Source organism: Rana temporaria, chromosome 9 (assembly GCF_905171775.1).
Source record: "Rana temporaria chromosome 9, aRanTem1.1, whole genome shotgun sequence".
Taxonomy (NCBI): domain Eukaryota; kingdom Metazoa; phylum Chordata; class Amphibia; order Anura; family Ranidae; genus Rana; species Rana temporaria.
In genome coordinates, this window is record NC_053497.1 from 44560430 (window position 1) to 44668856 (window position 108427).

The 108427-nt window shown below is 44.6% G+C and overlaps 2 protein-coding genes across 2 annotated transcripts; one reads left to right on the top strand and one right to left on the bottom strand.

Moving 5' to 3' along the window:
- The first annotated feature begins 38246 nt into the window (after nucleotides 1–38246).
- On the top strand, nucleotides 38247–87362 carry LOC120913422 (inositol-tetrakisphosphate 1-kinase-like). The gene is made up of 10 exons (XM_040323339.1): nucleotides 38247–38676; nucleotides 46444–46468; nucleotides 50243–50365; nucleotides 56031–56148; nucleotides 61161–61256; nucleotides 67427–67467; nucleotides 74454–74619; nucleotides 80805–80872; nucleotides 83748–83907; nucleotides 86500–87362. The coding sequence occupies exons 1-10, from the start codon at nucleotides 38582–38584 to the stop codon at nucleotides 86721–86723; spliced, it is 1116 nt and encodes a 371-aa protein (XP_040179273.1). The 5' UTR covers nucleotides 38247–38581; the 3' UTR covers nucleotides 86724–87362.
- On the bottom strand, nucleotides 87173–106503 carry CCER2 (coiled-coil glutamate rich protein 2). The gene is made up of 6 exons (XM_040323340.1): nucleotides 106319–106503; nucleotides 103618–103664; nucleotides 102351–102444; nucleotides 96787–96855; nucleotides 94035–94792; nucleotides 87173–88306 (listed from the first exon to the last, which is right to left on the bottom strand). The coding sequence occupies exons 1-6, from the start codon at nucleotides 106362–106364 to the stop codon at nucleotides 88232–88234; spliced, it is 1089 nt and encodes a 362-aa protein (XP_040179274.1). The 5' UTR covers nucleotides 106365–106503; the 3' UTR covers nucleotides 87173–88231.
- Nucleotides 106504–108427: the final 1924 nt, after the last annotated feature.

Genomic DNA, 108427 nt, shown 5'->3' on the forward strand with positions numbered 1-108427 from the left:
TACATTTCATATATTTTCAAATTATAGACAGAAAAAGTTCAAAACTCTTGTGACAGGGACAATGAATAAACTAAATGCTGGTTGCCTGCCACTCATCCCGATTCACTGGCTGGCAATAATCACATGAAAAATCAGACGGGCTGGTTGTACCCAGCCCATAATCAGCTTACCCCTACATGGTTAGAATCTCAGCTGGTCTCTGCTGAACCTACCGAGATTCGAACTGTCTATCGCCGGCTTTAGGAGCACAGACATTTTTAACTACAGCAACTAGGTTAAAGGGATAGTGCATATTAAAATGCTCACGGATAAATAATTAGCGCTGTTTTATTTGTATTAATTTTGTCTGTCTATATGGCTGTGTTTACAAGGGTGATGAGACCCATATAGAATGAACGGGCCATTTTTGCAGCATCTGTAACTTCCAGGTACTGCATGCAGGCAGTCCATTGAAAAAGATTAGAATGCACAGCTGCACGGACGCAGCCACTCCTCCTAATATGACATGCACTGTCTGGATTCTGGGCCATTCACCCACACCCAGGAGCCACGGTTAGAAATCATGGGGCCCCGTAGAGCTTACATGACTGGGCCCCCTCCACCTAAAAGAGCCAGGGCCTGAGCCTTCCCCCCGATGGAGCCGATGCACGTGCCCGGCGACCGGGATGACTGCTGGGCACCCGCGATCGCTCCTGAGAGAGACAGAATGGAGATCTGTCAATGTAAACAGACAGATCTCCATTCTGTCAAGGGAGAGAAGGCAGATCTGTTGTTCATACTAAGTATGAACAGCGATCGGTCTCATCCTCTAGGCAGTCCCATCCACCCCCCAGTTAGAATCACTCCCTAGGACACACATTTAACCCCTTGATCGCCCCCCAGTGTTAACCCCTTTCCTGCCAGTGACAATCATACAGTAATCAGTGGCTATTTTTAGCTCTGATTGCTGTATAAATGTCAATGGTCTCGAAAAAGTGTCCAATCTGTCCGCCACAATGTCGCAGTCCCAATAAAAATTGCAGATCACTGGCATTACTAGTAAATAAAATAATAAAAATGCCGTAAATATATCCTCAATTTTGTAGACGCTATAACTTTTGCGCAAACCAATCAATATATGCTTATTGTTAACCAAAAATATGTAGAATAGTACATATTGGCCTAGTCAATGGAAGACATTTTTTTTTTGGGGGGGGGGGATAATTATCATAGCAAAAATGAAAAAAAAATAGCTTTTAAAAAAAAATTGTCGCTCTGTTTTTGTTTATAGCCCAAAAAATAAAACTGTAGGGGTGATCGAATACCACCAAAAGAAAGCTCTATTTGTGGGGAAAAGAGGACATCAATTTTGTTTGGGTACAACGTTGCATGACCGTGCAATTGTTAGTTAAAGCGACACAGTGCCGTATGGCAAAAAATGGTCTGATCATTAAGGGGGCAAATCCTTCCGGGGCTGAAGTGGTTAATGTACACAAGACGTTTTACAACCTCCCCTGAATGATTGAACTTGACAGATAGTAAATGATGTTTAAAAACATCCGTTTTGCGCTGCGTATACATGCCACGTTTATCCATGTGTGCGTCTTTTGGTCCGTTTCAGGTCCAAATTCTGACCAAAATTCGGGCTGAAATCGGACCTGAAACGGTAAACCAGGACACACCAGACCACTGATGTGAGCCAGATGCAGCGATAGTGTGAACCGAGCCTGAAGTATGATAGATCTAGGATCCCGGAAAACACTCATGTACCGATAGTTAGGACTCTCTTTCAGGCCCGTAAACTTATAGCCCAAAAATGGATGTCTCCATATCCTCCAACATTAGTCAAATGGAGAACGCAAACAAATGATACGGTACTTAAAAATATATATATCTACATAGGAATTGCCCAGAAAAATGTGGTAAGGTGTGGGGGATGTGGCTGACTACCATGGGTAGAGTGGCATAAGGGGTTTGAGGACAGATAAGTTGTGATAATGACCTTTTATTACTCCGGATATATATGAACCTCTACATTTAGCAGTATAAGAACTTGAATGATGGGGTTGGGAGATATTAGTAGGATACAATGTTATGAGGTCTGTTTTTGTTTTGTTTTTTTCTTAAATATTGCTTATAAATTTGTGTCTATTATGATACGATGTTATGAGGTCTGTTTTTGTTTTTTTCTTTTTCTTAAATATTGCTTATAAATTTGTGTCTATTATGATACAATGTTATGAGGTCTGTTTTTTGTTCTTTTTTAAGTGTTTTTTTTAAATAACAAACATTTATACTTACCTCCACTGTGCAGTTTGTTTTGCACAGAGTGGCCCCGATCCTCGTCTTCTGGGGTCCTTTGGCGGCTGTCTCGGCTCCTCCCCGCAAGAGCTAACCCCCTTCATGGGAAGGCACTCTGCCAAGGGGGATAGCTTGCAGGCACACTCCCGTGATACAGCCGGCAGCTACAGCCTCCGACTGTATCACTCGGCCCCGTCCCCCGACACGCTGCGTCATTGGACATTGAGCTGGTTCTCAAATTTTCGGACAACAAAATCCATTCTCGTAAATTCCGATCGTGTGTAGACTATTCCGACCCACAAAATTCCACGCATGCTCTGAATCAAGTACGACACAGAAGCGCTCGGTCTGGTAAAACTAGCAGTCGTAATGGAGATAGCACATTTGTCACGCTGTAACGGACTTAAAAGCACAAGGCTGAAAAGCGCCAATCATCTCTCACCAAACTTCTACTAATACGACTGGTATTGAACTTCCCTTTAATAGTGCCGTTGTATGTGTTGTACGTGATCGCGTTCTTGGCGATCAGATTTTCAGACAACATTTGTGTGACTGTGTGTATGCAAGATAAGTTTGAGCCAACATCCGTCGGAAAAAAATCTGCGGTTTTGTTGTCGCAATGTCCAAACGTATGTACGCGGCATTAGTCTGTCAAATTTTGTAAATAAAGTAATTTTTCTCCTTCACTGATGTGCGCTGATGAGGTGGCATTGGAAGATATCCCCTCTATTAATTTCAGATTTGCACTGCAGTCCATTTAACATGGTTTTCTATGGATATAAATAGAATTGTAGAGCAAAAGCACCAATTAAAGGTAAATAACCATCAGCGACCGAGTCCCTCTAGAAATATAGTTTAGAAAAGTTTCCTTGAAACAAGGAGGGGTTGTGGGACTTTAATTGAAGCTTGATGGATAGGGGTCAAATATATCAATAACTCTATGGGCTTGGTCAAACCTCAGTCATTCAAGTCATACCAACAATTGTTTTTCTATCATAAATTTATTTTTACAAAAAGTAGAAAAGATACAAAAAATATTAAATATTTAGTACATATTAAAAACAGTCAGACTATAGTTTGTATAATGTATTACACATGCAAGATGCTGCAGGTGATCTTCATCACAGCCCACGTTTATTGGGGGTTCAATAAACGTGGGCTGTGATGAAGATCACCTGCAGCATCTTGCATGTGTAATACATTATACAAACTATAGTCTGACTGTTTTTAATATGTACTAAACATTTAATATTTTTTGTATCTTTTCTACTTTTTGTAAAAATAAATTTATGATAGAAAAACAATTGTTGGTATGACTTGAATGACTGAGGTTTGACCAAGCCCATAGAGTTATTGATATATTTGACCCCTATCCACCAAGCTTCAATTAAAGTCCCACAACCCCTCCTTGTTTCAAGGAAACTTTTCTAAACATGGTTTTCTATGGAACATGTTCTGTAGTGCAAATCTGCAAAATGCAAAAAGCACTAAAAATGCATAGGTGTGAATCCAGCCTTAAAGAGGAGATCCGCCGGCAAAAAAAAAATAAAAAATTAAAGTCAGCAGCTACAAATTATGCAGCTGCTGACTTTAAACATAAGGACACTTACCTGTCCAGGGCACCCGTGATGTCGGCACCCCAAGCTGATCCGTCCCTCAGCTCCGGGTGGAGGCGACACCATCTTAAGTAAGGGAATCAAGAAGTGAAGCCTTGCGGCTTTACAGCCTAGTTTCCTACTGCGCATGCGCGAGTTGCGATGTGCTTTCTGATTGGTCCCTGCTGTCTTCACCTGTGTGTCTCCCACAAGACAGTTTACCCTTAGGTAAAATCAATATCTCCTAAACCTGCAGGAGATATTCTAGCCAGCATTAGCTGGTGACGTCACCGGCGCATGCACTCTGAAGGAACGGCATACTTACCGGCTCTGCCGGTCAGACAGCCAAAGTTTGCGAGCCCGAAAAAAAGAAGACCGGGTGAAGATGGAAGCCTCTGCAGAGGTGACAGCGTGCCGCTGGAGGGCTTTGTTTTAAGGTAAGTCTTTCATAATGCGCTAGTATGCGATGCATACTAGCACATTATGATATTGCCTTTCAGGGGAATTCTTTTTTTTTAATTTCTAGAGTTTACCACTGCTTTAAAAGATTCCGTTCAATTCTCCAGCCTTACATTGTAGATCCTTCTGTGGTGTTCATAGATAAAGGCGACTAACAATCCAGGAAGAAGTCACCTCCTGAAAATGATGGGTACCTAGCCGTTATGTGTATCCCATGGTTCCAACACTTTCTAAGTCCATGAGCTGGGACAAGTATGTAGCAGGTCAAGTCAAAATGCCAACAGACACTTATCGGCTCGGTAACTTGAAAATTTTTAAAGCCAGAGGATCAGCATGGCAGCAAGGCAATTTGCATTATTAGAAGGTGGTCAGCGATGGCAGTTCTCCCAGTACAGGTTTCCTAGATGCTGCTGCAGCATTTTGGCAATGTACCTTAATGCAACTGCCTACAGAGGGCGCTCTAAGACCAGATTGTGTTTGCAAGTCTTTCAAGTTCGTAGATTATTCTAATTACACCGGCATATACATACAGTATGCTCCCTAGCGATAGAATGTGTTTTACTCATTGCTTGCTTTACATGGAGGAGTTATTTTATATTCAGTGGTGGCCCGTCCATTAGGGGCACCGGGGCGCCAGCCCCTCTATCCACGGCCGCCACCCCCTATATGAATAGCCATTAGATTAATTCATATCCACGGCTGCCGCGGCCATGCCCTTTCAGGATGCCGGGCGCATGAATTACAGCAGTGGGGTGTTTTTTTGAAGCACCTGATTAGAGCCCAGAGGCTCTAATAGGCTTCAAAAATAGGGTGGGCTTGGGACGCAGAGCATTCGGCCAATCAGAAGCAGGTCTGAGCCCCATTTTCCGATTGGCTGAAAAGAGAAGATTCACAATTAGCCGCCACCCGCCAAGGAGGAAACAGAAGCCGCCGCGATGTCCGTGGAGAGCAGGAAAAGCCACCGCTGAAGCCCAAGAAAAGAAGAGAAACGCTGACCACCATAGTTGGGGTAAGTGCTCCAGACCCGAGCGACCAAATGAACTATTTGCCGCCCCCCCAAAAGATTTACCACTGGCCGCCATTGCTTATATTATATATAACTTATAAACCAGCCCTTGCTAAATCATTTACAAGCTAACGGAATTTATAAGATCAGTTGTCAGCATCAGCAACATTAACTCGGTCACATATAACTTTGCTAAGTATCTGGCTATTATTCTATCACCCTTAGCTGGCAACACAGTAGACTATATTCAAAATTCTAAAGAATTTGTCAAGATACATGGATTGAAGTGTAGCATGTACTTCTCCAGACTGATCTAATCTATTAGGGGACAGCTGTCTGTTTCACCCCCCCATCCCCTTCTCTCTTCACACACAGACACTCAGAACTGCTTGTTTGGAAACTCCCTATTGGAAGTTGTCTGTAAACTCCCTATTGGAAGATCCTGAGCCAATCATCAGGCAGCAGCAAAGGACTGTGCAGGAGGAGATAAAAGGACAGAGAAATTAGACCGGAGCCTCTTTGTGCCTGCACCCCATCAGGAGAGCATCTCCTGCACTCTTTGTGTGTGTGGAATCGCGGCCTACCAAGGGGCACAGAGCCTGCAACTCCAGCCCAGAGGAACAGATTGTTCATGCAACTCCAGCCCAGAGGAACAGATTGTTCATGCAGCTCCAGCCCAGAGGAACAGACTGTCCCTGCTAAAGGACACCCTGCAACAGCTCAAGGACTGAATGCCACCTCGACACACCTGCATCTAAGATTATTCGATCACTCAGGGGAAGACCGCTGACTGTGTACAGGATTTAGTGAGGGGGCTTTTCCCAGGAACCTTTAATGCTTTTCATAGAATACCACATCCAAATATTGTCCATAGAGCTCCTATATTGCCGGTGAAGATAATAAAACGCAAAGCTTTGCCTCCAGGACATTACCGCGGTTGCTCTTAAAGGGGACACACCTCGGGTATTGAGATAATTTCACTAGGTGTGTACTAGAGGCATCGTAGGCCGACCTGGGGTTCCCCTTTAGCCACAGCATCCCACACACACCAAAAGTTATTGGGGAATCTATTTAATCTGTACACATTGTTACCTATTGCTTTCGTTGTTTGCATAGTGTTCCTGACTGTTTTCTTTAAACTGTTTCAACCAAGTCCTGGGTACTTACACAGGTCCTGGCTGACTAATGTCCACCTGAATTTTACTTTTCTTCAAGTAAACTACAAGAAGAACTGTGTTGTGTATTCCTGCTGAGTTATTCCATTAATCACATTGCTAGGTGTGCCAGAGGGGCTGGGACAGTTCATTGGGGTTGAAAGGCAGAGTAATGGACCGCTGGATTTTTTCATCAGATATCCGATGAAGCTGTCAGAACGCGGTGACGTAAAACACTACGACGTGCTGAGAAATATGAAGTTTAATGCTTCCGAGCATGCGTCGACTTGATTCTGAGCATGCATGAATTTTTAACCGATGGACTTGCCCTTAGACGATCGTTTTTTTCTATCGTTTTTTTAAACATCAGATAATTTTAACCGATGGGGAAAAAAAACGATGGGGCCCACACGCGATCGGTCCGTCCAATGAAAACGGTCCTTCGGACCGTTTTGATCAGACGAACCGATCATGTGTACGCGGCATTACGGACTGAACTAACAAAAGCAGCTCCCTCGGGGGGTTTGCTACAGAAGTTAGATCTAGAAGAGGCAATGGTGTCCTATGATGTCACATTTGTTTTCACCTGTATACCAACTGCAAAGACTGTTGAGAATGTAAGGCATGGGTGCTCAACCTTTTGAAGAGCAAGTGATGTGGTAACCGCTCGCGGGCCACAATGAACTTTGCTTTTTTTTATTTATTTTTTAAATCAGATAGTTTTTATTGAAAAATAAGAAAACATTTTTTACTACAAACATAACACAATGTTGAGAATACACAAGGTTATGCATTTGAATAGCCACCCAGCTTCATAGTAGTTACATGCTCAGTGTGGTCCCTTTCTCCAGCCACTCCCCCTCCCCTATATAAATAATGGATAGATTCTATCCATGGCCCCTGCCGCCACCCCCTATTCAGGCATCCAGGCCCTTTTCGGACTCCAGGCGCTTGAATTACAGCGGCGGGGGTGTATTTTTGAAGCACCTAATTAGAGCCATAGGGTCTAATAGGCTTCAAAAAAGTGAACTGCGCATGCAGAGAATTGCGCTCGCAGTTCACCCAGGTGTGTTAGAACAGCAAATGAATATTCGTTGTTCTAACAATGAACCACCTCTCAGCCAATCAGGAAACATGGGTGTGTTACCCGTCGCCTGATTGGCTGAAACGACAGGCGCTGTGATTGGACGCCTATCAGGAGGATGGGAAGAAAAGTATGGAGGACACAGCTGGCTGCTGTCACCCGCTGCCCCATAAGATAGGGTAAGTGCCGGGCAGACAGTAAGCGGATGGGGAGGGGACACAGTGTTAACTTTTGATGGGCACAGTGGCGGTATTTGATGGCACAATGGCTGCATTTGATGGCACAATGACTGCATTTGATGGCACAATGACTGCATTTGATGGCACAATGACTGCATTTGATGGGCACAGTGGCAGCATTTGATGGGCACTGTGGCAGCATTTGATGGGCACAGTGGCTGCATTTGATGGGCACAGTGGCTGCATTTGATGGGACAGTGAGGCTGTTGATGTTTTTATTTCTGAATTTTTCAGCACCAGCCGACAACTGCAGCACTGTAGGGGCAGCACTTTCCTGTGGGTTAGCTGCACTTTGCGATAGACTTCAATTACATCTTGCATTCATTTTTGCTGCGTTTTCAGAAAGCAGGCTATAACAAAGGGCCTGATATAGATTGGGGGGACCCTACGCAATATATTTTCTTAATTTTTAATTGCCGGCAATTCTTTTCTTTACATTCAGCTGTCAGTGGGGAATCCTGCTGACAGCTGATGACTCATTAGTTGCTAAGGATGTGGCGGCCGTCCACTCCTTAATAACCATGTTGTTAAGGATGACGGCGTTCACCTACTCCTTAACAACCAGTACGGTGCTAAGTGGTTAAATTTTGGAGTCTCCCATCTGACCCATATCTTAGAGAGGCCTTTCGACTCGTTTACTACATGCAGCTTCAGCATGCGGTCAGGACTCAGGGGAGTGGGGACCAATGGTCCCTGGATTCCACCTCCATCTAATTTAATTATTAATTTCCTTCTGTGAATTGAGTTTAGCACCTGTTCATGTGGTATTTGCGGTAAATACCAGAGAACGTTATAGTGAATTAACAGTTTCAGGATTGCATGCAGTATTTAGGGAAACTGTGTCTGGCCACCTACATACCACATGTGAATTGGTTCTGTCAATGGAGCCCATTGTCTCTAAAACATTTTTTTCTAAATGTGTGCCCAACCTTTTATTTACTTCTTTATTTTTTCCTTCTAAATGCATGGTGGATTCTGCCATTTCCCTGGCGTTCCTCATCAGAGTGGCAACACTGTTGCAGCTGATCCTCCAACTTTTGTGTTGCCACTCTCACTGCATATGTTCTGTTTATCCCTAAAGAATTATTGGGCCGGATTCAGATACTTTGGAGTATCTTTAGGTGGGGCGTATTACGCCGCCGTAAATTAGGACGCAAGTTCCGTATTCAGGAAGAACTTGCGCCCTTAGTTACGGCGGCATAACGTATGTTGTCCGGCGTAAGCCCGCCTAATTCAAATAGGGATGATGTGGGCGTGTTTTATTTAAATGAATGGTGACCCCGCGTATTTGACGTATTTTACGAACGGCGCATGCGCCGTTTGTGAAAAAATCCCAGTGCGCATGCTCGAAATTACTCCACAAATCGTCATTGCGTTAGACGTGAACGTAACTTACGTTTCAAAACCCGACGCGGGAACGACGTCCATACTTAACATTGGCTACGCCTCATATATCAGGGGTAACTTTACGCCGGAAAAAGCCTTACGGAAACGACGTAAAAAAATGCGCTGGACGGACGTACGTTTCTGAATCGGCGTATCTACCTAATTAGCATATTCATCGCGTAACTATACGGAAGCGCCACCTAGCAGCCAGCGTAAATATGCAGCCTAAGATACGACGGTGTAAGACACTTACGCCGGTCGGATCTTAGGAAAATCTATGCGTAACTGATTCTATGAATCAGTCGCATAGATACGACGCCGCACACTCAGAGATAAGCCGTCATATCTCCTTTCTGAATCTGGCCCATTATATTTAATGCTAGCTGGCATTTCATTTAACAAAACATTTGCATCCATTTGCTGTATTGTTGATTTTTCTTTAGTAATTAAATGTACACGTGTATTGTGCCTTTTTACAATAATGCCATGTGGCTGCAACAGCACCAAGCAGTTCTGTGTGCCCATGGGCAAAGCAAAGGATTGTCCTGCAGAGATGCCTGGTGATCATGTAACTTACTGCCTCTTAGCTCCAGCTAGTGGTTGCACAGTGCAGTGCGGAGTAAGCTCTGGAAATCATGTGACCACGGTGTACAGTAGCTCAAAAAAGGTATTTCACATTATTTTTAAAATAAGATCTACAGATTGTTCTTTAAATTAATCCATTTGCTTCCTATATAACTTCTTTTATGGCTAATCTGGTAAGTAAAAACATTTAGTACAGGATGGGAGCCTGTGCAACTGTGCAAGAAAGGTGTTTAGCTTTAAAAACAAAACAAAAAAACACTCCATATATTTTTCTAAATATACCTAAATTTGACTTGGTATCACCCTCTTTCAATCCCTGTACATGAATGTTCTGACTAGTAAAGGCAATACGAAGAGCCAATTAGGTGTGTTTCATGCCAATTGTTCATAAGGAATATGTTCAGAGTAGGAGACGGCATAGTGAGCAGCGGAATGACCTCATCAGTTTTCTGCTTCCCCTTCACTGTTCAGTTAGAAAGTGTGGAGAGAGGACACCACACTTTTCGTTAAATGAAAGTGATGTCATACACCTGGCAGTATCTGTGTTTCAGAGCTGTATAAATCTTAAGACAGGTTGGACAAAAATACAAATCATTTGGCAGGTAAAACAGCAACTTTATATGTATTTCATGCAACAGCTCTGGTTCCTCCACAGCTCTCTCTGGTTCCTCCGCAGCTCTCTCTGGTTCCTCCGCAGCTCTCTCTGGTTCCTCTGCAGCTCTCACTGGTTCCTCCACCGCTCTCTCTGGTTCCTCCACAGCTCTCTCTGGTTCCTCCACAGCTCTCTCTGGTTCCTCCACAGCTCTCACTGGTTCCTCCACAGCTCTCACTGGTTCCTCCACAGCTCTCACTGGTTCCTCTGTGGCTTTTATTGGTTCCTCTGTAGCTATTATTGGTTCCTGGTTCCTCTACAGTCCTCACTGGTTCCTCCATAGCTCTCACTGGTTCCTCTGTAGCTATTATTGGTTCCTGGTTCCTCTACAGTTCTCACTGGTTCCTGAACCTGTAACCTACTTGCCACAATTCTGTTTTGCCAAAGTGTGTAGGTCAGCAGGAGGAACCAGTGAAAGCTGCAGGGGCCCATGGAAACTCACCCCCCTGGAAGTGTAAGTTTTCCAGCTGAAGGAGCAACAGTGGCGGCTGGTGCTCAAATTTATTTGGGGGGAGCAAACAAACTGAAAAATTCTGAAAAAAAAAAAAAAATCAAATGCAGCCACTGTGCCCATCAAATGCATCCAATGTGCCCATCAATTGCAGCCACTGTGGCCCCCCAGCTGCATTTAACCAGCGTCCCCCCACCCGCCCGCTTGTTGTCTGACCTGCACTTACCCCATCTTGATGGCGGGTCAGGCAGCGGGTGATGCCAGTGAGCTATGGGATGGGCAGCGGCTCCTGTGTCCTCCATGCTTCCACTGTGCATCTCTTCTTTCCTCCTGCTAGGCGTCCAATAGGATCGCCTGTCCTTTCCACCAATCAGATGACGGGTAACAGACCCACGCTTCCCGATTGGTGGAGAGGCAGTTCAGTGTTGGAAAAGCGAATATTCGTTTGCTTTTCTAACACACCTGGGTGGGCTCCGTGCGCAGTGCTCTGCATTCCGAGTCCACCCTATTTTGAAACCTATTAGAGCTTATAGTTCTAATCAGGCGCTTCGGAAAAAAAAACACCCCTGCCGCTGTAATTCACGCACCCGGAGTCCAAAAAGGGGTCGGACGCATGAATAAGGGGTGGCCATGCAGCCATGGATAGATTTATGCTAAGCATGAATCTATCCATTACTCATATAGGGGGGTGACGTGATAGAGGGGGTGTCGCCCGTGCGCCCTTAATGGATAGGCCGCCACTGAGGAGCAATAGAGCCATCCACGGACAGCAGCATTGTGTTAGAGGGTAGTGTTAGGCAGGCCATACATGGTGCAATTCTCTTTCCCCGATCCTCGATTCCCTGATCATATTCTCCCAGCGAGGGGGGGGGGGTGGGCGGTGAGTGTTCTGACTCCGATTGTTGTGATAGCGATATATCCCTTGCTGAGACCTCTATGCCTGGCCTGTATAAGCAGATATACTCACTGCGGACAATCCTTGTCAGACAGCTGAACTCGTCAATACCGATTCATTAAAAAAAGGTGTTTATTCTTTAAACTTCAGGGGTTACAGCAGATAACAGGAACAGCAGATGAATGGTGATGGTATTGTGCGGTCAAAAGATGATGCCTTTCCTACGTACTGAGCAGAGTACATGAGTGTCCCTCTACATGTGGCTTGCTGGCTGAAGAGATGACACAGGAAGTACTCCACACAGGAAGCCGGGAGGGGCATACATACAGTGAAAATATGTGGTAACTCAAAGAATCACATAAAAACATGTGCATTGCAACAAAGGCCACTAGATGGCAGCATAGGATAACACATAGATTTAGCTATGAGAAAATAGTAGGCAAACCACGCTATATAAACTCTAATCTATATAACAATGCTAATATTAACTGAGGCTATGCATCTCATATTCTATGCCCCTATTGGGGCAGCACACTCCCCGTCTGGCATGATAATGCCACTATTTACATAATACAACGGTAGTTATGCAAATAAACAACATCGCAATTTGCTTGATGTCTTGAAAACCTGAAAGACATAATGGAGAACATGCATATAATGCAACAACATCTATAATATAAGGCTTCAAGTTGTGACAACTAAAGTTCCAGATACTTCCTTCTTGAAGTTGCAGGTAGGATCCAACAGCATACCCAAGTAAGTTCAGCCTCCAAACGGCAAGAGCAAAATTAGTTCCGTGATAGGTCTGATGAAAGTCTTTACAGTCCCTTGTCTTGAAACTTTCACCTCCACCTTACGTACCTTACCGTCATCACTAGGAACGCTCTTTACAATAAGACCCATAGGCCACTCGACTCTTTCAGCTTGCTGATCCTTAAGCAGAACGAGATCTCCAACTTGGATGTTAAGGTTCTGGCGCTGCCATTTCCTGCGTCCTTGCAGAGTAGAAAGATACTCCATCTTCCAACGATTCCAGAAGCAGTTGGCAAGGTGTTGTACTCGCTTCCACTGATCGTAGCACAGATTTCCTGATTTAAAGTCTCCAGATGGCACGGGAACAGTCCCAAGCTTCTGGGTAAGAAGAGTGGCTGGAGTAAGGATAGTTGGGGTCTCTGGATCTGTAGACACTGGAACAAGTGGTCTTGAATTGATTATGGCAGATGCTTCCGCCAGGAAGGTGGTTAGAATCTCGTGGGTAAGTCTTGTGGAATTCAAGTCCATGAGCATTGAGTCCAGTATTTTTCGCGTGATTCCTATCATTCTCTCCCATGAACCACCCATGTGAGACGAATGAGGAGGATTGAAAATCCATATGCAGCCTCTTTCAGCTAAAAGGTCTTGTATTGCCCTAGAGTTGAGCTGTAACTCTCGACAAGCTCCAACTAAATTAGTTCCACAGTCGGATCTTAGTGTCTTGACTGGTCCTCTGATGGCAAGGAACCGTCTTAGAGCATTGATGAAACTTGAGGCATCCATAGATTCTATTACTTCAATGTGTACTGCACGTACACTCATGCAGGTGAACAGCACTGCCCATCGCTTACTATTGGCTTGGCCACCTCGTGTTCTGCTGGCTGTTACCATCCATGGTCCGAAGACATCCAGACCAACGTGAGTAAAGGGTGGGTCAGTACTTAACCTGTCAGCTGGCAAATCTGACATTTGCTGTTGCTGATGTTTCCCTCTTAGTTTGCGGCACTGAACACAGCTGTGCAGTGTAGCTGTAATCTGTCTTTTTGCTCCTATAATCCAAAGGCCTGCAACTCTTATGGCTCCCTCTGTGAAGTGTCTACCTTGGTGTTTCACCCTTTCATGGTAGTGCCATATGAGCAAAGTGGTGATGTGATGGCGAGCAGGTATAATGAGAGGATTCTGTTCTTGCTCACTGAACTTAGCCTTGTTTAGGCGTCCACCAACCCTTAACGTGCCATCATTGTCAATGAATGGGTTCAGGTTAGCAATTGGACTGTTTTTTGGAATGTCCCCCTTGTCACGGATACGTCTGATTTCTGAGCCAAAGACATCCTGTTGTACACTGCGTATTACGATCAGTTCAGCTTCAGCAATGTCTTTTGCAGAAAGAAGCTTTTGGCACATGTGCCAACCTTGACAGTGAGCATCTGTGAGCTTCGTGTGAAAGCAGTGTGCAATATGAACTAACCTTGCGGTGGTGCGTACCAGCCTTGTCCACTTGGAGAAACGTTCAAAGCGTTGACAGCCCAAGGCACGTCTTTGTTCAGTTCTGGTGACAAGGGTTTTAACTTCAGGACGAACCTCTGGATCTTTGTCAGGTTCTAGAAGACTGAAGACGTGAGACGTGGTTTCTTCTGGATCAGTCAACAAGAATTCAGGACCTGTTAACCAAGAAGAATTTACGAAGGCACTCACAGACACTGGCCTGGTGCCATGATCTGCAGGATTAATTTCAGATGGAACATAATGCCATTGTTCAGGTTTAGATGATTTTCTTATTCTTTCTACACGGTTGCTGACATAGACATAGAAACGTTTAGTCTGGTTGTATATGTAGCCCAGAACAACCTTGCTGTCTGTGTAGAATTTGATGTCATCTATCTGAATGTCTAGCTCACGCAGTATGAAATCTGCAATCTCTACAGCTAGCACAGTCCCACAAAGTTCAAGCCTAGGAATTGTGTGTTCAGGCTTGGGCGCTAACTTAGCTTTCCCAAACAGAAACCCTACATGGGTCAGATTAGCTGAATCCCTTACCTTGAGGTAGGCAACAGCTGCTATGGCCTCAGTAGATGCATCTGAGAAGATGTGCAGCTCTTTCCTCCGACTGGTAGCAAGGGAAGTCGGAGTGTAGCAGCGTGGTATATGGATTCCATCTAAGGCATGTAACGACTGTTTCCAGGACTCCCACCTTGAAAGTTTGTCTATTGGTAGTGGGGCATCCCAATCTTTGATAGTCTCTGAGAGCTGTCTAAGTATGGATTTACCTTGTATGGTGATGGGAGCCACAAATCCCACTGGATCGTATAGGCTGTTCACCACTGACAGAACTCCACGCCTGGTAAATGGTTTGTCTGCAGAGCTGACTTGAAAGCCGAAGCTGTCTTTTAATAAGTCCCACCGTAGGCCCAGACTTCTCTGCACAGGTGGCATGTCCATCCCCAGATTTAAGTCTTTAAACCCTGTGGCATGATCGCCAGGTTGAAAGGCTTTCATAACAGCAACACTGTTTGAGGCAATCTTGTGTAGTCTGAGGTTAGCCTCAGAAAGCATAACTTGTGTCCTTTGGAGCAGGTCTATGGCTTCTTCCGCTGTAGGTAAAGATTTAAGTCCATCGTCCACATAGAAATCTCTCTCGACGAAATGTCGAGCATCTGCACCATACTCCTGTTCTCCGTCAAGAGCAGTCCTTCGTAAACCGTATGTTGCGACGGCAGGTGAGGGGCTATTTCCGAAAACATGAACCTTCATGCGGTATTCAATCATCTCATTGTTCATGTTGTTGTCACGGTGCCACAGAAACCTTAGGAAGTTCCTATGGTCTTCTCGTACAATAAAGCAATGAAACATTTGTTCAATGTCCGCAGTTATGGCAACTGGCTCTCTTCTGAACCTCATGAGTACACCTACAAGGTTGTTGGTAAGGTTAGGACCAGTGAGAAGAATATCGTTCAGGGATACGCCCTGATGCTTGGCACTGGAGTCGAACACTACCCTAATTTGTTTTGGCTTACGTGGATGGTACACTCCGAAGAAGGGTAGGTACCAGCACTCATCGTGTATTTGAAGAGGTGGAGCTGGCTCAGCATGCTCATTGTCAAAGATCCTCTTCATAAAGGTAATGAAATGGTCCTTCATTTCAGGCCTGTTCTTTAATGTTCGTTGAAGTGAGTTGAATCTGGATAAAGTCTGTTCCCGATTGTTTGGCAGTTTGACCTTTGCAGCACGAAGAGGCAATGGTGCAACCCAGCTGTTAGACTCATCCTTGAAGAATTCTTTGTCCATTATTTTGATGAACTCTGTCTTCAACTGACAAGGCTATTTTGTTGTCGTCACTTGTGGTACAAAACACTGTGGTACCTAGGTTGTCATCACAAAGGATAGGAGTGACATCAGGTACTTGGATGATGTCAAGAGGCTTCTCCTTTATTTCATAATGGTGAGGGCACTCTTTGAAGTGGGATGCACGTCCATTTCCTAACATGTAAGTTTTGAAGGAGTGGATCTCAGATGACGTACACATTCTATCCAAGCATACATCGCCCACTATTACCCAGCCTAGATCAAGTCTTTGTGCATAAGGGGCGTCCTCAGGTCCATCACACTGCTCACGTACCTTATGTACTCTAAGAATGTCTCTTCCTAGCAAGACTAAGATTTCAGCATTCATGTCCATTGCGGGAATCTCATCAGCAAGGTGCCTTAAGTGAGGATGGTGATATGCAACCTCTGGAGTAGGAATCTCTTTCGTCTGGTATCTGGTCACACTCGACTAATGTTGGTAGGAGTATTCCCTCTTTCCCTTCGATATGAGACACCATGAACCCATCGACCCTTCTGCCGAAAGTCTCTACGCGACCAGAACAGGTTCTGAGAGTATACGGTGTGGCATGACCCTCAATGCCAAAGATCTCAAAGAATTTAGGCTTGACCAGGGATCTGTTGCTCTGTTCATCTATTATGGCATACATCCTGGCAGCTTTTTCAGGTTGACCCTCTGGGTATACCTTAACAAGGCATATCTTGGCACAGCACTTGTGATCTAAACCTTCTCCACAGACTTCTGTGCATGAAGAAGAAACATTCTCCTGGGCTAGAGCGTGGCTTCGTTGCTCCCCGCCATGATTTGAGAGAGGGTTGGAGGTAGGTAGCTGCTGTGGGCTGTCTGTAAGTGGAGTAGGATGCATAGCTGTCACATGTCTTTCGCTGCTGCATTCTGTGCACTTGATGACAACTTTACAGTACTTGGCAAAATGACTATAAGAAGCACAGCACCTGTAGCATACTCCAAGTTTCTGGAGAATCTCCCTGCGCTCTTGTAAAGTCTTTGCTCTCAGCTCTCGGCATTTCTTAAGAGGGTGAGGCTTCTTGTGAATAGGGCACTGACGATTAGGATCTTTATCTTTATCACCCGAATCACTCTGGTATGCATGAGAGGATACGGGTGGTGAGATGTCTGTCCTTTTAACAGATATTGCTCTATGAAAGTCTCTGTGTTTAGCTGCTGTGTTGTCATACCTTGGAGATGGTGATGAAGCAGGCAAGTTGGGTTCACTGAAGCTGAAGCTGGGATCATTTCTCATCAAGGCTTGTTCACTGATGAACCTGCAAAAATATGAGAATGGAGGAAAGGATACGTTATAGTCTCTTTTGTACCTTGAGCCCTGCTGCGCCCATCTCTCCTGCAGGCCGTATGGCAGTTTAGACACCACTGGATTGACACCATGAGCAGTGTCCAGGAAGCTTAGACCAGGTAGACGTGGGTCTGTCTTTGCCAACTCTAACTCCATGAGGAGGTCACTTAGATCTTGGAGCTTGCGATAATCTTTGTTCCCTATTTTTGGGAAGTTTTGCAGTCTCTTGAATAGAGCGCTTTCTATGGCTTCTGAGCTACCATAGGCTTGCTCAAGTCTTGCCCATGTGGCAACAAGACCTGCATCTGGGTGGTCAACATGTACTGTCCTCAGTCTTTTAACACGATTTGCAGATTCTGGCCCCAGCCACCTTATGAGCAAATCAAGTTCGTCCTTGCTAGTAAGGTTGAAATTAGCAATAGCAGCCTTGAAGGTTGATCTCCAGGCCCTGTAGCTCTCTGGACAGTCATCAAACTTTGAGAGGCTGGTGATAATGAGCTCACGGCGCACCATATAGCTGGCTAAGTCATTCAAGTCTGATCTCTCACTCTTTGGTGCCAAAGTAATCTGTGGAACCCCTTGGGTGTGAAAGTTCTCTGGTGAAGAAGGGTGAGGTTTACCAGGATGAAATGATGTTGCATGAGCGCTTAACTTTGGGGTAGTCTTTAAGGCTTTTGCTGGCTGTGGCTGGAGCTGCGGCTTGTCGCTGGAAGTCACCTTGTTGATGGCAGGAGTTGATGTGGTTTGCTGCGTAGATGCTCTTGCGTTGTGGATTGAGGAGACTCAGGCATTTGGAGCTGGGAGGTCCCTGAGTTGAGAGTCAGAACAATGTTAGTAGGAGGTACAGGAGATGACTCTGTATCTTTGTAAACATTATGCTTTAGCACATAATCACTGGTGCGATCAATTGGATCTTCCAGTTCTGCTGGGATAAGACAGTCTGAATTAGTACTTTGACCCATTGCTTGTTCAAGGACTTTCAGCCTTGCTAGCGCACCTGCTTCCTCTTTCTCTATTTGCAGAATCTTTATTTGGGCTTCCATCTCTGCTTGGCGAGTTTTGCTCTGGGCTTCAAGAGCTTTGCTTTGGGCCTTCATCTCTGCTTCTTTCTTGGCAAGGGAGCTTTGCGCTTTTTTGGATTCAGCATCAGCGCGGGCCTCTATTAGCTTGTCGCTTAATGTTGAACTTCTGGAGCGAGAGGATCTAGAAGAACGTGCAGTGTGCTTTGTTGATGTTGATCTGTGAGATCTGGTCTCTTGCAGTTGAGCAATGCGGAGTTCTGCCTTACACTGAGCATTTTGCACTAAGAGATCCCTTTGTTGGTTCAATGCATCAGTCTTGGTAAGTTCTGCTGAAGAGTCCTCTATATTACAGTCTTGCAAGAAAGCAGTGTATTTTGCAGACAGCCGTTGGTAATGTTCATACGCAGCAGATAGGCGAACTATAGAATCTCCTAGTTCAGCCGGTTGATCATTAAAGTGTGGCAAAACTGACATGCAGTGTGAAGTTCTGTCCCAGAAGTCTGATAGCTTGCTGGAGAACTTATCTCTAGTGTATTCATAGTTTTCTCTGAGTTTCTGTATTGGTTTTATTGTACGCTTGGGTCTTACACTCTGTTCAGCAATATCTGCAGAGTCTGCTCCCTGTACGTCTGCGGGTTCAGAGGCATGATGAATCTGCGTTGGTTCAGCCGTAAAAGAGTGTTCAGAGCCTTGTCTAGACATTTCTCACGGTTTTGTAAAAAATGGTACTGTCTCTTTAAGAAGACGAACAGCAGCTTAAACAGGTGGGGTAACACAGTTCAATTAGAAAAACAGCTTTCAACATTCACATGAAGCGCAGTAAGCTTGTGCGACCATGTGCTTACACAAGATGGCGGCTGGCACTGAGCTTGATTGCAGATTAGGCACACAAATATACCCAGCATGCTGTAAGAATTCTATGCATCTTTTGACTGTTCTGACTCCGATTGTTGTGATAGCGATATATCCCTTGCTGAGACCTCTATGCCTGGCCTGTATAAGCAGATATACTCACTGCGGACAATCCTTGTCAGACAGCTGAACTCGTCAATACCGATTCATTAAAAAAAGGTGTTTATTCTTTAAACTTCAGGGGTTACAGCAGATAACAGGAACAGCAGATGAATGGTGATAGTATTGTGCGGTCAAAAGATGATGCCTTTCCTACGTACTGAGCAGAGTACATGAGTGTCCCTCTACATGTGGCTTGCTGGCTGAAGAGATGACACAGGAAGTACTCCACACAGGAAGCAGGGAGGGGCATACATACAGTGAAAATATGTGGTAACTCAAAGAATCACATAAAAACATGTGCATTGCAACAAAGGCCACTAGATGGCAGCATAGGATAACACATAGATTTAGCTATGAGAAAATAGTAGGCAAACCACGCTATATAAACTCTAATCTATATAACAATGCTAATATTAACTGAGGCTATGCCTCTCATATTCTATGCCCCTATTGGGGCAGCACAGTGAGCCTTCCCTGCCTGGAGAACACAGTGATTAGTGCTAGCGGCTGTAGCCGCTGCCAATAATCGCATGCCAAAAATCCAACATGCTGGTTGTACCCAAGCCGATCGATGGATTAACTCGGGTACATTCAACCTGCCCATAAGTGGTTCGAATCTCGGCTTGTCCCTGCTCAACCAGCCAAGATTCAATTTCGATAGACTAGTACATTTAAATGTACTTTACATAAGTGACTAGAAATGAAAGCTTTACTTACTCCAGCTAACACTTTTTAAACAGTTATATCAAAAAAAATATCTTAATGGGATAAAGGTTTTACATACAGTAATTATACATCATTGTAAGCACCCCTGTCAGTGTTCAATGGTTTGTTTCCACTTTCTAACTGCCACTTTTCCTGGACAGCTTGGTCTGTTACAGGAAGTTTAGGATCAACGGGTAAAAAAATAGGTTGCAGGGGGGATTCAGAAAAAGAAATACTGCTTTGATAATGCTAGTGAAAGACTGCACCATATGTCATTTTTTATTTTTCCTTTTTAGTACCACTTTAAAGAGCGACATTATGACCAGGTGACCCAGGCCGTCGGGCTGCACTTTGCTCCTGCCAATACTCTTGTAACAGTCGGTTCCCTCTTCGCCCAGGAACCTCATGCAGACCTGGGAGTGACAGCAAATATTACTTTACAGCACAATAATCATCATGGGGGAAAAACACGATGATGAGCCACTAGCAGGTGGGGCTCAGATTTACTAATGACAGATGCACTCTACTTTAGTGCCTGGTTTATTGTCATTACATGACACTCTGCCTTAATGGTAATGGCAGTACCCACTGCTCCACATTTACTGACAGACGCTTTTCTTTTCCCTAGCGCTTATCTATGACAAGTTAATTATACCCTGCCGCCCCTGAGCGATTTGGTATTCCAATCTAAAACCTCCAATTCATTGTAAAATAAAAAACACAAAAAACAAACAAAAACAAAAGGCATTTAGGGGACGCCAATATCTCCTCCTAAATGCCTGTCCGCCACTCCTGTACCATTTGTGGATTGCTATTCAGAGACCAATGCAGGTATAAATGAGCCCTAAGGCCCCGTACACACGGACGGATAATCCGCCGGACCGTTTTCAGCGGACATGTCCGCCCGGAGATTTCTGTCTGATGGTTGTACGCACCATCAGACAGAAATCCGTGCGTAAACAATACGCGGGCCGTGGCCGCGCCGTCGCCGCGAGGATGACGCGGCGACGTGGGCGGCCTTGAAGTTCAAAGCTTCCACGCATTCGTCGAATCAGTACGACGCATGCGAGGGATGGCGGTCGGTCGGACGTGTGCGGTGAGTCTGTACAGACGACCGAACATGTCCGACGGACAGGTTTCCAGCGGATAGATTTCTTAGCATGCTAAGAAATTTTGATCTGCTGGAAACTGGCCGATCTGCCGGACAATTGTCCGTTTGGGCCTACACACGACCGGATCTATCCGCTGAAACTGGTCCGTCGTGTGTACGGGGCCTTACTGTGTAGGCTCAAGTTTGAAGCTAGTTCCACTGTTAGCACAGTTTTTGGTGCCCACGTTTTGAACCCTCCCCCCAGGAAGAAAAAACTATCTTTAATTTAATAATACTAAAATGACCACATGGCTCACTGTACCCTTTTACATTTGGTGATTGAAGGGCACTTCACAAGCATTAAAAAAGTGTGCCAAGCTCCTTCTTTCACGCAAGCCTATATAGATTACTGACATGGAATTTTATAGATAGGCAACTCCTATCCTCATATTCATTAGTGGTTCCAAATTAATAACTACTGCAGTAGGGAATAGACACAAAATACACACTCAGCATTATTTCAAATAACTGTTCAGCTTTATTATTATGCAATTGAGAGTTTTTTATACACATGATTACATAGGTATTACATTAACCACTTAAAGCGGGATTCCACCCACACATTTTTTTTTTTTAAAAGTCAGCAGCTACTAACAGTGTACCCACTTAAAGGAGAATTGTACTAAAAAAAATATTGGTTAAATATACAAGTGCTTTTTTTTACCACTACTATTCCTTTATATTGGCTTTTGCAACATACAAATGCAGCAAATTAGAAATTGGATGAAAGGTTCAACCTGGGAAACACTTTCTGATAGATAAAGTAGTGCATTTTATATACACAACTATATAGATCAGACCAAAATGGGGGACAAATGAGAAGGAAAGAGGGACTTTGTTCTGAATGAGGGATAGTGCCTCGATATCAGGGACAGTTGGGAGCTATGAGATTACTGCAGTGTACTGTCGTATAGTAACCTGCAGATAAGCACTGTTCCCTGCAGTTAACAGTTCACTAATGAACAAGCAAAGCCAGACACAACTAATCAACTGGATTGACATACCATAAAGTATATATCACCTCAATATTATGTCTGTAAATCGAAAATTACTTCCCTAAACAAAATCTCTCTAAAACTGAGCTGATAATATCACCCCCCCCCCCCCCCCCCCCCCCGTCCTGGGCCCCCGTGTGACTTTTCCTTTAGCCCAGGTTCACACTGGGTGCGATTTCATTCGATTTGAGATGCGATTTCACATGTGAAATCGCATCTCAAATGCCTCCAATTGTCGGCAATGGCGCCGTCCTAATCGGTGTGACGCCGCATTTGCGGCGCTGCAACGATTTCAAAAAGTAGTTCTTGTACTACTTTTTGCGATTTCGGGCCGCGATTTACATAGACATCTGTGCAGAAACCTGCACAGATGTCTCTTAAATCGCGGCCGAAATCGGGACTGCCGGCGGGAGTGAAATCGTGCGAGTTCAGCTGAACTCGCACGGCTTCACTCCCGCAGCCCAGTGTGAACCAGGGCTGAAGGTCAATAATGCAACCATCAATCCCTCCCCCCAGGGTACTAGGTGTAATCCTAGACCAGTGATGGTGAACCTTGGCACCCCAGATGTTTTGGAACTACTTCCCATGATGCTCATCTGCAGAGTGCACGAGCATCATGGGAAATGTAGTTCCAAAACATCTGGGGTGCCAAGGCTCGCCATCACTGCCCTAGTGTCAGAGAAACACATTGTGAAGTGTCATGTTCTACTTGCATTTGAACGCTAGATGGCAGCAAAGTTGTCAGTGAAACACTCACGCACCACATGACTTCCTGGCTGTCTATAAAAGCTCAGGAAGTGCTCAGAGGGATTGCTGGTTTGTCTTCAGCTTCCTGTGACTTGTTTCTGTGTTTGATTACCCATACCTCCCAACTTTTTGAGATGGGAATGAGGGACATCTATCAGCAAAAGTATGCAGGCATAAGACACACCCCATTGCCACGCCACTTTAAAGGAGAATTGTACAAAAGAACAAGATTTGTTTTTTACCACTACTATTCCTTTATATTGGTTTTTGAAATTTACAAATGCAGCAATTTAGAAATTGGATGAAAGGTTTAGCACTGGGAAACACTTTTTGATTGATAAAAAGTGCATTTCATATACATCTATATGGATCAGACCAAAATGAGGGACAAATGAGGAGAATGAGGGACAGAGGGACATTGCTCCAAATCAGTGAAAGTCCCTCCAAAGCAGGGACAGTTGGGAGCTATGGATTACCTGCTGTGACCCGGATTGCCTCGGATTCTGCTGATCTTCTCCTGGACCTAACCTCGGCTTGTGTTACGGACTCCGCTTGTCTCCTGTGTTTGACCCTCGGCCTGTGACCTGGACTTTGCCTCTTATCTCCTTGCCTTGACCTTTTGCCTGTGACCTGAACTTGCCTTGTGTGTTCCCTACACAGTACCTCTGGCTGTGTTTGGACTATCTTACCAGCCCGTGCTTGACCCTCAGCCTGGTTTTGGACTCTCTGATTTAGTTCTTCCAGCAAGCCATGCCCCTGCCAGTTTGACACAGCTGCTCGACCACTTGAAAGACCCTGATACAAGTCTACTTTAACCTGCTGGGTAGCCTGTGCCTCTTTGTGCCTTTCCTCCCCTGTCTCACCTCCAGGGGTCGAAATGCGCTTAGTCGCAAGGGTGAACAGCTCTCGGAATCTCGGCCTTGGTAAGTACTAGTCTGCCCGTGAAAGTACAAACCAGCCATCCCTCTGAGCACTTCCTGAGCTTTTATAGACAGCCAGGAAGTCATGTGGTGCGTGAGTGTTTCACTGACAACTTTGCTGCCATCTAGCGTTCAAATGGAAGTAGAACATGACACTTCACAATGTGTTTCTCTGACACCTAGACCAGTGTTTCTAAACTTCAGTCCTCAAGGCGCCCCAACAGGTCATGTTTTCAGGATTTCCCTCAGATGAAACAGCTGTGGTAATTACAAGGCAGTGAAACTGATCAAATCACCTGTGCAAAATAATGGAAAGCCTGAAAACATTACCTGTTGGGGCGCCTTGAGGACTGGAGTTGAGAAACCCTGACCTAGACTGTCAAAAGCTTGTAGACATCACCATTGTAACATCTCTATCATTCGCCCCTTTGTGTCTAATGCCAAGCTACTCATTCACTCTGAACGCCTTTATCTCTCGCCTTGACTATTGCAACTTCCTTCTCATTGGCCTACCTTTCCATTGGGCTATCTCCTCTTCAGTCTATCATGAATGCTGCTGCCAGACTCCTCTACCTTACCGAGGGGTGGCAGAGAGGGGTCTGCCACCTCTCTCTGCCAATCCCTTCACTGGCTTCCAATCGCCAAGCAAATTAAATTCAAAATACTAACTACAACATATAAAGCCATCTCCAACTCTTCCCCAAGCTACATTACCAATCTAGTCTCCAAATATCTCCCAAACCATCTTCTCCACTTCTCTCAAGACCTCCCGCTCACTTGTCTCCACCTCACATGCTTATCTCCAGAACTTCTCCCGTCCTCTGAAACTCTCTACCTCAATCTGTCCGGCTATCTCCTACTCTGGCTGCATTCCTATGGGCCCAGGGCTGTCTTAATGAGAGGGCACACCTGGGCACTGCCCAGGGGCCCCAGCTGCACGGGGGGCCCCTGCCCTTTCCCCAAAGCAGCTGGTCCTTGAGCCCGGGCTACCCCTCTACACCCTAGATATGCCCCCAGCACTCTGATCCCTCTACACCCCAGATATCCCCCCAGCACTCTGACCCCTCTACACCCCAGATATCCCCCCAGCACTCTGACCCCTCTACACCCCAGATGTCCCCCCAGCACTCTGACCCCTCTACACCCTAGATATCCCCCCAGCACTCTGACCCCTCTACATCTCAGACATCCCTCCAGCACTCTGACCCCTCTACACCCCAGATATCCCCCCAGCACTCTGACCCCTCTACACCCCAGATATCCCCCCAGCACTCTGACCCCTCTACACCCCAGATGTCCCCCCAGCACTCTGACCCCTCTACACCCTAGATATCCCCCCCAGCACTCTGACCCCTCTACATCTCAGATATCCCCCCAGCACTCTGACCCCTCTACACCCCAGATATCCCCCCCAGCACTCTGACCCCTCTACATCCCAGACATCCCCCCCAGCACTCTGACCCCTCTACACCCCAGATATCCCCCCCAGCACTCTGACCCCTCTACATCCCAGACATCCCTCCAGCACTCTGACCCCTCTACATCTCAGATATCCCCCCAGCACTCTGACCCCTCTACACCCCAGATATCCCCCCCAGCACTCTGACCCCTCTACATCCCAGACATCCCTCCAGCACTCTGACCCCTCTACATCTCAGATATCCCCCCAGCACTCTGACCCCTCTACATCCCAGACATCCCTCCAGCACTCTGACCCCTCTACACCCCAAATATCCCCCCAGCACTCTGACCCCTCTACACCCCAGATATCCCCCCCAACACTCTGACCCCTCTACACCCCAGATATCTCCTGCCTTCTACCTACTCGATTTCTGTTTACCTGCACTGTCTCCATTGTAGGGGCCCCAGAGCATTACTTTGCCCAGGGGCCCATGATGCTATGAAGACGGCCCTGTATGGGCCCATCACTATAATGTTATGCCTCACTGGACAGCAGGAATGGGCAGGAGGTAAGAAGAAGGGGGCAAGAATAAAAATATTCACTAAGCCATCAAAGCTTTGCCTGTCAACACAGCCAGGGATCCACGTGAAGCAGGCGATCCCTGAAAACTCATCTCTTCAGTGAAGCCTCCAACTAATTGTTATTACTTCCATCAGCTCATCCCCCAAATTTATAACCTTTTGTACCACCCTATAAGATTGTAAGCTCTAATGAGCAGGGCCCTCATAATCCTCTTGTATTTTAACTGTACTGTCTCCCTTTTTATATTGTAAAGCCCTATGTAAACTGTTGGCACTATATACATTTTGTTTATTTCAGGTACTTATATAACACCATCAATTTAAACAGCACTTTGCATATACATTCATATCAGGCCATGTCCTCAAGGAGCTTACACTCTGAGGTCCCTAACTCACATTCATACATACTAGGGACAATTTAGACAGCATCCAATTAACCTACCAGCATGTCTTTGGAGTGTGGGAGGAAACCCACACAGGCACAGGGAGAACATGCAACTCCAGGCAGGTAGTGTCATGGTTGGGATTTGAACCAGCAAACCTTCTTGCTACTTGGCGAAAGTGCTATCCACTACACCACTGTGCCACCAACTATAAATCCTCTATAATAATAATGATGATAGTGGTTAGACAGATACATCCTATAATAAACCCAACAAACATTAATTCTTAACATGGCACCTTTTTTTGTCTGAACTGCAAAAATATACAGTATATAAGGGTTATCATATCCACCACCGGCTAAAAGGTAGTATATGCTTCTCAGAGGTCACTTTACACATGTACACAGGATGTTATAAGTCTGTTGAACGTTTTCTAGTTTCCGATGGAATATCGGTGCCGCTGGGAGTGATCCGCGGATCAGTTCCAGCAGATAGATCCGGTCGTGTGTACGGCCTAGCGGACATATTCAGGCGGATAAAAATCCAGCGGACAGATTTTCAGCGGATAAAAATTTCTTAGGCCTGGTACACACGATAGGATTGATCCGCGGATACAGTCCGCCGGACCGTATCCGCGGATAAATCCTCTGAGGATTTTTATCCGATGGAGCGTACACAACATAGGATCAAAATCCGCGCCGAATTCCCATCGCGGTGACGTGTCGCGCCGTCGCCGTGCGCGACGCTGTCATATAAGGATATCCACGCATGCGTCTAATCATTACGACGCATGCGAGGGATGGGTTCGGACGGATCGATCCGGTGAGTCTGTACAGACCACCGGATCGATCCGCTGGAGCCGATTCCAGCAGATAGATTTGTTAGTATGTCTACAAATTTTTATCTGCTGGAAATCGGAAATATCCGCGGATAAATATCCGCTGGAACGTACACACCAGGGGATATATCCGCTGAAACCGATCCGCTGAGATTTTTCAGCGGATGGATCCTCTCGTGTGTATGGGGCCTTAGCATGCTAAGAAATCTATCCGCTGGAATCCTGTCCGCCGGACTTATCCGGTCGTCTGTACAGACTCACCTTCCAGGGTCGCGCACGTCGCCGCGTCATCGTCACGGCGACGGCGCGACCACGTCACCCCGGATGTATTCCGCGGGGATTTTGATCTGATGGTGTGTACAGCCATCAGATCAAAATCCGCCAGAGGATTTATCCGCTGGAAACGGTCCGGCGGACCGTTTCCAGCGGAAATCCTCTCGTGTGTACAAGGCCTTACACAACCCATGTAAAGGGTGTACAGAATGGAAGGGCTAGACAAACTCTACATATTAGTGTGCCTAAGCCATTAGCAGCAACCTCTAAAACCTCCCTATCATGTAGATCCCTGGCTGTTTTGACAGGCAAAGCATTGACGGCTTACTGGAAGTTTTTAATCTTGCCCCCTCCTTCTTACCTCCTGCCCATTCCTGCTGTCCAGTGAGGCATGGCATTATAGTGATGGGCCCATAGGAATATACGGGAAACAGGCTTAACGGCAAATTCCTTCTGCTGCAGAGGTTTTGCCCTTTTTCAAGCCCCTGATAGTTTTTTTTTTTAAGAGCCCAGGTTTTTTTTTTACAAAAATTCTACTCCTTTCACATTGCAACAAAATGATACGTTTCTAATGCTTTCCTTTGTCAAGAGCACAAACACACATGCGATCGGAAATTAAGACAACAAATGTTCGATGTGAGCTTTTGGTCAGAAATTCCAACCATGTGTAGGCTCCATCGGACATTTGCTGTCGGAATTTCCATAGAAAAAAATTTGAGAGCTGGTTCTCAAATTTTCCGGCAACAAAAGTTCTTGTCGGAAATTCCGATCGTGTGTATGCAATTCCAGCGCACAAAAATACATGCATGCTCGGAATCAAGCAGAAGAGCCGCACTGCCTATTGAAGTTAATTTTTCTTGGCTCGTCGTATGTGTTCTTGATGTTCGGAATTTCAGACATTTGGGTGATCGTGTGTATGCAACACAGGTTTGAGCCAACATTCCGTCTGAAAAAAATCCACAATTTTGTTGTCGGAAATTTCGATCGTGCGTACGCGGCATTACAGGCTCAAAATGCCCAAAACATGGCTGCAAAAACACTTAATTTGCTAATTTATAATCATTCCTATTGGACTCTATGGAGCCAACTAGCCCAAATCGGTCTCAAAAGTAGCTTGAGTAGCATTTCGAACATCAGGCATCAAGCTACAAGCATATGAGAACTCATATGTGAACATTCACCATTGAAAATCATGGGATTTAGGATGTTGAGAGTTTTTAAGCTTAAAGTGTTACTAAACCCAGGAGCCTGTATTCACTACATCTGGTCTCCCACAGTACACAGAACATGGGAATGCAATTATTTTAGTAAATATAAACTGATAAATACCTTTCCTTATCAGCAGTATATACTGTAGCAGTCTTGTGACTTCTATAAAGCTTGTATGAGGAGTTTTCATTCTCCCCTGTTTGTTCTATGACGCTGCAGGACCCCTGACCCTCTGTCTGTACAGTAATGATTGGCCCTGTGCTGATCACATGCACCCCCCCCCCCCCAAAAAAAAAAAAAAAACACTCTAGCAATACACACAAAACTGAGCGTGTGCAGAGTGCCCTCAAGGCTCTGTTCTATCAGCAGATACTAGATTGGGGACTGTGGAAGAAGGGGATAAGAGAAGTCAGGATCAAACAGCCTTTTTTACACAATGCAGAGGATTAACCCCTTAGGTTCCACAGTGAGTATGACAAGCATGCTTTACTGCATATACAGACTGATTTTACTGTTGTGGGTTAGATAACAGTCTAACAGTTAACCACTTGCCGACTGCCTCATACACATTTACGTCATCAGAATGGCAGGGGCAGGCAATATATACGTTGCTTTAAATCTGCCCCCTAGTGCCCACTGTGGTCTTCGTGACCATGCACGTGGGACCCGGGGACTCGATGTCCACCGGTGTCCCGCGATCTGGTCACGAAACGGCAGAACGGGGGGATGCCTTTGTAAACAAGGCATCTCCCTGTTCTGCCTAGTAACACAACACTGATCGTCTGCTCCCTCTCATCAGGAGCAGCGATCTGTGCCGTGTCACAGTAAGCCACGCCCCCTAACAGTTAGAATCACTCCTTAGGACACACTTAACCCCTTCCCCGCCCCCTACTGGTTAACCCCTTCACTGTCAGTCACATTTATACAGTAATCAGTGCATTTTTATAGCACTGATCGCTGTATAAATGTGAATGGTCCCAAAACAGTGTCAAAAGTGTCCGCCATAATGTCAGTCACGATAAAAATTGCAGATCGCCGCCATAACAAGTAAAAAAAAAATAATAATAATAAAAATGCCATAAAACTACCCCTATTTTGTAGACGCTATAACTTTTACGCAAACCAATCAATATACGCTTATTAGCTTTTTCTTTTTTTTAATTGGGGATATTTATTATAGCAAAAAGTACAAAATATTACTTTTTTCAAAATTGCAGCTCTATTTTTGTTTAAACCACAAAATAAAAACCACAGAGGTGATCAAAAACCACCAAAAGAAAGCTCTATTTGTGAAAAAAAAAACGTAAATTTTGTTTGGGAGCCACATCGCACGACCGCGCAATTGTCAGTTAAAGTGACGCAGTGCAGAATCGCAAAAAGTGGCTCGGGCCATTGGGCAGCCAAATGTTCCCTGGCTGAAGTGGTTAGGATGTGAATAGGGCCTCCATAAGTAAAATTTCTCTTGTATCTCTAGTTTTCTATAAAAAGCCTTGGTCTCACGGTGAGATTTTCCTGATGCAATGAAGGTCACATTCTCATGATATCTCCCTGTACATCAGATACAAGCTGGTTTTGTACAGTACAGTGTGTGAATAGAATCACTTGTATGTCACCATCCCGATCATAAGCACTGAGATAACCTTTTACTACATTTTTCTGACAGCATGAAACCACCAAGATCAGTTCTGAGCTGTAACCTTCAGCCCATCAATATCTATCTCTTTTCTCCTGGGAGAACACAATTCCAATAGATAATGACTGTTCGTTGAACTACTCAGGACTGGTGTTCCATTAGTTCCCTCCAGCACTGCGTTCATTTATTTGTGATGATCTTAGGTGGAAACTATTACAATGTTTGCAAAACCTAAACGGAATACCTGATCAAACATACCACAGTAATGACTTAATAGTGTAAATGGCAAACCAAAGCTAACACCATTTACACCCACTGTATAGACATATTGAACAAGGCCCTGCGAAACGCAGTACACAGAATTCTTTTTTTAATGATGTAATTATAGTAAACCGCCGTGCTGACCTTTGTATTGCCTTATAAAGTAAGTAAGAGAGAGTAAGCTTTTAGGACTGTGATACTGGTGGTTCAAAGTAAGAGTAAATAAGCTGACTTTTTAACCTCTTGTCAACTCGACTATATACCGTGTTTCCCGGAAAATAAGACCTACCCCGAAAATAAGACCTAGCGCTATTTTCCAGGGGGGCTGCAATATAAGCCCTACCCCGAAAATAAGCCCTAGTTTGAGGTGATTGTGTGATTTTTGAGGAAACGCGGTATAATCCTGTTACGGCGTTGTGCAGTGTGCTGTGTGTCTCTAGCGGTGTCAGGTGCCTTTGATACAGAGCGGTGCTCAGCTGATCTCCCCGCTGGTCTCCTCTTCTCCTGCCTGTCTGCGTGGGATCTTGGGCCCCCTCTCCCTTCACAGAGCTTTGACGGGTCACTGAAAGTACCGTACGGTGCAGAGCCTCTGCAATCAACGTGTGCAGTATGCAGCATGGATATGCCGGTCTCTTCTACTGCCTGTCTGCAGGGAGCTTGGTCCCCCTCCCTTCACAGAGCTTTGGCGGGTCACTGAATCTACGGTGCAGAGCCTCTGCAATCAACATGAGCATGGATACTCCAGTCTCCACAAGGTATTTACAGGTTTACAGGTTTTTTTTCCCTCACATGCTGGTGTCACCTCTTCCCTGCTTCGAGCATTGCAGAGGGAGGGGGGCTGGGGTCCCTCGCTGGTGGCTGGGAGAGGTGGAGGAAGGCTGAGGTGTTTAGCACTGTTGCATTGTAAGGGCACACACATTCTGTATTGTGTGCTATTGTAAAAGAGAGAATTTGGGCATTTTTAAGTTTGTTCAAACTGGGGATTCCTGACAGGCATTGAGAGAGCGAATATATTAAGACCTACCCCGAAAATAAGCCCTACTGGGTCTTTTGTTGCCAAAATTAATATAAGACCCGGGCTTATTTTTGGGGAAACACGGTACGTCGACAGAATGGCACGGGCAGGCAAGCAACGTACCTGTACGTTGCTTTGAATCTGCTGTCTAGCGGACCCACCGCAATCTCTGTGACTGTGCCCGCGGGACCCGCGTACTCGATGTTCACCGTGTCCCACGATCGTGTCACGGAGCTGCAGAACGGGGTGATGCCAATGTAAACAAGGCATTTCCCTATGGCAGGACTGCTCCCTGTCATCGTGGAGCAGTGATCACTGCCCTGTCACTTGTAGCCCAGCCCCCTCACAGTTCGAATCCCTCCCTAGGACACACTTAAGCCCTTCCTCGCCCCCTAGTGGTGAACCCCTTCCCTGCCAGTGTCATTTACACAGTAATCAGTGCATTTTTATAGGACTGATCGCTGTATAAATGACAATGGTCCCAAAATAGTGTCAAAAGTGTCCGCCGCAATAACGCAGTCACAATAAAAATCGCAAATCGCCACCATTACTAGTAAAAAAAAAAATTATTATAATAAAAATGGGATACAACTATCCCCTATTTTGTAGACACTATGGGCCAGATTCTCAAAAGAGATACGACGGCGTATCTCCTGATACGGCGCTGTATCTCTGTGTTACGGCCGTCTTAACTATGCGACTGATTCATAGAATCAGTTACGCATAGATAGCCCTAAGATCCAACAGGTGTAATTGAATTACACTGTCGGATCTTAAGGATGCAATTCTAGGCCGGCCGCTAGGTGGCGAGGCCATTGCGGTCGGCGTAGAATATGCAAATGAATACTTACGGCGATCCCCGAACGTCCGAGCTGCCCGTCGATCTAACTTTATGTTGTTTCCGTCGAGTTACGTCGTGTAAAATTAGGGCTACCTCCTAGGTGTCCTAAGCCATGTTAAGTATGGCCGTCGTTCCCGCGTCGAAATTTAAAAAACAACGTCGTTTGCGGAAGTCGTCCGTGAATGGCGCTGGACGCCATTTACGTTAACGTCTAAGCAAATGACGTCGGTGCGACGTCATTTAGCGCAATGCACGTCGGGTAATTTACCCGACGGAGCATGCGCAGTACGTTCGGCGCGGGAACGCGCCTAATTTAAATGGTGCCCGCCCCATTTGAATAGGGCGGGCTTGCGCCGAGCGTGTTTACGATACACTGCCACAAGTTTACAGGTAAGAGTTCTGAGAATCAGGCACTTACGCTGTAAACCTGCGGCGGTGTAACGTAAATCACATACGTTACGCTGCCCAGGAGCAACGTAATTCTATGAGAATCTGGCCCTATAACTTTTGAGCAAACCAATGAATATACGCTTATTGCTATTTTTTTTATTTTAGCAAAAATATGTAGAATATGTTGGCCTAAACCAAGGAAAAAAATTGTTTTTTTATATATTTTTTGAGGATATTTATTATAGTAAAAAGTAAAATATATAGCTTTTTCTTCAAAATTGCCCCTCATTTTTTGGTTTATAGCGCAAAAAATAAAAACCGCAGAGGTGATCAAATATCACCAAAAGAAAGCTCTGTTTGTGGGAAAAAAAGGATGAGAATTTTGTCTGGGTGCAACATTGCACGACTGTCAGTTAAAGCGACGCAGTGGCGAATCGCAAAAAATAGCCGGTCATTGGGGCAGCCAATTCTTCCGGGGCCGAAGTGGTTAAAGCACCGCTAGCTTTGTTTAAAAACTTCAGCCCCGAAAAGGATTTGCCCCCTTAATGACCGGGCCATTTTTTTGCAACGCGGCACTGCGTCGCTTTAAATGAAAATTGAACGGTTGTGCAACGCTGTACCCAATCAACATTTACAGAATTTTTTTCCCCCACAAATAGAGCCTTCTTTTGGTGGTATTTGATCACTTCGGCTTTTTTTTTTTTTTGCTCTTTAAACAAAAAAAAAAAAAAAGAGTCCCAATTTTGAAAAAAAACAATGGGCCAGATCCACAAAGAGCCGCCGTAACTTAAATATTCTGATTTAAGTTACACTGCCGCAAAATTTCTACCTAAGTGCCCGATCCACAAAGCACTTACCTAGAAATTTTCGGCTGTGTAACTTAAATCCGGCTGGCGCAAGGCATTCCCAATTCAAATGGGGCGAGTCCCATTTAAATTAGGCGCGCTCCCGCGCCGGACGTACTGCGCATGCTCGTGACGTAATTTTCCCGACGGGCATAGCGCGAAATTACGTCACGCCATGTTTTGTGAATCGCGCCGGGTAAAAAAAGTTGCGTCGGGAAAAAAAAAAAAGATACGGCAGGGAAAAAAAAAAAAAAAAAAAATCAGCGTCGCTGCAAAGAAGGGTCTACTTTTACAAGGTGTAAACAGTTTACACTTTGTAAAAGCAGCCCTAATTTTACGATTGCAACGTAAGTATTTACGGAGATTTCACGAAGCTAAACCGCTTCGTGGATCTCCGTAAGTGCTCATTTGCATACGCGAAGCGGCATTTCGACTCGAAATGCCCCCAGCGGCGGATGCGGTACTGCATCCTAAGATCCGGCAGTGTAAGTCCCTTACACATGCCGGATCTTCTGCCTATCTTTGGGAAACTGATTCTCTGGATCAGTTCCAAAGATAGAAACAGGGATACGACGGCATATCAGTAGATACGCCGGCGTATCCCTTTTGAGGATCTGGCCCAATATTTTTAACCTTTGCTATAATAAATATCCCCCAAATTCTTTTTAAAAAATAAATTTCTTCATCAGTTTCGGTCAATGTATTCTTCTACATATTTTTGGTAAAAAAAAAATATCACAATAAGCGTATATTGTTTGGTTTGTGCAAAAGGTATCGCATGTACAAAATAGAGGATACATTTATAGCATTTTTTTTTTTTTTTTACTAGTAATGTCGGAAGTCTGCGATTTTTAGTGGGACTACTACATTGCGGCAGACAGATCGGACACTTTTGACACATTTTTGGGACCATTGGCATTTATACAGCGATCAGTGCTATATAAATGCACTGATTACTGTGTACATGTCACTGGCAAGGAAGGGGTTAACACTAGGGGGTGATCAAGGGGTTAAATGTGTTCCCTCAGTGTGTTCTAACTGTAGGGGGATGGGACTGACTGGAGGAGGAGACATATCGCTGTTCGTAATTACTACGAACAGCAGATCTGTCTCTCTTCTCCTATCAGAACAGGGATTTGTGTGTTTACATACACGATCGCATGTGACCAGAGGTCATCGCAACCGCCAGCCCATGCGCATCGGTTCCCCGCCGCGCAGCGGGCATGCGCCTGCTACGGCTCTTAAAGGCGCCGATGTACTCATACGGGGTTTTGCCTGCCGCTGCCAACCTGCTGCAGCATATCTGTGTGAGCAGGTCGGCTAGGGGTTAACCACCAGCCCTCCTGAAGATTTATCCCCCTTCACGACTAGGCCATTTTTTGCGATAGTGCACTGCGTTACTTTAACTGTCAATTGTGTGGTCATGCGACACAGTACCCAAATAAAATTTACATACCTTTTTCCCGTAAATATAGCTTTCTTTTGGTGATATTTGATCACCTCTGCGGTTCTTATTTTTTGCGCTATAAACAACTTTACTTTCTGCTATAAAACATATCTAATAAAAATATTTAATAAATCAAATTACTTCATCAATTTAGGCCAGTGTTTCTCAACTCCAGTCCTCAAGGCTCCCCAACAGGTCATGTTTTCAGGCTTTCCATTATTTTTCACAGGTGATTTGATCAGTTTCACTGCCTTAGTAATTACCACGGCCATTTAATCTGAGGGAAATCCTGAAATCATGACCCGTTGGGGCGCCTTGAGGACTGGAGTTGAGAAACACTGATTTAGGCCAATATGTATTCTGCTACATATTTTTGGTAAAATAAATCCCAATAAGCGTATATTGATTGGTTTGTGCAAAAGGTATCGCGTCTACAAACTATGGAATATTTATATTTTTCTAGTAATGACGGGGATCAGCGCCTTATAGCGGGACAGCGATATTGCGGCGGACAGATCGGATGCTTATGCCTTGTACACACAATCGGAATTTTTTCATCTGACATTCCGACCGTGTGTGGGCCCCATCTGACTTTGAATTAATCTCATATAAATTGTACAGCAAATGATTTATCAAACCAATGCTATAACAATATGTAATGCAGGCAATGTGGTGCTTAACTATAAAAATTATAAATCCACAAACGTTGACTGTCAAAGACGGTAGCTGGCTATTCAATTAACATAGGTCGGGCAAATTAATAAATAAAGTATATAGCCCACCCTCATCGGTAGGACAAGTGCAAATAATACAGTACTTCCAACCAAGGGAATGACATCCAGTGCTTAACAAGGACTGTGTGTAATCAAATCACTGTCTGTACTGATGGAGGAGAGGGGTGGTTTGTCTTGAGGGGGGTCTGAACTGATGGAGGAGGGGGTGGTTTGTCCTGAGGGGGGTCTGTACTGATGGAGGAGGGGGGTCTGTACTTATGGAGGAGGGGGGTCTGTACTTATGGAGGAGGGGGGTCTGTACTTATGGAGGAGGGGGGTCTGTACTGATGGAGGAGGGCGGTCTGTACTGATGGAGGAGGGCGGTCTGTACTGATGGAGGAGGGCGGTCTGTACTTAGGGGGTCTGTACCAATAGAGGGGGGTGGTCTGTACTGAGGAGGGTCTGTACTGATGGAGATGGGTGGTCTGTACTGAGGGGGGGTCTGTACCGATTGAGGGGGAGCTATACTGAGGGAGGGGGGTCTATACTGATGAAAAGGGGGTCTGTATTGATGGAGGGGGGGGTTCTGTACTGATGGGGGGAGTCTATACTGATAAAGGTGGGGTCTGTACTGAGGGGGGGTCCCCACGACCCCACGCTGTTTTTTGACAAATACCGCATGTGATACCGCCAGCAAAACCCTGGTGATAAATATCGCATTGCTTTTTTGCTCTCTGATCTGTTTGAGAATTGGACTTTAGATTTTTTAAAGGAATATTTACCAGCACTTTTCTTTTTGCGGTAAATACAGCATAATCGTTGTTTTTTTAAATGGTCTAACTTTACCACATGCAATGATTTATGCAAATGAGTCACGTGACTGCATTATGGCATGCGGTTAAAGTTAGTGAATTGACCCCAAAGTCTTTCCTCCTCATTTGTCCCTCCATTTTGGGTCTGATCTATATAGTTTTATATAAAATGCACTTTTTATCTGTTAAAAAGTGTTTTCCAGTGCTATACATTTCATCCAATTTCTAAATGGCTGCATTGCAAATGTCAAATGTGTAAAGGAATACTAGTGGTTAACAAAAAAAGCACTTTTTGACTTAACCACTTCCCACCCGGTCAATAGGCAATTGTCGTCCGGGAAGTGGTTGTGAAATCCTGACTGGACGTCTATTGACGTCCTGCAGGATTTAATGCCGGCGCGCGCCTGTGGGAGCACGTAGCGCGGCGATCGGTGATGCGGGGTGTTAGCCTGACACCCTGCATCTCTGATCTCGGTAAAGAGCCTCCGGCGGAGGCTCTTTACCACGTGATCAGCCGTGTCCAACCACAGCTGATCACGATGTAAACAGGAAGAGCCGGTGATCGGCTCTTCCTCACTCGCGTCTGACAGACGCGATGGGAGGAGAGCCGATCGGCAGCTCTCCTGACAGGGGGTTCGCGCTGATTGTTTATCAGCGCAGCCCGCCCCCCCCTCGGATGCCAACACTGGACCACCAGGGAGTGCCCAATAGAGCAAAAAAATAAGAAAAAAAACAATAATAAAAAAAAGTAACACAATCAATGCCAATCAGTGCCCACAAATGGGCACTGACTGGCAACATGGGCACTGGCTAAAATGATGCCCAGCAATGCCATCAGTGCCACCCCTCAGTGTCCATCAGTGCCACCTCTTAGTGCCCATCTATGCCCAGTGCCCACCTATCAGTGCCCATTTGTGCCACCCATAAGTACCCATCAGTGCCACCCATAAGTGCCCAGTGCCGCCTATGAGTGCCCATCAGTGCCGCCTATGTGTGCCCATCAGTGCCGCCTATGAGTGCCCATCAGTGCAGCATACCAGCGCCGCCTATCGGTGCCCATCAGTGCCGCCTATGAATGCCCATCAGTGCCACCTAATTGGTGCCCATCAGTGCCGCCATATCAGTGCCCATAATTGAAGAAGAAAACTTACTTATTTACAAAAAAAAATTACAGAAAAAAATAAAAACTTAATTTTTTTTCAAAAATGTTGGTCTTTTTTAGTTGTTGCGCAAAAAATAAAAAATCGCAGAGGTGATCAAATATCACCAAAAGAAATCTCTATTTGTGGGAACAAAATGATAAAAATTTCATTTGGGTACAGTGTAGCATGACCGCGCAATTGTCATTCAAATTGCGACAGTGCTGAAAGCTGAAAATTGGCTTGGGCAGGAAGGTGCGTAAGTGCCTGGTATGGAAGTGGTAATTAAAGGGGTTGTAAAGGTTAGTTTTTTATTTTCTAAATAGGTTCCTTTAAGCTAGTGCACCAACAATGCACTAGCTTAAAGGAACCTATTTAGAAAATAAAAAACGAGCCTTTAATATTCTTTTTTTTTTGTATAATTTATAAAGGGGGCGTGGCATATGTCTACATATTTTTGCTAAAAGGTGTCCCTCGTTCCCATCACAAAAAGGTGGGACTATGCTGTCTTGCAGGGCTATGTAAATCTCAGGACTGATTGGACACAAATCTTTTGGCAGGTAGAACAGTGATTTATTTTAATGATCTACTATATTTATCAAAATTGAAAACATTAAGTTAATGATAGTTTTTCTTTTGAACGTGAACCTTCTACTTTCTAGGGTAAAAAAGGTGGAGTGTCAGGTTAATGATTCCTGCTGTTGAACAATGCTCAGACCCAGAGGCTGCATGGTACATACAGAGTCCTGTTTATGTTAGGAGGACATGCTGCCTGTCACACCTCTATCCCCTGCTCAGGTCTTCGGCGTAATTGTCACTTCAAGGTGTGGCGAACACACTGTCCCTTGGTTACTGTGATCTAATCAATATTTATGGCAATCAGCTGATTGTATTCCCGCCCCGAGCTGTGTGTACTCTAGGCAGATCAGGTCCTCGTCACCCAGTGCAGGCAACACATCATTCTGCACTGCACAGACAGAATGTGCTGGGGAGGTCATAGGTGACCACAGCAAACTGGTGCTGGGTGACTGGACTGGTTTCCATAGTCGGGTCTGCCAGCAGGTACATGCAACATGCCTTCCCTACAGACCAGGAAGAGGATCGGAGTCTGTCTGAACGAGACAAAGAGGAGGAAACTCAACTTTCACGTATTCGAAGAACTCTGCAGGTAAGTCTTTATCTCACGTTACCTGGGTGTGCGACACACTTGCTGTCTTATAATGGCGGTACAGGTGCACTGATATGCGTTGTCTATTATTTCTATTTCTGGCTGAGCCTGGGTATCTAAACTTACCACCCTCAGCGTGTTAAACATTAGGTGCTACAAAACTTTACGGGGTATTTTTATTACAGGGTTAAACCACACAAAACTGATATTTTTATTATTATTATATAGGATTTATATAGCACCAACAGTTTGTGCAGCTCTTTACAATGTTAGGGCAGACAGTACAATTTCATACAGAAGGAATCAGAGGGCCCTGCTCGTTAGAGCTTCCAATCTAGGATAGGGTGACCAGACATCCCCGGTTTCCAGGGACAGTCCCCGGATTAAGGACACTATCCCCGGAACAATTCTGTCCCCAATTTCGTCCCTGGATTGGATTTGAACAGGGGCTGGGGAAATTTTAAAGACAGTCAGTGCAGAATAAAAAATAAAATAAAAATTCTGAATTACAAACCCCTGCTCCTACTATCTTGGGGGGGGGGGTGTATTTTTTTCAATTATCTGAGCCCCTTTCTTGTCATCATTTGCTGGTCGGAGCAGAAGGGAATATTTCTTCAGTTTTGGGTGCATGCCCATTCAGCACTGCTCGCATGTTCTTCTGCCTTGGCTCAAGTCTCTGGCCGGCCGGCCGCCTGCCAGCCTATCTCCTTCCCTTCCCCGGCAGAGTGATCTTCCTCCGCTCTCCACCCAGTAATAGCCGGGGTCTGGAAAGTAAGACTTGACAGGCTGTGAGACGGGCAAAGAGTTGCTGATTGACGCCATTACTAGTCAAAAAAAAATGTCCCCTGATTTCCTTTTTTCAAAATCTGGTCAACTTAATCTAGGAGGAAGGGTCAAGTGATGCAAAAGGGTAAAAAACTGTGAGGGATGATCTACTGAAGAAAATTAAAGTACAGTTGTTAAGTGGAGGCAGAATTGGCTTCTTTGAAGAGAAACGTTTTCAGGGATCGCCTAAAAGTGGATAGATTTGGAGATAGTCTGAGGTAGGGAATTCCAGAGGATGGGAGAGGCTCGGGGGAAGTCCTGGAGGCAAATATGGAAGGAGGTGATGAGGGAGCTAGAGAGCAGGAGGTCTTGGGAGGAATGAAGCGAACGATTAGGTTGGTATTTTGAGACTAGGTTAGTGATGTAGCTGGGGGGCAGAATTGTGGATGGCTTTGTAAGTTATTGTTAGTATTTTGAATTTAATTTGTTGGGGTGAGTGGCAGCCAATGGAGGGATTGGCAGAGAGGGGTAGCAGACACTGAGCGATTTTCAGGGGTGGACTGACAACCCATGGGGCCCCGGGCAATAGAAGATTATGGGGCCCTGGGCATACAGATAGCCACCACGCCAGGAGGCAGTGCAGAGGCAGGGCAGCTAAAATCTCAGGATTTTCACATCAAAAGCATGTCGGTTTAAGACATAGTAGGGACAGGTGTAAAAAAAAAACAAAAAAACACAGATTTTTACATACTGTCCTTGGTTTTATTGAGCCTGGCAACCCTGATGGGGCCCCCTAGTGGCATGGGGCCCTCGGGCAGTGCCCGAAAGTCCCAATGGTCAGTCCGCCCCTGGCGATTTGTGAGGTGGAGGAGTCTGGCAGCAGCATTCATGATGGACTGAAGAGGGGATAGACTATTTAGAGCAGTGGGTTCTCAACCTTATAGTTGCCGTGACCCCTTGATAAAATGTCTCAAGTTGTGGGGACCCCCTAACAGTAAAATTATTTTCATAGCCATGGTTGTCAGCACCCAAGGCAAGACAAGGTATTTGCGCCCCTAACCCACGGACATTTAGCGCTCCCTGAGTCCCTTTCACTCGTACAGTAAAACCCCTTATGGTACATTTTAGGATGTGCCACTGTTTCTCTTTGTTCTCCTTTCTTTGCTTTTTAGCTCTCGCTATCCTAATTTCTTGTTTTGTTCCCCCCCCCCCCCTTCCCTCCCTCTCTAGCCGTCTTTTTTTTTCTTTCTCTTATTCTTTCTCTCCTTTTTCTTGTTCCACTCTCTCTTTTCCTCTCCCTTCCATGAATGCTCTATTTTTATTCTTTCTCTTACTCTTTGGTGGGGGGGGGGGGGGGCGAGTGGCAGTTCTGGTGGGGGGTGGGATCAGTGGCAGTGCTGGGCAGAGTTGGAATGAGTGGCAGTGCTGGGGGGGGGGGGGGGGGGGTGGTTATTTTCTGATCAGCCAACTTACGTGTTCTGATCAAGCCTTATCTGAGAATAGTAGTGGGGACTTATAATGGCAACTATAATCACAGGTAGTGTTAATCACTGTGTCTCCACTTTGTGGTGTCTCGTAGCAGTGACACCTATGCCGAAATCAGGAGATAGGGTCTCCTACAGCTTTTCCCACTTCACATTCTTCACCAGTCAGCTGACCCCCAGCCATGCCGTGAACTGAATGGGTGGCTGCGGGCTTTAGGGACAGCCCTGCTGGGAGAGCAGCGGCGGCATCAGGAACAGCCCAGGATTTGGTGACCCAGGAAAATCGTCATTTGAACCCCAGGTTGAGAACCACTGATGTAGAGGTAAGCCAATGAGGAGGGAGGAGGAGAGAGATTACTAGGGAGTGAATCCGAAGCTTTGTGGTATCATTGGTTAGAAAGGGACATAGTTTGGAGATGTTGCGGAGGTTGAGGCGGAAAGCTTTGGAAAGGTGTTGGATGTGGGGCCAAAAGGAGAGTTCAGAATCCAGGATAACACCTAGCACCCTGACGTGGGGATGGGTGGATGGTTGTGCCTTTGCTCTTGACAGAGAAGTCAGAGGAAGAGGCACATGGGGGAGGAAATATTATGAGCTCAGTTTTGTCATTTTGATGGGTTCCTCGGTCTACACATTTGCTGTGGCCATAGTTACATAGGGCCAGATCCACGAAGCCCGGGCGCAACTTAATTTTTCGGATTTAAAGCGGGGGTTCACCCTATTAAAAAAAATAGAGAGCCCTCAGCGGACGTGTGAACATATACCTGTGGGCGGATGCCCTCCAATCCCTGACCGGCTCTGTGCTGGCGCGGAGCGCTACATGCGAGACTCCCCCCCCCCTCCCTACGGAGGGGCGTGCGACTAGAAGAATTAATCCCTACTCCCTTCTCTCCTCCTCTCTTTCCCTATCTCTGACCGCCCTCTTCTTCTCCCTCTCCTTCTTCCGAGCTACACCTCTACTCTGTTCCTCTAACCTTGACCTTTTTACACGACCCCCACCTGGGGGCCCTTCTGTATAAAAAGAAAAAGTTGGGGCCGGTTGCGCGGTCCGAGCATGTTGCTATGATGTTTTACCACAGGCTGGGGAGCTCCTCCTCCCCTTCCCTGGAGGCCGCCGCGGGCTGTTGGCGCGGGGCGGCCTTCGGGCCTTCCCCCGGGGACGCGGGCCCTTATCGGCGCTGGCGGCCCGCGGGGGGGCTTCCGAGGGGGAAGGTAGCAATGTTTCTAATGCAATGTGTTCTGTTGAGGTGTGATTCTATGCACTGCGTGCACTGTGTGTACTACTGTATGTTTTGCTTGTCGGCCCGCGCGGCCTTATCCCTGTTTTACAAATAAAAAAAAAAAAAAAAAAAAAAAAATTTATTCTAGCATAAAATTCGGCATCGTAGCGTGAGCTACAGTATGCCGGTCTTACATTTTTTATCCCCGTACTCACTGTTTAATCCTACCTAGACGATTCCGACTGCCCACGGGGAATGGGCGTCCATCCAGACGAAAGTGATTGACGGCCGGCTCTGGCGCGTCACGCTTCTCCGAAATAGCCGAAATAGGCTTGGCTCTTCACGGTGCCTGCGCATAGCCTGTGCGCAGGCGCCGTGAAGAGCCGAGACCTTACTCCGCTGTCTTCGGGAGCGTGACGTGCCAGAGTCGGCCGTCAATCAACCTCCCTCTTGCTAGGAACGCCCATTCCCCGCGGCACACGTAATCGTCTAGGTACGATTAAACAGTGAGTACGGGGATAAAAAATGTAAGACCGGCATACTGTAGCTCGCGCTACGATGCCGAATTGTATGCTGAAATGTTGTTCAGCAGGGTGAACCACCGCTTTAAGTTACACCGCCGCAATTTTTCCAAGTTAGTGCCCGATCCACAAAGCACTTACCTGGAAATTTGCGGCGGTGTATCCTAAATCCGGCCGGGGCAGGGCGGGCCAATTCAAATGGGGCGAGTCCCATTTAAATTAGGCACGCTCCCACGCCGGACGTACTGCGCATGCTCCATTTCCGAACTCCCGCCGTGCTTTGCGCGCCGTGACGTCATTTTTATATCGAAAGGCGACGCGCATAGCGTAATTCCTTATTCCCGGACAGCTTAGGCAAACGACGTTGATTTTTAAATTTCGACGCGGGAACGACGGCCATACTTTAGACAGCAATACACTTGCTGACTAAAGTTAGGGCAGCAAAAAAAAAGTGTAAATTTGCGACGGGAAACTATACTAGCGGCGACGTAGCGAACGCGAAAAACCGTCGTGGATCGCCGTAACTCCTAATTTGCATACCCGACGCTGGTTTACGATGCAAACTCCCCCCAGCGGCGGCCGCGGTACTGCATCCAAAGATCCGACAGTGTAAAACAATTACACATGTCGGATCTTAGGGATATCTATGCGTAACTGATTCTATGAATTAGCCGCATTGATAGAAACAGGGATACGACAGCGTATCAGCAGATACGCCTGCGTATCCCTTTTGTGGATCTGGCCCATAGTTACATAGTTAGTTAGGTTGAAAAAAAGACACAAGTCCATCAAGTTCAACCATAAGAAATAAATAATAATAGTATCGTACAATCCCATACACCCAATTCTATACCCACAGTTGATCCAGAGGAAGGCAAAAAACCCCAGCAGAGCATGATCCAATTTGCTACAGCAGGGGAAAAAATTCCTTCCTGATCCCCCGAGAGGCAATCGGATTTACCCTGGATCAACTTTACCTATACAGGGAGTGCAGAATTATTAGGCAAATGAGTATTTTGACCACATCATCCTCTTTATGCATGTTGTCTTACTCCAAGCTGTATAGGCTCGAAAGCCTACTACCAATTAAGCATATTAGGTGATGTGCATCTCTGTAATGAGAAGGTGTGTGGTCTAATGACATCAACACCCTATATCAGTGTGTGCATAATTATTAGGCAACTTCCTTTCCTTTGGCAAAATGGGTCAAAAGAAGGACTTGACAGGCTCAGAAAAGTCAAAAATAGTGAGATAGCTCGCAGAGGGATGCAGCACTCTTAAAATTGCAAAGCTTCTGAAGCGTGATCATCGAACAATCAAGTGTTTCATTCAAAATAGTCAACAGGTCGCAAGAAGCGTGTGGAAAAGCCAAGGTGCAAAATAACTGCCCATGAACTGAGAAAAGTCAAGCGTGCAGCTGCCAAGATGCCACTTGCCACCAGTTTGGCTATATTCAGAGCTGCAACATCACTGGAGTGCCAAAAAGCACAAGGTGTGCAATACTCAGAGACATGGCCAAGGTAAGAAAGGCTGAAAGACGACCACCACTGAACAAGACACACAAGCTGAAACGTCAAGAATGGGCCAAGAAATATCTCAAGAATGATTTTTCTAAGGTTTTATGGACTGATGAAATGAGAGTGAGTCTTGATGGGCCAGATGGATGGGCCCGTGGCTGGATTGGTAAAGGGCAGAGAGCTCCAGTCCGACTCAGATGCCAGCAAGGTGGTGGTGGAGTACTGGTTTGGGCTGGTATCATCAAAGATGAGCTTGTGGGGCCTTTTCGGGTTGAGGATGGAGTCAAGCTCAACTCCCAGTCCTACTGCCAGTTTCTGGAAGACACCTTCTTCAAGCAGTGGTACAGGAAGAAGTCTGCATCCTTCAAGAAAAACATGATTTTCATGCAGGACAATGCTCCAGCACACGCGTCCAAGTACTCCACAGCGTGGCTGGCAAGAAAGGGTATAAAGGAAGAAAAACTAATGACATGGCCTCCTTGTTCACCTGATTCTGAACCCCATTGAGAACCTGTGGGTCCATCATCAAATGTGAGATTTACAAGGAGGGAAAACAGTACACCTCTCTGAACAGTGTCTGGGAGGCTGTGGTTGCTGCTGCATCGCAATGTTGATGGTGAACAGATCAAAACACTGACATAATCCATGGATGGCAGGCTTTTGAGTGTCCTTGCAAAGAAAGGTGGCTATATTGGTCACTGATTTGTTTTGTTTTGTTTTGAATGTCAGAAATGTATATTTGTGAATGTTGAGATGTTATATTGGTTTCACTGGTAAAAATAAATAATTGAAATGGGTATATATTTTTTTTTTGTTAAGTTGCCTAATAATTATGCACAGTAATAGTCACCTGCACACACAGATATCCCCCTAAAATAGCTAAAACTAAAAACAAAACTAAAAACTACTTCCAAAAATATTCAGCTTTGATATTAATGAGTTTTTTGGGTTCATTGAGAACATGGTTGTTGTTCAATAATAAAATTAATCCTCAAAAATACAACTTGCCTAATAATTCTGCACTCCCTGTAAATGTCAGTACCCAGTTATATTCTGTACTTTCTTAAAGCACTTTAATGAGCTGACCAGAACCACCTCTGCAGGGAGTCTATTCCACATTTTCACAGCTCTTACTGTGAAGAAACCTTTCTGTATTTGGAGGTGAAATCTCTTTTCCTCTAGACGTAAAGAGTACCCCCTTGTCCTCAGTGTTGACCGTTATAAGGGAGTCCCACTCCACTAGCATGCAGAATGTAACAGGTCCAGGAACACACAAAGGTATGCACTTAAAAATCCAAAGAAATTGGAAATTATGGAGATCCAGGGCTTTTTTCAGCAGGAACATGGGGGAGCGCAGTTCCCGCATCTCCAGCACTGACTCTATGTATGTAATGGCAAGGGGTGCTGGGGTTTGTTGCAGGGTCTATTGATGCTGACTGCTGGGGGATCTATTCTAGCTGGAGGGGATCTATTTTTACAGAAGGGTCTATTTTTGCTAGTTTGGGCCTACTGTTGCTGGGGGTGGGTCTTATTTTGCAGGGGGTCAGTTATTCCTGGGAGAGATCTACTGGTAAGGGAGGGGTCTATTGTTGCTGGAGAGTCTATTGATGCTGGCTGTGATGATCTATTGTTGCTGCCAGGGGGATTTTGTTTTGTGTGGTCCATTTCTGTTAGGGGGGGGGGGGGTTCTATTGTTGCTAGATGGGGCTATATTGTTACTGGCTACTAGGGTTTTTTTTTTACTGATTTTCCTGTTATCATTAACAAATGCCATACACATTACTTATCACCACAAACTGATACTTGGTTCTGTATTCTCCAAACGGGTTTTAGCCACATTTAGTCATGTTTGGCGTCTGAAACGTAGAAATCTTCTGCGTCTGAACCCAATTTTTTGCTTTCAAAGAAATGCTGTGAAAACGCAACTGCCTAAAAATGGCAATAAACCAGACTGTGTACATGGTCACATAAAATAACATTGAATGAGTTCAGGAGCAGTTGAAAAAAGCATCCAACTGCCTCTGAACGTACGTTTAGCAGCGTCCCGTGTACATGGGGCCTTAGGTGACTGTGTACCATTCTCACCCAACTATTTTATCATGTACCTGGATCTACATTACAGTGGCTGTACATTACAGGACTGGATATAGAGTGGTATTTAGAAATCAGAACATGCCTAGTTTATGTGATAAGATTTATGTATGTATCAGTGTTTTTGTCTTTATAATATACTTTATTCATTGCTCTCTCCTTTCTTCCTAGGAATCACGGCTATGATGTGACAGAGGTGAGTGTTTAGTGAAATATTCTCCTTTTGTTGTCAGATCAGGTGACAACGTGACAGCCAAACCTGAACATTCTGGTATAACGCGCCCCCGACATTCCTGACACTGACAATACAGGGGAATCCGATGACCTCATCTTCCAGGAAAATACCTTTTTGACAGATTTCATTATTGGAGTTTGCTAAAGCTGGGTATACACCAGTAGAATTATGTAACTGAATATTTGAATGTCAGTCGAATGTTTTTAATTTGCTTTGAACATTTGATTTTGGAAAGAATGGACTTTACTGAATGAAAACCATATACCGTATTTATGGAGGTATTGCGCGCTCCGGCGTATAACGCGCACCCCTAAAGTGGACCCGCATTCCTGTAAAAAAAAAAGATTTTAGTACTTACAGTTTTGGTGTCTTGCGCGGCGGCCTCGTCGGGTTCGGCGTCCGTCTGCGGCCTCGGTGGTGTCCTCCTCGTCAGGTCCGGCGTCCTTCTGCGGTGTCCTCCCCGCTCGATCCCCGCTTCCCGCGCTGAGTTTGAACTACTACGCCGGCATATACCGAGCGCAGTACACTCGTGTATAGTCAGGCAGGCTCGGCTCCTCTCGCGGTCACGTCCTGCCCGACTATACACGAGTGTACTGCGCTCGGTATCTGCCGGCGCAGTAGTTCAAACTCGGCGCGGGAAGCGGGTATCGGCGTATATCGCGCACCCACGATTTTGCCCTGAATTTTAGGGCAAAAAAGTGCGCGGTATACGCCGATAAATACGGTACATTGTTAGGAGTTCATAGATTTAAGAAAAAAAATCAATCCTTCTTTATTTTTTTATCACTTTAGTCAAAAATTAACATTGATATGACCCCACTAATAAATAGAAAAAAAAAAAAAAAATGTTCTTCGAATTAAAAATGTCAAACCAAATTCTACTAGTGTATACCCAGCATAGGAGTGTTATAAAGGGATGAAGCTATCCTATGCTCTCTGAATTTAGTTCTTTCAAGTATGTTCATCTGTCCAAAAATGGCCATACATGTTGCAATCAGATTGTAAATCTTTGTACAATTCTTTTATATTTAAAGGAATTACTGTTAAAGTGAGGAACTATCTACGTTGGGGTGACCAGACATCCCCGGTTTCAGGGGACAGTCCCCAGATTGAGGAAACTGTCCCCAGACCAAGTCTGTCCCCAGTTTTGTCCCCAGATTGTATTTGAACAGGGGCTGGGGCAATTTCAAAGACTGCTCCTACTAGCTTAGAGGGGTGTATTTTTTCCCATTCAGCTCCGCTCACATGTTCTTCTGCCTTGGCTCAAGTCCCGGCCTGCTGCCTGCCTTCTTATCTCCTTGCCTTGCCTGGTGGCGTGATCTTCATCCGCACCCCACCCAGTAGTAGCCGAGGCCTGGAGAGTTATGCCCTGTACACACGATAGGTTAGTCTGATGAAAACGGTCCATCAGACTAACCTATCGTGTGTACGCAGCATAAGACTTAACAGGCTGTGAGGCAGGCGGTTGCGGCGACGGGCAGAGAGTCGCTGATTGCTGCCATTACTAGTAAAAAATAAAATATGTCCCCGGATTTCATTTTAAAAATCTGGTCACCTTAATCTACGTGACCCTTTTAATCTGTATCCCTTCAGGCAGGTTCTTGCACTACATAGCTGTTGGTGGCTGAACGAAAAAAAGCAATTCATCAATGGCCCGCTTTTATCACTTTAAGCAGAGTTCCACACTGAAATATTTTTTTTTCATTTTCCCAGTCCTTGATTAATAATGACAAACATATTTACTTACCCGAAGTGCCCTGTTGCTAGGTGGTGGCTCCTAATCTGCCACATCCATCTCCACAGCGATCTGCAGCACTCCGCATCACTTCCTCCCTCGCCTTTTCTCTGGGGAAATGTGAGTCATCATTTCCCAGGAGTCAGGCGGATCTATCTATCTAAGTTGCCATAACAACGTTACAGGACCTTCCTCCGTTGCCGCCCGTTGTTTTGACAACTTGATAAACAACCGGCGCTACGGCTACCGGAGCATCGCGCATGCGCAAGATCGAGATGTGCATGCTGGTTACTTGTTACCTTTACAACCCCTTTAAGTCACAATGGAAAGACAGAAGTAGTTTGGACGAGCTACAAAATTTCTTCAACATTATAAATCAATTCCAGTTGAATGTGACTATCTATTACTAGATAGACCATAACCTACTACTGCTAGACAGACCATAACCTACTACTGCTAGATAGACCATAACCTACTACTAGATGGATAGACCATGATCTACTACTGCTAGATAGACCATAGCCTACTTCTAGATGGATAGACCATAATCTACTACTGCTAGATGGACCATGATCTACTACTGCTAGATGGACCATGATCTACTACTGCTAGATAGACCATAACCTACTACTAGATGGATAGACCATGATCTACTACTGCTAGATAGACCATAGCCTACTACTAGATGGATAGACCATAATCTACTACTGCTAGATGGACCATGATCTACTACTGCTAGATGGACCATGATCTACTACTGCTAGATGGACCATGATCTACTACTGCTAGATGGACCATGATCTACTACTGCTAGATGGACCATGATCTACTACTGCTAGATGGACCATGATCTACTACTGCTAGATGGACCATGATCTACTACTGCTAGATGGACCATGATCTACTACTGCTAGATGGACCATGATCTACTACTGCTAGATGGACCATGATCTACTACTGCTAGATGGACCATGATCTACTACTGCTAGATGGACCATGATCTACTACTGCTAGATGGACCATGATCTACTACTGCTAGACAGACCATGATCTACTACTGCTAGATTGACCAGAACTTACTACTGCTAGATAGACCCTGATCTACTACTGCAGTACTGCTAGATGGACTATGATCTACTACTGCTAGATAGACCATGTTGTATACAGTTAAGAAAAATATCTGTAGACATGATACAATCTCCATACAATTGTTCTCCAGAATGATCATGGAATGAACATACCAGTTGGGTTTAATGCCGCGTACACACGGTCGTTTTTCGGCATGAAAAAAAAATGAAATTTTTTCAACTTCATCATTAAAAACGACGTTGCCCACACCATCGTTTTTAAAAAATGATCTAGCAAAGCGCAGTGACGTACAACACGTACGACAGCACTCTGAAGGGGATGTTCTATTCGCCTTTGGGCTGCTTTAGCTGATTCCTTGTTAGTAAAAGATGATTCGCGCTTTTCTGTCTGTTACAGCGTGATGAATGTGCCTACGTGATGAATGGTAGTTTTACCAGAATGAGCGCTCCCGTCTCAGAACTTGCTTCTGAGCATGCGCAGGTTTTTTTACGTCGTTTTAGCCCAAACACGATTATTTTTTACAACCCTAAAAAAACAACATTTTAAAAAACGACATTAAAAAATGCAGCATGTTCAAATTTTTTTTTGTCGTTTTTCAAAAACGATGTGAAGCCCACACACAATGATTTTAAATTACGTTTTAAAAAATATTTTCATGCCGAAAAATGACCGTGTGTACGCGGCATTAGTGTTTCTGCCCTTTGGAGACATACTTGGCACCAAACCTATCTCTAGGCAAATGTAGATAATTTCTGTGAGATCAATGGGCCGGGGATTATCTGCAAATATTAGTGATGGCCCACAGACATATGATGATTTCTTCTGACTTCTTTTTTCTTATGTTGTGTTTTAATGTCATCATTTGTTTCTACAAGTAGCTTATCATTTTTGTCTATCTTGCATTTTTCTAGGTTGACCTCACTAAGTGCCTGAATAATCAAGGGCCCTTTGACCTAATCATCCACAAGTTATCGGACCTCCTGGTGGAGGCCGGTCAGGACCTCACTTCCCATCACCTTGTCCAGAGGCTTCAGGTAAGCTTGAAAACATTGATTAGTAGGGCTTTTTTTACTCTTGATAATGTTAAAGCAGTGTTAAACCCAAAAGCAAACATTTATTATATTACAGCTCAACAATTCTTAGGCCCCATACACACCATAGAATCTATCCGCAGATAAATCCCATCGAATGGGTTTCAGCGGATAGATTCTATGGTGTGTACACTCCGGCGGATATTTATCCGCGGATATTTCCGAATTTCAGCAGATAGATATTTGTCGACATGCACAGAATATCTATCTGCTGGAATCGGATCCCACGGATGGATCCGCTCGTCTGTACAGACTCACCGGATCCATCCGTCCAAAGGGATTCCCCGCACGCGTCGTAATGATTTGACGCATGCGTGGAATTCCTTATATGACAGCATCGCGCCCGTCGCCGCGTCATAATCGCGGCGACGGCGCGACACGTCATCGCCAGAGGATTTCCGCGCGGATTTCAATGCGATGGTGAGTACACTCCATCGCATAGAAATCTGCGGAAATCTTTGAGAGGATTTATCCGTGGAAACGGTCCGCTGGACCGTATCCGCGGATAAATTCTCTCGTGTGTATGGGGCCTTAGATGTGATGACTGTATTAGTTTTCCTTTTTTTAGGCTTTCTTTCTTCTATTTTCATCTGGTGATCCAGCCAGTAAATTTTTTTTGGACAGAAAAGCTCTCTTGCAGTTACAGGGATGAGACAAGCCATTTAACAGCGGCAGGGGTGCTTAAAATGATTATTTGTGTAAAGCCTTGATCCCAAAAGAAAAAAAACTGTCTGCTGTAACTGATTAAAAATGTATTAGCAGGAATTCAGCTTCAATTTGTTAGTATATTTAAATCTGCTAATACTTCTAACACTCTGATCCCCCTAGACTGACAATGCATAGAATGCATTAAGGTGAAAAAACAAGAACCTTTACAACCCCTTTAAGGGGCAGCTGCTTTTGGGCGCCACAACAATGACTGGGCCTGGGGCAGCTTCCCTTTTGCCCTGTGTTAAAGATGGTCCTGATTGCTAGAATACACCCCATTCTTGAAAAGGCTGAGCGCCGATCAGATACTCTATTGTTTTCCGGGTATGAGACAGGAAGTCTTGGCTTAAACCCAGAACACAGTGTGGTATTCTTTATGTAGCCTCAGCTACATAAAGCTTATCCCACAAATCCAGCAGCCTCCATAGTTTGATTGGGCCAGCGTGGCGCAATGTCCCATGTAAAGTGTATGAAAAGCTGGAGTTCAGCTTTAAGCTGCTTACATCTACCCAATCTCCCCCAAAATAATGTGTGTGAAGATATCTGCCCATAGGTTAATATTTTTCTGTATCATAGTCAACATTGATTTTTAGTCCTTCCCTCTCCTCTGCGATTGCCTCCTAATTATGTCATTATCACCCTTAGGGAGTCAAACAATGATGCTCAAATTGGGAGCATTTCTTGTAAATATTGATAAGGTTATGGTCTCCCTCATTAAAGAGAAACTTAAATAAAAAAAAATGAAAAACTTCCTTTCAAGAGTTTAAAAGGTCCAACTGTAAAATCCTATACTACAGATTGGGCATAATCTAAATGTCTATCAAACAAATTTTAAATATCAGTACCCAGTTTATATTGTAATTCACAAGCAAACAATATAGATAGAGTAATATAAGGTAAAACCTCTGCCAAGTGCTTTTTGCTCTCTGTGTCCCATTTGGGAGATTTTCCTTCACCTTTCTTAGATACAACATTAAGTAAAAGGCGATGTCTTCAAAGTGAGAGGAAATCCTCTCTTAGGCTCGGTTCACATTATTGTGGGTCATGCATCCCGTGTTTGCTCGGGTACGGCAGCCCAATTATTTGAATGGGTTGCTGTTCCGCATGAAACATACAACAAAGGTGCATGGACCGTTTTAAAAAATGCGGCCGCACAGAGAAACTGCATGGTCAACATTGATTGTAAGTCCTTCCCTCTCCTCTGTGATTGCCTCCTAATTATGTCATTATCACCCTTAGGGAGTCAAACAATGATGCTCAAATTGGGAGCATTTATTGTAAATATTGATAAGGTCATTAAAGAGAAACTTAAATGAAAAAAAAATGAAAAAACTTCCTTTCAAGAGTTTAAAAGGTCCAGCTGTAAAATCCTATGCTACAGATTGGGCATAATCTAAATGTCCATCAAACAAATTTTTAATATCAGTACCCAGTTGCTATTGTAAATCACAAGCAAACAATAAAGATAGAGTAATATAAGGTAAAACCTCTGCCAAGTTCGTTTTGCTCTCTGTGTCCCATTTGGGAGATTTTCTTTCACTTCCTTTCTTAGGCCCCGTACACACGTCCGAGAAACTCGACGGGCAAAACACATCGTTTTGCTCGTCGAGTTCCTTGTGAAGCCGCCGAGGATCTCGGCGAGCCAAGTTTCCCCATTGACTAACGAGGAAATAGAGAACACGTCCTCGGCCAAAAGTGTACACACGACCGGGTTTCTCGGCAGAATACGGCTCTAATCAAGTTTCTGGCTGAATTCTGCCGAGAAACTCGGTCGTGTGTACGGGGCCTCAGATACAACATTAAGTAAAAGGCGATCTCTTCAAAGTGAGAGGAAAGCCTCTCTTAGGCTCGGTTCACATTATTGTGGGTCGTGCATCCCGTGTTTGCTTGTGTATGGCAGCCCAATTATTTGAACGGGTTGCTGTTCCGCATGAAACATACAACAAAGGTGCATGGACCTTTTTTTAAAATGCGGCTGCACAGAAAAACTGCATAGTCTTTGTTCACGCACCCAGGATCGCTCTGCAGGCTGTGATTTGTGGGGTTGCCATTCAAATTAAATGGCTTCTTGCATGAGCAGTGCGATTCGGCTGCAGGTGTGGGAATCAATGTGATTCCCGCAGCCTGCAACCAGACAGCACGGCCTGCACTAGTGTGAACCGAGCCTTTGACAGTTGTCAGTGGAACAGAGGTGTCCTATTAAAAGATTTCCCATTCTGGTAACAACTCAAAATTTGAAATCCTCCCACCTCTAGCCCCTGTAACAATTGTCACTAAAGCAAATCGAGAGCGTCAATCTCCCCAGCAAAGACAAAAACTGAAATAAGAACCTGATAGGGGCCCTAACCCCTCAACATTTACAATGTCCTTGTATACTCTTTAAAGCGGTAGTAAACTCTGCTTTTTATCTTGTATCTACAGGTAAGCCTATTTTAAGGCTTACCGGTAGGAACAGTAAATATCTCCTAAACATGCACCATTTAGGAGATACAGTGCCTAGAAAAAGTATTCATACCCCTATAAATTTCCCACATTTTGTCATGTTACAGACAAAAATGTAAATGTATTTTATTAGAATTGTATGTGATAGACCAACACAAAATGGCACATAATTGAAGTGGAAGGAAAATGATAAATGGTTCAATTTTTTTACAAATAAATATCTGAAAGTGTGGCGTGCATTTGTATTTAGCCCCCTTTACTCTGAGACCCCTTATTAAAATCTAGTGGAACCAAATGCCTCCAGAAGTCACCAAATTAGTAAATGGAGTCCACCTGTGAGTAATTTAATCTCAGTATAAATACAGCGGTTCTGAGAAGCCCTCAGGAGGTTTGTTAGAGAACCTTAGTGAACAAGCAGCATCATGAAGACCAAGGAACACATCAGACAGGTCAGGGATAAAGTTGTGTAGAAGTTTAAAGCAGGGTTAGGTTATAAAAAAATATCCCAAGCTTTGAACATTTTACGGAGCACTGTTAAATCCATCATCCGAAAATGGAAAGAGTATGGCACAACTGCAAACCTACCAAGACATGGCCGTCCACCTAAACTAACAGGCAAGGAGAGCATTAATCAGAGAAGCAGCCAAGAGGCCCATGGTAACTCTGGGGGAGCTGCAGAGATCCACAGCTCTGGTGGGAGAATCTGCCCACAGGACAACTATTAGTTGTGTACTCCACAAATCTGTCCTTTATGGAAGAGTGACAAGAAGAAAGCCATTGTTGAAAGAAAGCCATAAGAAGTCCTGTTTGCAGTTTGCGAGAAGCCATGTGGGCAACACAGCAAACATGCTCTGGTCAGATGAGACCAAAATTGTACTTTTTTGCCTAAAAGCAAAACGCTATGTGTGGCAGAAAACTAACACTGCACATCTCCCTGAACACACCATCCCCACTGTGAAACATGGTGGTGGCAGCATCATGTTCTGGGGATGCTTTTCTTCAGCAGGGAAAGGGAAGGAAGTCCAGACCTAAATCCAATTGAAAATCTGTGGGAAGACTTGAAAATTGCTGTTCACAGACGCTCTCTATTTTCCATCCAATCTGATGGAGCTTGAGCTATTTTGCAAAGAAGAAAGGACGAAAACGTCACTCTCTAGATGTGCAAAGCTGGTTTCTATACTCAAAAAGACTTGCAGCTGTAATTGCAGTAAAAGGTGGTTCTACAAATATTGACTCAGAGGGCTGAATACAAATGCACGCCACACTTTTCACATATTTATTTGTAAAAAAAATCTGAAAGCCATTTATCATTTTCCTTCCACTTCACAATTATGTGCCACTTTGTGTTGGTCTATCACATAAAATCCCAATAAAATACATTATGTGTAGCTGCCGGTGACATCACGGGCACATGCACACTGGACGGCACACTCGAGTGTGTTGGCCATTGAGAGAGCTGTCCCGCTCATGGAGTGACGTCATCGCGGCTCGGCCTTTCAAATGGCCAGAAGGCAGAGTGAAGATGGAATCTCGGTCAGCTGTGACACCGCACTGCTGGAGGGATCTGTTTTTTAGGTGCGGAGCACGTTATAACATTACCTGCAGGGGACCAGCTTTTTTTTAACGTGGTTTACTACCACTTTAAAAGAAAAAAAATAAACCTAGTCCTAATGACGCGTACACACGGTCGTTTTTCGGCATGAAAAAAAATAAGTTTTTAAAAACGTCATTTAAAATGATCGTGTGTGGGCTTCACATTTTTTTTCGGCTTCTGAAAAACGCCCAAAAAAAAATTCGAACATGCTGCATTTTTTAACGTTGTTTTTTAAAATGTCGTTTTTCGGGTTTTAAAAAATGATCGTGTGTGGGCTAAAATGACATTTTAAACCTAGAAGCGAGTTATGAGACGGGAGCGCTCGTTCAGGTAAAACTACCATTCATAATGGAGTAAGCACATTCATCACGCTGTAACAGACAGAAAAGCGCAAATCTTCTTTTACTAACAAGGAATCAGCTAAAAGCAGCCCTAAGGCGAATAGAACTTCCCCTTCAGAGTGCCATCGTACGTGTTGTACGTCACCGCACTTTGTTCATCATTTTTCAAAAACGATGGTGTGTGGTCAACATCGTTTTTAATGATGAAGTTGGAAAAACTTTGTTTTTTTTTCATGCCGAAAAACATTGTTTTTTTTTCATGCCGAAAAACGACTGTGTACGCGGCATAAGAATATAGAAACTGATATGCCCAAATTTCCAGTTAATCCACTAGAAAGGTTTCCACAGCTTAAACATGCCTGACCTGTGTTTCTTCTGCTCCCTTCAGCACCACCGCCACACTCTTCTTTTTGTACTTGTGCTAAGATCTAGTAAGTTGTTGACCATCTGTTAATGACAAAGGCGTGATATGCTTTTTAAAGCAGTTTTTTTTTTCTTCAAGTGGTTATTTTGGCATTTACAGGTTTATCTAGATACACATCCATTTACCATCCTCCTGGACCCTCTTCCAGCTCTGCATACATTGCTCGACCGCTTCCAGTCCTACCACCTCTTGCGCAGCCTGGAGTCCCGCAGCCAAGGTCAGGATCAAGGCAAGGGTGCATAAGGGGAGGGCAGAAAGAGTGACTACCCAGGATTCATTGAAGATCTGGGAAAAATATTACATTAGTTTGAATAAAAGTGTTGACATTGACCCTGAGAATGTCTTGTCAAATGCTCTCTGAAGAGTGATCCAAATTCTGACTGTTCTTTAGAGAGCAAAACACATTTAAACAAGTCCATTTTTTTAGAATTGTATATTTTGTTATACTTTTTTTTATTAATATTTTTCTTTATTCTACATTTTTTAACTGCCTTGTTGGGGGCTTTTGGTGAAATGAACTATTAGGGAAATTAGGGGTATAAACAGATCACTGATGTCTGACATTTGAGACAGAGAAAGGGACTGAGGACATCCTCAGCTGCATTGAACATTGAATGAATAGGAAGCGCTCTGAGGCTTCCTGTTCATTCACAGTTTACAATGCTTTTGTGTGATAAGTAAAATTCTGTACTGCGCTAAATTTTTAGTTATTTGTGACTTACTGTGCCTGTAGCTTGTTTTTACAACTACAGCATATTTGTTTGGTTTATTTGACCACTTGCACGGTCTACTATCTCTGTTTCTTTTTTATGCTTTAAGTGGTTGTATACACCTTTTTTTTAATTTTTACCTGCAGGTAAGCCTATAATAAAGGTTACCTGTAGGTAAAATTAATATCTCCTAAACCTACATGGTTAAGGAGATATTCACCCTGCATGCAGCCCCTGACATCAGCGCATGCGGTGAATATCTGGCACGTCGTGCCAGAACAGAGGACTCGCGAGAGTGACTTAATCGCGGCTCCGGCCATTCACAGCAAACCTGGAAGACACGCCGAGGGGAAAATGTAAACTCCCTTGGAGTTGACTGGGAATGCGATGCAGGGGCTTTGTTTTAAGGTAAATATTTCATAATGAGCTAGTATGCTTTTGCCTTAAGCCTCGTACACACGGGCGGATTATCCGATGAAAACGGTCCGCCGGACCGTTTCCATCGGACATGTCCGCTGCCGGATTTTGGTCTGATGGCTGTACACACCATCAGACCAAAATCCCCGTGGAAAACAAACGCGGTGACGTGCCGCCACGTGGCCGCGTCATCGTCGTGGCGACGGCGCGGCCACGTGGAAGTTCAATGCTTCCACGCATGCGTCGAATCAATACGACGCATGCGAGGGATGGCGGTCGGTCGGACGTGTCCGGTGAGTCTGTACAGACGACCGAACACGTCCGACGGACAGGTTTCCAGTGGACAGATTTCTTAGCATGCTAAGAAATTTTTATCCGCTGGAAACTGTCTGATCCGCCGGACAATTGTCCGCTCGGGCCTACACACGACCGGATCTGTCCGCTGGAACTGGTCCATCGGAGGGGAGGGAAAAAGAGGAGTAGAAGCCAGAAGTGCTGCAAGGGGGTTCCCAAGTGTCAGTAATACAGTAAACAGTACAGCTGGCCCTCCTGAACAGATGGGGCCCAGTAGAGGAGGGGCTGGCTGTATTGTCATATCAGCGGCCCTGGCTAGGTCATCCCAAAATCATTAAAGTGGTTCAACAATTCTGGTTGAGTAACGAAAAAAAAAATAATATGAAATGCACAAGGAAATGCTGCAAGAGTATAAGATTATCAGTGAAGCCACAGAGGGATATTTACATAGGAATGAATGAAATGTAATTTGTGACATTCCAATATAGTTTAGAATGTAAACATTGTATTGTGCTGTACACAATGGAAACCAACCCATACATTAAAAAAACTATTTGTTTTAGCATGTGGGCTGGTGTCAACGAGCCCTAAACCTTTCATACATTTTCTAAACAATTGCATTTGTTATTTTGATAAGGGAATATAAGGAAATGCAATGGTGAAAAAAACACTCAGTGCTTCCCAACCAGGGTTCCATGGAACCCAAGGCTTCCTCCAGAGTTTACTCGAGGTTCCTTGAGCAATGAGCAATTTCTGCCCCTCTGATAAGTTCCTATGGACCAGGGGCGGACTGACCATTGAGTCACTCGGGCACTGCCCGAGGGCCCCATGCCACTATGGGGCCCCAACAGGGTTGCCAGGCTCAGTAAAACCAGGGACAGTATGTAAAAATCTGTGTTTTTTTTAGATCTGTCCCTGATATGTCCGAAACTGACATGCTTTTAATGTAAATATCCCAAGATTTTAGCTGCCCTGCCTCTGCACTGCCTCCTGGCGTGGTGGCCATCTGTAAGCCAGAGGGGCCCCATAATCTTCTATTGCCCGGGGGCCCCATGAGTTGTCAGTCCGCCCCTGCTATGGACACCGTTGATCTTTTTAGCTATCTGTAAGGGGGTAATTGTTCTCAATGACCACAAGTGTAAGGAGCATTCTTCCAACTGACCATCACACTAATGTATCATAAATTGTAGATATAGTCCTTTTTTGCAGGTCTTCCCTTATGCCGCTTACACACGATCGGAAATTCCGACAAGAAAACCGTGGATTTTTTTTAGATGGAATTTTGGCTCAAACCTGTGTTGCATACACACGGTCACACAAAATTCCGACAGTCAAGAACGTGGTGAAGTACAACACTACAACGAGCCGAGAAAAATTAAGTTCACTGGGCCAGATTCACAAAGAGATACGACGGCGTATCTCCTAATACGCCGTCGTATCTCTGAGATCCGACGGTCGGATCTATGCGACCGATTCATAAGAATCAGTTACGCATAGATCTCCCTTAGATCCGACTGGTGTAAGTGACTTACACCGTCAGATCTTAGGCTGCAATATCCCGCCGGCCGCTAGGTGTCGCTTCAGGTTTTTTACGCAAGGAATATGCAAATTCCGATTTCCGCCGATTCAGAAACGAACTCCCGCCCGTCGCTTTTTTTTTACGTCGTTTGCGTTCGGCTTTTTCCGGCGGATAGTTACCCCTGCTATATGAGGGGTAGCTAATGTTAAGTATGGCCGTCGTTCCCGCGCCAAGTTTCACATTTTTACGTTGTTTGCGTAAGTCGGTCGGGAATACGGATGGCCGGAATTTACGTTGCCGCCGAAAACAATGACGCCCTAGCGACGTCATTTGAAGCATGCGCACTGGGAAATATCGCCGGCGGCACATGCGCAGTTAAATCGGCACGGGAACGCGCCTGATTTAAATTGTTCACTCCACCTAGCCACGGAATTTGAATTCCGCCGGGGGAGTTACGATCCGCCGGCGCAAGTTTGGAGGTAAGTGCTTTGTGAATACTGCACTAGCCTCGCAAAAGTGCGCCGGCGGATCGTAAATCACATAGATTACGCCGATCTAAAGATCCGCTAATCTATGTGAATCTGGCCCAATGATTCCGAGCTTGTGTCGAATTGATTCTGAGCATGCATGTTTTTTTGCTTGTCGGAATTGCATACAGACGATCAGAATTTCCGACAAGAACTTTTCTTGTCGGAAAATTTGAGAACCAACTCTCAAATTTTTGCTGTTGGAATTTCCGACAGGAAAAGTCAGATGGAGCCTGCACACGGTCAGAATTTACGACCAAAAGCTCACATTGAACTTTTCTTGTCGGAAATTCCGATCCTGTGTATGCGGCATCAGACCACAAAGTGAATTAAAGGGTCCCTTTGCGTTGAAAAGGTTGATAAAGGCTGGTATAACCATGAATCATTCTTTCCGGACTTGGTGTGCGTAGCTGGGGATGTGGTGTCCTTCACCTATAGACTTTGTGCAGAAAGATGTATTTTTTATCTTGGAAAGTTGGGGGATATGTATTCAAACCTCATGTAATTGCTTATTAAGCAAGGACTGCATGGGTATATTCCTTAAATATAATTAAATAACCGACTACATTGTTGACAATGGGAGACCAGAAGAATGAACAAATTAGGAGAACCAGGATCCAGCACCCGCTTAAACAATTAGCTAGATTCAGGATAGCGAGCGCATACTTGCGGCGGCGTAGCTTAAGGCATTTAAGCTACGCCGCCGTAAGTTAGCGAGGCAAGTACATGATTTACAATGTACTTGCCTACTAAGTTACAGCGGCGTAGCCTAAATCGGGCGGGCGTTTTGGGCGCCTAATTCAAATTTGTCTGAGGGGGCGTGTTGTATGATAATGAGGCTTGATCCGACGTGATTGACATTTTTTTTAACTGCGCATGCGCTGGGCGCCTACACTTCCCAGTGTGCATTGCGGCTAAGTCCGCCGCATGGGCCTATTGATTTTGACGTGGACGTAAACTACGTAAATCCCTATTCACGGACGACTTACGCAAACAACGTAAAATTTTCGAATTTCGACGCGGGAACGGCGGCCATACTTAACCTCACTATTCCATCTATTTGATGGAATAACTTTAGGCCGCTAATGCGTTACGTAAACGGTGTATCTGTACTGCGTTGGCCGGGCGTACGTTCGTGAATAGGCGTATCTACTGATTTACATATTCTACGCCGACCGCAATGGAAGCACCACCTAGCGGTCAGCCTAAAAATTACACTTTAGGATACGAGGGTGTAAGACACTTACGCCGCTCGTATCTGAGCCTAATTTAAGCGTATCTGGTTACCAGAATACGCTTAAATTAGCGCCAACGTAAATTCTGATACGCCAGCCTAAGTCTCTCTGAATCTGGCTAAATGTGTCTGTTCCCGCTTTCCTCCAACAGAAGATATTGACTGACAGCAATACCTGCTCAGGTATTTCAAGAAGAGGTGGTGGAAGTTCTGGCTAGGTGACAGGTGCCTAAAGTATATACTCATCTCCACTCCAGTGATATGGTGTCCTGGAGCTCCCTCATCTTCTTCCAGGTTCCCAATCTTCGACCATTTTGATTGGCCGGAGTGAGATGACATCACTCCTGTGCATGCATGAGAGTTCACCCATCTCGGCAGAGGCCGGAATTGCACAGTGAGCTGCATGTGCGTAGCTCAGTGTGGTAAACTAAAAAACATTGGGGGTTTATTACTACTACTTTAATTAATATGCTGTAACTATTTCTGTTTTTGAACTTATTAAATGTTTGCATGTTTTATGTCCTCCAGGCATGAGCGGCATGTTCTCCCCTTCGTGTGTGGAACTGATAACCGAACGCAGTGACGTTGTGACGTTAGTCCGAGCCAACCTCACCTTCCCTATCAGTATGTACAGCTACTTACTGACTTTTTTGAATCAGTAGGGCTCAGTAGTGTTAAATCATCTTCCTTTCCTAATGTGACTCCTTCTCCACACTTTATCCATCTTCCAGCATATTTACATCAAAAATGTTTCAAAGCAATCCAAGCAAACTCCAACTCAAATTTGTTCCATATCAACTTCATATGCGTCTCTCCTTTTGGGGGTCAGAAAATGAATTCTACTGAGTTAGGCAATAAATATTATCAAAACAATATTTATAATATTATTAGGCACTCAATATTGTAACATTTAAATTTTTACTTAAATTGTTTGATTCTTATCCCGCGTACGCACGATCGGTCAAACCGATGAGAACGGTCTGATGGACCGTTTTCATCGGACCAAACCGATCGTGTGTGGGCCCCATAGGTTAATTATCCATAGGTTAAAAAAAAGCAATCTTGTTTTAAATTTAACTGATGGATACCTAACCGATAGAAAAAAACGATTGTTTGTAGGCACGTCCATCGGTTAAAAATCCATGCATGCTCAGACTAAATTAGGGGACGTGAGCGCTCGTTCTGGTAAAACTAGCATTCGTTATGGAGCTAGCACATTCATCACGCTGCAACAGACAGAAAAGCGCAAATCGTCTTTTACTAATACGAAATCAGCTAAAGCACTATAAAGGGGACGTTCAAATCCAATGGCGCCATTGGATTTGAACTTCCCCTTTATAGTGCCGTCGTACGTGGTTTACGTGACCGCGTTCTGACACAAACGTTTTTTTAACCGATGGTGTTTAGGCATGACTGACCATCAGTCATCTTCATCGGTTAACCGATCAAAACGGTCCACCAGACCGTTTTCATCGGATTGACCGATCGTGTGTACAGGGCATTATACTTCATATGCAGATTTGTAAATGTTTGCTCATGGTCATCTGTCTGTCAGGTAATGTAATTACACCACACCTTTGGTCTCCGTGACTGTACTCTTCGCTGGTTCTCTTATCCTATTTATCCAACCGCACCTTAAGCGTTACTTACAATTCTACTTCCTCCTCTCCTCTTCCTTTCTCTGTCAGGGCCCCGTAAGGTTCTGTTCTTGGACCTCTCCTATTCTCCATCTACACCTCCTCCCTGGATCAGGTGATAGTATCCCATGGCTTCCAGTACCATCTATATGCTAACGACACCCAAATCTCTCTCTCTCTCTACTTCACACGTTCACTCCTTCAGTCTCCTCACGCATCACTAATTTACTAACAGACTTATCAGCCTGGATGTCACACCATTTACTCAAACTCAACCCGTCCAAAACCAAGCTCATAATATTGCCTCCCTCACGTGCCTCTTAAAATTGGCCGTTTCCTCCCCTGTATTAAAACAATAACAAATATATAACAAACATTCCTTAAAACAGGAAACCAAAATACTACAATAACCATAAAAATGAAGGTTGCCAATCCTTGGAGGCACTAAGTATCAAATTATCCAGTTCTTATTGGCGTAACTTCTTCCACAGTCCCCCATCACACCGGCTCGGGGACGAACCACATTCTGCAGATACCACAATTGTAATTACCAGTTAATCCACTATAACTGACATTCCACCGGGGACTCCATACCTTAGATGGGTGGATCCTTAGTAAAATACCTCCAAAAACCCCAACCGCACTGGCCTTAAAAAAACAGACATAGGACAAACCAATCCGATGCAGGGTGGGCGGGCGCGGCGCTAATGCTTCTCATCCATGTGTCTTCCCCCGGATGTCCGGTTCCACGTAACATAGCCCAAGACTACCCCTGCAGCCCCTCCCCACACTGGCAGTCCAATAAACATAGAGGCTATGTAACTGACCAAAATTTTAACCCTGCCTTCCCTGGATTGCCATGTGTTCCTTATCATGCTAGTCCTACGTTCATTTTGTTTTTGTTTTTTTTCTTCGTGCTATACTGACTTGGCCCCCTCCAGCCCACATTCTTTGATTAAAATATTGAAGGAGGCGGATGAAAATCTCAATAAGATGCAGCTGCGTTTCTGGTAGTTTGACAGTCGGTGGGGCTGGCTGACAAGATACAATAGTCATCCCACCCTGTCCCCCTGTGCTCATCCCACCCTGTCCCCACCTCACCCTGTCCCCCTGTGCTCATCCCACCCTGTCCCCACCCCACCCTGTCCCCCTGTGCTCATCCCACCCTGTCCTCACCCCACCCTGTCCCCCTGTGCTCATCCCACCCTGTCCTCACCCCACCCTGTCCCCCTGTGCTCACCCCACCCTGTCCTCATCCCACCATGTCCCCCTGTGCTCACCCCACCCTGTCCCCCTGTGCTCACCCCACCCTGTCCCCCTGTGCTCATCCCACCTTGTCCCCCTGTGCTCATCTCACCCTGTGCTCATCCCACCCTGTCCCCCTGTCCTCATCCCACCCTGTCCCTCTGTCCTCATCCCATGAAAATGACAGGACGAGTCTTAAAAAGGAAGGGGTGCGCAAGTTTCACCAGGCCAGGGCAGCACAAAACCTAAATACACCCCTGGGCGCGCCGCATACGAGTCTGTCCCGGCCTTCGGTAAGATCGCCGCCACCGCCATGTAGCAGCCGCTTCCGTCGGTTTGTATCCATGCGCTACTCGTGTCCTGCCTGGCTCCCTCTCCCCTCCTCCTCCCTCTCCCCTCCTCCTCCCTCCCTCACAGTCCGGAGCCGCCAGGAGGAGGCCGCCCACCAGTTCCTGTAGGCTTTGTGTGCGTGCAGGGGGGGGGGGGTTGGGGGGCCTCTATGTCCATTTTGCTTGGGGCCCCCAAATTCTTTCAAACGGCCCTGACAATAGACACAGCAGGAGATTTGTCCATCCTGGCTGTATAGCATTGATGGAGGAATTAGATGTATTTATTTATTGTTTGTGTATGGCCAACTTTAGTTAGAGTTGTACCTCTAAGGCTTGGCATACTGTGTAATTCTCAGTGTTTGCCAAGTGTCACTGAACTGTAGAACTGATAATATAATGGCCCTGTACTATCTGGGTGCACCAGTGACAACGCTATCATCATAATGTGATAGGGAACTGTCCAAGCTGTAGAGACTTTCCAGGTAATGGCAGCTACCTGGAAATTCTGCAGTGTGTATTGATGCACATTCAGAGGAACTGGAGCTAGGCACTACTAACACAAACAAAATGACACCCACAGAGCCCAGTGACATAAGCTTATAGGCACTCATGCTTGTACAGTGTATCATGCACACAATGGCCCCCTCCCGCTGACACTCCCCAAGAACTTTGCTCAGAGTGTGAGATAGATACACTCTCCACCCTCAACATAGATAAGAGGCTATTAAATCAGGGAGGGGACTGGCACCTACATGCACCCGCAGGCTGCCAGATACTGGAACAGCAGAACATACAACTGACAAGATCACACCAGCTTTGCGCATCAAACAAGCCAAGGCTGTTAAGGAATATTTTTGCTTCTTCTGCATTGCCACATTCCGTGTGTGCGCCGTGCATTAACCCGTTACTCAACTGTTCAAAGGTGAATGTGCGTCCTTTTTTCCCAAAAAAAGAGCTTTCTTTTTGTTGTATTTGATCACCTCTGCAGTTTTAATTTTTTGCCCTATAAACAAAAGAACAGCGGCAATTTTGAAAAAAACACAATGGGGCAGATCCACGTACCTTTGCGCCGGGCGCAGCGTATCTAAGATACACTACGCCACCGCAACTTATATATTTTTTTTCGAATCCTGAAAGAATTTGCGCCGTAAGTTACGGCGGCGTAGTGTATCTCTGGCGGCGTAAGGGCGCGGAATTCAAATGGATGTAATGGGGGCGTGTTTTATGTAAATACGTCGTGACCCGACGTAAACAAAGTTTTTTTTTAACTGCGCATGCGCCGTCCGTGGGGGTATCCCAGTGCGCATGCTCGAAATTAAACCGGAACCAGCCAATGCTTACGACGGTGACGTCATTCTACGCAAATTCCTATTCGCGAACGACTTACGCAAACGACGTAAAAAATTCAAAATTGGACGCGGGAACGACGGCCATACTTAACATTGAGTACGCCTCATAATAGCAGCTTTAACTATACGCCGGAAAAAGCCGAACGTAAACGACATATAAACAATGTGCCGCCCGGACGTACGTTCGTGGATCGCCGTAAATAGCTAATTTGCATACTCAATGCGGAATTCGACGGAAACGCCACCTAGAAAAATTGCAGCTTAGATCCGACGGCGTACTAAGACGTACGCCTGTCGGATCTAGCCGAGATGCCGTCGTATCTTGTTTTGTGGATACAAAACAAAGATACGACGCGCAAAATTTGAAATTACGCCGCGTATCAAGAGAATTTCTTTGTGGATCTGCCCCAATATCTTTTACTTTTTGCTATAATAAAGATCCCATTTTTTTTTTTTTTTTTTAAATGATTTTTTCCTCAGTTTAGGCCGATATGTATTCTTCTAATTAATTTTACAGTGATCAGTGCTATAAAAATACACTAATTACAATAGGGGGCGATCAAGGGGTTACCTGTGTTCCCTCTCTGTGTTCTAACTGAAGGGGGGGGTGGGACTTACTAGGGGAAATTACTGATCGCTGTTCATACTTTCTATGAACACAATACTTTGTGGAGAGTGTATCTATCTCACACTCTGAGCAAAGTTCTTGGGGAGTGTCAGCGGGAGGGGGCCATTATGTGCATGATACACTGTACAAGCATGAGTGTCTGGGCTCTGTGGGTGTCATTTTGTTTGTGTTAGTAGTGCCTAGCTCCAGTTCCTCTGAATGTGCATCAATACACACTGCAGAATTTCCAGGTAGCTGCCATTACCTGGAAAGTTTCTACAGCTTGGACTGGTCCCTATCACAATATGATGATAGCATTGTTTACACACACAGATCCCGGTTCTCACTGTGTCACGAGCGATCGTGGGTGCCCGGCGGGCATCGTGCCCACCAGGCACCGGGGGCGAGCAGCGTGTGTGCGTGCCTCCAGTGGTGCACATGCCCCTAGTGGCCACAGGGCGAAGCGACATAACATAACGTTTCGCCCAGCCGTGCCATGCTGCCGCAGTTAAAAAATTATTTTCGGCCTGAAGATTACTAAAAGTGTTACTTAACCCAGGACCCTGCATTCACTATACCATTGCAGAGATTTCCCTTCACTTCCTGCCCCATAGCCAAACAGGAAGTGAGAGTAAATCTATGCAAATTAAAGGAATCCATTGCCCCCCCTAGACCCTAAGACCCCATACACACGAGAGGATTTATCCGCAGATATTTCTCGAGGATTTCACACCATCGCATGTACACACCATCGCATTGAAATCCCCGCTGAAATCCTCTGCCGATGACGTGTCGCGCCGTCGCCGCTATTATGACGCGGCGACGGGCGCGACGCTGTCATATAAGGAATTCCACGCATGCGTCAAATCATTACGACGCGTGCGGGGAATCCCTTTGGACGGATGGATCCGGTAAGTCTGTACAGACGAGCGGATCCATCCGTTGGAATGGATTCCAGCAGATGGATTTGTTGAGCATGTCAGCAAATATCCGATCTGCTGGAATCCATCCCAGAGGAGATTTATCTGCGGATAGATATCCGACGGAGTGTACACACCATAGAATCTATCCGCAGAAACCCATTTGATGGGATTTATCTGCGGATAGATTCTATGGTGTGTATGGGGCCTGAGAACTAGTGTCCCACACTCGAAAAAAAGGGGTGTGGCCTTGACAGGAAGCGGTGGGTCATATTTTAATTAGGGGTGCACGAGTTTAGTCAGGCCTAGGGCAGCACAAAACCTAAATACACTACTGGGTAGGTTACCATCATCCATTCAGTTCATTTTGCAATAGAAAGCCGGCTGAAAGTGATTGAAGTTGCAAACATTCATGGGGGTGGGTGGCCAACATTGCAGTAGAGATCTCGGTTCTTGGTGTCAATACTGTTCCTCAGGCCAGTGATGGCCTTGACGTATCTCCCTCAGCTTCATGATGACCTTTGCTACCCACCTACGTATGATACGTTATTTATATTAATCCGATCCCTATTAGAGAACGGCTGATATTGGTGACCTCACTACACAAGTGGATTTATGATTTGTTGTTTACAAACTAGTGTTACAAATAGTTTATGCTTGTTTTTTCAATGATCTAATAATGACTATGGTTGTTTTCTCCCATGCAGTTTGCAAAACTCGTGTTGCTCATGGACCGCGATCGCATGAGGTGGGAATTGTTCTCCTTGACTGCTACTTCACATATTTGAAAGTCGTCAGTCTTGTTTTATATTTGTTTTTGTTTTGTCTCTGAATACCACACTGTATAGGAATGCTAAGCCTATCTGTAGGAATGAGATAACGGTCTCAAGAAGCAGCATTGAATGCATTCATACAAAAGTTCTTTGCTAGATGAACATCCCCCAAAAAAAAAAAAAAAAAAATACATAGGCCCAGATTCTCAAAGAAGCGCCTATCTTTAGGCGGGCGTAGCGTATCTCAGATACACTATGCCGCTGTAACTTAGAGCGGCAGGTCCCGTATTCAGAAAGGACTTGCGCTCTAAGTTACGGCGGCGTAGTGTAAATGGGCCGGTGTAAGCCCGCCTAATTCAAACTAGGCTGGTAGGGGGTGTGTTGTATGTAAATGATTGGTGACCCCACGTAAATGACGCGCTTTACGAACGGCGCATGCGCGCGCATGCTCAGTATCACGTTGAATTTTCAAAGTAAATTAGGCCTGCTCAATGCTTAGTCGACGTAAACGTAACCTACGCCCAGCCCCATTCACGGACGACTTACGCAATCGTAAAATACGACGCTGTTTGTACGTTTCCGACGTCCATACCTAACATGACTTACCCCTGCTTTATGAGGGGTAACTTTACGCCGGTCCGACGCCTTATGTAAACGACGTATCTTGATACGCCGGGCGCACGTACGTTCGTGAATCGGCGTATCTAGCTCATTTGCATATTCGACACGGAAATATACGGAAGCGCCCATAGCGGCCAGCGTAAATATGCACCCCAAGATACGACGGCGTAAGAGACGGTGTACGACGCCGCTCGTATCTAGGCAAAATTCATGCGTAACTGATTCTAAGAATCAGGCGCATAGATACGACGGCGCACATTCGGACTTACGACGGCGTATGTGGAGTTACACCGTCGTAAGTCCTTTGTGAATGTGGGCCTTAATGTACAAGGGATACAGCATCGGTCTCCTCTCCCCGACAGGACGTGGATCTCTGTGTTTACACACAGAAATCCACGTACCTGCTCTGTCACTGCCGATTGCGGGCCCCTGGTAGACATCGCGGCCGCCAGGCACACAAATCAGCATCTCAGTGACTCGCCAGGCACGCGCGCGCCCCCCAGTGGCCGGAGGACCCGAGGCCGTAAAAAGAAGGCCTCCCGGCATTTTAGAGCCACCTTGCGGCCGTCTTTTTTCTATGGCCCGGGTCTGAAGAAGTTAAAGCGGTTCTAAAGTAAAGTTTTTAAAGTGTCTGTAAACCCTCTTTAAAAAAAAAAAAGAAAAATAATAAACATGCCTATACTTACCTGCTCTGTGCAGTCGTTTTGCACAGAGCAGCCCTGATCCTCTTTTTCTGGGGTGCCTCGCCGGCCCTCCTGGCCCCTCCTCTTCATTGGGTACCCCACGAAAATCTGCTTTCCCTGGGGGCACCCGTGCGGACTCTCTCCCGATTCCCGCTGCTGTGTCCATTGACACAGACAGCAGGACTTGGCCCTGCCCTTGGCTCTCGTGTCATTGGATTTGATTGAAAGCAGAGGGAACCATGGCTCTTGCTGCGATCAATCTGTCCAATGAGGAGGAGACAATGACTGAAGCCACTGCACATCGCTGGATCAGATCAGGCTCAGGTAAAAAAAGGGGGGGGGGGGTCTGGGCGGCAGCACGGAAGGTTTTTCACCATAATACATAGAATGCATTAAGGTGAAAAACCTTGAGGCTTTACAACCACTTTAATGCATTACCTGCAATAGGGTAAAAAGCCTTCCATTGCCTGTTCCCAGGGCTGTTCGAAATCACAGGGCCCCGTACAGCCTACCTGACAGGGCCCCCGGAAAATATCAAATAATATTTTTGCTAAAATGCCACAGCCGCAATGCTATGCAAAGCATGTAGTTGCAGTGCGTTAGTGTGGAGCAATATGCCTCCTCACTACCTGTCAAATGCTCTCTGAAGAGTGATCCAAATGCTCTCTGAAGAGAGCAAAGCACATGTGAACAAGTCCTTATTTAATTTTTTATTAGAATTTTGTGTTTTTATTTATTTTTTTAGAATTTCATTATTGTTTTTTATGTGCCCTGTTGGGAGAGCTTTGGTAAAATATTAGGGGTATAAACAGACCCCTGATGTCTCACATTTGAGACAGAGAAAGGGACTGACGACAGAGATTCTTCAGTATATTTCTCTGCAGCCTCAGCTGCTGATGAATGAATACGAAGTCTTCTGAGGTTTCCCATTCATTTAAAAACTAAAGCATAATAAATGCAGTTTATTATGCTTCAGTGATGAATGGACACAGGAGCAATCGGTACCAGTATGCATATTTACCAGCCCTCAGCTCTCCATCCTGAGCCCGATTTTTATGTGTGCCTACTGTGGGAAACCGGACAGGAGGTGGAAGGGGGTGCAGATACAAGAACTGATCCCCCTAAAGCGCAGCCGCAGGGAGAAAGCTGACAGTACTGCAGGGGGATCCACATGGCAGTAGTCACAAGGCAGTACAGCTGGCCCTCGGCAGGTGCTGGGGCCCCACCTTTACCTTTCTCTCCTCCACCTCCCTAACATGGGTATCCACTGAAATTTTTTCAGGGAGGGGCACTTCGGCAGTGGCGATACACAGTCACATTTAACCCTTTCTTCAAACGCTAGCGGGGGTTAAAAGCGACCCGCTAGCGGCCGAATAGCGCAGCTAAAAAGATGGTAAAGCGCCACTTTACCGATAACGCGGCCAGCTGGCAGTGTGAAATAGCTCTTGAGATAATTCAGCTTCACTCCATGCCCATATAAATATAGCCTAGAGAATGTACAGAACCTCCTTCAGCACAGATGGACCCCACCTTCAACACAGACCCCCCCTTCAGCACAGACCCCTCCATTCAGCACAGATGGACCGCCCTTCAGCACATACCCCCCATTCTGCACAGACCCCTCCATTCTGCACAGATGGACCCCCCTTCAGCACAGACCCCCCCCATTCAGCACAGAGCCCCCTTCAGCACAGATGGACCCCCTTTAAGCACAGACCCCCTTCAGCACATACCCCCCTTCAGTACAGACCCCCCTTCAGCACAGATGGACCCCCCATTCAGCACAACCCCCCCCCCCCCATCCCATTCAGTACCTCAAATCAGCCATCAGCGCAGCACAGGCACATTAGGTTCCCTCCCCCTGTGTACACATAAACACTGGAGGGGAGGCAGCTTCACTCTGCTCGCTGTGCCTGTGTGACATCCAACCCAGGACCGTTCAGACAGCCCGTGGCCGCAAAACTCTTCAACACCTTCTCGATTTTCCAGGGGGGTCAATTGCCCCCCCTTGCCCTATGGAGCGGACGCCCATGCTCCCTAAATACTTACCTGAATCCTTTTTCGATCCAGCTCTGTGCCCATCGGCAGTAGTGCTGGTCTCTCTCCCTGCTCTCATCAGACAGATTGAGAGCAGTGGAGTCATTGGCTCCTACTACTGTCAGTCAAATCTAGTGAGGAGTGAGCGAGGGGACAGGCAGATAGCCTTGAATAAGTTGCTTGTATGTTGATACCTGACATCTGACTGGCCAGGCTTGACAGCAACCTATGGACAGTTTTCTAAAGCTGGCCATACACGGAACACATTTTTTTCCGATTCCTAATGAACTGTGGGTGACCCTTTCAGCACTTTTCCTCCCGACATCCTTCAATCTGAAAATCGAAGGAGCTGGGAATCAAGTGATATCTTACAGAGTATGAACCTTTGGCCTGCAAGTAGTGATATTTTCCAACACATTTCAAAATCTAACTTTGTAATTATCAGCATCTCCAACTAGAATTTAGAATGTACAAATTTATATCACCCTGGGACTTTAAATGAAGCACATGACATCAAAGTTGTAAGATTATCAATGGATACGATTACAAATGTATTAATCCAAATATATACAAATCTGATAACCGCAAATTATAGTTAAAAATATGTAATGCCATAGAGCTGATAAGTAGTAAATAAACAATATCCACATAGATACAGTAGATTGCAATAAATGAATTCATGGTCTAAATAATTTAAAATGTGAGCATGATTGTAACTAAACTGCATCCAGAAACTCAACGCGTTTCATGCAACAACGTTAACTTCTTCAGGGTGCGTGTCAATAAGCTCAGAATTAAACATGATAGTACTGAAGATTAGAGGCTCCTGGGGACTTCTAGCCTGAGAACTGTGGCAGTATGACTGGTGGAGACCAAAGGCACAGATGGTGGACAGGTGGACTTCAAAGAAAGTGTAAGTCGACATGTAGTATTGCCCACAGCAGTCCTAGGGGTTTCTCAAGTCCTACGTACTGGGGCTGTAGTCCAAAGTGTGTCCACAATGACTCAAGGAAGAAAAAACTGAGTGTAGTCCACCCAACACTGCCATCTATACCAGAGGTCAAGAAAACGGGTCCTGCCCGATAGCATTTTATATCTTTAACTATATTTGTATATATTTGGATTAATGAGTTTGTAATCATGTGCATTGATCATTTTACTACTTTGATGTCATGCTTTATTTAAAGTCCCAGGGTAATTTAAATTTGCATCTATAGATTTAGGGATGGAGGCACATGGCCACAGATGGTGCTTCAGACCGCAAGTTTTTAAGATACAATTTAGAATGCATTGATGCCTAAGTATCAGAATGACAGCCAATTAATGTACAAGTAAAACCTTGGTTTGAGAGTAACTTGGTTTGAGAGGGTTTGGCAAGACAAGCAACATTTTTAAATAAATTTTGACTTGATATACAAGTTGCGTCATGTCACATCTGAGTATAAAAGAGAAGAGAGGCGCCTCTAAGGCCCCGTACACACGACCAAACATGTATGCTGAAACTGGTCCGCGGACCAGTTTCAGCATACATGTTTGGTCGTGTGTAGGCGCGAGCGGGCAGATTTCCAGCAAACATTTGCCCGCCGGGCCTTTTCCCAGCAGACAAATATTCCTGGACGTGTTTTAAAACCGTCCGCTCTAATCCTGCCCGCTCGGACATGTACGGTCGTCAGTACAGACCTACCGTACATGTCCGAGCGCCCGCCGTCCCTCGCATGCGTCGAATGAGTTCGACGCATGCCTGGAAGCATTTAAATGGCAGGCCCGCCCACATCGCAGCGTCATCGTCGCGGCGACGACGTGGCCACGCCCCGCATATTGTTTACGCGCGGACTTCTGTACGATGGTTAGTACAGCCATCGTACAGAAGCCCTCTGGCAGACATGTACGGTGAAAACGGTCCGACGGACCGGTTTCATTGTACATGTTTGCTCGTTAGTACCCGGCCTAAGTGTAGCAATATGGTTCCATTTAACCACTTGCTTACTGGGCACATATACCCCCTTCCTGCCCAGGTGAAATTTCAGCTCCTGGCACTGCGTCGCTTTAACTGACAATTGCGCGGTCGTGCGACGTGGCTCCCAAACAAAATTGACGTCCTTTTTTCCCCACAAGTAGAGCTTTCTTTCGGTGGTATTTGATCGCCTGTGCGGTTTTTATTTTTTGCGGTATAAACAAAAAAAGAGCAACAATTGCGAAAAAAAAATACAATATTTTTTACTTGTTGCTATAATAAATAGCCCAATTAAAAAAATAAATAGATAAATACAATTCTCAGTTTAGGCCGATACATATTCTACATATTTTTGGTAAAAAAAAAAAAAAAAATCTTAATAAGCGACTGGTTTGCGCAAAAGTTATAGCGCCTACAAAATAGGGGACAGAATTTTTTTTTTATTATTTTTTTTTTACTAGTAATGGCGGCGATCTGCAATTTTTATTGGGACTGCGACATTATGGCAGACACATCGAACACATTTTTGGCGCCATTCACATTTATACTGCGATCAGTGCTATAAATATGCACTAATTACTATATAAATGTGACTGGCATTGAAGGGGTTAACACTAGGGGGTGAGGAAGGGGTTAAATATGTTCCCTGTATAGTGTTCTAACTGTAGGTGGAGGGGGTGACTGGGGGGGGGTGACCGATCTATGTCCCTATGTACAAGAGACACAGATCAGTCTCCTCTCCAGAGACAGGACGCTGTCTCTGTGTGAGCCAGCAATGAGAGATGATCTCATATGTTTACATTTGAGATCATCTCTAATTGGCCGCACAGATCGCATAGCAAACGGCCACTCTGATTGGCCGTTCGCCGCGATCTGTGATTGGCTGTGTCCAAGGGACACGGCCAACACAGAGTTTCCCCGCTGCACGCTCGGGGAACGCCAAAAGGGGCGGACGTCAATTGATTCAATTGGATTTTCAGGTCCGCGCTGTAGCTGTCATTCAGCTATAGCGCAGGCCTCAGGTGGTTAATGAAGGTACAACATTTAGCAACATATTGCTACACTTAGAGGCGCCTCTCTTCTCTTTTATACTTTGTAGCTCCTGCTGGATTTTGCTTATACTCCCCTTGTGGAGGCTTCCATTTGTGGATGGACATTTTATGGTTACACAACCTATCACATTGTTAAAATCTTTTTATATGGACTATAAACTAAAGGTTTAATGAATAAATGGTTGTGGAATGAATCATTTGAGTTTCCATTATTTCTTATGGGGAAATACGCTTTGATATACAAGTGCTTTGGATTACACACCTGTTTCTGGAACGATTTATGCTCGCAATCCAAGGTTTTGCTGTACATTTTTTTGAAAGGAAGATCAGCTGTGACAGCCTTCATAGTTCTCCTGTGATGGGTGTGCTTTGAATGGGTCAATAATTGGAAGCGATAAGAAACATTATAACAGCTACAATATAAAACTATTTTTATTGCTTGCACAAGGTAACCTAATCTACAAACTGTCTCTAAAGACCTTCAGTTTGATGTGAAACAAACCACATTAGATATAAAGTTATAACCCTTCTCTCTCACACGTTGTAATTAGTAAACTTTTATATATCTCCATGCTGTTAGCTTTTTCTAACCGCTCTAGTTCCTTCCTCAACAGATGTCCCTGATATTTAACGAACGAGGGCTGAAGGAGGTGACCCCCCCATGTCTTCTTCAGAGCTTCATCAACCACAGCGCCACCCTGTACAAGGTGTTTGTGGTGGGATCACAGCATTTTGTGGTGAAGAGACCATCCATACGGAATTTTCCCCTGGGAGAGACAGGTCTGTGACAGCGTCATTGAAGAGGCTTTCAGCATTAGCTGTAGACTTGTGCAACGCCAACTTGAGCTTCTTTATAGTGCAAATATTCCTATGCTTCTTTAGCAAAATTCAGGTGTTTACATTATTTCTTATAGGGGTTGTAAAGGTACAATTTTTTTTTCGTAATGGCTTCCTTTATCTTACTGCAGTCCTCCTTCACTTACCTCATCCTTCGATTTTGCTTTTAAATGTCCTTATTTCTTCTGAGAAATCCTCACTTCCTGTTCTTCTGTCTGTAACTCCACACAGTAATCCAAGGCTTTCTCCCTGGTGTGGAGTGTCGTGCGTAGGGTTGCCAACTCATCCCTTTAAAACAGAACACATATTAATTACACAGGTTCTGTGGCTGATTAAGGAGGTAATTAAACTCACTTGGTGCCTTATTTGCATTAAATTAGCCTCAGAACCTGTGTAATTAATATGTGTTCTGTTTTAAAGGGATGAGTTGGCAACCCTAGTCGTGCGTGCCCCCTCCCTTGGACTATGGGCAAGTCAGGACACTCTCTACGTTGCAGATAGAGAAAGGAGCTGTGTGTTAGTGGGCGTCCTGACTCTCCTGTAATCCAAGGGAGGGGACGAGCACGACACTCCACACCAGGGAGAAAGCCTCGCATTACGGTGTGTAGTTACAGACAGAAGAACAGGAAGTGAGGATTTCTCAGAAGAAATAGGAACATTTAAAAGCAAAATCGAAGGATGAGGTAAGTGAAGGAGGACTGCACTAAGGTAAAGGAAGCTATTTAGGGGGAAAAAAATGTACCTATACAACCCCTTTAAGCTGAACATACACTGAGCAAATTTCAGTCTGTTCCCGATGAACTGACTTAAAATGTGCTCCATGGGTGGCCCTGTCGGCACCCATCCACCCTATACTGTCCTCAGGCCCGTAGGAACCCGACAGGCAAAGCAAGCATTTGACTGGGGCCCCGAGGTGGCCAGAGCCCTTGCCGCACGGCTGCGTCCTCCTGCAGTCCAGTCGGCCGTGTACCATAAGCGCACGGTACAGGAGAATCTGGTTCCTGTTCCCGGCCGGACTGACAGGAAGTGCACACACTGAGTGTTCACTTCCTTTCAGTCCGGCCCCGGGAACAGCAAACTGAATCTCCTGTACCGCGCGGTTATGGTACACGGCCGACCGGACTGCAGGAGGACGCAGCGATGCGGCAAGGGCCCTCCCTACTGGGGCCCCCTGTGCGGACACCAACATCTGCCGGCGTAGCTAAACCATTCTGTCTTGAAGAGAAAACTGTACTGCTTTAACCTTCTCTTTTATTGATAGTAGATTGACAGGAAAGGTGAAACTACAGAATAAAACAGTAGCATTTAGAGCATAAAATCCATGGTACATGGCCTAAGACACAAAATGATCTGCTATACATGCAGTACATGAGGTAATACAAATGACAGTAACGAGCTATGAAACAAGTAACGCATATAGGCTATGATAAATGTCACAAGATAGTGCTCTTACCGACTATGCTTGAAACGGGCTAAATAACAGATGATGAGGCAGGAAATCCAGTGAGAATGTTTGGCTCCTGAGACACAAGATGGAGCACAAGACTAGCAAGGACCAGGAACTACCCAGAAAGCACTGGGACTCCCATAATGCACAGAGAAAACAGGCTGAATGAAATACATGAACTGGTCAGTAGATGGTGCTGTTACCACACAATGTAATGCACATGAATTACAAGACAGGTAAAAAATGCAATGTGAACTGATAAACACACAAACAACTGGGCCTATATCTAGAGACAGAACACACCCAATATCCTTAAAAATAAAAAAAAAGGAGCCTGGCAGAAAATTGTTGGCTGAATAACACCTATCTAATCAGATGACGTTAATCTACCAGTAATATGACAGCCAGGGCTGCTCTTAGACATCACGGGGCCCCATACTGCTTACCTGACAGGGCCCAGCTCCCTCCCTCCCCCACCCCCAGATAATAATAATTATGTTTTTGCTAAAAACACACTAAAATTATTATTATATTACATAGACTATATTAGAAAAAGTATTGGGACACCTGCCTTTAAACTCATGAACTTTTATGGCATCCCAGTCATAGTCCGTAGGGTTCAATATTGAGTTGGCCCACCCTTTGCAGCTATAACAGCTTCAACTCTTCTGGGAAGGCTGTCCACAAGGTTTAGGAGTGTGTCTATGGGGTTGTTTGACCATTCTTCCAGAAGCGCATTTGTGAGGTCAGGCACTGATGTGGAGGAGAAGGCCTGGCTCACAGTCTCCGCTCTAATTCATCCCAAAGGTGTTCTGTCAGGTTAAGGCCAGTCAAGTTCATCCACCCCAAACTCGCCCATCTGTCTTTATGGACCTTGTTTTGTGTGCTGGTCCAAATCATTTGGTGGATGGGGGGATTATGGTGTTGGGTTGTTTTTCAGGGGAGGATCTAGTTGGAGTTGGGCTTGGCCTTTTATTTCCAGTGAAGGGAACTCTTAAGGGCTGAGAGATACCGCCCTTGCTTGGTTCCGTGATTTTTTAACAGCTCGCACCCACCAAGTTAAGATGGGCTCTTTTCTATCCCCGATTACCACAGTGGAGAATGGGGTCCCTCAGGGATCAGCCCTGTCCCCCATTCTCTTCAACATTTATCTTAGGCCTTTACCCGACATTATTGCTAAACATGGTCTCTGGTTCCATTTGTACGGGGACGACGTCCAGTTGGTAGCCGATGATCTAACTTACCCTGACATGCCCTTAAGATTGGACAATTGTCTGCACGACATTTACCACTGGATGACCATCAACAAACTATGCCTCAATGGTAACAAAACGGAGGTCATGATAGTCGGAAAAGGCAAGACTGACTTTCTTCAAAATTGGCCCACTGAGTTGGGCTTGACACCTAATCCGAAAGATAAGGTGACGGTCCTGGGGGTTATCCTGGACGAAAAACTAAGTATGATTCCCCAGGTTAGACAATCGGTTTCGAGAGCCTCCCATTTTCTACGACTTATCCGCAAGGTAAAACATCTCCTGACCCAAGACCAGAGGAAAGACTTAGTCCAGGCACTAATTATTTCTCGCCTTGACTTTTCAAATGGAGTCCTACTAGGCATTCCAATGAAATGGTCTAAGAAACTGCAGCTGGTGCAGAATCAAGCAGCCAGGCTTATCTACAATCTCCAAAAGCAAGACCATATCAGCCCTGTGCTCAAAGAACTTCACTGGCTCCCTGTTACAAAACGGGTCAATTTTAAAATCCTCTGTCTGATCTACAGGGGCTACCACCAGCTGGGCCCACAGTTCCTATCAGATCTGACTCCACACTATATACCTAGACGCTGTCTTCGCTCAGCCGACAAAGCTCTACTCATTGGCAATACTGACAGGCTAATTTCTATAGGAGGAAAACGGATTGGCTCCGCGGGGGCGACTCTCTGGAACCAAATCCCACTTAACATTCGCATCTCCCGAAGCCTATATGCGTTCAGGAAGAAGCTGAAGACCTGGCTATTCTGCCAAGCATTTCAATCCTAGGCCAATTTTTCTTCGCTGATTTCTTTTTTTTTTTTTCTTCTCCCTTCTCTTTTAATTATGCTCCCCACGCCAGAACATCCGGGCTATTTTGTCACAAAGCGCTTTGGCACCACCGACCGGTGGTATATGCGCGCTTCCCAAATAAATAGTAATAAATAATAAAATAATAAATAAGGCGTCAGCATACCAAGACATTTTGGACAATTTCATGCTCTCAACTTTTGGGAACAGTTTGGGGATGGCCCCTTGGTTTCAACATGAAGGCGCACCAGGGCACAAAGCAAGGTCCATAAAGACATGGATGAGCGAGTTTTGAGGTGGAGGAACTTGATTGGCCTGCACAGAGTCCTGACCTCAACCCGATAGAACACCTTTGGACTGCGAGCCAGGCCTCCTCGCCCACATCAGTGCCTGACATCACAAATACGCTTCTGGAAGAATGGTCAAACATTCCCATAGACACACTCCTAAACCTTGTGGACAGCCTTCCCAGAAGAGTTAAAGCTGTTATAGCTGCAAAGGGTGGGCCAACTCAATATTTAACCATATGGACTAAGACTGGGATGCCATTAAAGTTCATTTGCATGTAAAGACAGGTGTCCCAATACTTTTGGTAATATAATGTATTACTAGTCCCTTCCCTCGCTCTCCATCCTGAAACATCCCCTTCAATGCCTTCAGCAGCTGCCGGTTGGAGAGGAGAGGAGGGAAGCCAGCAAAGCTGCAGGAAAAAGGGGCGCTCAAGGAGGATGGGGGCGTGGATGCTAGAACTGCCTGCAGCACAGCTGGGAGGACGGAGCGGAGGAGAAGCCAGCAGTGCTGCAGGGGGAGACAGAAGAGGATCAGGGTCTGCAGTAAGGCAGTACAGCTGGCCCTCCTGCTCAGCAGGTGTCTGAGGCTCCCTTTTGAACTGATGGGGCATGGGCCCAGTACAGGGGGGCTGGTTGTACAGCCTTATCAGCTGCCCTGATGACAGCTGTCAGCAATAGCTTCAGATGGAGATTATCCAACTACTTTTTAACATGGATGGAGGAATCTGTTAGATTTGTGTATATGACCAGCTTTATTGAGATAGCAGCAAGGTTTCCTTGCCTATTCCACCGATCATGATGTCATCTTTTTGTCAGCAAAAAAAATGAATTTTTGTTTTTGACTGACTTGTATAGCTACAGAACTTTTGTAGATAAAATTGGATGTTGCCAAAGCCTCAGACAACAACACATACCGTATTTTCCGGCGTAAAAGACGACTTTCTGGATGCAAAAAAAAGCATCCAAAGTCGGGGGTCGTCTTATACGCCGGGGACAGTCTACGGCTGCTGCCAGCGTCCATGATTTAAAAGCCGCGCCTCTTTCTCAGATTGTTCCGTGATAGGCAGAACACAAATTTTCCCAGCAGCGCCTCTGTTCTGTGTTCCTCCTATCACGGATGCCTTCTCATCCTCGGCGAGAGAGGACGTCTGTGATAGGCGGAACACTGAACAGAGGCCATGCTGGGAAAATGTGTGTTCCGCCTATCACGGAACAATCTGAGGAGAAGGCGCTGCTTTTAAATCATGGACGCCCGCAGCGTGACGGAGACTGTCATTGGCCTGGAAGCCAGACTCTGCAAAAAGTGAGTGATGGCACAGTGGGGGGCAAGTGATGGCACAGAGGGGGAAAGTGATGGCACAGAGGGGCCAAGTGATGGCACAGAGGGGCCAAGTGATGGCACAGTGGGGTCAAGTGATGGCACAGTGGGGGGCAAGTGATGGCACAGTGGGGGGGCAAGTAATGGCACAGTGGGGGCAAGTGATGGCACAGTGGGGGGCAAGTGATGGCACAGTGGGGGCAAGTGATGGCACAGTGGGGGCAAGTGATGGCACAGTGGGGGGCAAGTGATGGCACAGTGGAGGCAAGTGATGGCACAGTGGGGGCGAGTGATGGCACAGTGGGTGCATGTAATGTAATGGCACAGTGAGGCATGTAATATAATGTAATGGCACAGTGAGATTTGAAAAAAGCCTGTTTCTGTCAGCGGTTGTTCTGGCTACCCCTCAGCTTCCAGAAAGACTAGTAGGAAGGGGGTAGTCTTATACAGCGAGTATATCCCAAAATCAACATTTTTCCTGGAAAAATAGGGGGTCGTCTTATACGCCGGCAAATATGGTACTTATAATCTCCCTATGGCTTAATTTACTTATAAAATGCAAAGTGTTAAGCTGGTCATATACAGATTGGATATTCCTTGTTTCCTGCTAAACTGGACTAAATTCAATCCCTGGGTGACCCTGCCGACACCATCCAGCTCAACAGATTTTGATCTGAAGAGAGAAGGAGCCAGGTGGAAAATTGTTGGCTGAACAGTGACGGCAGCCAACCAGATGAAGCCACTGTTCAGGTATTCTGACAGCCATGGGCTTCAACTGGGGAGATTTGTTCATCCACGTTGTTTAGTATGAATAAAGAAGCCTGTTAGATTTCTTGGTTCTTCAGCATGCAGGTTGAAACAAAAATGATCAAGTTTATGGTCAGCTTTAGTTCTGGTTCTTTAGTATTGTTGGGAAAACAACATGATATAAGCAGAAAGTGAAGTGGTAGGTCTTTGAGGTTATGATGTGTTCATTTATTTCACTCCTTCTCTGTCATGTTTTTTCATTTCAGATCAGAAGACCATCTTCTTCAACAGCCATGAAGTCTCCAAAGCAGAATCTTGCTCTCACCTCTCTCAGGTGAACTATTATTTTTACATTTTTATCTCTATACAATGCAGTTGGAGGAAACTGCACCTTTGTACATAGAAGCAGGCCCGTCGCTACAGGACAGGCAAAACAAACAATTGCTTGGGGCCCCGAGCTTGCTTGGGGCCCCCAACTTCCCCTTCCCAGGCTGTAGCGTGGCCAAGCTTCTTTTCCTTCCTCCTGGAGTCCTGTCAGTCCGGCCGGGTACCACGCGTCGTACACGAGATTCAGTCTCCGGTTCCCGGCCAGACTGACAGGAAGTGCACACTGAGTGCTCACTTCCTTTCAGTCCGGCCGGGAACACAGGAAACTGAATGTCCTGTACCGTGCGGTACCCGGCCCAGCCCTGGTACTATCTTATAGGGGACTGGGGACCCATAATGATAGAACACCGGACTAAGAGGAGGAAGAGGAGCTCAGCCACACTACAGCCTACAGGGAAGAAGGGGAGGTGAGAATAGAAAAACATAGGGACTAGGGAGGGGGGGGGGTAAGAACATGGGTGTAAAAAATTAGTGTAGCGCCAACGTAGGTTTTGTGTGCGGGGTGGGTGCTTGGGGGCCCCCATTTTGCTTGGGGCCCCCAAATTCCTTCAAACGGTCCTGCATAGAAGTCATATTCCATGACCAATCAAACATGGGACATCCTGTCCTTTGACTAGGGCGGAGACCACTGGGCATGGAGCCCCCATTCCTTCGGCCTTGTTTAAACTTTGTGTTGCCTGTCTCTGGGGTTTTTCCCTCTGCCCCAGGAGTTAGCAGTTTAATGGCGGTCTAGATGGGTTTCTGAGTCAATCAGTCAACAGTTCTTGGATATGTGTCCATAACAACCACACTGCCAGCATTTTCGGTCCTCTTCGGGGTCCCTGCACAACGGGTTCTAGCTCCTATGGTGTTGGGGTGAGTCCCCCTTTGAGGAGGCTATCTCCTGTTGCACGCATTTTGAGCTAGTTTAGTCAGCACAGTTTGAAAGACTGACAGGGGCAAAGGTGCCAGGGCCTTCTCTGGGAGATATGCAGGTTCAAATTTCTTAATTACTGTTACTGTTGCTGTTGCTCTTCTTGTTCCCACGCAACCGCATCCACCACCACATTGTGGAAAGAAATGGTAGGTTGCGCCTTGCCTTTCTCCTGCAGGGCTCTCGGAACTGGGCCTGCTTTCAGACCAGGAATGAATTGGTCCCTCAGTATGTGATCTGAATCAGTGTTTTTAGCACATAACCATCCCTCTTTTCTAGGAGCCTCCAGAGCTTCTGCATAGCCACCGTATAGAGGGTGAAGCTCTCGCCCTCATTTTGTTTCCCGCACCGCTGCTATGTGAACCCAGGCTTGTCATAGTGACTTCAGCCTGGGTTCACACAGGAGTGGTGTGGGAAATCACATGTGATTCAGACAGGAATCGCACCACATTTTGAAATTCTTTGCAGTGCCATTTGAGCCTATTCATTTTGTATAGGCTCAAACCGCACAGTATTGGCAATTGGCATGGGATTAGCATAAGGGGTTGCAGGGGTCACAATCGCAACCCCACCCCTAGCTCCAGGGGGCCCCTGCAGTCTCCCTGTCATATGATGATATCCTCCACAAAGTCCAGCTCCGATCTCCCCAAGGGCCCCACAGCCATGTTTCTTTACCGGGCTTCCATTATGCCTTCCATGGTCCACAACTCTTTGTTCTCATTAACTGAGGACAAGCTGTGAGCCATTTCCTGAATGGAGCGGAGCACAGGGTGAGAACAGCCCAGGGGCCAGGTCAACTTTTGCATTGGGGCCCACAAGCTTCAAGCTACGCCTGTGGTAATTGGTATTGGCGAGTACTTGCGCACAAGATTCGGTACTCGCTCTTGAAAAAGACAGGTATCGATGCTTCCCTAGAAAGTACAGTATAGTGTAGTGGGTGTGTTTGCTGTATCTTTTTATTTAGCTAGCTATGAAGTAACTTAGAAATTAATCAGATTGCTTAGGACTGTGGCTGAGAAAAATAAAATCTGGTTTTCCCTGTTTGGCGTACACAGATAGAATATCTTAAAATTACATCGGACTACTATATTGAACTTTATTTTAATACATTGGGGGCATATCTTATACAGTGCAACCTCGGATTGCAAGTACTGCAAACAAACAAGTGTTTCGCAATACGAGCACTGTATTTAAAAAAAATCCTAACTCAGTTTGCGAGTGTTGTTTTCGAGGATTCAGGCCAAAGCAGTGTACAGTACTGCGTTTGGCCTGAGGTGGGGGCGCCAGAGCCGATCGGCGCTGTTCAGAAATGCACGGAAAGGCCCAAGGACAGCTCTGCTGACCTCTGCAAACCTCGGGAATTGAGTCTTTCCGAGGTTTCCTGCGGTCAGTCGAGGTGTCCTCTGGCCTTTCCGGACATTTCCGAGGCTCTCCGGTGCCCCCCCCCCCACCTCTGGCGGTATTGCATGTCATTGAAGTCAATGCGAGACAAATTATTTTTGTTTCCTTCCATTGAGTTCAATGGGGAAACTCGCTTTGATAAGTGAATACTTTGGATTACGAGCATTTTCCTGGAACGAATTATGCTCGTAATCCGAGGTTCCACTGTATACTGTACTGCCTACATTAACAGGGTACTACAGAGGGTGCTATCTGCAAGCTATTTTAGTTCTGTCTTTTCTCCTGTTCATTTATTCATTTCTAATTTATATAATTGCTTAAAGAGGAAGAATTGGGGGCCAAATATAAGCTATGAAAACCCTGAATCTGCACCCCATTTTAATAATGATCTTAATACACATATTTACATTTTCTGAGCATGGAAATACAGAATGAATAGCTTGTGCCAACACATAAGGATTCAGAATGTGAGGATGTATGTTTAATAGATGCACTTTCTTCCATCCAGGCACCCCTGTACCCAGACGCGTTGCCTCCATCAGATGACGTGGTCAGACAGGCGGTCCAGGGTCTACAGGAAGCTTTGGGAATGTCACTCTTTGGTATAGATTTAATTGTGGACACACAGTCTGGCCGCTGTGCAGTGATTGATGTCAATGCTTTTCCAGGTATGTCTTTTGCTAGTTAACATTACTGTACACAGAAGCACTGGTTTAATTACACTGGATCAAGAAAAACCTCCAGAATGCTTAAAGCGGATCTCCACCCTAAAGTGAAGTCACGCTGATCGGCACCCTCCCCCCTCCGGTGTCACATTTGACACCTTTCAGGGGGGAGGGGGGTGCAGATACCTGTCTACAGACAGGTATTTGCACCCACTTCCGGCCACACGTCACGGGCAAAAGACAGGTTTTTTCCTGACATGCTGTCCGTCCCCCGTTGTGTCCCCCGTTGTGTGCTGGGAACACTCGGCTCCCAGCACACAGCGGGAGCCAATCGGCGGGCGCAACGCGACTCGCGCGTGCGCCGTAGGGAACCGGGCAGTGAAGCCGGAGCGCTTCACTTCCTGGTTCCCTCACCGTGGATGGAGGGGGGAGCAGCAGGGTGACGAGCGATCGCTCGTCCTCTGCTGCGGACGGCGCAGGACTCCAGGACAGGTAAGTGTCCTAATATTAAAAGTCAGCAGCTGCAGTATTTGTAGCTGCTGGCTTTTTTAATATTTTTTTTTGAGCGCACATCCGCTTTAACATTTTTCCAATACAAGTTAGAAAACAAAAGTTGAAACCCAAATGGTTGTTCTGGACAACAAAGTTACACAAAGTTCACTCCAGCCAAATGAAAAAATTAGCTTAGGAATTTATACCAGACACACAGCCTACATTGGCTTCAGTTTTTTCAGTCATGTATTGCTTTGGTGCACCTGTCCATACCATTCCCCTTTGTCAGTAATCTGAGAACACCTGTTTGTAATGCAGACAAGCTATTCCCAAACACAACCATTGCATTCTGATCTACAACCACCAGTCCAATTCAAGCCTGCTTTGAGGGAATGACTGCAGGAAATAGAGAGAGAAGAAATTGCACATGGAATTTTTTTGAAGAGAACCCACTCACCCCAGTTAAGGGGGTTGCCTAGAGCAGGGGTGCCCAACCTTTTGAAGAGAGAGGGCCACTTAAGCGAATTGGCAACCAGCTGCGGGCCACAATGAGTGGAGCGAGATGATGACCGGCCCATTGCATATGCAGAGCAAACTCAGACACAGCCCACTCTACTCTATGGATCATCTGATCTGCGTAGACGGAAGGGGACAGATACATTTGCTCCATAGAGGTGAATGGAAGGTCCTATTGGGTTGGACTGATCGTGTGAAAGGGGCCTAAGGCCCCTTTCACACTGATATGTCGTGGTTAACCCACACCGTGGGTACGTCACAGTCAGGGCTGATCCGCCCTATAGGCTCACTTTGCAAGCTGCTTAGGGCCCCGCAAAGCTGCGGAGGGCCCCCCAAATTACTAGAGAATTACACCCCACCTGGTGAGAAGTAATTTTTGGCCCCTCACCCCGCTTCTCAACTCGCTGGCTGCATGGGAGAAGAGGAGAGAAGTCACCCCCCCGCTTCTCACTTTAATGTAAGATGTCATTTCATTTCCGACAGCAGAACACAACCCCCCTTCTCAACTTTAATGTGACATGTCATTTTGCTTAGGGCCCCAGGGAGGTCAGGATCGGCACTGATCATGCACCTGTGGCTTTCCTGCAGGTTAGCTGCACTTTGCCATAGACTTCCAGTATATCCTGCAGGTGTGGTGTACTTTTTGAAAGTGCACCAAACCCACAGCTAATAGCAGAAGTCTATGGCAACGTGCAGGTAACCTGTACATCCATATACATTGTGATTTTAGTACTATACTGACAGGAGCGCTATACAGGAAGCAACAGCTTATGCGGCTTTGCTCCCCCCCACAGCCACTTGCTTCATCTATTGGCAGTTTCATTCAAAACACTGATGCTCTGGGATAGAGGGTCGGCAACCCGCGATTTGGGCTTGCCGGCCCGTTTCCCAAAACAGGAAGTCGCGGGCCACATCAGAGGGCTCCGCGGGCCACTGGTTGGGCACCCCTGGCCTAGAGTTTCTTTCCAGGGGTTACACCGAGCTTGGACTAAGTGACTTTGGCACAGTTGCAGTCTTTCCTGGGCAGCATTAGGAACACGATGATTGGTTTAGCATGTTTTCTGAAAATGCTTTAACGAGTTGCTTTTACAATTGGGCCAAGCATATAAAAAAAAGTGCAGAAGCAGATCTTACCTAAAACCTGCTTGTCAAAGTAATCAGTAGTTTCAGAGATACAAGCAGATGAATTGCAAATCCTGACATTTCCTGAAAGACTGAGCTTTGGCCTGCCCACGCCTGACTGCCCATGACTTTCAGAGTCAAATAGGGAGCCTCTGGAAGGAAAAGTGGAGGTGCCAAGCTATAATCTTACAACAAAAGGTGGAGATTTCCACTTACCTGAAATTACTGACCAATTTGGAATGCAGTTTTCAAAATGTTACCTACTGATTATGTATTTTATTTATCATATGCCGAGTTAAGTTTTAATTACCCACTTTTATAACAGTCTACTTTATAACAAAATCTTCCTCTGTAAAAATGAGATGAATGAAAAAGAAAATTTTAGTAGAGCCCCCAATATCCAACAGCACCTACTGGTAACCATGCAAAATAGTTTAAACATGCATTCCCAAATTTATTTTCCAGGATATGAAGGAGTCCCTGAGTTTTTCCCTGCTTTACTCTCTCATGTGGAGAAACTTCTAGGAAGCAACCAGAAGCAATCCTCAATCTTGGAGCTCCCAGCCTCTGTCCCCCAGTGTGAGGAGCACAATACGGAGAGGAGGTCCTTGCCAGAGCCATGCAAGAGGCGGCTTAGTTCTTCTTCCTATTATAGCATGTATACCCCACCCCTGTCTGCTGATTGTTGACAAATACCATGTCCACTTTTGTGGATTTTCTGGTGAACATTTTATGTATTTGTGGCAATGACGTAGACAAGCATGGAGCTTCTTCTACTGGATTGGAACCATGGGCCTCTGATGGAAAGTCAGTCTTGTTTCCCACAGCAACCAATCAGATTTTTCTTTTCAGACTGCACTGGAAGGTTGAAAGGAAGAATGGACGGTTGCTATAGGTAACAAGAGCTCTCCTCTTTCAGACAATTTGACAGAATGAATAAGGCCAACCTTGGACCGCACATTTCATCTCCCATATTTCATCAAAGACTTTTTAAACAGAATTTCTAAAATAATGGACTTTGACACAATCTGCACTGGCATTCATAGCTTCATTGGCACTGGCATTCATAGCTTCATTGGCACTGGCATTCATAGCTTCATTGGCACTGGCATTCATTAGCTGAAGAAAATGGACCCTGAATTTTTCACTTTTATTTAATTCTCACAGCAAAACTTGAATATAATCACAGAACAGAGACCGGAATTACATAATGACCATCTATGTACAGTTTTTGGAGGATCCAGAGCTACCTAGAACATTGCCTTATATTGACACTGCCGTTCTTCTGCTAATTGTAAATTAAATAAAAATAAAAAACAGTTAACATATTGGATAGGTTGTAGCCGACCCAACAATATAACACTTTCCAAAAACTAAGAACTAGATGTTCAACTTGTGGTGAAGCAAATGGACTTCAGAAGGTGGATTGGATAGATAAACTCTTCTGCGCTAGATATACAAAAAAAAATCTGAATCTGATCTGTAAAAGGGGCTCAACTATAGAAAAATTACTCAAAGTTAAGTTAAAATATAATCAATTGACAAGTTGTGCTTATTTTAATTGCAATAGATCAGAAGCTAAAATTTTCCAGTACCAAACAGAAATGCATTAAGCTAGGCAATGTGCATTAAATGTGTTAACAAAATAACCCAATGCAACCAGGTTCCAGTTTCTCCTCCTATGAATTGCAGTAAAAACAAATCTCATTGGATGTGATGACAATGCACCCAGTCATTGCACTTTTTCTTATTATGTAAGATTTTTTTTGTAGCTACAGTATGTCATTCTGCTCCACAACATCTATATCATGCAGGTGAGGAGCAATGCCTTAGCTGCATTATAGGAGTTCATTTTTTGTTCCTGGCTTAGTCTTGCCTAGCTTTGATATGCATAGAAGTGGTCACATTCCAGACAATAAGAGGCAAAAGGAAACCATACAGTAATACATATATATATTTGCCATGAGGCTAATATAAATATACACAATACATAGTGGAATTCCTCGTCAATTTGCTAACATTTCAAGAAAGCTTTATTTTACAATAGCAACAGATACAGCCTGCGGTTGTATAAATGGCATACAGGCCAGCGTAGAAGAATACCAGGGAATCGTGTACATGAGATATCAGACAATGCTCAAGATATGTGCAGATTATTGGCTGGAAGACGTAGGGTTGAACCTTCATCTTGTTTCTCTCAGCCTCGGTGGATTTCCTGCAAATGTTCTGCTGCCTTCCTCAGCTCTTCTTCCACCTCTTGGATATCACGCTCCTTAAAGACACAATAAGACAAAGCTATAAAAATGTATTTTTTTTTTTTTTTTCTTTTCAAATGTTTTTTATTGTATTTTTCAAAAAATGTAAAAATGTATTTTAAAAGCTGCCATAGACCTCACTAAGGTCTTCATTTATAATGGAGGTCCGATATTGCTATCTGTTCTGCACTGGACAGTGCTTACTCCATACCGTGCCTGCATTTTACGTTCCAATCCTAAAAGGCTGTGCTGTCCTATGATGTGCTTTTTGCATAATGCTGGAGAAAACACTCCTTGATTGGTGGAGGCGCCATGCATAGGACTTGGACAGGCCATGTGCCTAGTCTTTCCTCCTTCCCTATTTTTTTGGGGCTTTTGAAGTACCAAAGCAAGCAAAGTGCTAAACACGTTTGTAGTGCTTTATAAATGTGCACTTTTTTTTATGTATACAGTGGTATGGTCCAATCAACCTAAGTGGCAGTCTGACAAATCTTTAACTGATTTGGCCACACTGATGCACTGTACACACGACCGGTTTTCCCATCGGAATAAACTCTGAGGCCCTGTACCAGGGGTCTTCAAACTACGGCCCTCCAGTTGTTCAGGAACTACAATTCCCATAATGCCTAGTCATGTGTGTGAATGTCAGTGTGTTACAATGCCTCATGGGATGTGTAGTTCTACAACAGCTGGAGGGCCGTAGTTTGAGGATCCCTGCCCTGTACACACGATCAGTCCAAACTGATGAAAACGGACTGAAGTTCAGTTTCATCGGTTAACCGATGAAGCAGATGATGGTCTGATGTGCCTACACACCATCAGTTCAAAAACCGATCGAGTCCAACGCGGTGACGTAAAACACAACGACGTGCTGAGAAAAATGAAGTTCAATGCTTCCAAGCATGTTTCGACTTGATTCTGAGCATGCCCGGGTTTGGAACCGATGCTTTTGCGTACTAACCATCGGTTTTGACCGATCGGTTAGGCGTCCATCGGTTCAATTTTAAAGCAAGTTCTAAATTTTGCAACCGAAGGATAACGGACCAATGGGGCCCACACACGGTCGGTTTGGACCGATGAAACTGAACTTCAGTCCGTTTTCATCGGTTTTGTCCGACTGGGTGTACAGGGCCTGATGGTTTTTCCGACAGAGTTCTGAGGTAATTCCGCTCAAGCTGGCTTGCATACACGCGGTCACACGAAATTCCGACCATCAAGAACGCGGTGACGTACAACACTACGATGAGCCGAGAAAAATGAAGTTCAATGCTTTTGGGCATGCGTCGACTTGATTCTGAGCATGCATGGTTTTTAGTCCGTCAAAATTGCATCCAGACTAACGGAAATTCTGATAGAAATTTTTTTCATCGAAAAATTGGGGCACACACACAGACGGAATATCCGATGAAAATCTTCTGTCTGACTTTTTCCGTCGGAAATTCCGCTCGTGTGTACAAGGCATTACTGTATTTGATCTGTGTGGTCAGAATGAGAGCTAGCTGCGATTGTGCTTATGTGGCAAATTTAACATTATTTCTTAACATTAGAAGTGTGCAGGCTTACTTATGAAGGATTTACCCTTATCCCCTTACTTAGCATAACTGAGGAGTCAGGGTGTTAGTTTGACAGTAGCTGCCCTGTCAACTACCTGACTTGGTACAGTCTCTGAGATTTGGAATGCACGTGACATTATCAAAATAACAGAGCCTTGTACATCCTAAAGGAGAAGTACAGCCAAATCTTGTTTGGCTGGGCTTCTCCTATGGATAACAGGAGTGCAGTTCGTTCTGCCTTACAGTGGCCCATTTTCAGCAGACAGCAGGCTGAAGTCCGCTACCTGCGGACGTCCAGGCTTGGGAAAGATTGCAACGATATGGTCAGGATCCACCCACATGCCTGGACCATCACCCAGCTCAGCCTCTCAGCAAGCCACTGAGAGCCTGAGCCAGCGGCTCCCACCCCCAGTGAGCGTGGGGGCTAGGGTTGCCAACACATATGAGTTACACTGGTTCTGAGGTTAATTTAATGCAGATAAGGCACCAAGTAAGTTTAATTACACCTTAATCAGCCACAGAACCTGTGTAATTAATATGTGTTTTAATTTAAAGGGATAAGGTGGCAACCCTAGGGGGGCAGAGCAGAGAACAAGTGACTGTCAGTCACCAGTTCTCTGCTCAGGGAGCTCTGAGAACCGTGTAATCGGCGGTGTTCGATCACTCAGTTCTCAGTGTTAGTGTCGGCGGGGGACAGGTAGTGCCTGTGGGGGCTAGGTGGGTATGATTCCAAAACGAAAAAAAATCTCACACTTCTCTTTTAAGGCTGCGTTCACACTAGTGTATTGTGCATTCAGATAAAAAACCTTCTGCCTTTACAATCACTTTAACCCCTCCGCGCCTAAGCGTAAAACAAATCTCAATGCCTATGCACAATTTTGAAATCTTTGATATGCGTTAGGAAAACTACTTTATGCATCTAGGGGAAATATAACTTGTTTTATTTTATTTTTTTTAAGACAAATTATCTCCTGATAATACTGCCCCTGACCTTGACCCAAACACTAACCCTGGCACTGACCTGGATCAAACCTTGATCTAGGTATTTTTTTTATATTTATTTTTTTGATTTAATAATTTTTTTTTTTTTTACACACACACACACACACACACACACACACACACACACACACACACACACACACACACACACACACACACACACACACACACACACACACACACACACACACACACACACACACACACACACACACACACACACACACACACACACACACACACACACACATTTGCGTATGGTCGGCATTAAGTGTTTAAAATTCTGCATTGTACATGGGTTGCTCTGTCCCACATAATGGCTGCTTTAACTTTGTTCAAGTAATAGGTGAACTTTAAGACTCCGTTCACATCTAGGCGTATGGGTGCGACAATTGCAGTAAAATCACGTGAATAGAATCGTGGGACGCCCATCTCCCAAAGGAAGCTTGTGTACTTCTTTTGGGGCAACGGGCGACCCACGATTCTGTTTGCGTGTTTTTACAGAGTTTGGGGTGCTATGAAAATTGACAGGCAACACCTTGAGAATGCACGGGCGTCCCGCGATTTGCCGCTATTGCCAATCGCGGGCAGAATCGCAATCAGATTTGGAATGGGGAGATGTGAACGGAGCTTTTTTTATAGGAACAGACACAGAATTCTTCCTGAGGCCCCTTTCATGCTGCCGCGACTTGAAAGTCGCGCAATTTTACGGCCGTGATTTTGCCACGATTGTGACCCAAATTTAAGGGAATGCCTGTGTAGACTTGAGGTCTATGGACCTCAACTCGCATCAAAGTCAGACCATAGTAGTACAGGGACTACTTTGAAGTCGGTGCGACTTGAAGTCGCACAGATATGAATGTTATCATTGAGAATCATGGGATACAGCTTGTCATGCGACTCTGATGTCCAAAGTCGCAGGAAAAGTTGCACAAGTGTGAAATGGGCCTTACGAGCCCTGACAGAGCCCAGTATTTATGATAAAAACATTTATAGCTGCTGATGTTGTATCAAATTACTAAAGTCCAATGGACTCCCTAAAGAACCGCCATAAAGTCCGATTAAAACTAATTCTGAAAACATAGATATAATCTATCCTGCAATAAATCTAAGACACGCCAAAACTGCACATAGTGTACAGGGGAGTAGCATGCACTTTGCTACTAATTCTGGTTCAATATAAACTTATCACTGGGGTATAAAACCTTAGATAAATACAATTGCAGTGAGCAATTACTGATAACCACCCTGCCTCATTTTAAAGGAGAATTTCATCAGTGACAGCTCAGAGGCAGGTTTGCCAACCATCAGTAAGTTTACTAACAGTTTGAAAAAATCTATGATTGTTTACAACTGTCAGTAAAAGTCTGTTAGAGAGAAATTTTATGCCAGTAAAAATCAGTCCTTTTTTTCAGGCAGGTTATTGTTGGCTTGGCAAGTGTAAGACAGAACCCCTTGACAGCTTGATACAGCACCAGCTTCCACTTATCCAGGCAGAGCTTGGTACCGGTTGGGATTATTTCCATGATCCTGCTCCTCTAGTTCCGGCTGCAGAGTGATCTCAACTGTGCTCTGCCTGCCACCCCTCTGCATGGATAGGTAGTTGAAACCCAGTGCTTGTCTGGTGGCAACAGTTGCTAAAGCCTGTGCCCTGCAGCTACACTACACTCTCCTCCTGAGTAACTTATCCTGGTATCAGGTACTGTCAAGGAGGGGGATTTGGGGGTAGGCATAGAGCACTGTACTGGGGGAGGTGGCGGTTAAGGGGAGAAGGTGGTACCCCGAACCCTGCATTTTGTATGCAGTGCACCCCTGAACTCAGCACTCTGTACACAGTGCACCCCTGAAGCCTGCACTTTGTATGTAGCACACACTTGAACCCTGCACTTTGTACTTAATCCACACTCCTGGTATTTAATGTTACTTTAAGACCCTTCCCACTATAAGTGCAGGAGGTGATACTGTTGCCTCCTGAATGTGTTTTTTTCCCAGCCGAATGGGAATTTTACATTGGAATACTGTGTCACAACCACAAGCCAAGCATTTGGCTTTTGGCTGCTGCATAGCCACATTGAGCGCAACTGGCAAGTTTGACAGGCGATGTGTTGCTACCTGCGAAAGTTGACGCCCTATGAAGCAAAGTATCAAGGCCATAGCAATGTGTACTCACTCATTCAGTAAATTTTCCATGTTCTGTCAGTAAAAATGAGATTTAGTTTGCGCTTGTAGCTCTATACAAGTTACTCATTCATTCATTAAAACAAGTTGCGAGAGGTTGGCAACCCTGGTTAGGGGACATAACTACATTTCCCATGATGCTCAACTACACTGCAGAGTGCATGAGCATCATGGGAAATGGAGGTCCAAAACATCTGGAGTGCCAAGGTTCTCCATCACTGCCCTAGAGCTTAAGTTTGACATAAAATGATTTCACATACTCCCCCTCTGAGACACTGCAGCTCAGAGGGTTTCAGCAACAGGGGCAGTGCTGTCATAGGATGCATTAGGGTGAAAAAACATGAACCTTTACAACCCCTTTAAGGACTGTTAAAATGCAATATATTACAATTTTGTTTTTGGGTTTAGATACATTTTAAGGGCAAGAAGGAAAGGCAGAGAGTGACTTCTCATTCTGAAAGTGGTAGCTGTCTGGATTTTATCCTGTATCCCTTGATTCAGTGGTTTGAGTCACTAATCTAGAACAGGTATGCAGATAATGACTTCTGACTTAGGCCCCTTTCACACTTGTATGACCTGATCTTCATATGAACATGTGTTTCTGGTCAGTGGCTGAGAAAGTATTGAACTCAGAAGGTCACTATGAGAACCAGGCAACTAGCAGAGGAAGAACAGTTAAGACGGCTCTATGTTTTTCAAAGCAAAGGGCAAAAGTAAATGGGCAAAAGTGCACTCCCCCATTTTCATAAATTAAATGAGACGTGTATAGGTCATCTATTCTATGCAGCAATTGAACATCTGTAGCCCAGAAAATGGCAAGGTTGGAACATGGCGTAACCTGGGGATGAATTAAATAATTTGGGTACTTTTAGTATTAAGTATTTTTTTTATGTAGTTAGGCAATTAGATGGTGAAGGAGGTAGTAAACCTTGATGGGGGAGAGGGGCTAGCTTGAGATAAACTTTAAATACTTTTCACCCACTAATGTTGACTAGTATTCTCACTGTCTCACCTCAGCTCTATGCTCCTCTCGTTCTTCCATTTCCTCCAGCTCCCTCTCCTCTTCCTCTTCTCTATGTTCATGATTTCCAGGTCTACCATTGTGATGGTGTATCTCCCTCCCCATTTCATCTTCTTCTGGTCCATAGTAGTTCCTCTCCCTGTCCATGTCTTCTTCTGGGTGGTGGATGTGTCTCTTCTCTTCATGAGGATAACCATGCATGTGATTCTTGGAGTTTAAATATTTCAGGCGTCTGTCTTCAGTCTCAAACTGGGCTGTTTCTTCTTGGCTGGGGTCCTCTGCCATTCTTCTTTGGGATCCCCTTTTTCTTTTCTCCCATTCGTCATGGTCCCTTTGGTACCACCCTTTGCTGTTCCCATTGTATCCTCTGCCATGCTCCTCCTCTGAGCTGTCATCCTCACTCTCATCACTAATATTTTTTTTCTCCATGTCCTTTCTCTTGGTGGCTGCAGCATCCCTGGCCACATCACCAGCTCTTTTTCCATGACTGTCATCTCTCTTTACTGCAGGGCTTCTTTTGTCCTCCTCTTCCTCCAGAAGCTCATGTGCTTTCTCCTCAACTGATGTACCATGCTCTTTCTGTTTCACCTCCACTTTTTCGATCTTCTCAAACTCTTTCGATTCTTCATTTTCTGTTCCTCTTTTTGATTGCGTGTCTCTTTTAGGAGCAGGTACAGGACTCTCATTGGTTCTCTTTCTAAGTTCTTCTTCTTCACTGCTTTCCTGTCCTGCATGCTGCTGTGACTTTTCTAAAGGAAGCATAAACATAAGGAAAACATAGGCAAGTGTCACAGCTGAGATCATGGATTTTAGACAACACCCATTACTGTACCGTATAATAACATTTTGTTGCTCTACGTAAGTGAAAAATAAAATAAAAAAATACCCTAAATTGTATGATTGGTAGAAGTAGGAGGAGTAGAAAGAATGTTACATTGAACCTGCTATGCCCACCAAAGTTGACAAAAATAACATTACTGGTGAATTGCAGATGGTACCCAGGCTTGTCTTCAAATGCCTTTCTTTGTGTCTGGGGAAGACCCTGGATTCTATGGATTGTCTGCATACAGGAAAAAAAAACAATGTCTGTTCCAAGGAGCCAGGGTTTTCCCTGACCACAAAATACATTTTAAGGCAGGTACAAGTACATGTATGCACTACAAGATGCTTGAGGTTTACCATTAAATGGGGAACTTGAAAGGTTTACATTAACATGAAGAATGTTGCAGTCAGTTATACATCATAGCTATCAACAGAGAGACCAGAAATGTTGAAAAGAGGGTAGATATTATGTAGTCATGGTCAAGAGATTGTCACTACTGCCATGGGTAATACATGGGCAATAGTAAACAAGGCATTCTTCTAAATGAGTAACATAACATAAATACTTTTTCATAGATGAATGGTCATAGATAATTGATTGTCTTAATTAGACCCAAAGTGGTTTCAAGGTGCCTCATCCCTATATAGTTATTACAAAGGTGAATTTGTGGCCTGAGATTTTTAATTGGCACCAAGAATACAAAAAAAAACAAATAAAAATTCACAATACTTAATATAGTTTCTTAAACTATGCAATAGTCTGTAACATATATAAAGACACCAAAGAAAATGTACATAAATTCAAAACCAAAATATAAGTGTTACTCCATCATTTCATATTCCTGATATGTGCCTACTGTACCATGTACTTGTATGAGAACGTCTCCTGTTCTCTTTGTATTGCTTCCTCTGTGTGAAATCCCTGGTGATCCTGCCAGTCCCAATGCTTCTCTAATAACTGACCACACTAAGCAGGAGAGCACAGTTTGGTCAGTGTTCTGGCTGTGCTGGGAACTCCACCTCCTCTCCTCCAATGATTAAACTTGTCCTGAACCCCCCCCCCCCCACACACACACACACACACAGCCTTTCACTGGGAAGCTCAGTGTGCTGCTGCTGCTTCTCCTCCTCCCACTAGCTCTCATGCAGCTGAGGACAGAGGGAATGTGATCACTTATAAAAAAGGGGGGGGGGAAGGTATTTATCATTTTTTTTTATTATTATTATTTATACACAAATGTTTTGCCTTTCATTTCTATTTTAAGCTGAATGGGTTGTTTTACAAGGTGATTATTTACAATCATTTTAACAGTACAGCACATCTTCAATGCTTAAAGTTATATAGTATAGTATATGGTGGTTTTTACTCTCAGTATTAACTATTGGGCGTTAAAGCTTGAGAATATATTGATCTTGCATGGGCTTGTTGGGGTCCACCATATTTTTAGGTTTAGCAAAGTGACAAGGGAAGGTTCCTTCTAGCACAGGCAAAACCTTGAACCTTGATTGGGTGATGTCAAGGACATGAGACTTGGAGGTTATTAAAGGAGGCCACTGAGCTGATGGTGTTATGCCCCATACACACGCGCAGAATTTCTGCCAGCAAAAGTCTGATGTGAGCTTTTCATCGGAAATTCCGACCGGGTGTATGCTCCATCAGACTTTTGCTGGCGGAATTTCCAATATGCCTATGTTTTACTGCACATGTGGTTTCCTCGGCTGATACAAAAATTATTTTAAATATATTCTTGTTATTTTTTGTGTCTACCGTGTGCTTCCTGAGAAAAGGAAAAATTAAAATTCAATTGTATTGCCAAGGGCTGGGGCTGCTGGAATCCTTCAGACCATTACAGCCTCCTTAACTCCTCAAGGTTAGACCTCAATCCCCAAGGGATAAATCTTCCAAAGCTGTTGACTTTACCTCGATGGCTCAGGTCCTCCAGTTCTTTCAGGAGATGTTGATGACGCAGAATGGAGATTAGTCTTTCATCTGTAAAACCCAATAATGTAGATATTAGCAGGGGTTTTTTTCTCAGAGAACAGGACCAGGAATTCCCCCTATCGGAGTCACCTTCTGTCTCTGTCCCCCACCCACCTTTTAGAACTGTCCCTTGTTTCCACCTCCTACCCACCTCCCAGTACCACCCCTTTTAGAGTATCCTTTTGTGGTGCTGATGGACGGTATCATACAAATTACAAAAGACAGTATTGGAAATAGAGCTGCGCTATCTCAACTAATATGTAGCAATCAGTAACATAACGAATCCTTGTGCTATTATCATAAAAAAAGATAAGTGGTAGCATAAGCAGTATTAATAAACCACTTAATGCTCATGTCATATGAACCAGTAATATCGAATCATGTGATGATCTTATTAGTCCACAGAAACCGGTATAGGCTTAAAAAATCATTAACAGGTAGCATATGATGGCATCAAGTCACCCGTACGGGCAAAAGGTACAAATAGTGATTGAATAGGAATCCTCCTTGTGATGTTAGCAAATCACACTGACAAACAAAGTGTCATTGATATGCAATAAAGTCTGGCAGCTTACCTGTCTCCATGTGTTCATTAGAGGCCTGACCCTCTTTATGGCTGTCTTTTATCATCTTCCTCACTGTATGGCTCCACCCTAGGCCATCCCAGGAAGCCTATATTAACCACTGCACTGCTAGTCTGCTTTGCTGTTCAACCTTTGTTTGTAGCTTGTTCCTGTCTGCCGTGTGCTAGTTTACCTTTCTGTGTACCGACTTTGGCTCGTCTCTGACTTCTCCTGTTTGCCTGTTTCCCTGACCCTTGGCCTGTTCCTTGATTACCCTTGTCTGCCTGTTGCCCCGACCTCGGCTTACCCATCACTATCGCTTGTCCGGGTTGCTGCTTCCCCTCTCTCCCTGGGGAGCGTGACCTTGGGGACCCCAGGGGTCGCGACCTGGATCCAGCTGCAGCAAAGGCCATCCTCACCACCAGAGGCTCTGGTGAACACAAAGCTGGGTCTTAGACTCCGCGCCCTGGGGAATCTTGGGCTCATATTTCCCCTCTGTTTGCAGCAGTCGGCCAAAGGGTTCACTACCCTGTGGTGCATCCCTGACCCCAATGGGGTGCTCTTGTCACCTGGCCACAGGTGACCTGACACAAAGTGATTATTCACCACACTTACCAGCTTGCACAAGCTGAATCGCTTGTGGCTAATACCCAGCCAGGGCCTTTTCCTCCAGGAATAGCAAATCGAACCAGACCAGCTTTCACAACACATGGGCAAAACGGATGATCCACTGGGTTCAAGGGTTCTCAATTTTCATGGCAATCCGAACAAAGAGATACTCGCCATAGTGTAAAACCTAACTTCACATTTAACAGGTACAAAGTGATGCACTCACATTATAAATTGAATGTACAGGCACATTTTTGTAAAAAGTCGACCATTTTTGATCATTTTTTACCTATTAAATGTAAAGTTTGCTTTTACACTATGGCGAGTGTCTCTGTTTTCGGATTGCCATGAATACGGTGTCTAGGTGGGGACCCTTGAACCCAGTGGAAGGATAGGATCATCCGTTTTGCCCATGTGAAAGCTTATCTGGTTCGATTTGCCATCTGCTTGCCTTCCCTGGAGGAAAAGGCCCCGGCTAGGTATTAGTGCCCTTTCACACTGACAGAGCAGGGGCGTCGGTAGAAAAATTTTCAGCCGCTAGAAGGGCGCTTTTAACCCCCGGCTAGCGGCCGAATAAAGGGTTAAAAAGCGCTGCTGCCCATTATTTTAATGGGCAGGGGCGCTTTAGGAGCAGTGTATATCCTGCTCCTAAAGCGCCTCAAAGAAGCTGCTTGCAGGACTTTTTTTGATGGTCTGCCAGCGCAGCGCCCCAGCGTAAAGGCCCTCGAGGTTTCACACTGGGATTGCAGATGAGGTATTTTTCAGACACTTTACAGGTGCTAAAGCACCGGAAAAATGCCTCAAGTGTGAAAGGGGTCTCTAAGCCACAAGTGATTCATCTTGTGCAAGCTGGTAAGTGTGACATTCATGTGATGATGAATAATCACTTTGTTTGTCAGTATGATTTACTAACATCACAAGGAGGATTCCTATTCAATGACTATTTGTACTTTTTGTCCATACGGGTGACTTAATGCCATCATATGCCACCTGTTAAGGATTTTTCAAGCCTATACCGGTTTCTGTGGACTAATAAGATCATCACATGATTTGATATTACTGGTTCATATGACATGAGCATTAAGTGGTTTATCAATACTGCTTATGCTACCAATTATCATTGGTTTTTATGATAATAGCACAAGGATTCGTTATCTGTTACTCATTGCTACATATTAGCTGAGAGAGCGCAGCTCTACTTCCAGTACTATATTTTCCTTCTGTGTATATCTCACAGCAGAGTTGCTTCTTTTTAGACCCCCTATAACATTGAAGTGTTTTTACAGCGTTTTAGCGTTAAAAATAGCGCTATTAAAACGCTCATGAAATGCTCTCCATGCATCTCAATTGACCCTTTCACACTGAGTCCTGCAAACAGCATCTTTGGAGCAGCTTTTGGGCGCTGAAAAAAAAAACCGCTCCAAAAACGCCCATCTCCAGTGAAATGAATTGAAAGCGCTGTAAAAACGCCTTGCCCTTTCACCCTGAGGCGTTGCACTGGCGGGGCGTTGAGAAAAGTCCTGCAAGCAGCATCTTTAGAGCAGCTTTTGGGCGCTGAAAAAAAAAAAAACGCTCCAAAAACACCTCTCTCCATTGAAATGAATTGAAAGCGCTGTAAAAACGCCTTACCCTTTCACACTGAGGCACTGCAAAAACGCCCTAAAACCTTAGGGTCTTAGCGGTGCTTTACCAGCGTTTTTCGGGCGTTGACAGTGAGAAAGGGCTCTGAAAGCACTCGCGCTTTTTACATTGGGATTGCAGATGATGCTTCTTTCAGGCTTTTTTTAACGCCAAAGCGCCTGAAAAACGCTTGAATAACGCCCGAAAAACTCCCCAGTGTGAAAGGGGCCTTAGGTGTTATTTGTTCACAGTGCATTTTGTTTTTCTTTATAAAATTACAAAAGACAACAAGGAAAGCAGTAAAATAAATCACCTGCAGCCAGCAACAATAGATCCACCACAAAACAATACATTCCCCCCAGACCCTCCGCAACAAAATACCACCTCAGCAACAAAAGATCCAGCAATAGCCCCACCCCACAACAATAGATCTCCCAACAGCCAGCATCAATAGACCCCTCCCTCAACAATAGATCCCTCCCAGGAACAATTAACCCCCCCAGCAGCATAAGATCCCCTACAGCAACAAAAGACTTCCCCAGCAACAATAGAACCCCACGCCAAAATTGTTTCCCACCAGTGACATTACATTCCCCTGCAGGCAGCATCAATAGACCCTCCAGCCCCCTTGTCATTACATACATTCAGGGCAGGAGGTGCTGGAACTGTGTTCCCCTACTGACAAAAAGCCCTGGATATTAATGACCAAAAAACAATCTGAGCTTTGTGTCTCAACAAATCACTGTCTCGGAAAATCTGTACAGCCTTGTAGCAAAAAGTCAGCATCAAGTTTTCTTTTGCCAGCTGTGCTTTTCCAGAAATGGTTTGAATCAGACTGGCAACAATAGACATTGGAAGATGTGAGACCAGAACAAGGTCAATTTTGATTTGTTGCTTAGGGTACTGCATGACAATTAGCAATTAAGAATAAAACTCCATATAGAATAAGGCCAAATGGTGTATTAAATGGCCCTTTTACACGGGCGGACCGTTCAGGTCCGTCTGCCAGTTTTTTAGTCGGACCTGAACGGCGCTCCATGCTACTCTATGAAGCCTTGACATGCCCGCTGACATCCAACCCGCTCAAGGGAGGGGGCGAGCACGACACTCCACACCAGGGAGAAAGCCTTGCATTACTGTGTGGAGTTACAGACAGAAGAACAGAAAGTGAGGATTTCTCAGAAGAAATAAGGACATTTAAAAAGCAAAATCAAAGGATGAGGTAAAGGAAGCTATTTAGGGGATTTTTTTTTACAACCCCTTTAAGTCTATGAGTAATGCCGCGTACACACGATCGTTTTTCGGGTTGTAAAAAATGACGTGTTTTTTTTATGTCATTAAAAACGATCGTGTGTGGGCTTCAGAGCATTTTTCGGGTTCTGAAAAACGGGCCAAAATTTTTTCGAACATGCTCTATTTTTTACAGTTGTTTTTAACGTTGACGTTTTTCGGGTTGTAAAAAATGGTCGTGTGTGGGCTTAAACGACGTGAAAAATCTGCGCATGCTCAGAAGCAAGTTATGAGATGGGAGCGCTCGTTCTGTTAAAACTACCATTCGTAATGGAGTAAGCACATTCATCACGCTGAAACAGATAGAAAAGGGCAAATCGTCTTTTACTAACACAAAATCAGCTAAAGCAGCCCCAAGGCGAATGGAACTTCCCTTTTATAGTGCCGTCTTACGTGTTGTACGTCACCGCGCTTTGCTAGAAGATTTTTTTTTTCACGATCATGTGTAGGCAAGGCCGTTTTAATGATCAAGTTGAAAAAACTTTGTTTTTTCTAGAGCCTGAAAAACGTCGTTTTTTACAACCCGAAAAATGATCGTGTGTACGCGGCATAAGACTGCAAAGATAAGATGAGTTATTGAAGAACAGCATCCGAAAGAAAAACAACGCTTGATAATAAAAGCAAAATCATTCAGATTCTGCCTTTCATGTTTCTTAGGCAATATGGAAAACAAAGGTGAGACTGATTTCTTGATGCAGGTAAAACAAAGGACTCTGCTTATCAGTATTTTCACCCAAAATTCACACAACTTTCACCCAAGATTCAACATTTCTCAGGTGAAAATTCTGTGAATCCTGGGTGAGATTCTTGATAAACATTTAAAGTGGAATTCCACCCATAAATATAACATTACATCAGTAGTTTTAAAAAAATGTCATTAGTCCTTTACGAAAACAATTTTTTTAGATGCCTTTTTAGTGTTGTTGCTAGGCAGAATAGTTAATCTTCCCACTTCCTGCACCTAGGTGCTTAATGCTTCCTAACCTACACCGCACAGACTCCTGGGAATGTAGTGGGTGTAACTTTCCAGGAGTCTGTGCATTCCCCAGTCTCAAAGAATCATGTGACTTGGACAGCGGTGCTGAAACCTGATCTAACACTGCTTGTGCAGCACTGAGCATGTGCGAGATTTGCAAGGCTGAAATCCAGGAAGTCATACAGTCTGGCTTCATGATGCACACACTTAAGATGGCCCCAGTCAATTTCTATTTTATAAAGTGTCTAAATGCTGTAACAACCTAACAAAACGGACCTTAGTTTACAGACTAACTTTACTAGAATACATTAAGCTTGTGTATTACAGGGGTATTAATATTTCAAAAGTGAAATTGTGGCCGGAACTCCGCTTTAATATACATATTGTAAATTAAGCATTGTGTGACTGGATGTGGAAAGGTAAGGAGAAGCAAAAGGATACACTACCTTCCCTGAGTAGTCGGATGCAGCCACTGCTGACCCTCTCGGACCCCTGTGTAGACAATGACTCGGCTAGGACCTCCATGATACATCTTGTGACCTATAAATACAGGGATATGTTATTCCATATCCAGAAGATAGCGACATACCACTTAAACATGATATACATCAGCTTGGTCATCGAAACCCTACAAACCAACAACCACACCATGCACTTATTACATGAGCCATACTGCATACATTGTTTGCCATAACAGTTGCCTATTTTAGCAATGTGAATATTCTCTTCTCCCCTCATTGACTCTTGTAGCTGAAAATAATGATCAATATGGCAACTTATAAATTAAAAATATATTTTTGTGAAATTAGCCTATGTGTTAATACCGACCAACACTCAGAGTATCTATGGAAAAATCCTTACTAATCCTCAAAGGCACAAAAATATACAATGAACTCTACCTATGTACAACACTACAACGAGCCGAGAAAAATTAAGTTCAATGCTTCCAAGCATGCGTCGACTTGATTCTGAGCAAATGCGCAAGATTTTTTTCTCCGTCTGAGTTCCATCCAGACGAACGGAATTTCCAATAGAAATTTTTTCTTTGGAAAAAAAAGAGAACATGTTCTCTTTCTAAGTCCATTGGAATTTCCGATGGAAAAACTGAAAAGGGACACACACACGGTCGGAATATCCGATGAAAAAATTCCATCTGACTTTTTCCATCGGAAATTCCGATCGTGTGTACAAGGCATTAGCCATCTCTAATGCCGCATACACACGATCGGTCAAACCGATGAGAACGGTCTGATGGACCGTTTTCATCGGACCAAACCGATCATGTGTGGGCCCCATCGAGGCCGCAGACGGACGCCGGACCGGATGATGGACGCTGGGAAGACACCAAAACTGTAAGTAATGAAATCATATAACATTTTTTTTACAGGAATTTCGGGGGCAACTTTAGGGGTGCGCGGTATACGCGGGAGCGCGTTTTACCGCGATAAATACGGTATACTGTCTGCCCTCATGCTGTAAAGCGCTGCGCAAACTGTTGGCACTATATGTATAATAATAATAATAATAATAAATAATAATAAAAAAAAAAACACAGATACATAAGTAAAATAGTGTCCCCTTGGGAATCGAACCCAGAATCCCAGTTCTGGCTATACAGCCGCCATGCTAAACTTGTACAACACACAGTCGGGCACTTTTTCACAATATGTTATCAAGATAACAGAAGTCCATTATATTCAGAAGATTTCTCACCTTCTCTTCTTCCTCGGAAAGCTGAGTGGACAAGGGCATGGAGGAAACTGAACAGGAGAAGATCAATAATTATTTTTAGGAAGGCAGAAGACTGGTACATAATCAGGAATATATATATATATATATATATATATATATATATATATATATATATATATATATATATATATATATATATATATATATATATATATATATATATATATATATATATATATATATATATTACACACACAAACAGTACATACATATATAAGTAGCTAACTATACATTCACAGTATCCATCTGTCAAATTTAGAATTATCTGTCAAAAGAGCTGGTGGGTCTTATGCCGCGTACACACGATCATTTTTAAGCATGTCTAAAAAAGGAAGTTTTCCCAACTTCATCATTAAAAAGACGTTGCCCACACACCATCGTTTTAAAAAAATTATCTACCAAATCGCGGTGACGTACAACGGCACTTTAAGGGGGAAGTTCCATTCGCCTTTGGGCTGCTTTAGCCGATTCCGTGTTAGTAAAAGATGATTCGCGCTTTTCTGTCTGTTACAGCGTGATTAATGTCCTTTATGAACGGTAGTTTTACCAGAATGAGCGCTCCCATCTCATAACTTGCTTCTGAGCATGGGTGTTGTTTTAGCCCACACACGATAATTTTTTACAACCCGAAAAACAACATAGTTTAAAACGACGTTAAAAAATGCAGCATGTTCTAATTTTTTTTTTTTGTCGTTTTTCAGAACCTGAAAAATGATGTGAAGCCCACACACGATCTTTTAAATGACGTTTTTGAAAAACAACTTTTTTTTCATGCTGAAAAATGATCGTGGCATATGGGTGCTGGTGGACGACTGTCAATCAATTTCCAGCTATATAGCCTCAATTATCCTGATCATCCTATTCATTTAGGAAAACCTATGGAGTCCAGATATATTCTGCACTATTCTGGATTTTCTGTGGTGTCAGTATACAAAATTAGTGACCTATGCTCATCATTACAAATATTGGTTGGCCAGTCTTTAGATCAAGACTCATTTTGAGGTTCAGTCCACCCAAAGAATCTGAATTTATCTTAAATTGGTCCGATTGCGGTAAACTGAAGGCTGGTTGGTTTCTATGGGTACCTTCCTTGCTTCTCTTTTTCGAATAAGTTAGATGGCAGCTTGGTATTTCTTAACCCCCCTGGCTTTATCCCCGAGCGTGACTCAGGGTTGATTTTTTCTGCTATAATCGGTATCCCCGAGTCACGCTCGGGGTAGATATGCAGAGCCTGCAGCGTGCGCTGGCTTACCTTGTCCTGGATCCAGCGATGTCACCGCGCTGTGTGAGCGAGCGGGACCTCGCTCCATTCACACAGCGTCCTACTGTGCCGCCGATCTCCGTTCCCTGCGACGTTACGACGCAAGGGAGCGGAGATCGGCGCCAAACACATTACATACAGTATACTGAAATCTTATAGATTACAGTACTGTATGTAAAAAATACACACCCCCCTTGTCCCTAGTGGTCTGCCCAGTGCCCTACATGTTCTTTTATATAATAAAAACCTTTCTTTCTCCCTGCAAACTGTAGATTGTCCATAGCAACCAAAAGTGTCCCTTTATGTCAAAAATGGTTTTAGATCAGCTAAAAAACAGCGATAATAAATTATAATCACTTGCAGAATTGTGCGATAGCGATTTGTGGGGAACATCGTCATAAAAAAAAAAATAATAATGACAGCAACAATTCTGCAACTGAGAATATTTCAGTGATTTTGATTTGATTACATTATTGAATAATTTTTATTAGAATTATATTATTATTTGTTATAATTATTTATTATATTATAATTTATAATTTTGTTTTTAAAAAAATGTCATACCCGGGATGCCTATTAGATTCTTGTTTGGTCAGATTTAAGTGATGTATTCCTAAGAATTGCAGGCCTACAGTATAAAACGCCAAATTTCCTTGCAAATAATTGTACCGCTTTTGGTACGTAATTCCAGACAGAATCATACCACCAGGGAGGTTAAAGATGTTATGTTCTATTAGGCAGATCTGTCAAAAGACACCAATTGTGAGTGACCAACATTCAATTTGGCCACCTGCAAGAGTACCGTATTGGCTTTTTTTTAAAGAAAAGGTGTCCTAGGGGGAAAAGGCATGCTGGCACATCAGAAATCAGGTACAGCAAAACCTTGGATTGCGAGCAGAATCCGTTCCAGAAACATGCTTGTAATCCAAAGCACTTGTATATCAAAGCATTTTTTTTACAGGGTATAAAATAGAAGAGAGGCACCTCTAAATGTGTAGCAATATGTTGCTAAATGTTGTACCTTCATTAAATGTAACCTGATTGCTACACTTAGAGGCTCCTCTCTTCTTTTTTATACTTTTTTGTATTAAAACATTTTGCTTGTCTTGCAAAACGCTCTCAAACCAAGGTTTTACTGTATCTGGTTCTTGTTTAATAGCAATTATTTGTGATCAATAAATGATCCTCAAAGATATATGAACATAAGGAGTGCATCATGCATGTACTAACAAACACAGAGAGATAAACACATCCCTAATCACCAATGAGAATTGGGATTTGCCTGAAATGACCATTATCGCTGATGTAGCAAATATGTATACCTTTAAATAATATTGTTGATGGAATATTTCAATCTAATAAAGCATAGCAGTGAACCTTTTCTGCGGCGAAGGTTCTTACCTTGAATGCAGACAGCTGCCAGCAATAAACATTTCACAAGACCCATCCTGGATGTGCAGAGAATCCCTTGGCCCAGAAGCAGCAGGCAGTGATGACAAGAAGGATGAAGAGAGCCTGAGCCCCAGGCTGGACCAGAGTTTGCACACTCTGTCTATTGCTGCAGATTATATAGCTGGCACAGTGCACAGGCAGTGTGATCATGTGACCCCCCCACCTCCTCCCCATCTGCTGCAGGTGACTGTGTCCCACCGATCAGCAGTCTGCTGTTCACCTGTATGGACAACCCCCCCCTCCCCCCTCCTTCTGCAGATGGGTCTGTGCAGCAAAGCTCAGCAGTGTCATCCTAATCCCCAATCCTTTTCTCTCTTTTTACATCTCTGCATGCACTGCACACTAATGATCAGCAATCTTTTCTCCTGCGATTGGGTCGCAATCCCTCCTCATCAGTCATCACCAGCGCTGTGAGTGCTTCAAACCTGTAGTGGACAGTTCCATACAGTGAGATAAATAAAAAAAAAATAAAAAAAAAAGAGCAAAAATATCCCAATGTACAGTGCCTTGAAAAAGGTATTCATACCCCTTGAAATTTTCCATGTTTTGTCACGTTACCACCAAAAACATAAATGTATTTTATTGAGATTTTATGTGATAGACCAACACATAGTGGCACATAATTGTGAAGTAGAAGGAAAATGATAAATGTTTTTTCTTTTCTTTTTTTTTTTTTTATAAATAAATATGTGAAAAGTGTGGCGTTCATTTGTATTCCGCCCCCTTTACTCTGATACCCCTAACTAAAATCTAGTAGACCCAATTGCCTTTATAGGTTACCTAATCAGTAAATGGAGTCCACCTGTGTGCAATTTATTCTCAGTATAAATACAGAATAGATATGTGCGTTCCCATTCGTAACAAATGGATTTTCGTACAAATTTGTTAGTTTTCGTACATTTGTATCAATTCGAACATCCGAAAAGCTGAAAGAACCAAAATACGAAAATTACAGAATTACGAATAAGCAAAATAACGAACAAGCGAAAATACGAACGTATGATTGGACAATCTTAATAAAATACGAAACACCGAAAAAGCAAAAGAATGAAAATTACATCTATAACGAACGATTTGCATTCTGTATGTGAAATCCTTTGTCTGTTCATATTTTCATTTGTGTGTTTTGTAAATCAGTTTCTTTGTCTGTTCTTAAATTTGTGTACTTGTATCGTTCTTTTGAATGAGCACTGGGCAGTGTAGTTAGTGAGTGATTACTTAATATCTTAGCCAATCAGCTTATCTCTTTTGTGCTGCTGAGTCACATTATACAGTGTAAAGCCTCGAACACATGATCGGACTTCAAAATAACTTTTCCGTGGATTTTTGTCTGAAGGGAGTTGGCCGGACTTTTGAAACCGGAAAAGTTTGTCCGATGGAGCGTACACACGGTCGGATTTTTTGGAAAACTCACATTTTGACGTTTGTTGGCAAAAAGTCAGACCGTGTGTACGGGGCTTAAGAGAAAGTATATCTTAATATGGATTAGCCGCGTGTTGCTATGTATTTACGAAAGTACAAAATTACAAATCCATTAAAGAAAATTATTATCTAACAAAATTACGAATTTCGAATCAACGAAAATAAATTAGACAGAATTACGAATCATTCGGTACAAACGAAAATACGAACGGGTCCTAATAGGAAAACTTGCGTCTTACGAAATTACGAATCTTTAAAATTCTACAGAACGAGATGAAACGGAACAAAAAAATACGAACATTTTTGTTGTGCACATGTCTAATACAGAAGTTCTGTGAAGCTCTCAGAGGTTTGTTAGAGAACCTTGGTGAACAAACAGAATCATGAACGGCCAAGAAACACACCAGACAGGTCAGGGATAAAGTTGTGTAGAAGCTTAAAGCAGGGTTAGGTTATTAAAAAATATCCCAGGCTTTGAACATCTCACAGATATGTAGAAGAATACAGATCGGCCTAAACTGAGGGAATTTTTTTTTATATATATATATATATATATATACATACATGTATATATATATATATATTTTTGGGGGATATTTATTATAGCAAAAAGTAAAAAATATTGAATTTTTTTCA

Excerpts from the sequence above, each read along its gene's own strand:
- LOC120913422 (XM_040323339.1), top strand. The coding sequence starts at position 38,582 with ATGCCTTCCCTACAGACCAGGAAGAGGATCGGAGTCTGTCTGAACGAG. Across the intron at positions 67,468-74,453 it reads ATGGACCGCGATCGCATGAG|ATGTCCCTGATATTTAACGA; the intron begins GTGGGAATTGTT and ends CTTCCTCAACAG. Across the intron at positions 83,908-86,499 it reads TGATGTCAATGCTTTTCCAG|GATATGAAGGAGTCCCTGAG; the intron begins GTATGTCTTTTG and ends TTTATTTTCCAG.
- CCER2 (XM_040323340.1), bottom strand. The coding sequence starts at position 106,364 with ATGGGTCTTGTGAAATGTTTATTGCTGGCAGCTGTCTGCATTCAAG. Across the intron at positions 103,665-106,318 it reads GGCAGCTGTCTGCATTCAAG|TTTCCTCCATGCCCTTGTCC; the intron begins GTAAGAACCTTC and ends TCTCCTGTTCAG. Across the intron at positions 94,793-96,786 it reads GGAGGACCTGAGCCATCGAG|AAAAGTCACAGCAGCATGCA; the intron begins GTAAAGTCAACA and ends TGCTTCCTTTAG.